The sequence below is a fragment of the Panthera leo genome, chromosome D1 (assembly GCF_018350215.1).
Source record: "Panthera leo isolate Ple1 chromosome D1, P.leo_Ple1_pat1.1, whole genome shotgun sequence".
Classification (NCBI taxonomy): domain Eukaryota; kingdom Metazoa; phylum Chordata; class Mammalia; order Carnivora; family Felidae; genus Panthera; species Panthera leo.
The window spans coordinates 107,568,305-107,696,740 of record NC_056688.1 but is presented as its reverse complement, the minus strand read 5'-3'; the positions used below and the strand labels follow the sequence as shown (position 1 = coordinate 107,696,740).

Genomic DNA, 128,436 nt, shown 5'->3' with positions numbered 1-128,436 from the left:
AGCAGAGTGCCCTTGGGGTTTTTAGGAAGGGGATAGTTTACAAGTTGGAGGGCGGTGATCAGTAATAAGACGCGTGCTATTGAAGACTGACCTTGAACACGGATGAAGAAGGTTGGGTTGAGGAGACCCCCATGTGCAGGCCCTGGCAAGAGCTAAGGCGTGGAAGGGAGGGATGTGTACGTCATGGCCATTGAGGGGTGCCAAGAATATAAGGCAAATAGTGGAGTCGAAAGCAGGGGAATCAGGGGCACCTGGGTGGCTCAGGTGGTTAAGCGTCCGACTCTTGATTTCAGCTGAGCTCACGATCTCACGGTTCGTGAGTTCGAGCCTGCATCTGACTGTCAGTGCAGAGCCTTCTTGGGATTGTCTCTTCCCTCTCTGCCCCTACCCCATTGCCCTCTCTCTCAAAATACATAAGTAAGCTTTAAATAACATAACATAACATAACATAACATAACATAACATAACATAACATAACATAACATAAAGCGGGAGAAGCAGGTTGAAGCCAGGTCTCGGAGTTCTGACTTAAATCATTCAACCAACATTTACTGGAGGCTGTGTACGGGGTATCGGCAAATGAAGCCACAAAAGAATTTTGAGCAGATGTAGGAATCAGCAGAGCTCTATATCAGAAGCTGGGAGTGGGGTGTAGAAGGATTTTGGGGGGCAGAGTTAGGCAGTGGAGAAATCGGTCGGGAGATAGAAAAAGATAGTTGGGAGAGACTTGGGTGGTCGAAAGAGATCTTGAGGCCCTGGACCCAGCTTGTCTTGGGGAGTGGCGAGGGAGGGTGGCGGTACTTGGGAGCTGTCGCTGGAATCTTTAGGACTCTGCCTCTTGCGGGGCAGGGAGGAGTCAGAGGTGATGAGGTTTCAGGTTTGCTGCGGTGGAAGGAGGTAGAGGGGTGAGAGGAAAGGGGAAGCCGAGCGGGGAGCCGCGTTGGGCCACAGATCACGCACGTGTTGAGCTGCATTGCCCCTCAGTGTTCTTAGACGGAGGCATCCAGGCTGCTGGAAATGTGGAGACCAGAGCTTTGAGCCGGAGGCAGGGCTGTGGAGGGAGACCCTGGCACCACGGGCGTGTGTGGAGAGAGAGAGTCTTTGAAGCTCTGGAATCAGAGGAGGTGGCCAAGGAGAAGGTGACGAGACTTCAGAGGAGCCCACAGTTGGGAGGCGGAGGGAGAGGAGTGGCCGCGGACACCGCCAAGGAGCAATTGGAACAAAAAGAGGAGGAATCACACAGTCAAGGGGGCAGAGCCCGGGGCCTCACAGCTGGTGAGCGTTTGCTAGGTGTCTGGATGCCTTAGGTCATTTTCACTCCTCGTGGCCGCCGCCTGCGATATAAGGGAATCTGAATCCTGCTGCCCCCCACCTTTGTCCATTCTGCCTCCAAAGGCTCAGGCAGCGGGTGAGCTGTGTCCGTGAATTGCTTGCCTTTGGTTTATTGGGGTGTTTAGCGACCGTGTTTCATCAGAAACCAGCACCCCCCCCCCCCCCCCAAATTCTTCAGGTCACAGCTCCTCCCGTAAGCCAGGATGTGATGAGGGCATTACTGTATTTGTCAGCCAGCTGTCCCCGCACTGAGAAATCGATCGGTAGCATGTCAGTCTCCCGGAGCCCTGGGGGAGGAAGTCACCCTGGGAAGTGGAGCGTTATCCCACTTAAAATACACAGCTCACCAACAATGAAAGAGCATCCCGGATGGAGATCTTTCGGAGATATATGTTGCACGCCCCTCTGCCTCACTAAGCATAATATTTGGAGAGCGATTTCACCTTTTCCGGATGACTCAGGGTGTCGTGATTCCCCTCAGGTGTGGGATCGCACTGTCACACAGTGGTTCGTTCCTTCGTTGAGGTTTGTCCCTGCCTGAAATGATGCCTGGCTGCTGTACTTTGGATTTCTTATATTAGCTCTTGCTGATTTTTCCACCTCCGCCCTTGCGAGGAGTTGTCAAGGAGCAGCCCACAACCGTCTCTCTTTCCCTCTCTCTCTCTGTCTCTTTCTCTCTCTCTCCTCTCTGTCTCTCCGTTTGCGAACTTGGAAAAATCAGCATTCCCAAGCGTGTTAGGCTCGTGTGTCACCACCAGTAAGTGGATTCTGGGTAAGGTCCGAGAGGCCCCCCTATGCGAAAATAGCAGTCTTTCAGGCATCACTGTTAAGGACGTTCGTTTCGGCCGCTCAGAACTTTTTCTTTTCGTTTGTTCCAGTCTTCATCACTGTCCTTGATTATGAACCTGCTGGGATCTCGAGTTCGTGTTAGGCAATACCACGCATGCCCTCTGGTGGGGCGGGTAAGCCCCCTGTGTGTGAAAGGTGACTACTTGAGGTCACGTGATGTGGGATCACCTCTGATACTGAGGGTCCTGACAGTTTCTGCTGTAGAGACGGCTCCAGGCTCGAGAGAGTAGTGCAGGGAGTGACTGGCGTAAGAGCCCAGAGAGAAGACACATACTCACAAGGAAAGCCTCCGATGGCAGAGTGGCTAAGAGCGAGGGCTGCCCCCGGGGGTTGAGTCTGGCTTTGCTACTTGCTGTGTGTGTCAGCTTGGACCATTTACTTAATCACATTGGTCTTCAATGTCCTACTCTGTAAAATGGAGGCTATAACGTTGCCGTAAGGACTAAATGAGTCATACGGAAATCCTTTACAACGCGCCAGGCACTATTCTAAATGATCGATAAGTGTTACCGTGATCATTAACCCTGGTGGTCAGAGAAGGCTGCAAGGAGGAGGAGGCACTTGGCGAGATCTTGAAGGCGGACTGAGTGAGATTCGTGGAAGTGGAAAGGATAGGGCAAGGGCTTTCTCTCCAGGTGAACAGCCTGAATGAGGAGTCTAGGGGATGTGAGTCGTGGGGCAGGGTGGGTCGGGGCGGATGAGGAGACCAGGATTGCTGTGCTTGGAGGGAGATAAGATCAGAAACTGTAGATTAAAGTCGGCATCTAAAAAGTCTTGACTTCCAGCCAAGGATGTGGCCCATTGGAAGTATTTGTTTTTTAATTTTCTTTAACCTTTATTTATTTTTGAAAGACAGAGAGACAGAGCATGAGTGGGGGAGGAACAGAGAAAGAGGGAAACACAGAATCCGAAACAGGCTCCAGGCTCCGAGCTGTCAGCACAGAGCCCGACGCAGGGCTCGAACCCACGAACTGTAAGATCATGACCTGAGCTGGAGTCGGACGCTCAACCAGCTGAGCCACCCAGGCGCCCCCTGCCCCCCATTGGCAGTATGAAAGCCAGACAGATGTGGGTTCAGATTTTGGGTCTGTTCCTCACCAGCAGTGTGCCTACTGGGCAAGTTTCTTCCACCTTCTAAGCCTCAGTTTCCCCAATCTCTACAAGAGTAGAAACAGTGTGCCCTGCTGAGGTGGCGACGGCGAGGAAGTGAAACAATGCGTGGAAAGAGCCAGGAACACTTGAAGTACTCGGTATGTGAGAAGTGTTTTTGATTATTCATTCAACAAACATAGGCATGCCTTTTTCTGAGCCAGGAACTGTGCACACAGCTGGAGGTAGAGATGAATGAGACGTTGTCCTTGCTCTTGGACGTTACACAGTCCAGTCAGGAAGCAGACATGGAAACGCGATCGCAATGGATATACAATAAGTGAAACGATAACACAATGTGCATATTGAAAGCTGGCACAAAGGCGGGGTGGCCAGGGGCGCCTGGGGGGCTCAGTCGGTTAAGCGTCTGACTCTCGGTTTCGGCTCAGGTCGTGATCTCACAGTTCGTGTGTTGGAGCCCCGCATCCTGCTCCCCGCCCCCCACCCCCCCCCAGAGCAGAGCCTGCTTGGAATTCTCTTTCTCCTCTCTGCCCCTCCCCCCACCTCCCACTCCCCCTCTGTGTGTGCACTCTCTCTCTCTCTCTCTCTCAACGTAAATCAACTTAAAAAATTTTTTAAAAGGGGCGCCTGGGTGGCTCAGTCGGTTAAGCATCCAACTTCAGCTCAGGTCATGATCTTGCGGTTTGTGGGTTCAAGCCCCACCTCGGGCTCTCTGCTGTCAGCATGGAGCTGGCTTTAGATTCTCTGCCCCTCTCTCTGCCCCTCCTCCGCTCACACGCTCTTCCTCTCTCTCTGTCTCAAAAATAAACATTTAAAAAAATTAAGAAGAGGGTGGCAAAAAAAAAAAAAAAAAGAAGAGGCGTGGCTAGCCTTGACTGGGAGGTCAGTTAGGACCACGAACAGAGGTGTAACTGACCTGGTCTTAGAACAAGAGTTGGCTTTCTCAGGCAGCTGAGGGTGACAGGAGTGGGGATAGAGCACGGCGTTTCAAGCCGAGGGAACGGTATGTGCAGAAATGTGGCACATTAGGGAAATGGACAGCCGTGGGTGGGGCTGGAGCCCGGATTGCTGCAGGAAAGGAGGTGGGAGGGAGGCATGGCCCAACTTTGCATGTACTTTCCTGAGAAGACTGGACTGTTTCCTGGAGGCATTAGGAAGCCTTGGAGGTTTTTTTATTTTTTATGTTTTTTAATGTTTATTTATTTTTGAGAGGGGGTGGAGAGAGAGAGAGAGAGAGAGAGAGAGAGAACACCAACGGGAGAGGGGCAGAGAGAGGGGGAGACACAGAATCGGAAGCAGGCTCCAGGCTCTGAGCTGACAACACAGCCCGACGCGGGGCTCGCACTCACAAGCGGTGAGATCATGACCTGAGCCGAAGTCAGACACTTCGCCGACTGAGTCACCCAGGCGCCCCAGCCTTGGAGGGTTTTAAGCAGGGTTGTGACTTGGTTGGACCACTGTGGTTTGCGGACTATGAATTGTAGGGGAAAAGACTGGCTGTAGGGGGAGGTCATTTAAGAGGCTTGTTAATGTTCCGAGGGGAGGCTTTGAGGGGGGGGTCTGGACTTGGGGGTGTAGGGGGGATGGAGGGATGAAAAACACTTCCAAGGTTTTAGAAGGTGGAAGTGACAGGACCGGGCGATTGTTATGACAAAAGGGCAAGGCTGATTTCTGGGTGCCTACCTTGATCAGGGAGACCAACCAGGGGGAGGCTCCGTTGCAGGAAACCAGGGGTGAAGGGTGAGGGCGTGGGCTATGATGACCTAGGAGCGCAGTGATCAAAGTCAAAGGTGATTTTGTGCTGCGGGGCGTGCTTCCCTTTCTGCCCACAGGAGTAGGTACTACACCAAGCTCCTGAGATCGCTATGGGGCTAATGTGTGAGATGAATGTTGAGGGTCATGGACACTTGGGCACTTAGCTAACTAACGGCGTCTTGAGCCTGGCAGAGTGGGGGGGCACATGCTGGGTGCTCAAGGAGCGTTGGCTGAAGGCAGTGCCTTTGCCAGATGCAGGGGAATGGGCACTTTGTGGCTGGGGTGGAGACAGGCATGGCTTTGGCGCTTGGAGGTCGGGGAGCTGTCTGAGTAACCTCTGAGCAGACAGATGGGGACGCCGATCTGGCATCCAGGGAAGAGGCCCAATCTGCAAACACAGGTTTGGGAGTCCTTAAGCCACGGAAGCGAGCTCTGGCCAAGGAGGGCAGGGGGCAGGGAGGAGCATGGAGGGCGCAGGACTGAGCCCGGAGGGGTCCGTGATGGCAGGCAAGGGACACAGGTGAATCAGCAGATAGCAAAGAGCAGCAGAGCAGGAGAGGTCAATGGGTCTCTGGGAAGCCAGGAGAGGGAAGACGTGGGCAGCCAGCAGGCCAAGCTTGGTCGCCGCACCTTCTGGAGGCTGGCATGACAACCCACGTTTGCGGCAGGTGGGAATACTTTTTGAAATACTAGCCATGTTGGAGTATCTCGAAATCACCGGGCCTTGTGTGTACGGGTGCTGGGGAGACGCCGGCACTGACTGACCAGGGCCTTAACCCATGCGTTCCAAGGGGATCCAGGGGTTCTCCCGGCGGCCCCTCTCTGGCCCAGCATCACCCCCTGCCATAAATGCGATGTGTTGCAGTTTATTTGAGAAAATCGAGGTATACACAGCCATTGGGGGATGCCGCTGGCAGGTAAAAAAGAAGGTCTGTGTCCGTGACCCACGTAGATACGTAAAGGCGTATGTGTGTGTGTGGGTTTAGCAAATGGAGAGAGGTGGGTCGACAGACAGAAAAAGAGAGAGCTGTGCTCATCACCGGGCATGAGTCTTTAGCCAGCGGAGGAGTGTGGGGTGCAGTGGTGGTTCATGCATCTAATATTAGGTATTAGATCACCGTGTGGGTATTGATTCTGCGTTCAGCCTGTGTGTGTATATTATGGAAGGGGTAGAATGTCTGACAATCGACAGTGTGTGTGTGTTTCTGGAGTATGGCGAACCCCCTAAGAACGAATGAGCAAATAACACAAAATGATGTCGGAGGGAGGAGACCGTGTGCGCACGCGGGCGTGGGTGTGCACCGAACAGCTGTTGGTGTGTTTGCGTGCGTACCTTGGGGCCTACATGCATGTGTGCATGTGTGTGTGTTTCCCCGCTGGGTCTGTATTTTTTCCATTAAAAAATGTTTATTTTATTATTATTATTTTTTAGTGTTTATTTATTATTGAGAAACAGAGCATGAGCAGGGGAGGGACAGAGAGAGGGGGAGATGCAGAATCCGAAGCAGGCTCCAGGCTCCGAGCTGTCAGCACAGAGCCCGATGCGGGGCTCGAACTCAGGAACCGCGAGATCATGACGGGAGCCGAAGTCGGACGCTTAACCGACTGAGCCACCCAGGCGCCACCCCGCCCCCCGCAAAAATGTTTATTTTTAAAAGAGAGAGACAGACTGTGAGCGGGGGAGGGGCAGAGAGAGAGAGGGAGACACAGAATCCCAAGCAGGCTCCAGGCTCTGAGCTGTCAGCACAGAGGCCGACGCGGGGCTCGAACTCACGAACTGCGAGATCGTGACCTGAGCCGAAGTCGGAGGCTCAACCGACTGAGCCCCCCAGGCGCCCCTGGGTCTGTATGTTCGTAGGTTGTGCAGATTCTCTTCCCGCCTGCGGCTTCAGTAGGTGGGCCCTGAGAAATGTCTGGAGCCGGGGCTGGGGGGGGGGGGCACAGCCCCCTACAGAGCAGGCCAGAGCCCCGCCTACTCGAGGAGTTGCAGCCTAATTGAAGGAACTGCCTCTCCCCTCTCCCCCTTCTACCCTCTCTTGACCCATTTGGTGCACTTCAGGGCCAGGCCCAGGCGGACCCCTAATAGGGCGAGGGCTGGCTACCCAAAGGCTGTGACGTAACTTAGGGATGGGCCCGCTGCAATGGGACCCCGTCCCACCCCTGAAGTGGCCCATCCAGCCCCGGGGGGCACTTCACTTCACCCAGCTGTTTTTCCTAGAATCACAGAAGCCAAGCCACAGGGGCCGCAGAAACGATGTGGTCCGTGTCTGTCATGTTTATGGAAGAGGGACCGGTAGTAGCTCAGGGAGGTTAAGTGACTGGAGTCACACAGCCCTTGGCGGCCGAACTGTGTTTTGTGACTGCGTGTGGATGACTGTTCTCCCCCGGGGTGGGTGGCGGGGTGGTGGTTGGGTCTGGGTGTGCAAAGGCCTCGAGGGTGAGTTGCGTGAGAGATTATATGCGTCTCTGGATCGCTAAGTACCTATGTGTGTCAGTGTGTCACTGAGTGTGAGCGTGTCCCCATCTGTCTCTGAGCCACAGTGGAAGGCAGGGGAGGAGCTGTGCCTGGGAGAGTCAAGACTGCCTGACTGCTGCGCCTGGTTCTGCCTCTGATTCTCCATGTGACCTTGAGCGCTCATTTCCCTGCCCCGGGTCTCAGTTTCCTGAAATGCACCATGAGACGTGGGTCCTCCTGGACCGTGTGACCCTGTGTGTGAGGCACTGACTCAGGGAACAGCTCTGTCTCTATGTTGTCCCTAGCAGAGCCTTCCGGCGTGGGTGACTTGTGTCAGGGCCTCGGGGAGGGACGGCGGGGCACCGGGACCTTGAACTCATCCCTCTCCTTGAGACCCCGTCCTCGGCACCCTCACTAACTAGCCTTCCCTTTTTCTCTCTCTCTGCCTCACCCTTTCCTGACCCTTGCTGGCTTACAGAGGAGCACCCCATGGAAGGTGAGTGATGCTTTCTGGTCACTGGGGTGGCGGATCGATCCCTGTGCGGGCTTGTGCCAGGGTGTGTCGGCCACCTGCGGGCTCCCTCTCCTGCCCATGGTTGGGGCCCCTTGGGGAAGGATGTCTGGGTGTCCTCTCAGCTCCCTCAGCCCCGCCCCTTGCCTGTTCCCTCTTTATTGGTTTGCTGGGGAGAACTGCCGGGCAGAGGGCAGGCCCTTCCACTCCCAGTCTTCTGGGCCAGGCTGTGACTGGCGATTCTTCTTAGGGAGGAGACTGGAGTGAGGGTGAGGGGAAGGGACTGGAGGAGTGAGAAGTGAGTGAGGGGGCACCCTTTTGCCCAGCCCCGCTGAGGAGGCTTAAGAGGGCCATGCAGCCGGGGGGCCGGGCGGGGGGGCGGTGCTCTCGTACAGTCTGCTCTGGGCTCTGAAGAATGCAGGCAGGGGCGGGGGCCCGGGTCCCCGGGGCAGCAGGTGTAGGTGGGTGGCAGCTTCTCTGCCCTGACTGACACTGGGGCAGGCCCCTGGCCCCTGCCCCACGGGGCCGGTAGGTAGGGGCGGTCTGCTTCTTCCTTCAGCCCAGGCCGAGGGCAAGGGCAAGGGCAAGGGCAAGGGCCGGAGTGTGCCTCTCTTCGGAGTCCCTCTGTCCATTCTTTCCTGTCTTTTGTTTTGCCTTCTCTCTCTCTCTCTCTCTTTCTCTCTCTCTCTGGTTTCTATATTTACTTTTCTTTTTCACTAGGGCTCTGTCCCTGGACCTCTTTCTTTGGCTCTGCCGGTCCCCAGGCTCTCTCTGGGCTCCTGTCATTCTCTGAACCTTCCCCTCTTGCTGTGGTTTTCCCTGGCCCTTTCCCCGCCTCGGGGGTGGACTAGATCAGCGAGAGGGGAAGATCACGTGGGATGGGGGGCAGGGGCGCGGGGGCGCCCACATGGCCACCGTCGAGAGGGCAGGTGGCAAGGTGTCCCATGAGTGTTTCCTGGAGAAGCAAGAAGCAAGTGGCAGGTGGGAGGGATGCAGCAGCTCTAGGCTGAGAGCTCCCTGGGCCTGGGCTCTGGTGTGGGAGGAGCAGGGGGAGCACCCAGGATGCAGGAGTCCTGGGCAAGAAAGAAGGGAAGTGCTTTGGGCTTGAGTGTGGGCTGGAACCCATTTTTCCTTGTGGGGTCCGAGGTTCGGCTTGTCTCTTACTGATAGATGCCTCTTCTCCTTGGAAGTCTTCAGTTTCCCTGGTCCCGGTGGGCAGGCACCCATCTGTGTGTGTGTGTGTGTGTGTGTGTGCGTGTGTGTGTGTGAGAGAGAGAGAGAGAGAGAGAAAGAACGAGAGAGAGAGTGCATGTGTGAGAGACAGTGTGTGTGTATTTGCATGCACATGTGAGTGAGAGTGTATCTGTGTGCATTGTGTGTGAGTGTGGATGTGTGTGAACATGTGTGTATACATGTGTGAGAGTGTATGCGTGTCATATGTATGAGAGAATGTATGTGTATGTGTGTGCAGGTGTGTGTGTGAGAGTGTGTATGTGTGTCACGTGTGTGAGAGTGTATGTGTGTTCAGGTGCGTGAGAGTGTGTATGTATACAGGTGCGTGTATGAGAGTGTGTGTGTGTGCACATGTGTGTGTGAGAGTGTGTGTATGTGTGCGGGTGCATGTGTGAATGTGTATATGTGTCACATGTGTGAGTATGTGTGTGCAGGTGTGTGAGAAAGTGTGTATATGTGTCACATGCGTGAGAGTGTATTTGTGTGCAGGTGCGTGTGTATGTGTGCCACATGTGTGAAAGTGTATGCATGTGTGCACGTGTGTGTCACGTGTGTATGTGTGTAGGCGCATGTGAGTGTATCTGTGCACATGCATGTGTGCAGGTGCATGTGAGAATGTACATGTGTGCACGTGTGTGAGGGAGTGTATGTGTACAGGTGCATGAATGAGAATGTGTGCACGCATGTGTGTGAGAGTGTGTGTATATGTCACATGTGTGTATGTGTGTGCAGGTGCATGTGTGTGTCACGTGTGAGTGTGTGTGGGTTTGTGTGTGAGTGTGTATGTGCCATGTGTGAGTGTATGCGTGCGTGTGTGCATGTGTGTGTTACGTGTGTGTGTGCAGGTGCGTGTGAGAGTGTATCTGTGCACATGTGTGTGAGAGAATGTGTACATGTATGTACGTGTGTGTGCATGTGCACGTGTGAGAGTGTGTGTGCAGGTGCGTGTGTGCATGTGTCATGTGTGTGTGTGCATGTGTGTGCCATGTGTGAGAGTGCATGCATGCGTGTGTGCACATGTGTGGCACGTGTGTACGTGTGTGCAGGTGTGTGTGAGAGAGTGTATCTGTGCACATGTGTGTACATGTGTGCACGTGTGAGTGTATGTGTGCACGTGTGAGAGCGTGTCACATGTGTGAGAGTGTGTACGTGTGCATGTGTCATGTGTGAGTGTGTGTATGTGTGTAGGTGTGTGTGTATGTGCCATGTGTGAGAGTGTATGCATGCATGTGTGCACGTGTGTGTTGCATGTGTATGTGTGTGCAGGTGGTGTGAGAGTGTATCTGTGCACATGTGTGTGCAGGTGCGTGTGAGAATGTGTGTACATGTGTGCACATGTGAGTATGTGTGTGCACGTGTGAGAGTGTGTCACATGGGTGAGTGTGTATGTGTGCAGGTGCGTGTGTGTGTATGTGTGTCATGTGTGTGAGAGTGTAGTATATGTGTGTGCATGTGCGTGTGCGAGAGTGTGCGTCACGTGTGTGTGTGCAGGTGCGTGTGAGAGTGTATCTGTATGTGCTTGTATGAGTATGTGCAGGTGCATGTGTGAGAATGTATGTACATGTGTGCATATGTGTGAGGGAGTGTATATGTGTGCAGGTGCATGTATGAGAGTGTGTATGTGTGCGCATGTGTGAGAGTGTATGTGTGCACGTGCGTGTGTGAGAGTGTGTGCATGTGCATGTGTGTGCAGGTGCGTATGTGTGAGAGTATGTGTGCCACGTGTATGTGTGTGTGTACAGGTGCATGTGTGAGAGTGTATCTGTGCACGTGCATGTGTGAGTGTGTGTGCAGGTGCATGGGCGAGAATGTGTGTACAGATGTGCATTGTGGGAGGGAGTGTGTATGTGTGCAGGTGCATGTATGAGAGAGTGCATGTGTGTGCGTGTGCGAGTGTGTGTGCACATGCGTGTGAGAGAGAGAGTGTGTGTGCGTGCACGTGTTCATAGGACTCTCCTGCTCTGTTGTGCCCGCATGCCCCCGTGCACGTCTGTGCATACGTGCTTGGGCACATGTGCCCGAGTGTGTGTGGAGGTGTGCGCGCCTGTGTCATCGTGGCCCACGTCTCTGTGTGCCTCTGTAGGAGAGTCTGCATCTGCGTCCGCATCTCTGTGTCAGTGTTTACCTCTGTGCGTGAGAGAGAGAGAGTCTGTGTATCTGGGTGGACGCAGCCTTCTGAGGGCTGGAGATAAGATTTAGTGCTGATGTGACTTTTACTTGCTCTTGATGTCATGTCTCCTCTGGAACAAAGGGAGAGACGGAGGGAGGAAGGGGAGGCGGGGGGCGAGCCTGAAGGGAGAGGCTTGTGGGGAGGAAGAAGGGGGCAGAGAGATGGGAGGAAGGAGGAGGTAAGTAGAGGCAGGAAGAGGAAGCGGAAGCGGAAGGAGGGGCAGAAGGGAGAGAACTGGGGAGGGGAAAACAACCAGGCCCTGGAAGAAAGCAGGAGGGCTGCCGGGGAGAGGTGACGGAGCCAGGAGGGGACAGAAAAGGGAATGGTTCTCTTCCAAGCATGCAGGACCAACAGGGACAAGAAGGGAAGCTGGGTTTTGGGGACAGGTGGGGAACGAGACCCTTTGGACACCGCTGAGCCGTATCTTGGGGGCAGCATGGTGGCCTGCTGGTTTGGAGGTGCGCAGCACGTGCCCACACGCGCGCGTGCACGCGTGTGTGTACACCTGGAGGTGTGGTGCATCTGTGTGTCTCTCTGTGACGTGTCTGCTTGTGTGTCTCTCGATCTTGTCCCCTGTAACCCTCTTCCTGCTGGTCCTCTTGGGCTTCTGGTAGGAGAGTAAGGAGGAGACTGAGTGGGGAGGTGTGGTTTCGGGGGGCGGGCTGGGACCTCCTCTGTGGCACAGTGCTCTGGATGTTGCAGTTCAGATCTTGGGGTCCCCCGTGGCTTCACCCTCTTTTCCCGACCCCCAGCGCTGTGCCTCAGGCCTAGCTTTCTCCTAGGAACCCAGTCACAGGGCTGGGGCTGCTCCCCAGCCCCTGACAGCAGCTCCTTTTGGGGGAGCCTGGCTGCCCCTCCTCCTTTCTCCCCAGCCTCCTGTAGCGGGGAGAGAGGACGCAGAAGCAGCCAGATAAAGTGCCCCAGGAAAGGACCCTTGGTAATGCCATCCGTCACTGCCAGCCTCTTCTCCAGGGGTGGGAGGAGGGGCTGACGCCACAGGTGGATGTGGGGAGGGGCTTACCCAGGCGGGCTGGGCAGGAGGAAGGAGCAGGGATTTCAGGCCTGGGGGACCGAGGCGGGGGGTCCAAGGGAGTGGCAGTAGGCGTCAGGGAGAGCACCTTCAGGCCGGGCTGGGCTGAGCCGTGGGGAGCCCGGGCAGGGAACCGGCCTCCCCTTCACCAACATGGCTGGTGCTGTCACGCCTGAGGGAGCTGAGCAGCTGGTTGCCGTGGTGACAGAGGGAGAGTGCTGCATGCTAATGAGGCTGCCTAGGAGCTGGGCAGTGGAAGGGTCTGCCAGGGGAGAGATGTGGCTCCCTCCCCACCCCCTCCCTGCCCCCTATGAGCAGTAGCACAAGCCCGCGGGGGACAGAGGGCCAGTCATAGGGCACCCAGCTCCCGCGCCTCGATTTCCAAGGATGGGAGCCTGCAGGCAAGGTTATTTCTGCCAGGAAGAGCTGGCTGAAGGTTTAAGGCTCTGGGTGTCGCTCCTGGATTTATGGGTAGATGCGGGTAGATGCGGGTAGATCTTGGGGAAAGTTTGTGGCGGGGGAGGGGGGCATTCAGAGCAAGGAATGCGACTGAGTCCAAATGCTTGGTCCTTCCCTTCCGCAGCTGCGGCCCCTCCCCCAACTGGCCTAGCCGCAGAGGTGGGGAGGGACCCCGGCCTTTCCCCCAAGAGAGGAGAAGGGGGCACTGTGAGCCTCTGCCCACGTCTTCTGCAGGGGCCAGGCCTTTGACCACGGGCCACCCCCTTCCCAACCTCCTGGCTGCCTTTCCTCTTGGAGCAGAGACATCCTGGGCTCAGCTTCATCTCAGAGGAACCTGGAGTTCTCTACCTCGATCATACCACCCTGGCCTGGCCTTTTGTCCCTAGGGCCACCATTGCACAGCACTGGGATGCTTTTCAAGGGCTGTTCTCCCCCACCCTTCTGGCTAGATACCTGGGATGCAGGGTGGGGGGAGTCCTCAGCTTTGCTGTGGGACCTGGTGCTTCCAGCCTCGCTGGCATAGGGCTTTCCGTGGCCGGTGTTCTCTGGGGCCTAGGGTGCTGGTCCAATGGGCCAGAGTCTTTCCCCCTAAGGTTTAGGAAGGCCCGGATCAGGGCTAGACCAGGCTTTTTCAAAGGGCCGAGGTAACCCTGGAAAAAAACCCCAGCCCGTCTTGCCCTCGTCGGTCTTGAATATAAGGCTTCTGTTTTCCATTTTCAAAATTCAGCTTTTGGCTCATCTCAGAGGGGGCCGGGCCGGAGAAAGGGGGTCCGTAGAGTCAACTTGACCTCTCAGAGAGCTGGACCTCCTGCCCGTGGGCCTCGGCTGGCCTCTTTGGTCCTTGCTGTCCCAGAGCGCTGGCCCTAGTCTCCTGGTCCTCCTTATGGAAGGATCTGAGCTCCCCATCTTTACTTCAACGTCTCCCTTTCTCCTATCTGCTTCTGCTCCAACTCTGTCCTCCCCAGCCGAGCCCCGCTTTCCTCACTTTCCTCGTAGAATCCAGGAACACAGCAATCCATATGGAGATTTTTGGGGGGGGGGCAGCTGGGAGTTCTGGACCTGGACAGATGCCTTTCCAAAGCCCCTGTGGGGGGAGATTCCTCCGAGGCCCAGGCTCCACACAGCCCAGCCCACCTTCTCTGCCAGGCTCACAGGGGTAAGGGCATGGGGTGGGGGTGGGGTTGGAGGTCCTCCCTGCCCACTTAATCCCACGCTAACAGGACACTCTCTCTCTCTCCAGGTGGCTTTGATTTTTGTGTCGTGTTTTCTTTTCTCCTCCATCCGAATCGTTTTTTCTCGTTGACTGTTTTTTTTTCTCTCCGCCTCCCGGAAGAAAAAAAAAAAAGAAAAAAAGAAAAAGGAAAAAGCAACCCTCCCAGCCTCATGCTTCTCCTCCTTTTCCTTTTTTTTTTTCCGGCAAGAAGAAAAAAAAGAAACCAAATCTCCTCTCCCCCCCACCTTGCAGTGACTCCCTGCCTGGACCCCCCCCCCACCCCCTCCGGTTCTGCCTGTACCCCATCACCCTCTCTGGTGCCCCCTTCTCTCTTTCTCTCTCTCTCTCTCTCTGTCTCTCTCTCCCCGCCCCTCGTGCCCTCCACCCTCTGTTTCCGGCATCGGGCCCCTCTCCTCAGCTTCCGGGCTGAGGGCTTTCCCCCGATGTCTGTCACAAGTTAAAAAGGGTTTTTAAATTGTGGCAGCAAAAGCTTTTTTCTCCCCTCTCTCTGGCTGATTTTGATGACTTGTGTTTTCTTTGTTTCTTTCCCCTCTTCTTTCTTTTTTCTTCTTCTTCTTCTTCTTCTTTTTTTTTTTTTTTCCTTTCTTTCTTTCTCTCCTTCCCCTTTCCAAGGTCCGGCTCACCTGACGTTAAACAGCGAAGGTATGGTTTGAAGTTCTGGTTTGGATTGGATTGGATTGGATTGCCCCCAACCTGCGCCTGGATTTTCTGTTCCTCCCCCTGTTCTCCTTCCCCGGCCTCCACCTGTCCTGCCTCCTTCCTGCCTTTCCTACCTGCTTCCTCTGTCACGTCTTTATGTTATGTTCCCCCGGGTGCTGGGGTGGGGGCGGGGGGGGGGCCGGCCCCACCCCCCGTCTGTGCTCTCCCCTCCCCCCCACCTTCCCTGATGCGCTCCATCCACCCTCATCGCGCCTTGGTTTCTGACATCAAGAGATGTTTCAACTCCTGCCGTTGTCTCAAGTCGCCTCACCTTTTTGCGTTTTCCTGGTGGCGTATCTTCTTTTTTCCTTCTCATGGTGGTGTTTTATTTCCTTCCACTCATTCTGGTCATTCTTTCTTTTCTGCGGACCCAAATAAAAGAGAAAAAGCATGGGCCGGAGAAAGCCAATCGTAGGCAGCCTCCCTGGCCTCGCCCTGCTGCTGCGGGGATGTCCCCTCTCTCCACGGTGGCAGTGAGGAGGGAAGAGGCAGGGGAAATGGAGGGGCAGGGTGTCCCCTCTCCCACAGCTGTCCCACCGTCCACCCTCACCCACATCTCTTGACTCTGTTTGACAGATGAGGACATTCAGGCCCAGAGAGATGAGGTGACTTATTAGTGATTATGTGGCCTTTAGGTGGTGGTGCCATTGGGGCTGCTTCTTTATTTTTAGCCTCCCTTCAACCAAGTCCCTCCCATCTTTAAAAAGCATCTTTAAAAAGCAACAAGCTTTGTTAAGCAAACCTGACAGCCCAGGGGTCCTGACTGCCGTCCTCCCAGTGCTGACCCCTCCCGGGTGTCCTCGTCATTGATTCTTGAGCTCAGGAATTCTAGACCCTTTTGCACCGCTCCCCATGACGAGGGCAGAGCTCTGTGAGGCCTCATCTTCCATATGGGGTCTGTAGCCTGCAGGTGGGAGAGGCCTGCAGGATGAAGACTGGGCCATAGGGAGAGACTCAGATCTGGAATTGGGGTTGGATTTAAGTCTGGGAAGGTAGGAGCCTGAGATTCTTACAGGGATGTGAAGTTATGGCAACAACTGTGGAGAACGGAGACATCCCAAGGGGGTGGTCAGGACCTGGTCGGTTCCCTCACATCCTTCTTGCCTCTCAAGGCCTGGCTCTGGGGGTGCTGGCTGTGGCTCACCTTTGTCATAGAGAAAGACCTGGAAGATCCAGAACCCCGCCCCCGCCCCTGAAGGGCCCACGGCTCAGGTGTTATTCTAGCTTTTAGTTCTGGGGATTTGGGATTGAGGTGGAATGGGGGCTCAGACACGGACTTTTCAACTCCGTTCTTGAGTGCCCCTCCAGAAGGCATTCTGTGGGGTCTGGCAATAGGCGTGGACACCTGGGAGCCAGACGCTGAGTGCACTAGTCACTGGCAGGGGTGGGTGGAGAGCGCGAGCCAGCCTGGAACCCAGATGCGGTGACGTGCCCGCAGGGGCCTTTGGAGAGGAGGCCCAGGGGTTGATGAGCCCATGGGGGGAAGTGGGAAGCCATCCCTGAGAAAGGCCTTCCCCATGCATGTGATGAGTCCAGCCAGGCAGAACCCCTTTCGGTGTGCATAGCCCTGCTGTAGACACGATTTCAAGGGACAAAGAGCAAACAAATGGTGGCCCTGCCCCTGGGAAGCCCCATGACCTGGTCGGCAAAGAAGGGGACAGAGGTGACATTAAGAGCACTCACGAGTAAGAGAGCCAGGTGTAGACCAAAAGCCAGGTTAGCCTTGAGGATGGGCAGAGGACACAAGAGGTCTTCTTCGGCGTGTGAATCCAGAAGGTTCTGGTGGAGGGGAGACTGTGTCAGGCTTTTGCAGGAGTTGAAGAGCCGCAGCTCAGTCTCTGCAGAGGAAGTGCGATGAGCAAAGATGTGGAGTGGGGAGGAGAGGCAGGGAGAGGCAGGGAGAGGCTGGAGGTGGAGGCCGGGGCCTGCACAGTCCTGAGGGCTGGCCTGTTTGCACGTTCTTGGGACGAAGGAGCTCCTGAACCGGAACCGACAATGGACACTCTTCCCTCCCCGTGGTCTTTCTACCCCTGGGCAAAGAGCAGACCTTGGTGGCTGTGGGTCTCAGGGGTCTGTGGGGTTGATTCGGTTTGTCATCTGGCTCCTTCCCTAGAGGCCCCGAAGCAAGTGAGTCCCCAGAGCAGCACCCCTGCCCCACCGGTACCTCCAAGCAGGACCTCAGCCCCGGAGAGGGCCCTCCATCACCTCGAGGCTGGGGTGGGACTGGCTGGGTAGCCCCCCCCATGCCTGACTCCCCAATTCTGCTTCTCCAGTAGGGTCCTTACTGTTCTCCGAGGGGGGGGCCGGGAGAGGAGGAGCCGGCGATGTGCACCAGCCAACGAAAGGTCAGTGACCCTCCGGTCCCCAGAGAGCCTCGCCCCTTGCAGAACTGCACTTCCTGGCGTTGGGGTGGGGGGTGGGGGCAGCTGAGTCAACACCAGCATGTCCCTTTGTACCGCATCTGAGGTCCACGAAGACTGCTGGGCCTGTCTCTCTGGTGTAAAGGACCACAAACCTTCACTTTTTCCCCAAATCCCAGCCGTCCTAATGACCTTTTTCGAGGACAAAGAGATGTCTTTTTGTGGCAGTTGTTCAGGCCCGTCCCTAGAAAGTACCTGTTTGTCTGGTAGAACGACGGGGAGGCAGGGTACACCCTCCGTTGAACCCTCAAGTTCTGGAAGCCTGCTAGGGGCCCGCCCAGGGGGATTCTGGTTAGGAGATGTGGCATTCGTCTTATGCACGGGTCACCTAAGTGAACCTTCACAACCTTCTGCGGAAGGGCTCATTGCCCTTGGTTTACAGATGCAGAAACGGACGCTCGCCAACCCCCTGAGACCAGCACGGGGCCTTTTAGCCTGTGTCAGGGCTATGGGTTTTAAGCTCCTTTTTCTCCCCGAGCCTGCCTCTCTTGGAGTCTCTTTCCTAGGTAGTTTATGGGCAGTTAGCCACCGTCAAGGGGCTCCCGCGGGTGCCAAGCCCTGGGGCTATCGAATCCCGCCCGCGTTCTGTGGTACGTGCCGTTCTGTCGGCCTGGATTTCTGCCATCCCTCCTTTCTTCCCCAACTATCTGGTATCTCTTTCAGCCGACTCTTGACAAAGCAGCCAGGCCATCCACACTGGAAGTCTCCCCTGAACTCCCCAAGCAAACCCAGACACCGCTCGGTGTCCCCTTGGTCCACACGTCCGTTTTATCGCTCGCCACCCTGCCTCCTAACTGTCACTTCACCTGTTTGCCTCTCCCAGCCGACTGAGCTCCCTGGGGACAGCGATTGGGTGTTTTCATTTGGACACCCTCCCCGGTGCTTCCACACAGCTCCCGGCACATGTGTAGGCATGTGCTTGGCAAATTTATTTTCGATGGGTGAATGGTCTCTGTTGTCAAGGGGCTCACTGACATTCCAACGAATGGCTACAAGAAAGTGTGGTACATGCAAGGTGTAGGAAAAGTGCAGACTTTGTCCAGGGGAGTTAATTTATTCATTGGTCTCGAGAGTAAGAGGTAGCGCGCGCGCGCACAAACACACACACACACACACACACACACACACACACACACACGCAGAAAGTTACCAGTGCAAGAGTCATTTGTTAGTCGAATAGTTTATAGTTTATGAAGCTTCATTCCATCTGTTCTCTTTCTAGATGCCACAGCAGCCCGCGAGGTAGGTCGGTGGTTAGCTCCTTTGTCCAGAGGAGAGAGCTGCGGCTTAGAGATCCGCCTTTTGGTCAAGGTCACCAAGCTGGTGGAAGAGGCAGCATTAGTGCCCAGGCCTTTTTTCTCACATCACACTTCCTCTCAAGGGAGCAGTACAAGATGTTACTAGGCAGTAAGTGCCAAATGAGCAGAACAGACAGCTGTAGTGCTGGAGAGTAGGGAGGGGCAGAAGGGGGCTGGAGACCTTCCCAGAGGAGGGCTCCGAGCCGGGCCTGGAAATGAGGCAGCTGCTCTGGTCCTCATGGCTCTTAGAAGTCCAGGACCACAACAACTGGTTTCTGGCCACATTCAGCTTGGCTGGGGGCACTTGGGCTCCGTAGTCCCTGACCATGGGAGGTGAACAAGTGTCAGCCCTGATCCCCCCCTTCCTGTGCAAGAGGGGGCGGTGGAGGGTAGGGGGCGCTGCGATTGTTTCTCTAGTGCTGCCGGGAGTTGTAGTTCCCTGGGTGGTGTGCGTGGGATGGTGGGGGAGAGCGCCCCCTGGTGCTTTGGGTCTGGCTCCTCTGAGCGCCCTGGGGCAGGGCAGTCCCCCAATCCTTACCGCGAGTGTCCCCCACCCCCCCCTCCAGCGATCCCTTGAAGTCCTGCTGCCCTCCTCCCCCTTCAGGGTCTGTCTCTGTCCTTCCCACCATCTTTGGGCTGTCCTGTTCACCTTCGCTCTTGTCTATCCCTCTCCTCAAATTCTTTCCCTCTGTCTCTGGCTGCTCCAAGCCTCTTTCTGTCTCTGGGCCCGTCCGGGTCTCTGACGGCAACGGGAATGGGAGAACGCGTAGACTGCGGCTCCGCGACTGGCTTCGCCTCCTCTCCTAGGAGATCCGAGGCAGAGCCCAGAGGAATCAAAGGATGGCCTCGTTTCTTCATTTCGCCTTGGCAGCTGTGGTCCAGCCCCTGGCCCTCCTCTCTGGTCTCTTTTGTTCTGTCCCAATCACTTCTTCACGTGATTGTTCTATCCTTTCTTTCCGTTTGACTCTCCTTCGAATGATCGTTTGTTCCTTTGCCGCAAAGGTGAGGGAATGGGAGAGGAGGCCTGGCTTCTGGGAGGGACTAGGACGTGTGGCAAAGCCAAGGTCAAACATGTTCCTTTCTCTGGTCCTCCGGCCCCCTGGCTCTGCCGGTGCCTGGGCAGCAGGCCTGGTTGCTATGGAAACGGCCAGGCCTTGAGAAAGCCTTGGCTTCCATTCCCTAGAGGTCCCTGTCCCCCTTTCCTTGCTGGCCCTCTTCCTTCCTGTCCCCTCCAGGCTTGCTCCTTGTCTTTAACCAGACTTCTCCTCTCCACCACCTCTTGGTCCCTCGGTGCTCCGAGCCGGCTCCCATTTCCCTTCTGTCCCCAACGGCCATCCTTCCCCCTCTCCGTGGCCTCCCTCTGCATCGCCCTTCTTCCTCACTGGCCCTTGCTGTCTCTGCTTGATTCCCTTTTGCTTCCTGGCCCTTCTTGCTGGAGCCCGAAGGTAGGCAGAGCGGGGTTCTGCCCGTGCCCCCACCAGCCTCGCTGCCCCGTGGCCTCAGGAAACCGGGCCTTGCCAGCTGCAGCGAGCGCGGTGCCAGGCTCTGGGGCAGCAGCTGGTGCCTTGGCATCCGGAGGCAGTGAGGACAGCCTCCGGGCAGGCTGCCCGGAGGGAGAGAAGCGGGGCTGTTGTGTGCTGGGGAAGGGCATCCGCAGAGAGTGCACCCGGGGAGCCGCGGCTTCCACACGTGGCGCTTGCCACCGTGGCCTGGCTCACGGGAGTGCAGGTGTCTTCTGAGGGCTGTGCGTGCGCCCCGGCCTTGCACCCTGCTCCTTCCTGGGCCTGGGGGCCTGTACTGAGAGCCCCCGCGCTCCATAGAGACTTTGTGCGGGCAGTCCTCACGCGCACCCACGCTGTGCGGTGAGCGGGACGAGCCATCACCGTGCTGCTGTCTGTTGGGGACAAGTGAGTCGCTGTTGTGGTCCAGGTCCTCTGCTCTGCCCTCGGCCCGTGTCCCCTTCTCGTCCCGCTTTGTGTGCTCTAGCTGGTGAAGTTGTCGGGCTACGACCCCAGCTTTCCTCCACAGGCTGTTGCTGTCCTGTCACTCGTCACCCGCTTACCGAACGCTACAAATCCCTAAGGCCCTTTCGGTCACGTTGCTTCTGCTTGGCAAGTGCCCGCGGAGGGAGCCCCGTGCGGGGTGCTGATGGGCACACGCATACACACACATGCACGCACACGTGCACAAACCCTAGCCACCTGCTGGCGCTCAGGGCTCCCACCCCTGCCCTCTGGGACCTCAGAGGCTCCCGCCTCGGGCCTGTCTGCACCGCCCTCTCAGGCTGGACTAGAACACGGGGCTGGGGAAGATAACCGGCACGATGGCCGTCGGAACCAGCCACACCCGGTGGCCCACTGCTGCCCGGTGCACATCGCTGTCACGTGCATCCCCTTCCCGTGTGTCTTCCCGATGCCTTACCCCACCCCACCGCTTCCCTGTCCTCCTTTTCTGCTCCCTGTTGCCCAACTGGCCTGCCGGTCCCATCCCCCACGTGAGGCCTGCAACTGTCCCGGGGGCACTGAGAATGACCTTCACCAGACAGGAGGCAGGAGTGGGAGGTGGGCTGCACTCAGGAGACCCTCGGTGCCCCCCCAAACAGGGGAGGCGCTCCACGGGGAAGTCGGGAGGCGCCCCTCTTTTCTCTTCCACATCCCTTTGTTAAAACCACGGAGGGGACGGAGAGTGGGCCAGGGAGGAGACAGCGAGAACGTCTGCTTTGCCTGCCCCGTGGCAGCTGAATTGTCAGCTGTCAGCGTGAGAGCCATTTAGCAGCCTCCCGCTTTGGAAATGGACACGGGGAAGTTGCTTTCTGACAGGAAAGACGGCCGGGTGCAGAGAGGAGGGTGGGCAGGCTGCGAAGGGGTGGGGGGAAGAGGGCCTGACGCCCGCGCCAGGGCTGCCGGAGGGGCAGGGGGAGGTCTGGCGCGCCCCACCCCACTCAGCCTCTCCCGTTTCCCCACGCCACGGTGTCCAGGCAAGGAGGAGTTTGTGGCGACCTTCAAAGGAAACGAGTTCTTCTGCTACGACCTGTCCCACAACCCCATCCAGAGCAGCACGGACGAGATCACGCTGGCCTTCCGCACCCTGCAGCGCAACGGGCTGATGTTGCACACGGGCAAGTCGGCCGACTATGTCAACCTGTCCCTCAAGTCCGGGGCCGTCTGGCTGGTCATCAACCTGGGCTCAGGAGCCTTCGAGGCCCTTGTGGAACCTGTCAACGGCAAGTTCAACGACAACGCCTGGCACGACGTCCGGGTCACCCGAAACCTGCGCCAGGTAGGGGGAGCAAGAAGAAGGCCGGGGGCCGGCTGTGTCTGGGGCCCAACGGGGGTGGGGACAGAGGGCAGCCTGGCACGGGGTTGTCAGGGGCCCGGCAGCCAGGTGTGGTTCTGGAGAAGTTCAAGGCTCGGGCTGTGAGGGCCTGGGAGTGCGGGGGCAGCGGGCAGGATGCAGGCACCAGGAAGCCAAGTTCAGGGGACGCCGTGGGGCAGGAGCCTGAAGGAAGGGGAAGGGTCTGGCTCACACCAGTGGGGTGACTAGGGTTTCAAGGGTTGGGGGCTGAGAAGTCAGGTGACCTGGCAAGAGGGCCTTTCGGATTGGCCGAGTAGCTGTGGGTATCCTGACTCTAGGGCAGCAAGGCGCAGATGAAAGCCTGGGGTAGTGTAGGGACAGGGTGTGGCTTGCCCTCAGGCGGGACCTTTCCAGGGCAGAGGCAGGGGTGTGGTGGCGAGGCAGAGGTGCAGCAGGCGTGAGGGAGCACACGCTCAGCCCCACCTCACTCTGGGCAGCACGCCCCTTTCTCCTCTCCCTCCCTGGCTGCCCCAGCAATCCGTGGTTATCTTGCCGTGGCTCCCAGGCCCCTTGCAGGAGCCCGGACGGGACTCTCGGGTCAGCCTCTTGCAGGAGGGACGAGACTCTTCTCTGCGGTGTCTCCTCAGCCCCCGCTCCTAGACTGGCCGCTTGGCGAGGGCCTCAGTCTGTCCTCTGAGTAGTGGCCTCTCCACCATTTCTAAGGCCCAGGGAGGCTAGAGCAGGTGAGGCCATGTCTCTGGCCTTGGCAGTGACCGCCCCCCCCCCCGCCCCCGCCCTGGCCCAGCTTGTTTCCAGCCCTGACAAGCTCCTGCCTCGAGCAGAGTCCAAGCCAGACCCTTGTTGAGGGGTCCCTGTGTATCCAGGTGGTACCTGTCTCTACCTCCTGGCTCCTTTCTCTGTTCGCTCAGGCAGGGCCCAGGGGGCCAGCCTCCCGCCGGTCCGTTTCTCTTGGGTTCACCACTTTGTCTCACAGCCTGTGGCAGGGAAGTGTCTTCCAGCTGCATTGCCAGCAGGCTGAGTGCCACCAGCAACGTGGAACGTCTCTGTCCCCGGAGGCACGGCTGCTGCCGGGTTAGGCCTTCTCCTTCCCTCTACTGCCTCGTTCTGGCTCTCCACTCTCTCTCCTTGTCTTGGTCCTCGCTGTCGTCGTCGCCCTCCTCCTCCTCCTCCTCCTCCTCCTCCTCCTCCTCCTCCTCCCCTTCCCCTTCCCCCCATCGAAAGGCTCCTTGATGGGAGTCGGGATTCTGGCTGCTGTCACACTTCCTACCTGTTCTCCACCCCCAGTGGGTGATGATCTAATGGGGAATCCTCCTCATTTAGTGCCTTCCCCCCTGCCGGGAGGACTCTGGGACTAACCCTGCCTGCTGCCACCTGTCGTGGGCTCCTCTCCACGTGCCTATTCTCCGTGCCCCCCCCTGCCCGGGGGCGGGGGGACCCTCCTCGCTGCAGTCTCTCTCTCTTCTTGTCACATTGTTCTCCGATCCCGTCAGAGGGCTGTCCTGTGTTGTCACTGTTATCTGAGCAAACCCGAGTGCATCGTGCCCACCTGTCATACTTGCGGGAGAGGGCGGGGGGGGGGGGTTGCTTCTGTGCCCCTTGCTGGTTTTCCCTCCGCTGGACGGGTGCTGTCACTACTGACAAACCAGCGGGGAAAAGAGGGGGAGAAAAGACAGTCTCTTCTCTCCCAGCTCTGCTCTCGAGGAGTCAGGATGAGTCTGTTAAAAGTTAGCAGAGCAAAGCTCGTGCGCGCGCCCGCTGAGCAGCAGGGTCCTGAAAAATTCTAGGACCTTGCGGAACACCAAGAGGAGGGGAAGGTCTGCGGCTCCGGGGGCGGCAGGAAAGCCACCCAGAGGGGATGAAGCCTGGCCTCAGCAGCACCGAGCGTGGACAGCGACCCGTGGTGTCCTCCTTGTGGGGCTCCCAGAGTTGAGGGCTCAAGCTGGGAACTGCTGGGAACCACTTCCTTCTGGCCTCTTGTACGATGAGTCAGAGCAGAGCCCGGTCATGGTGACCTGAACACAGGCCTTCAGGGCCAAAGAGGGTGTCCGCTTGAAGGCTTTGATTGAGAGCACTCTTGAGGAAGGGTTTCTGGAGGGATTTGTTGGACTCTAGTCCACACCCAGAAACGCGAGGTGCCATTCTGTTTCGGCCCTTGTGACCATCACCGGGAAGGTCAGCCTCGGGGCTGTGGTCTGGGTTCATCATCCTCACTCAAGGTCTAGCCTGCGGCCGAGTACTTCCTCACCAGGCCCTTGGAGCCCCTGCCCGTTTTTCAGGGCTTCTAAGAATAATTTACTGGGTCCTGTTGTCTCTAGAGCAGTGGTTCCTAACCAAGGACGGCGTGCCCCCTCGGGCCCCCTTAGGAGACCCTGCGTTCTAGCCCTTGATAGGGTTAGAAGGATCGTATTCCTTCCGTGTGCTCCATATTGCATTCATTTCTTCTCTCTCTCTTTTTAAAAAAAAAATTTTTTTTAATGTGTATTCATTTTTGAGAGACAGAGCATGAGGGGGGAGGGGCAGAGAGAGAGGGAGGCACAGAATGTGAAACAGGCTCCAGGCTCCAAGCTGTCAGCACAGAGCCTGACGTGGGGCTGGAACTCACGAACTGAGAGATCATGACCTGAGCTGAAGTCAGTCGCTTAACCGACTGAGCCACGCAGGCGCCCCCATGTTTATTTATTTTTGAGACAGAGCATGAGCGGGGGAGGGGCAGAGAGAGAAGGAAATACAGAATATGAAGCCGGCTCCGGGCTCTGAGCCGTCAGCACAGAGCCCGACGCGGGGCTCGAACTCGCAAACTGCCAGATCATGACCTGAGCCACCCGGGCGCCACCCCCCCCCCCCATATTCCCATTCTTATCAGTGAGCAAGTCGAGACTCAGCAGGTTACAGAACTTGCCCAACGTTATCCAGTTAGGAAGAGGTAGAATTGGAAAGTCTGTCTGACTTTGCAGCCGCGCCCATCTCTCTGCCTCCCAAGGAGAGCCCGGCCGCTGTAATTGGTGTGAAATACAAAGGCGGCTCTACTATGTGATTTGTCTTGTGGATCTGCCCTTCTTGGATGTTCCCAACTCTTGAGACCGTCTGAGTGTTCTGCTCGTCTCTCTGAAAAATGGGCCCCCTCAAGCCCTGAGCAGAGCGAGCGCCTCTTCTCTGTCCCGAGCTTCTCCTGCCCAAGCTCCACGAAGATGGCCTTCATCCGGATTTTTGCGATTTGAGTGTATAATCCTGGTCTTGGCTTTCTTGAGGGGCTGGAGCGACGGGCAGAGTTGAGAGTGGAGAAGGGGGGTAGATTACCACTGGATATTATTATGACTGACCTCTCCCCTCTGTGACTTAATGACTTGATGCTTCCTTCCTTCCTCACGCACTGTCGTTCTTACGCTCCTGGACTCCAGGAGCCCTCTGATTCTGTGAGTGGGGAAAAGCCTTTATCGTTCATTTGCTAGTCTGAAGCCTCCGTATTCCAGGTCCTGGCATTTGGGAAGGCACCGGCTTGTGCTATGTCACAGGCCACCAGGAATGGTTTCCAGCACAAACTCCACTCTAGTTAATTTGGCCACGATCGCCTTGGTCTGGGCTCTGCACCCGGCCCCGTCTCGGCCAACTCCAACCTTGCTGCTTTTCAGAGGAAGCCAGGATGGTCTTGACATATTAGTGGAAGTCCCGGGCTTTGAACGCACGTCTCTTCCCTCTCAGTCCCGTTTCTTAATTTGCTGTTCTGCTTGTTAAATATTAAAGTTGTCCCAGAAAGTTGAAAACTGTTCTTTTTTCCCCCCTTATTTGAGTCTCCACAACCAGTCTTCATTCAAAACGAGTAGTAGTAGTTAGAATTGTACCCCCAGCCCCTCCCCCCACACCCCTACTTTTTCCCCCTGCGTGGTCGGACTAGTCAGTGACACCAGAAAATTCTTGTCTTTTTGGATGCGATTGGTTTAGCTGCCCTGGAACCAATCGGTCCTTGTCCTGACTAGCTGGCTTCTTCACTTCACGACAGTCCTACTACCCGGCTGTGCTAACTCTCGTATTATGGGTTAGCCTCTTGCACCCGTCACTGCACCTGACCTGAGACTCTTGCCTCCCTGTTAGGGAAACTGCTTCTGTATTGCTAGTAATTGGTATTGGTCATTCAGCCCTTCTTCTGGCTGCTAAATATTGAATTCTTTTTTTTTTTTTTCATGATATGAGGCCCTTATTACTTGTCTTTCTGAGTTAGTCCTGTGCCCACTGGTTATAATAATGCTGTAACTAATGGATCTGTCCATAGAAGACTTCTCGAAATCATACTCTCAGGGGTGCAGTTTAGTATTTAATGGACATCACACAATGGTGTCCCATCATCTCCAATACTCTCGGTGCAGCTGTCCCAAGTCCCACTGACATTGCCTCCACAAAGACCAGGGTTGATTTTGAAGGTGACTGTTGCCCTTGCCTTTGGCCTTGAGAAGAGCCACATGGGGGTGGGGACTCTAGAGGCTGGGATAGAAGAGGCCAGCTTATAGCTTAGGGAGGAGTAAGGGGTTTTAGAGGTAAGTGGGCCTCTGTGTCCCTTTTTCTGGTGTGGTGTGTGGGGGTTATGGATTTTCAGTGCTGGCTGTGGGGAGGAGAGGCTCAGGGGTCTATGGGGTGTGCATGGGAGGAGGCTGGGCTGCTGGGAAAACGTTAACCAATTCCAGGGACTTACAGGCGTGGTGGTGGGGGGTACTTGATTCTAGGAGAGGTGATTGCCCAGAGGAGCATCAGAGAATGGGGGTGGGGTGTTTGAAGAACCTGGGGAACTTTGGGGGAAATATGGGCTCTGAAAAATCAAATTAGGCAGGAAGGACGGGTCAGCTATGAGTGGGAGAGCGGGAGGAGAGGGAGGCGGGTTTGGGATTAGGTATGCCGTGAAAGTGAGCCCAGTGCCAGCCCATGGAGGGCAAGGTTTCCTTTTCCCTCTTCTGGTGGTGACCCTTATCTCTCTTCTTTTCTCACGGAAGAGAACCAATAAAAGAGGAGCTGCCCCCTCCCCTCCATGACTCCCTGAATCAGTTTGCCTGTCCTACATTCCCACAGAAAGCACACACCTGTATCCCTTCCCTTGCTCCTTGGGAACCTCTTCCCTTTGCCTCCAAATGAAATGACCTCTCATTCTAGCCAGTCCTGTGATGATTCTCTAGGGCATTGGCCACTCTTCTCCCAGCCTGACAGCTGGCCCATCACCAACCAGTTAACCCATTAACTCAACACGCTCACTGGTCAGCCAGTTGGCCAGTTCTCTGGAAAGCCATCTGGTTGACCAGTTAGCCAACAACCCATTGTCCATTACCCGAGTCAATAGCCCATCCCTTTCTCACACCCCTTGTCCCCCCCCCCCGCCCCCAACCTTCCCTTCAATTCCCTAACATTTCAGCTGAAAGGACTTACTAATACTGCATAATTGGGTCTGCTTCTTAACCCCCTGCCTTCCCTCTCTCACCCTCTGTTGGAAAACCCCGTTGCCGACTCTGTGTGTGTTACTAACACGCTTATAACCCAGGGGACCAAGGGATGGGCAGGGACAGGTGGGGTGAGGTATGAGTGAAAAACCAAACTAACCTTTCTGTCTCATTGCGGAATGTCGGCCATCTTTAAGTCTTTGCTTTCCTGGTCTAGTTCTTTTGTTGTTTTCTTCTCTACTAACCAAGGTCTTGAACTGTTCCCCTTCTCTGCAGCCGGCTCTTCCGGGAAGGGTTGGGGGGCAGAGGAATCCAGAGGAGGGGCTGGAGGGGGGGGCGATTGGGAGAAGAAGGGCTTCGATTTTTTTGTGTGTTTTATTTCTCCCTCCCATTATGATTTAATTTTCTTTAAGCAAAAATACTTCCGCTCAGCCTAAGGTGGGAGGGTCTGAACAACCAACCAAATATATATGGCTATATATTTTTCCTCCTTCCTTGAGTTTCACAGTTGGTCATTTTATTTTTCTTTTCTTTCCGTTCTGTTCTTTCGTTGTTGTCTTTGTTGTTGTTTTTTTTTTTTTTTGGCCCCTCCCACCCCCTCCCCCATATCTCCGGTGAAGCACGCAGGAATTGGACACGCTATGGTAAACAAACTGCATTATCTGGTAGATATCACTCTAATTGTCTTACCGTTTGGTTTGCCGTGGGTTTTTTTAGCTGTTCGATTCTCCCTCTTTTGTTTCCTTTCCCCGTTTGGTTTTGGTTATTTTGCTCTTCTGATTGTTTTTGGCGTCCTGGACAGTCTTCAGATTTTGCTTCTCTCTCTTTTAGTTTTCCTTTTTCCCCTTTTCTTTCTTTTTTGGTCCCCACTCAAATCCAAAAGGCAAATGGAAATCGAGGAATTTGGCCTGTCCCAACCCTATAACCCCGACTCCTGAATTCAGATTCCTGGCCAGAGAGACCTGGGGGCAGGCCCCATGTTCATCGGCTCTGGTTAGACCAGCCCCGATGCCAGGCTGCTTATTTCTATTGCTTTATTTTGTTCCTTTTCCCATCCCCCCCCAACCCCGCTCCCTCGTTTTTTTCTCTTTGATTTAGTTTCTTTCTTGGTCTCCTGAAAATCCATGGAAAACACCATCCCATGACATGCTACGCTCTCTGCTCACTGTCAGCTCCCGGACAGGCCCCTCGAGTTGGGAGAGGGGGCTGGGAGTGAGACCTCCGGGGGCAGCCAGCTGGGCAAGTCCCCCAGAGGGGGGATGGCCTTGTGAGATGCAGAGCGAGCGGCCTGGGACCAGTCCAGAGCTCCTTCAGATCGGCAGTTTGTACCAGATTGGGGGCTGTCCCATGCTGGCTGCCAGGGAAGAGGTGACATCCCCTCCCTCACTCCTCAGCCTTGAGGGTTCGTGGTTCCGTCTGCCCCCCCAACATCTGCATGGCATGAATGGTCTTTCCCCCCATGAGGGATAGCGTCCAGTCCCCCCCACCACTCTGCCGCTCTGACTAACACTGTGTTTCACACTGTCTTCCTTCCCCTCCATCTCCCCTGATCTGTGCCCCGTGCCTGTCCTGCATGGCCTCTGACAGGGTGGTTACCTTCCCTGTTGAGGGGATGAGAGGAGGAGGTGCAGCAGGGGTGAATCAGGCTAGTTGTTGCCAAGCTCCGCTGTTTGGGTTGGGCTCAGTCCCGGTGAGTGTTGATGTGGGTGTCTGTGTAAACGCAGCTGGTGTGTGTTGGTGTGTGGGTGCGGCTGTGTGTAAATGTTGGTGTGACATTTAGGGGGTGTTAGTGGGAGACCGTGCTGTGTGTGTGTGTGGGGGCTTCTGCGGGTGATTCCACACGTGTAAGCGCGGGAGTGAGCAGGGGGGCCGCGGGACCGTGTGTACGTTTGAGTCGGGGAAGGGCTCCGCGTGGAGGCGGGCCGCGGGGGCCAGCCCCGAAGTCTGGGGGCCGTGATGGCAGGAGCAGGGAAGGAGCTGGGGCTGGCTCTTTGCTCCTTGCCTGGCTTCGGAGCGTGCGCCTGGAGGCTGTGCCGTGTGCCATCCCCAGGGATTCCCTCGTGCCTGCCCGTCCTGGCTTTGCAGCAGCCGGCGGTTACTCATCGCCTATTAATAATGCAGAGTGATTGAGCGCCAGGCTGGGGACCTTGCAGATGGATGTGTCTGCTCCCGCGGGGCCTGCGCTGCTTGGGGCAGCTGCCTGGCCTTCCGAGCCTCCCAGATCCGTATGGCTGGCTGGCGATGAGGGAAGCTCGATAGCTGGGGCTCCGGGGCTGAGTGGCTCCCCCCACCTCCCCAGGAGGCTCCACCTGTGAGGCTATGTCTGGCCCGTCCTGATGCTTCCACGCACCCATGTTTCCCTGCACCCACAGACCCACGGTAGCCCTGTCCTCTGCCCTGTCCCCGAGGTAGTGCCCACCGCCACAGCCAGCCCCGCCCTTCCCCGCTCCAAGACCTCATCTGGCCACTCCCAGCCACCCTGACGTTCCCATGGAACCACGTGGTGGTCCCAGCACCACCCCATATCCCAGGCTCTGCTCTCCAGCTGCTGCTTCTAGAAGTTAGCTGCTGGCCACCTCTCAGGCCAGGCCACTGAGTGCCTGTCAGGAGCCGGGCATTTGGAACCCTTTCTTTACAGAGCTTCCCTGGACAGCCAACCTGTGACCTTGGGGACAGAAAGGAGGCAAGATAAACCCACGTGGCACACTCCCAAACACCCGGGGAATACCGTCTAGGGGTTAGGGTGCCATAGACCTTCCTTCTGGTCTCAATTCAGTTACAGATTGACCACATGGACCTGAGCCAAAGGTCAGTTTCCTCAGCTACCGAACGGGTGATGGTACACGCGCATTGTCCATTTCATGGGGTCAGTGTGGAGATCAAGTAGGGTAATGGGAGTGAAAGCGTCTGTGCTCTGTACAGGGAACCATAATTTTATTAATCTTCATAACATGTTAACTGATTATCTCAGTGTTTCCAGGGTGAGGATGTTTTGTAAAGAAGTGATCCCCTTCCTATAGCGAACCCTGGAGAATACAGCATCTCTGGCCCCACTGGAGACGCTATTATCGTCCCTTCTTAGGAATCAGTCCCCAAGATAATTGCAAGAAACCCCAGAATGCCTCAGGAGTTGGCCTGGGGAGGAGGAGGAAAGACGGAGTAACACGGTGAAGCAGCCTTGTCTGATTTCAGCCTTGGCAAGGGAGGTTCCCGTAAATTCGAAGTTTTTAAAGTCCACGGGGTGAGCGTCACTGCTTGACGATCAGAGCAGGTTGCCTCTCGGCGCCCTGAGTAGCCTCATAAGCCCTCAAACACCTGCCCCAGGGATCAGCATTTTCAGGCCAAGACCGGAATTAGAGCCTGGGGCACCAAAAAGACGGGGTTCACCCTTTTCTTATTATTCCCGGGTATTCCTCAACCAGGTTCCTGTTGGTTTTGTGTTTATCTTACTAATGCATTTGTATATGGTCTCTTTTCTTGTTATTTGAGCGTTTCTCCTTGGGTAGAGGGTGAATACAGACCAAAAAGGCCAATCAGTTGAGAGGTTTGGGTTAGATGTGGTCAGGATGATGGAAGTTTTCTTGTTTCTTGGTTTTTTTTTTTTGTTTTTTTTTTTTTAAATTTTGGAGAGAGAGAGGGAGAGAGGCAGACAGACAGAAGAGAGAGAGAATTCTAAGCAGGCTCTACGCTCAGTGTGGAGCCTGACACGGGGCTTGATCTCACCACTCCGGGATCATGACCTGAGCTGAAACCAAGAGTTGGACGCTCAACATACTGAGCTACCCAGTTGCCCCCGAAGGTTTCTTGTAAAAAGAAAAATAGCTCTTTGTGCATACACTGGGGTCTGTGATTCTTCTAAACAGCTCTCACAGTCTGAATATAATTTAAACTTGACAGATGCCCAGATTGAGACATCAGAGATTGTTCTCAGTTAACAGAGGGGGAAACTGAGGCCTAGAGAAAACCCAGGACTACATGACAGTTATGGAAGGGTCCGGTGCCTTCCCTTCGGTTACCTCATTTAATCTGCATGGTCAGCCTGGAAGAAGTGTGGACGATGGAGGTCACTGAGCCCCTTTTACAGATGAGAGGCAGAGATTGTTCTGGAAAATGGTAAAGGTTGCACAGGAACTCAAGGTTTCTGGCCTGGAGTCTTTCTCCTCTAGTCCCAGGCTTCATCAAATCCAAACGTCAGGGTTCGCTGTCAGGCCATGACTGCTGGCTAAGTCGTTTTCCTGTTTCCAACCCGATTCTCTCTTTAGCTTCTCCCTACCACAAACAGATGGCTGAACTTAAACACATAGCAGGGATGCATGACCTCCCTCAGCCGTCCTTCCCCTGTCTTCCTGCCCTACTCCCGCCCCACCCAATCCTAAGGGAAGCCCAGGCCTTCTTCCTAAACTAGTTGTTCTTAACCATCTTTGGCTCATAGATCCTTTTGAGAATTTGATGATGGCAATGGACTAAGGAGGCAATTTTGCGTACATTGTCAATGGCTTTCAAAATCCCAGAAACCCATCTAGCCCATCCACAAGTCAGAAACACCCATGCTCACAATATTATTCTCCCTTGAAGGGGAGGTCAGTGACCCTGAGATCCTAGCAGGCAGCTGGGAAGGGATCTGGATGATGCCAGAGGATCTTTCCCTCTTCCTCAGCCTTTCTTCCTGGGTCATGATAGGCACGGAGCGTACCTGTGGGGCTATAGAGCCCGGTTTCACATCCTACCAGCCTCCCTAAGAGGAGCCCAGCCGAGCAGAGCAGAAGAGAGGTGGGCCCAGCAGGGAGGGTTGAGACCCCGCCCAGGTCGTAGGCTGCCCCTGGAAGCCACCTCCAGCCACCCTCCGTGCTCCTGGGGTGTGGAGGGAGGCTGGGCTTCCACGTCTTCGGTGCTCCACCCCTTCTTCCCTAGCTGGGCCTGGTTCTTCCAGGGCAGAGCTGTGGCTCATTCCCGTTGGCCTACTCAGTCCCCAGTCAGGGCCCTGCCTGTCTGCGTTGATGGGTTGGTGTGGGTTGAGTGCCGAGTGTCTGCAGTGTCTCGGGTGCTAGCCGTGGTCCTGATGACGGAAAGATGGCTGCTTGGAAATGAGCCGGTCGGGACGTCCTCCCACTGCCTCCAGCAGGATGTGGCGTGTGAGCAGGTGTGTCTGGGTCAGTGACCAGTAGTGAATGGGTGGTGGGAATGAGCGTCTGAGTCACTCTCCGGTGAGGAAGATCTGAGCCTCATGTCTCTTCCCTTTTTTCCTCCACCCATAGATGTCTTTGTCCTCACGGCGACTCCTCTCCCCTCCTCCATTGGAAGGAAGCTTCTCCTTCCTGCGCCCACAGCTCTTTCACCTCCATCTCCGCTCTTCCCCATCTCCGCTGGCCCCGCATGCCTTCTCACCTGCGGCTGCCTTTCTCTCACCTCTCTTGCTGGGCCTGGCCCCCCACCCGTGGCCCTCTAACCTGCATGTGCCCTAGCTGCAGAGGCTGTTCTGTCGCACGGCCCCCCTGCCCTCCTCCCCCGCCGGCCCCACCCCTTCCAGAAGCTGCGCGGGGAGGGGGGGCTTGGGGGGCAGGGGCAACACGAACCCCTGGGGTGGAGGGGGACGGGGGAATTACTCCCCTGTTTCCTGCTTTTACTAACGAACCTGCCATTTTTGTGTCTGGACTTTGATTTGTCTGAGGGAACAGTCGGGTTTTACTAATCTCCGTCATCTCCCTCCTTGCCTTCCCCAGAGACTGTCCTCCACCCCCCCTACTCTTGGCTTCCTTTCCACCCAGTGCCCGTCTCCCCCTTTCTCCCTCAACTTCCTCCACCCCCAGGCTGACCGCCCTTCCTCCGTGCACCTCCGTATGTTACCCTGTCTCCTGCTACCCTCTCCCCCAGCCCCTGGGCCGGGGCTGCTCTAAAAAAATAGTTGTAAATCTGGGGGACAGACAGGAGGGTGGTTTTTTCCCCAAAAGAGGCGCCCTGTGGCAGTGATTTGCATAAAGCTGTAGTGGGCAAGGTCAGATTCATGCCTAGTCTGAAGGGGAGTTGAGGAGAGCGCCCCCCAAAGGTCGAGTCCTTCTGACTCTAGAATGGCAAAGGCAGATGAGCTCACTGCATGGATTGGGCCAAAGAGAGCCCATAGGGTGGGGGAGATGGCAGCTGGTGCCCTGGCTGCTGGGCCTGGAGAGGGAGGACACAGCTTAGTGGCTGAGGGGGCTGGAAGGGCTCTCCCCCTGCACAGAAGCAGGGGCACGTGACCAGAGCAGTCTTGGAGGATGGAGGTCTGTTCACTCGAGGCTCCTGAGGCTTTGGGCTTATAGATGGGACACAGGCAGTGAGAGCCCACTGTTTCCCTGGGTCACAAGGTGACTTGATGTTCACCTTTAATGGCCATGATGTGCCCCTGGATTGTGCTGGGACTAGTGTGGTTACAGGGACATGTCACGCCGGGGGCCTGCCCTTCAGGCGCTGACCTTCCAACTGGGGTGACCAGACACAGGCTCAGGACCTCATTAGTGGCCCATTTCCTGGTCTCAGTGTAGCATCACGAGTGGAGTGGAGGTGCAGGGCAGAATAGAACTGAATTTGCCCCAAGGAGACCCTTCACCTCCCACCCCTCCCTGTCTTATCCTGTCCCTTCATCCCAGCCCCCTTCTGCCCTTTCCCCAGCTCCCTTCTGCCCATTCTAATCTTGTCTGCATGTTTTTGTGACTAATACTTTGACCCTTCCCTTTCCCACCCAGATCCCTGCTTCCCAGCCTCGGGCGGGTGGAGGGAAGAAGAAATAAACCATTATGACCAGCCCTCCCCTCAAGACAAGACTCAAAATCTTTCAAACTGCCCCCTTCCACAAAGACACCCCCTTGCCTTCTGTCCTTGAACCTGGTACCCGCCCTCCCCCTCGGCACAAGGTTTGATGGTTCCCAGGAGGGGGCCCCTTCAGCCCTCGCTTTGCTCAGCTGTACCCCCACTCATTGTGAGGCCCCAGCCCAGCACGAGGGGGACTCGGGGGCCCTGTGGGGGAAGCTCCCCTTGCCTCATTCTGCCCAGGTTCTTTAGGAATTCCTAACACCCTCCTTCAACCCCACGTGACAATGGAACCCCGGAGACCAGTCTCGGGAAGATGGCTGGTGGCATGTGCGTATAGACTGGTGTGGGTGGGGACATCCCAGGATGTGACTGGAAGGCCCAAACCTCCAGATTTTGCCTGACAAGGGGGTGCTAAAGCATGTTTGGGGCCTGGGAAGTGGGGGTGAGCTGTGGTCTGTTGGAAGCACAGTGTCGGGGTTCACCGTGAGCCAGCTTCCTGACGGCTCCTGCAGGAGCCTGTCTGCTTTTCCCAGGCGACTGCCCTAAGCCACAGCCTTCCTAGAGCGAGGGCTCGTGGTCCCGAAGCCCTTGGCTCTTCCCCTACAACCTTGTTGGGTCTCTAGAGCCCCTGTGGGCTGCTCCTATGGCTAAACTTTTTGGGGACCAAGTGGGCATTTGGGGAGTGGGTAGACAGAGTTTCCTGCATTTGTCCCTGCTCCCCAAGGTCACTTCTGCCTTCATCAGGCCCCTGCTGAGCCCCTTTCACCTCTTTGGAATGCTGAATTACTCCCCCATCCTTACCCATGTTGCTTTCTTACCTGACTTCAGCCCAGGGTTAAGGTATCATGAGGTTAGCCCCGTTACCCTCTGTTCCCTAACTTGGCTCTGAGTAACAGTGGTGATGTTCGTAGGGAAGACAATGAAGAAAAAGTTCAGGCCGGTGACTTGGCGAAGGGTTACCCTCTCCCTGGGAGACGAGAGAGCCACAGAGGGACCTGGGAAGTAAAGAGACAGACTCAGAAAGAGGGCATGGACCAGTGGGAGCCCTTGATGTCGTGGTGGTGGGAATCAGCCCCGAGGGGCGAAGGGCATTATGCATCCCTCAGGAAGTTCCAACCATCCCCAGTAGTATCTGAGCCCCCCTTCCCATGCCCTTGCTGTCTCCCATTTCCCTGCTGGGCTAAGACTGAAAAGACTCTTCAGTGCTCTGAAGGGCTGCAGGCGAGGCAAAGCCACCAAGATCCAAGGTGAATTGGTGTTTCAACCTCCTTTATGAAAGACGCTCTGAAATCACATGAGGATCCAGAGAGCACCTCAAGAGGAGGGAAGGGAGGGTGCACTGCATCCCCCCAGAATGGGGCCTTGTCCTGAGGTCCCTGCTCCTTTCTGGAGCCATTTCCAGGAACTGCTTCTTGGTGTACTTCATGGTGAGCCCTCTGAGTACCCTCCAGGCGTCTGCCTGCTGAGCTGGGGGCCGTGGGGCAGGCCTTAGCCCACCCTGAAACCATCAAATCTTGTGCTGCCTCCTTTCCCGCCTTCCCTCTTTTCCCCCCACTGTTCCTCCTCCAAGACAAGCAGACATAAAAATGGGGGTCCCCCTCCCCCGCAGCCCCCTGGCCCCTCCCTTGCCCAGCCCGTGGCTTTTCCCAGGGGGTTGATGCCGGTTGTCTCCTTGTCTCTCCCCCTCCCTCCCTGGGCTGGGCAGGTGACCATCTCAGTGGACGGGATCCTGACCACCACAGGCTACACGCAGGAGGATTACACCATGCTGGGCTCTGATGACTTCTTCTACATTGGGGGCAGTCCCAACACGGCTGACCTACCGGGCTCACCCGTCAGCAACAACTTTATGGGCTGCCTGAAGGACGTGAGTAGGTCTAGGAAGGGTCTGGGGTCAGCCAGGAAACCCTTTGGTCCCTGTCTTCAGCATGATTTAGTCTGACCTGGCCAACCGCCTGGTTCCCCTGTTCCTTCCAAGGTGGTGGGAGACCTCTCCTATTCAAAACCTAAGCCCCACTGACTCCATCAAGAAGCTTCTCTCTCATTTCCTTGAGCCTCTGAAGTCCCCTAGCCTCTCAGAGGACCCTGGAGGGCAGCTGCGGTACAGAGGAAAGACTGTTGGGCGTGAACACTAAAGCCCTGTGTTTGGTCCTGGGTCTTCCCCTCACTAGCTCTGTGACCTTGGCCAAGTCCGTTGGCCAGTCTAATTCTTAGTTTCCTCATCTATAACATGAGTAGTCAGTGCCTACTTCTTAAGGTGGGTGTGAGGAGCAGATGAGAGTGTGAATAAAAATACCTTGGCAATCGGAAAATGTCGACTAGATGGTAACAGAGATTGTCGTGCCATTATTGTGAACCGCAGTCCCGCGGACAATGAGGGCTGTCCCGCGAGTGCCGGGCTGGAAGACGGAACCCGGAAAATAAGTGGGGCGAGGGAGGTGCTGGTTCACAGCCTCTGTGCACGAAGTTCTAGAACAGAGGTCCAAGCTGGGCAGGAGTGGCCAGGCCCTGAGCCGCTTTTGCTTCTTCACCCCTGACCCCACCCCTCCCTGCAGGTGGTCTATAAGAATAATGACTTCAAGCTGGAACTGTCTCGCCTGGCAAAGGAAGGGGACCCCAAGATGAAGCTGCAGGGGGACCTGTCATTCCGCTGTGAGGATGTGGCTGCCCTGGACCCCGTGACCTTTGAGAGTCCTGAGGCTTTTGTGGCGCTGCCCCGCTGGAGTGCCAGACGCACCAGCTCCATTTCCCTAGACTTCCGTACCACTGAGCCCAACGGGCTGCTGCTCTTCAGCCAGGGCCGGCGGGCCGGGGCCGGGGCCGGCAGCCACAGCTCTGCCCAGCGGGCCGACTACTTTGCCATGGAGCTGTTGGATGGCTACCTCTACCTGCTGCTGGACATGGGCTCTGGGGGCATCAAGCTGCGGGCATCTAGCCGCAAGGTCAACGATGGCGAGTGGTGCCACGTGGACTTCCAAAGGGACGGGCGCAAAGGTCAGGAGGCCTCTGGTCCCTTCCGCTCTCCTCCCAGCCACTCCTCTCCCCCCCCCCACTCCCCCCGCCCTGACATTCTTTCCAGGTCCCTTCCACTGCTGTCCTACCCCTTCCTCTGGCCCTGTCAGCCCCTTCGCTGTCCCTCCTTGTCATGGCGCACTGACAGAAGGAGCATAGTGTTTGGAGTCAGCAGACCTGGAGTCGCACCTCTGCTCTCCCGCTTACTGTGTGTGTGACCTTAGGTCCTTTATTCAACCCCTTGAAGCCCTAGTTTCATTATTTATAAAACCCTAGTTTCATTATCTACATCCATTACACTGGAGGTCCTTAAGAGAAGAAAATAAGAAAATACGTGTAAAAGCATTAGCACCGTGCCTAACACAGAGTAGACATCCCATTCTCCTCCCCCCCCACAAAAAACCAAAACTTCCCAACCACGCCTCCCTTCTTTCTAGCTAGGTCCATGCAACTCTCTTTCATTAACTACTCAACAAATTCTTACCGAGTACCTACGGAGCGCCAGGCGCTGTCCAAGGTGCTGGGACGGGGATGGCGGTGACTCAACGGTCTTTGCTGTCATGGAGCTCAGGCTCTGGTTGGGGGCGACACAGACGCTCAACAACCTGACACTCCCACCTGGTGAGGCTTCTAGCACAGTAAAGCGGCAGGGCAGAGAGTGCTCGGGCCAGGCAGGTGCTGTTTCTCAAACCTTGTGTTGCTTCCAGCCACCCCTTGACTCTTCCTTTTCGGTCTTCTTTTCCCGTTCTCTTGTTTCCTGCCCAGTGCTCTCTTTTCCTCTTTTCCATCTTGTTGACCATGAGAGAACGAATTGATGTAAAGGGGAGCTGACACATTATCCAGCGTAAGCACTTACCAGCGTCAGCTAAATCGTTGTGCTCCCCAGTTGTCCCTGCACCAGACCTTTGAGACTGGGTGGAAGGATGGTCTCCCCCCCCCCTCCCCACCAGGAGCACTGTGGCCCCTGGAAGCATCAGCCTTTCGTGGCTGGCTGTTTCTTCCTTTCTCTTCTCCAGGGAAATGTCGCCTTTCCTGGGCTTTATAGTACATGAGTTCATCCCCCGGTTTTGTCTCATGATGGTACCCGGGGGTCTTCACAGGGCACTTGCTGCCTCCCAGGGTCTCCACACAGGTGATTAGTAACTCTCTAGATCGGAAGTCTGTCCAGGCCTTGCAGAGAACCCCTCTCTCTCTCTTCTCCTTAGCTTCCCACAGATCTCCAGAGCCCACATACCAGGTCTGGCTGGTCCCTGGGTCGCTGTTTGACCAGCTCTGGCCATCTCTGATGTCCCACATTCATTTATGCACCTAAGCCCAGACTTGGGGCAGTCATCGCAACAAAGCTCTCCTTGACCTTTTCCCTGTTTGTTTTTTAATTGTGTTAAATTACACATGACATTTACCATTTTAACCATTTTTAAAGTGCACAGTTCAGTGGCATTAAGGACATCCACACTGCTGTGCAATCATCACCACCGTCCACCTCCAGAATATTTTCATCTTCCCAAACTGAAACGCTATCCCCATGAAACACTAACTCCCTAGTCCCCCTCCCCCCAGTCCCTGGCAGCCACCATCCCACTTTCTGTTTCTATGAATTGACTACTTTAGGGGCCTCCTAAATGGAGGGACCTCCTGTAAACGGAATCACACAATAATTGTCTTTTTGTGTCTGGCTCATTCCACTTAGCATGGTTTCAGGTTCATCCATGTTGTAGCACTGTGTCACTATTTCCTTCCTTTTTGTGGCCGAACACTATTCCATCGTATGTGTCTACCACATTTTGTTTGTCCATTTATCTGCCGATGGACACTTGGGTTGTCCCATTTCCATGTTTTGGAGCAAGGATCTTGGAGCAAGGCTTGTCCTCACTTTAATTTCCTCTTGCTGACTCTCCATTATACACTCTTTTCCCACCTCTTCCTTTCCCTGTCTCTTCCTTCTCCCACATTTGGTTCGTTTACTGAGAGTCTCGCTGGGCAACGTCCGTGTCCAGGAGACCCCGGAGCTGGTGGGTAGAGCAGGCATCTGGGGAATCTACTATGAATAGAGATGCGGGTGATTGGAGGGCCATATTGGGGGGGTGGGTGCTGGTGGGAGGGTGGGTTGTAGCAGCCAGACCCTGGAGCATCTGACACCTTGTCGGGGAAGAACAAGCCAGGGCCATGTTAAATGGGGCCCAGGGGAGTGGCTTCTCTGGTTCAGGAAAGGTTTTGAGCAGAAGAGACCATGCTTTAGATAGAGTCCTGTCTGTAGAGGAGGTACTAATTCTGTTTCCTTAGTGACACCCCTGTGCCTAATGTAGACCAAATCCTCCTTACCTCTCTTTAACCTTATGGAGATAGCTAGACCTTTTCTTTTTTCTTTCCTTTTCTTTTCTTTTCTTTTTTCTTTTCTTTTCTTTTCTTCTCTACTTATTTCTTGAAGAGTTCTTCTTGAGAAAAGAGAGAGGAAGGAAAAAGCATCGGAAAAAAATTATAAACAGAATACTTTCTAATGTATAGGGTTCTGCTTCCTAAGATCTCAGTAGAGGTTTTGAAGCTCCTACTTGATCCCAAATCTTTTTCCTAAGATAGCCAGCCTTTCCTTCCAAAGAAGTCTTAGTATGTAGGAGCTCTGTGCCTGGCATCCCCTCTCCTGGGTGTCGTTCTGTGTCCGGCTCCAGGATGGATCTGCTTACCCATCTTGCCCACCAGGCAGAGGGTTGGACAGTGCAGGCTCTGTGGTCCCACTGCCTGGCTGGCACTTTGGCTCCGTTCCTCACCCTCTGTGGTGCTTTGGGCAGGCCTCCCAATCTCCCTAAGCCTCACCTGCCATTTCAGGTCGGGGTCATAAAGGGCCAATTTCATAGGGTTACCTTGCGACTCGGTGACATGAATGAAGTGCTAAGTGCCTGACATACAGTCACTAAAGTAGGGGGAAAACGCTTTGGATTCAAACCTCTCAGCCTCCTTAGTGTTCGCTGCCTCTGGTTTCCGGTCTAAGGGATGGGCCGGGGTAATGACCCTCGAATGATCTAGCCCCTTTGGGCATGTCCACCTCCTGTATATCCTCTGAGGACTCACTCAGGTACAGAAGGAGGAGTCTGGACAGAGGCCCACTGCACCCTGCAGCTGGGCTGGGGCTGGCTCACCTGAGTTCCTGAACTCAGAATCTTTGTTGAGTAGCATCCACAGCAGCAAGGAAGGCTGAGCTTCTGGCCCAGGGCTGCTGCAGGGTGCGGGGTGGGGGGTCGGGATCCCTTGCTGGCCCGCGGCGACTCTCGATCCTGCTTTCCTCACTGAGGCCCGCTCTCCCTCGATCCCTAGGCTCCATCTCGGTGAACAGCCGCAGCACGCCCTTCTTGGCCACTGGGGAGAGTGAGATTCTGGACCTGGAGAGCGAGCTGTACCTGGGCGGTCTCCCTGAGGGGGGGCGGGTGGACCTGCCCCTGCCCCCGGAGGTGTGGACGGCGGCGCTCCGGGCTGGCTACGTGGGCTGTGTGCGGGACCTCTTCATAGACGGGCGCAGCCGAGATCTTCGGGGCCTGGCCGAAGCTCAGGGGGCGGTGGGCATCGCCCCCTTCTGCTCCCGGGAGACACTGAAGCAGTGTGCGTCTGCCCCCTGCCGCAACGGGGGCATCTGTCGAGAGGGCTGGAACCGCTTCGTCTGTGACTGCATTGGGACCGGCTTTCTGGGGCGGGTCTGTGAGAGAGGTGAGGTTGCTTTCCTTCCAGGGGTCCCCGCTGCCCCTCCTTGTGCCCCTTCCTCCTCGGGGTGCCCCTCATAGGCCAGCCCTGGGTCTGTCCTTGTAACGATCCTCTTGGTTTTCCCTCTCCCTCCACTGGCCTTCGGCCGTACCCTGATTTCCCTCTTCCGTTACCTCTGGGGCAGAGGCCACGGTCCTGAGCTACGATGGCTCCATGTACATGAAGATCATGCTGCCGAACGCCATGCACACGGAGGCAGAGGATGTGTCCCTGCGCTTCATGTCCCAGCGGGCCTACGGGCTAATGATGGCCACCACCTCCAGGGAGTCAGCCGACACCCTGCGCCTCGAGCTGGACGGGGGCCAGATGAAGCTCACTGTCAACCTCGGTAACCACCCCGCCCTGTGTTCTGGCCCCTTCCCTGTCCCTGCCTCTGAGCACACCCCCTCTGTCTGGAGAAGTTGGTGGTGGCACCTCCAAGAGTGGGAAGTGGGGAGGGGCCGGCCTCAGCCAGAGCCCCTGAAAGCTTCATCCCCAGCAAGGGTGCACAGCGTAGGGGATGCTCCGTGCTTGGCAACACTGTGTATGGGGGGCACCCCGAGTCTGGCCGTGCCCTCTGCCCAAGTGTGTCTGGGCGCGACCACCGCCCTCCTGGGGGCGCTCATTTGGGTTTGGTGGCGTCTGTCCTGCACACACGCGTCACAGCGTCGCTCATTCTGGGCTGTCGGCTCACCCACTTACTCATTCGCTGGTTCATTCATTTGGGAAGGACTTGCGGGTGCCTAGCGGTGCTGAGGCTGAGCCCAGGGCAGCAGCAGATCTGGAGCTGAGGAGGACACAGCTTCTCTCACGGGCTCTGCGTTTGAAGAGCCGTGTCTGTCTGTGTGCATAGGTGTGCGCAGGTGACACTGGACGCCTGGGGACAGATCTTCCCTTGTCTGCTTTCATGTTTGCGTCCCGGGGCTGCCCTTTGAAGCCACAGGGTCACCTGATGGGCTGTGCCAGGCCTGTTTTATAGACTGTAGAATTCATATACTGTCTCCTCCAATGTCATAAAGCCAGCAGTGGCTGGGGTCGGAGCCCAGACTCAACGCCAGGTCATTTGCCCTAAAGTACAGCGTCTCCCCACTGCCTCTCACAGAGCTGGGGTGGGCGGAGGGCGTCAGGGGCCCTCGCCGTCTCTGCCCCTGCCCAGATGAGCCCAGATCAGCTCCGCTTCGCAGGCAGTCCCCAGGGTGTCCGCGCGGGGGCGGGGGGCACCAGCAGGCCAGTTGGGGCAAAAAAACAAAAACAAAAACACAGCAGGTGCACTCACTCAGCTCCTATTTACGGGAAGTAAGTGCCACTGTATTCTGAACCTGGGTTACAATAGCAACGAAGACCAGGACCCCGCCGTCGTGGGGCTTCGGTCAGGGGAACACTGGAAGTTGGAGGTCCTCAGCCATCCAGGCTGGACTCACAACTGTCCATTTCACCCTAGCCTCTCTAAACGCAAAGGCGTATAGCACCCAAGGGCCTGCCACGTAAGCAGATGCGGGCCATGAAGGTTCCTTGTTATGTCCTCAACTGGAGAGAACACAGAGGATTTGAGCTTTGAAATATCTGGATTTCACCCTAACTTTCATCTCTAGGCCATCTGTGGGACAGATGGTGGGTGGCCTTTTGGGGACCCATTGCCTTGTTCATTTTTACCACATCTTTCCTCTTCCCCTTTGGACCACTTGGCCTTGGTACCCATAGGACAAGGATTTGCCGAGCAAGTTGGGGGCAGGAGGTAGGGAGGTGTGCAGGCAGTAAGGGCCTCAGACTTGGGGAACTTAAGAAGCTCAGCTTCTGACCACCGTCACAGCCCCCAGAGCGGGTGGTGGGTGTCAGTGCTGCAGGGGGGACGTGGGAAGGGAAACACGCTTTGGCCAACATTCCATGGTCCATACCATGTCCCCTAGCACCTCTGAAAAGGTCACAGGAGGAAGGTGCCAGTCCAGGACCCCATGAGCGGCCCTGGGGTTCTCAGACTGGTCTGGTCTGTGTACCCAGACCCAGCACGGGCCACTCCTTCGGCTAGGAGGTGTGTCCTCTGTGCAGTAAGCTCATGGCTCTGTGTGCTCAGAAGTGATCCGGCAGGGAAAGTCTCTGGCCCTCTATCTGCAGGGCAGGCCGATGCCTCTTTCTTACTTGAACTGTCTTAGGTGCATGGGGAAGAAGCTTGGGTTCCTTGATATTAGACAGGAGGCGGTGTTCTTGGCCAGGAACATGTTCTCTGGCGGACCCTCAGGACCTTCGCCCTTAGGCTCTACCCTCTCCTTCCCACTGGCATACTTTTCTGTCTGTGCCTCATAAGTACTTAGAAATCAGAGAACCAGGTGGCCCTCAGGATGCCACTGGCTCTCACCTTTCACTGCCTCTCATCCCTGGCCGTGCTGGGTCCCACGTGCAGAGATGCTATCTCTACTATGCCCCGTGACAAGCCGTGACCAAGTGCTTGGTGCAGGCGCCTCTGTCCGCAATGCTCAGCGATGCGTGTGCAGGGAGGAGTGTGGCCGCTGTGTGATCTGCACCCAGCCATTCAGTCTCAGGCTCTGATGGGAAGAGCACTGGGCCTGGGGCCAGGAGATCTGGGTTTCGGGCCCAGTCTCTTTGACCGCTGGGTAAGTCATTTCTCTCTTCTGAGTCTGTTTCTTTCTGTAGAATGAGGCTAAGGATCCTCGCTCTGCTTACCTTCTGTGGCGGTTTTCAGGCTCCCATGGAACAATGGGAGTGAAGACATCGTAAAGATGCGAGCCACACGTGTAGAGACTCACCCAGCCCTTCTCGAAAGAAAATCTAATGGGAGTAGAGACCTAAGCTTAGAACCAGGCCTGGGGGCTTGCTTCCACACTGCATGACCCGGTCCGGCCCCTGCTTCCCCATCCTGCTGGCTACCAGGGCCTGTGGGGCCTCGCAGGCAGGGAACCACACCAAGGCTCTGATCCCAGGGTTGGACTCGCTCCCGGGGAGCAGAGAGAAGCCTCACAAAGCTTGGTCTCTCGCGGCAAAGTCTCATCCTGTAGGGAGGGAGGGAAGGCAGACATACGCAGGCATCTGTGCAACCTGTCAGAGGCTCAGCGAAATGCCTTGGACGTGGGGCTGGGTCCTAAAGAGGAAACCAAGGCTGCCGGTGACCACTTGGTGGGACAGCTGGGAGGAGGCACTCAGTGCCAGCTTCGGGAGGCAGGGTGTTTGCCGGGCCAGAAAAGGCTGACAAGGAGCTGCTGCCTCCTTCCAGGCCGAGGATGCTAGAGAAACTGGATTGTGTCTCCTGTCCTGTCCCTAGGCCTCCACCACGCCTGCAGACCCCAAGCAAGTACCCTAAGGTCTGCTGGCCCTGAGCAGGGTGGTTTGATTTCTGTTCCCAGGGAATGTTAGAGTCCCCGGGATTCTTCACCCTGTTCCAGTGTGACCTGTGTTCCCGGTCCTTTTGCCCTTGGTATGGCCTCTTGGGCCATTGCCCCACCTAGCCTGTCCCTTGTCGCCCTCGCCTCCCTGGAGTTGCCCTCCACCAGCTGTGCTCCTGCAGCCCCAGCTGTCAGTGAGGCTAACGTGAAGGCTGTATTGTAACTGAAGAATCTCCAAGCTGGAGGAACCCTTAAAAGTTATCTCCTCCAGCCAGCTCCACCCCCGCCCCATATGTGAATTACCTGTTAGTTCCTCCATCACTGCTCAGATGCCATTCATGTCAGGAGCTCCCCACCTCTTCTGGCCATTCTAATCACTGGGTCATTCTTCCTTAGCGTCAACTTCTGAAATTCCCTCTTGTGGACCTAGTTCTGCCCTCTCAAGGCCATACAGAGTAAGCCTAACTCTTGTTCGTGTAAGCCGGGCTGAATAGACATTACGTTCCAAGGTCCGTCAATCCCTGAGGCCACGGAAGGGTGTTTTGTTCCCACCCGGGGCTCTCAGTAGTTCACAGGCACCTTCCATAGGCTGGGAAGCCGGGGAGATTGCTCTGAACAAGAACTGCATTCTGTCACTCTGTGATGTCACTTCTGAGATGAGCCTCTGGCCCATGGGCTCCTGAGGCTCCTTGCATGGGAGACTTGGACCCACCGTCTCCAAACTGTGGAGCCTGGGTGGGGCAGGGGATCAGGTGGGGGTATGGGATGGGAAGCCTGGCTTCTTCACCCTGGGTTCCTTCACATGCAGGTGACCTCTTCCCACCTGTTTGTTTCCCTACACACTCACACCCCCATCCTGGTCTCTATGTTCAGCCAGGACTTTGGTGAGTCTGCGCAGACCTGTCACTTCTGTTCATTTCCTGCACGGGTCACTAGCTAATGCCGCCTGAGCTGGGCTCTGGGCGGGTGTGTGCACGAAGGTGGGTGCTTCTCATCGCTCCCACTTTCTGCTTGCCTCCGGGGTGGTGCCGGCCCCCTCCTGGGGTGCCCATCCTCACGGGGTGTCGGCTCTCCTCCAACCCCACTGCAGTGGGGCTTCTGAGGGTGGAGTCACTGCAGGGGGTGGGGACTTGGAGCTGACACCTCTTCTCTGGACAGATGGACCCCCCATTCCTGGCGCCCACCCCTGCTAGGGAAGGGAAGAACTGAGCTTTTCCCAATAGGGGATCGGCCTGTCCTTCCAGCCCCTTTTTTTCTTTTTTGGACCCTTCATTGGTGAAGACTCTGCTGGCCCAAAGAGAGCCCCCGTGACCTGACTCCAGGCCTGGCACCCTCCCACCCTCCCCCCTGACATTCCCCTCCCCATCCCCCATCTAGCTTCTGCTTCCCTCTGCTCCCCCTTCCTTCCTCTTTTCTCTCTGCACCCTCTTGACCTCCTTCCTCTCACTGTCCCTTCTGACTTCCCCCTTGAACCTGCTCTGTCGCCTTCCCCTGCTGCTGCTTCCCTCCTTTGGTGCCAGGCTGTGGCTCAGGGTCCCGGCTGCTCCCCCCACTCTTCTGCTGCGGTTGACGACGCGTGTGGAGCTCAGCCGTACTGCCCGAGGGGCCCATGCCCCCAGAGCCACAGGGGAGCCTGTTTACCTCCACTGCAGGAACCTTCAGGGGCCCAAGGGATGCCAGATGCCCCCAGCCACCTTTGTGTCCCGGGCCTAGGGGTGCAGGCAGAGCCTGTTCTGGGAGGAGCCATAGGATGCCAGGATATTCCCAGAAAGACAAGGGGCCGGCCCACTGAACGCCTCTTTCTTGCTCTGGGCTCACAAGGCGAAAAGATGAAACTCAGAGAAAAGAGATTTGCCCACAGCCACACAATGAAATTGGGACCCAGCTCCTCTGCCTCCAGGTGCAGGACGTTCTGCAGCCCCAGCTCATCTGGGTCTGGTGGCATGGTGCAGGTGTCCCAAGGGCCCTAGGCCCCAATTTCATAGGACCCTAGTGCTCCGTTCCCCTTGCGAGGCTGGCCAACTGACATGTTGTGGGTCGTGTGTCCCATCAGAGGGATGGCCCAAGGTCCGGGGCCCTGGGCTACAGTTCTGTATAGACAGTGTGCTTTCTGACCATGTGGGGCCGCCTGACCCTGGGGTCATAGGACAGCCATGCGGAGGCTGGGGCAGACTTTGCCTGTGGTGCCTGCTCGCCTCTGACTTGCTGGGTGTCCTCTGAAATCATACTTTGGGGGCCTCACGAGCCCCATCTGTGAGGCCTTGGCCCCTCCCTGAGAAAACAGATGGATTCTGGTTCCTCTTCAGGGTGAAAGATTGCCCTGTTCCCCAGTGGCAGCCTGGCATCCTCCATCAGGAAGGGTAGAAGGAAGGTTCCTGTAGGGGGTGGTGCTGGCCCCCTGGGACTTTGGGAGATGTGTGGCCACGGGTAGGGAGCCCTGGGGCAGACCCCTCCATTTGGCTCAGAGCCCAGGGGGGCATGGGGAGTGATGTGTCACAACTTGGGCTCTGAGCAGGGAGTCGTCCCAGAGCAGGGGATGCGGGGAATCTGGCCCTCCCCACCCATCTCCCTCCGAGAGATGTGGAGATGTGGGGTTGGTCAAGCCCTCAGCCCCACAAAGATCCCCTGTACGACTGGGATTCCCAAGGTGCCATCTCCCTCAGACGTGAGAGGCCCCGGGCCCCTCTAAGACGGGAGGCGGCAAGCCCTCTTCCCATCACCTGATTGCCCTGCCTCCCAGTTCTGGGGAGGGTTGGAGCCCTCTTGGGGGCAGGAGGGACAGGGGTCCGACCGAGGAAGGGGAGAGGGCACCTGGGCACGCGTGGTCCCCGGAAAGTGGTCCTGGGGGGGAACCCCCGCCCGCAGACACCCCTCCCTGTGAAGGATGTAAAAAAAAAGAAAACAAAAAACTTGTTCTGCCTTTTTGTCTCCCCTCCCCCTCTGCCCGCCCCACGGCCCCCCCAGACTGCCTGCGCGTCGGCTGCGCACCCAGTAAGTGGCTTCCCTCTTCTTCTGCCGAGCCCCCAGGGGCCTGGGATGCTGGACACTGGGATCTGGGGAGGGAGAGTGGGGGGGAGGAGAGCCTTCCTCACTGGTTTGTGTGGGGGTGGTGGGAGGGGAGCAGGCATGAGGGCGGGTGGGGGTGGTGTGGCTGTGGAGGGCAGAACGGGCCAAGCCAAGGTGAACCAAGAGGCGTTGGTGGAGGGCCCTGGGTCAGCATGCTCACTGAGAAAAGGAAGGCCAGGGAGCCTTGTCATCTCAAGTCCCTGGGAGGGTGGGGCAAAGACTTGGGTGCACCTATGGCAGGAGGACCCCCCTCCCTGTGGCCGGAAGAAGCCGGAGAAGAGCCGGGATATTCCACTGCATCGCCAGAGGCGGCCACAAGGGGGCGGGCGAGGCACGCAGGAAAGAAGAGGAGGGTGGGGAGCAGGGTCAGGGGTTCGAGGTTCAACGTTCAGCCCTCCACAGCTCCTGTGTTGGGGGGGGGGGGCGCTGAGTTCCCGTCACGCCGGGGCGCATTCAGAAGGGACAGTGAATCTCTCAGCTGGGGGTGAGGAGGAGAGCAGGTGTGGGCATCTCCGAGCATCCCAGGGTGCTGGGCTCAGTGCGGTCTCCGAGAGAGTGTTTCTGCATGGCGTGCCCTGGTGTCGTGCGAGAGAGCACAGGAACCCGGCAGACACCGGCAGAGGGGGCCGTGTGCGCCCAGCGTGTCCGACCTCTGTGTGTTCGGTACCTGTGGGCGCGTGCGTGTTGAGCCCCGGCCCCGCTGGCGGGAGCCCTGGGAGTGCCGCAAAGTCGAGCATCCTTCTAAAGAAGAAGAGGTTTTGGTTTAGACCTGGAATCAGAGAATCCCTGCCTCGCATAAAGGGTCATAATTCCTAAGACGCGTTCCCCTCTCTGGCCAGGTCGGTTGTGCTGTGTGTGTGGTCGCATGTCCGGGTGCGTGGAGGTAACCAGAGGCGTACAGAAAGGTCACACCGGGTCCCTCTGTAGGCGGCGGGGGGTGGAGAGCTGTGTGTCTGCGTGAGGGTTTCACCGCCAGCAGCGAAGCCACGGGCGCGCCCTCACACGTGCGGCACGGGGGTGGTCTGGGAGTTTGAAAAGGACAGGCCTCTGCCTCGATGCTGAGAATTTCACTGCTGGCTACACACGCTGGCGCTGACGCTCCTGAGAAGACTCGGGAAGAAAACGCTGGTTGTAGGTACGGGCGGCTGTGTGCAGGGCCTCAGGGCACGACTCCAGAGGCACCGTTGGCATCCAATTCTGTTCCAGGGACGGCCTTGGGAGTTGCGCAAAGAGGCAGTGGGTGTTGTCTGGATTTCTGACTGGGTGTGGAAAGACTGGGTGAGCGTGTGTCCCCGCGTGCGGGGGGCGGGGGTGCGTGTGGCACAGCTGGCCACGTGCCTTAGGCCGTAGGTGTGCAGCTGTGCGTGTGGGGGGGGAGACCGTGCGCCTGGGCTGGGACCGGGAGCCACGGGCGAGCGAGCCGGAACGCCGCGCTCACTCCCCCCTTGGTGCCGCAGGTAAAGGCCCCGAGACGCTCTTTGCGGGACACAAGCTCAATGACAACGAGTGGCACACGGTGAGGGTGGTGCGGCGTGGCAAGAGCCTGCAGCTGTCTGTGGACAACGTCACCGTGGAGGGTGAGCGCGCTGAGCCCAGCGGGGTGGATACGCCTCTGGGGACCTGTGGACGGCCCTGTTCTTCTCGGTGACAACCGCCTGGCTTCCCTTCCTCGGGCAGCATTCTGGCAAAGCCCCCGCTGCTGTTTCTCCCCAAGGGGTGGCATGTCACGGGGGGCCCGGACGCCGTTGTCCCCGGTGCCCGTCAGCCCTGGGCCGGCGAGGCGTGCGGCCGCCGGCACCCCCACCGTGGGTGTCTGCCGATGTCTCTCCGGTGTGGCCCTCGTGTGGAGGGGAGGCTCCTGGCACCCTGGGGCCCAACCCCAGAACCCGCCCCCCCCCCCCCCCCCCAGCCTGCCTCCCTCATCTCTGTCTCCGGTCCCGAGCAGGACAGATGGCGGGAGCCCACACGCGGCTAGAGTTCCACAACATTGAGACGGGCATCATGACGGAGCGGCGTTTCATCTCCGTGGTGCCCTCCAACTTCATCGGGCACCTGAGCGGGCTGGTGTTCAACGGCCAGCCCTACATGGACCAGTGCAAGGACGGCGACATCACCTACTGCGAGCTCAACGCCCGCTTCGGCCTGCGGGCCATCGTGGCCGATCCTGTCACCTTCAAGAGTCGCAGCAGCTACCTGGCGCTCGCCACGCTCCAAGCCTACGCTTCCATGCACCTCTTCTTCCAGTTCAAGACCACGGCCCCCGACGGGCTCCTCCTGTTCAACTCGGGCAACGGCAATGACTTCATTGTCATCGAGCTGGTCAAGGGGTGAGCTGCCGCGCCCTGCGCCGCCGGCGAGGGAGGGGTCCCCTTCCCCTGCTGACGGAGATACGGCCCCCGCCACTGGCTGAGATATCCAGTCCCCTCAGACCACAGCTCGAGGTTCAGGTCCCCAGCCCCCCGCCAAGATGGAAGAGTGGCACCCCCTTTTCCAACCCGGTGACTCCCCGGTTCCTTCCTTGCCAGTGTCCTTGCCGTTCACTGTCCTGGCTCAGGCGGGTCCTTTCTGCAGGCGGGAGGCAGGGCCCTGTCCCTATGGCCTCTCTTGCCTGAGGGGACCCCACCCTAGAGCAGCTGTGCCCTGCCCCCAGGAGCCCCTGCTGTCCCCACAAACCTCTCCCCCAACCAGCTCCTCGTCTGAGCCTGTCACGGGAGCCGGCTCCTCTGTGGCCCTCTGTCCCCACGTTGTCCCCATGATGGGACTTCACACCAGAGTCCTCTTGTACTGGGCTGGGTCCCTCCACCGTGGGCTCTCCCTCTCTATCCCCTCCTCCTGCGGCACGCAGGACCCCTGCAAGCCATAGCTCCTCCTTACCCTGCCCTCCCAGTATTGCCTCCGCCTTGACCCAGTGTCTCCTCCCTACCGCGGGGCAGGTACATCCACTACGTGTTTGACCTGGGGAATGGCCCGTCCTTGATGAAGGGGAACTCAGACAAGCCAGTCAATGACAACCAGTGGCACAACGTGGTGGTGTCCAGGGACCCAGGCAACGTGCACACGCTCAAGATCGACTCCCGCACGGTCACGCAGCACTCCAATGGTGCCCGAAACCTCGATCTCAAAGGTGGGGCCTGGGGCCTGTGGAGAAGGCCTGGCCCTGACCCAGATGCCCCCTTGGCCCCAGCAAGACCCTCCCTCCCCCACACCGGCTGGCGTGCTCTGTCACTCACGTGATTCTCCCTCTCCTCTCCTGGCCACGGTTTCCAACTCCTTCCTCTTCTTTTCTGTGTCCAGCCTGACGTTTTCCTGTCAAAGTTCTGTTCAGCTCTCCCGTGAGGCTGCCCTCAACACTGAAAGCCCGGCCATGGGATGTGCCTCACGGGGAGCTTGGTGGCCTCACTCTAGAGCTAGGGGTGGGCAGTCCAGGGCTTCTGAAGACCTCTTGGTTGCCCAAGATTGAGAGGCCTGCCTTGGTTGAGGGCTGGAAAGAGAATGGGGAGCATAGTGTCCTGGCAGATAGCTCCCCCCGAGTGGGTGGGAGGGGACGGTTGATAAGGGGAGGGGGGGTTAGCCGCTGCGGGGTCCCTGCATGTGGCCTGTCCTATACACTGGGCATCTACTAGGCTCTGTCTGGGCACTCTTCTGGACCCAGGCTTCCCTGGGAGGCTCGGTGTCACATCAGGGTCACACATTCCCCAGGGGCCCTTAGGTAGCTATTGAAGTGGTCATTGGCTGCCCCCGGAAGGGGTGCTGGAGAGAACAGGGAAGAAGGAGGAACCTAGAGTCAAGGTGTTGGGACAAGAGCAAAGATGAGGCCTGCAGCTTCTCCAGAACTCTCTGGGGCAACACGAGCGACCTTCTTCATCTGCCCCAAGCAGCCCTCAGCCCCATGGAGACCCCTGCGTGGTCCGTGTGACTCACATCGTCTGGGGTCTGGGAGGGTCCTCAGAGACCAGTGAAGTCACCCCCCGCCTTGAGAAGGAGGAAATGGGAGAAAACGGGAGGCTAGGAGGCTTGCCTGAGGTCCCCAAGTGAGCTGGAGGCAGAGTGGGATCTTCTGCCGGGTCAGGTGCCGGCCAGATCTTTTGGCTTAGTGCTGCCAATTCTCCCAGCTTCCAGAAGGGGGCAGCATGTCACAGATTATCCGAAGCGCTGGCGGACCCAAGGGTGGTCTGGGTTAGTCTTGTGTTGCATCGAGCCAGTGGCCAAGACCCCGTCTCGCTGAAAAGCTTGCGCCCTGGGCCGGCCAAGTCTTCCGGGGAGTTGGGCGCGATACGGCCAGGGCAGTGATGCGTGGGATCGGATGCCCCCGAGGAGAAGTTCCTGGAGTCACCCAGTCACGGCCCAGCCCTAACTGTTGGGGAAAGGGAGCTGGGTTAGAGCACTCAGGAGAGAGAGGCCTGAGGGAGCTCAGGGAATAGGGGGAGGGGAGAGGGTGGGGGCGGCGCAGACAGGCCCTCACGTCTCTGAAAGGCCCTGATTACAGGCCGGAACTGGAAATCAGCTGTGTGGGAGAGAGCATGGAGCCCGGTCTCCCAGCTGCTCCCCATCCCCCAAGCACCCCACCCTGGGCATCTGGGCTTCTCGGGGAGGGGAGCAGACAGATGGCAGAGTGGAGAAGGAAGAAGGAAGGGGGGGGGGTCGTGGGATCTCTATACGGAAGCCCGAGTCTGGGACGACCTGACGAGCAGATGCTGGTATCCTGGAAGGGGGATGGGGACCGGGATTCAGGCTTTGACCCCTCTCCCTTTACAGGGGAGTTGTACATTGGCGGTCTGAGCAAGAACATGTTCAGCAACCTGCCCAAGCTGGTGGCCTCCCGGGATGGCTTTCAGGGCTGCCTGGCCTCGGTGGACCTCAACGGACGCCTCCCAGACCTCATCGCCGACGCCCTGCACCGCATCGGGCAGGTGGAGAGGGGCTGTGACGGTGAGTGGCGGGTGCAGGAGTTGGGGGTGACTCTGCGGGCCGCAGGAGGGCCGGCCGCAGGGCTTCGCTGGGGCAGCACAGTGGCCTTGCTTCTCGGGCCTCGCGGGAGCCTGTCCCCACAGCCCTGGGGCAGGGGTGCTGGGGGTGAAGGGTCACTCACTTTTCCCGTTGCCTCTCACCCTGGCCTCTTATCGCAGTTCAAAGCCAAGCCCAGCCGACCCTGAGCACCCCTCCCCACCCGTGGCCACCCCCCGCGCCCTTGTCGGTTTTTGGCCCTTTGGTCCTGGCAGGACTGAGAGTGGGGCCTCTCACCGGACTCTGAAGCTTCCGCGCCTCCTGGGGAGGGAGGGGGCTTGGCTGAGTGGGGGGTGTTGCTTCCTCCCGCCTCTTCCAGGCCCCAGCACCACCTGCACCGAAGAGTCCTGTGCCAACCAGGGTGTCTGCTTGCAGCAGTGGGATGGCTTCACCTGTGACTGCACCATGACTTCCTACGGAGGCCCTGTCTGCAATGACCGTGAGTTCCCGGGGGGATCTGGCCCCTTCCCAGCCATAGGGACTGCGGGGAGGGTCTCTGAGAGCCGTGCTGCTTGCTTCCTTCTTATCCCCTCTTGTCCCTAGAGCACGGGGGGGGGGGGGGGGCGGGGGAGTGGGGGGAGGGGAGCTGCTGGCTGCTGTCGACCCTCAACCCTCGACCCCTTGGAGTCTTTCCTTTGGGGCCTGGGCGGGATTGCTGCTGCCTGAGCCCCTGGGGCAATCTGCTGATAAGACGGCCTCCTCCCTTTGCTCGGAGCTGGCTGGACGCTGCCCCCTTCACCTGTACCCAAAGATGTCAGCCTCTGTTGCTCTCCCTGTGAGGTTTTGGTGATGGTCTTAACAGGTTTGATGTACCTGCTATAGCTCAGGACAGGGGGCAGGCGTCGACCTGCACCCCCTTTCCTCCGGTGCCCTCGGGAGAGTGCAGCGGAAGTCTCGAATTTCCTGCCCAGAGTCGGCCCGCTCCCAAGGGGGCAGGCTCAGGAGATTCCCAGGAGGCCAGGCCGCTGGACAGCTGGCTTCCCTAGACAGCAGTCATGCTGTTCCCGACTCCCCCCGCCCCCCGCCAAGAATCTCAGCTGTAGGTGGTCCCCTTGGAGCCACAAGGACACTCCTTAGCGTCCTTGCCTCGTTCTTCTCCCTGTCTGGGCATCTGTCTGCCAACTTGCATATTGTCTGAGGCCCCTCCCTAGAGAGGGCACTGTCAGCGGCAGTTTCTGGTACCGGGGCTTGGTGGCCAGCAGCGGGTTAGGGCTTGGCAGAGGGAGGGCAGCTGGGGCAGGAAGTGGAGAGAGGGAGACTCCTATCTGAGGGGGGCTGCGGAGTTTCTCTCGGACGACTGGCCTGCGGGCAGCAGCGAGGAAGAGGGCAGCCTTCTCAGGCATCACCTGAATGGTCTTCCTTCGGGGTAGCCCTGTGGAGAGACCAGGGGTGTGGCCAGTCAGCTGCCTGGGAAAAGACACACACACACACACACACATACACACACACTCACACACACACACACACACACACACACACACACACACCACTCAGGACTGGGCTTTTTCATTTTACAAACATGGGGACCGAGGCCTGGAGGGGTCAGTGGATTTCTGGGGGTAGTTAATAGTAGATGTGGGCTGAGAACTGGGGTCGGTGCCTTTGCTTCCCTGCCACGTCTTGGAGCCGTAGTCATCCGGGCACGAGTCCTGAGTCTCTTACGGGATCCACCTACAAGTTCCAGGGACTGGGCTCTCGGGCAGATCTTGGTTCTTCCTCCTCTGTGGGAAGCATGTCCTGCCCTCTTCCTCAGCACTGTTGGGGGGCTCTGAGGCCTGGCCCAGGCTTGAGGATCTCCGCTTCCTGTTCCCATCCTGTCTTCAGGGTTTTCCTCGTCTGACCTGCTCCTCTCTGTTCCTCCCAAAGCCCCCAGACGATGTCCCCCAGGGCTCAGGGACACTGGAGCCCTGGCTCCCCGGGGAAGAAAGACAGGGCGGGGCCTCTTTCTATCCAGCTCACTCACTGTGCACAGATCTGGAGACGGTGGTAACTTCGATGCTTAACAGTAATAATCCCCACTGGTTGTTTAGCGTTTGGCAGTTCACAAAGCTCTTTTAATTTATTCCTCAGTGAAGGCAGTGGGCTGGAGACCGGCCGTCCTGTTTAACTGATGGGGAAACCGAGGCCACTTGCATGCCCTAAATTCTCGGGTGCTGGGGGGATAGAGTGCGGCTGGAACCTGGGAGCTCCTGACTCCATGACCTCCTGCTGTTCATTTAGTCCCGGGTGGTGGTGCTGAAAGTGGGCATTTCTTTTTTTTTTTTTTTTTAATTTTTTTAATGTTTATTTATTTTTAAGAGAGAGAGACAGACAGACAGAGACAAAGTCAGAGTGTGAATGGGGGGTGGGGGAAGGCAGAGAGAGAGGGAGACACAGAACCGGAAGCAGGCTCCAGGCTCCGAGCTGTCAGCACAGAGCCCGACGCGGGGCTCGAACTCACGAACCGCGAGATCATGACCTGAGCCGGAGTCGGATGCTCAACCGACTGAGCCCCCCAGGCACCCCTAATAGTGGGCATTTCTTGCCTGGGATGCAAAGGATCAAGGTCAAGAAATACTGCTGCCCACTGTCACTACTACACTGGCACATACCGGAGCCTTCTGGAAGCGGGCATAGAGATTGTTGGGAATTTAGGGAGTTATGTCATCTTTTAGCGAGGGTGGGAAGAGAGGCTGGAACCGCTTCTTCAGGTTCCAGGAAGGCGGGAGGCAGGGAGACTCGGGGCTGGGGAGCAGGGCATATCTTGGGAAGAATCACCATCCCCGAGCACTGGTCTGTGTCTGGTGGCAGGCCTGAGCAGAGCCGTGGAGGTCAAGACAAGGTGGGTGCAACCTGGCAGCTGCTGGGATTCTGCCTGCTGCTTCCCCCGATACCGGCCCTGGGGGACCTTCTGAGATCTCTGCCCCGGAAGGGCAGGGCAGGAACCTGGGGCTGGGGGCTGTGCCATTACTTCCCAAACCATAATTCCCTCTTCTCTTGGGATCGTGCCTCCAATTCTCCACGTTCGGCTCTGTGTCTTGTTCGTGCTGTCCCTCTATGGCTGGTCTTCTTGGGGCCCAGCCGCTGCACAAGGTCAAGCAGGAACCTGGCCGAGAGGCCTGTTCAGTTCACCCTGCTTGAGTGTGAAGGCCCTGGGAACAGCACGGGCATGAAGGGGCCCAGAGCCGGAAGAGAGGGAGGAGGGTGGGAATGGCCAGGGTGTCCTCAGAGCGTTGGGGTTGTCTGGTGGGGGAGAGACTGGGGCGGGGAGACGTCTGACCTTCATTCAGGACAACCTTTCCCAGCTTGTGGCCTCAGTTTCTCCGTCTGTAACATGGGGTGTGCAGGACCTCTGTGTCCCTTTAAAGTTCAGTAGTCTGCTCTGGGAAGGCAGGAGAGATCAGAGGAGAGAACCCATCTCTGCCATGAGAGAGAGAAAAGTGGGGGAGAGAATGGAGAACAGAATACGAAATGAGGGACGAAGGGAAGCTAGAAGGAGGGACACGGCTTGACATGGGGCTGAGACTCCAGGGCTGGGGTTTGGGACCCAGGCGCTCCCATCAGGCCTGCTCAGGGTTCTGTCTTCCAGAACCCCCCTCTCCCAGGATATCAGCTCTTCCCCATGCCTGCCCTCCCCTTCTCATCTCTCCACTTGCTCTGTTCATCTCCGCGGGCTCTATTGATGTCTTGCACACCTCTCCCTCTCCTCTTTTACCCTCCGTCTCCCCCCCTGGCTCCCCAACGTCACCCCCTCCAACTCTCTCCACTTCCCACTCACTGATATTGATTGGCCTCTAGGCGGTTTCCCTTCCTCTCCTCTCACCGCCACCGGCTCCTCCCTCCTTCCCTCTGGGACCATAAATTTTCTGCCTGCTCAGAGCTGTGTCAGTCTCTATTCCAGAGCCTGGGGCACAAGGATGGGATGGAGAGGGCAGGCGGACAAGGCTTCAGGGGGCCCCAGCCCCGCTTTGCAGGCTGCAGTGTCTCTTTCCTCACGGAGCCATGTTCCACCTCGAAGCCTTCCTTCTCTTCTGGGGACCCCTTTCTTCACTTCTGAAGGGCCAGGGGCCAAATGGGGCCACGTGCTCCCACAAGGTTGGGGAGGTGACCTGGGCAACAGGGGAGCTGTCCTGGGTGCTGACTGCATTCAGGCGTTCCCGTCCGGCTCACGGTGCTGGAAGATGAAATTCAGAATCAATTAGCAGGAGCCAGCCCTCTCCTGCCTGTGCGCCCCCATTCCCTGTCCCCTTTCTCACATCGCCTCCCCTTTCCTTTTGCCCTTTCTTCACCACCCCTCCTCACTCTACTACCCTGTTTCTTTGGCTCCTTCCAGGTCCATCTCCACCTCCCTCCCTCTTCCTCTTTCTTGACCCTCTGCCCCCCACCCCCACCCCTTCCCTGGTTCGAGGAGACCATCGTCTCACTGAACCCAGATTGATGTGGGTGCAGAGGTCACATCCAGATGAAGGGACGGGAGTCTCTCTGCACTTACCTCTTGGGCTATGACAAGTGCTTCCCAGAGGTCCCCAAAACTCTGCGGTGGGGAGTGGGGGGAGGCAGATCCCAGTGGAGGGGCACCTAGAAGAAGTGGCTTCCTCGGCCGAACCTAAGTGACCCAGGAAGGGTTTTTGTCCTAAATGGGACACTCAGTGGACAGGTGTCCTGAAAACTCCGTGGAGGGAGAGGTTGAGGCCGGGGGAGGGGAAGATCGGAGGCGTCCAGCGAGGGTGTGCTGGGTAGGGGAGCACCCTTTGGGGAAGGTACTGAGAAGACTGTACGTGTGTGACGTGTCTTCCCCTTGAGTACCTGTGAGGCTCTGGGTCATTGTTTTTGGAGGGTGAGCTGGGAGGAGGTGTCTGTGTGTGTGTTGGCTGTTCATCGCTTGCGGCCGAACACGTATGTGTGCGCGCATGTGTGCCTCTGTGCATGTGCACACCTCCTGCCCCTCCCCCGCGCCGAGTGTGAGTCCGTGCGCCAGTGTCTATGAGCACATGTATGCATGTATGTGTCTGAGCCTGTGTGTGTGCCTGCGCGCTCACTGGTGCCTGTATGGGCACGTGGGTGTCTCCATACCCGTCCACATCCCAGCGTGCACGTGTGTTCCGAGGGGTGCGTGCAGAGGTGGCCGTGGCCACATCTCTGCGCGCTGGACCAGAGAGGGCACCACTGGGGTTCGTCCAGGTGCGGGGGAAGGGAAGGCGGAGGAAGAGAGCTGCCTCTCTTGCTAGCCTCAGTCCTGTTCAATTATTCAGCAGGGCCCCTTCTCTGGAGCGGGCGGGAGGGGAGCGCGCGCGCGCCCGGGCGCGGGGGAGGGGCGGGGCGGGGCGCGCGCAGAGGAGAGGCGAGCGCCAGGCGGGCTAGCCAGGTGCCGTGCGGCGGAGCTGCCCAGCGCCGCCCGCAGATCGGGAGCCGCTCGGGTCCCTCTGCCCTGCCCCCTCCTCCTCCCGCGCTCCCTCTCCCCTCCCTCTCCGCTCCTCTCCTCTCCTCCCTCCCTCTCCCTTCCAGCCCTCAGCCTCTGCAGCAACACTCCGCTGCCTCCATCTCTCCACCGGAATCTCGCAGGCTCGCGCCTTTCCTCTGCTCAGTCCCGCTCCCCTCCTCTCCTCTCCCCTCCTCTCCCTTCATTCCCCCCCTCACCCGGATTTGTTTCCCTCCTCCCTTTTCCCGCCCCCCCCCCCCCCGGCCGCTCCCTCCTTTCCCCCCCCCCCCCCCGGCCTCCGTCGGGCGGCAGCGGCAGCAGCGGCGCGGCCGGCCCTAGTCTCCGTCGTTCTCCCGCTTCTCCCCTCCGGCCTCCCCCCTCCCCCGGCTCGGTTTTTCCGCAGGATTTCCCCCGCTCTCCCATCCCTGCTTGGCCCCCGCGCCTCCCCTACCTCTCCACCCGGCACCATGCCCCCTCCCCCGGGCGCTCCCCCGGGTTTCTGACGGCCCTCTGCGCCGCTCCGACCCCGCCGGGATGCGGGCAGACCCTTAGCTCCTCGAGATGGACCCAGGCGTCCTGGACCTTGGCGTTGCCGCTCCGCGGACCTCGGATTCCCCGGCGGGATCCAGTTGATTTCGTTGGCTCCGGACCGAGGCTTGGGCTCTGGTTTTCCTTCTCTTCACCCCTACCCCCCCTCCCGGGGCTCGGAGCCGGAGGGGGGCTTCGCGGGGCTGCGCAGCCCCGCGTCCCCGCCCCCGGCCATGGGGCTGTGAGGCGGCCGCCCCCGGGCCGAAATGCCCCCCGGGGGGAGCGGGCCGGGGGGGTGCCCGCGCCGCCCCCCCGCCCTGGCCGGGCCCCCGACGCCGCCGCCGCCACCTCTGCTGCCGCTCCTGCTGCTGCCGCTACTGCTGGGGGCGGCCGAGGGGGCCCGGGTCTCCTCCAGCCTCAGCACCACCCACCACGTCCACCACTTCCACAGCAAGCACGGCACCGTGCCCATCGCCATCAACCGCATGCCCTTCCTCACCCGCGGCGGGCACGGTAAGTGGCGCTCTGCCGTGGCCGGCCCCCCCCACCCCCACCCCCGTCCCCCCTCCCCGGGCCTCCCGTGCGCGCGGCCCCGGCCCCGGCCCCGCGGGCCGCACCCCAGCTTGTGCGCGCCGAGGCCCGGCCCCTCCGCTTTGCGGGCCCGCGTTCCCTCACCTACCATCTCGGGCTCCCAGCTCCTCGGCCCCACCCTGGCCTCTCCATCACCCCCTGCGTCGGCCTCAGCTTGGCCGTCATCGCTCCTTTCTTGCCTCACCTTCACCTCCTTCTCCCCATCTCGGTCTGTCAACCCCTTCCTGTTTCCGCTCCCATCACCTCCCCATCTCTGTGCCTTCATCCTCGGTCCAGCTCTCCCCCTACCCTGCCCTCTCCTCCACCTCTGCCCCTCACCGTTTCTCCAGCCGGCTCACCTCCACCTCTGCCCCTCCCTACCTTCCCACTGCTCGTCCGGCATCTCTGGGCCTAGTTTCTCATCTTTGTCCCCCCAGCTATGCTCCCCTCCGCCCCATCTGTCATCTCTGCCTCTGACGTGTCCCGTCTCTTCCTCTCCCACCTCTCCCATGTCCGCCTCTATTTCACCTCTGTCCCCCCCCCCCCCCGCACCCACCCCGTTTCCCCTCTGACTGGCCTTCCATCACCCCCCAAACAGTCAGCTCCCTCCCCTGCCCCAGCCCTCTCCGGGCCTCATCTCTCCTTTGCAACCCCTCTGCACCTCTGCCCTACCTGCACCTCTGACCCCCAGCGTCTCTCACCTCTGCAACCTTACTGCTTGGAACTCACACTCCCCCCCCCTCCCCGCCCCAGGCTCCCTATGATCTCCCAGCCCAATCTCCCCACCTCCCCTCATCCCAGTCACCCCATCAACCTGGGCCAGTCCTCCGTCACCTTCCACTTCCTGTCACCTCTTATCTCAGCCCCTCGTGACCCTTCCATCTCAAAACCGGCTTCATCTTCCCTCTCAGACCTCATCAACTTCCATTTCCAACCTCCATCACTTCTTGTTTCGGCCCTGTATCACCTCCCGCCTCGGCCCCCCATCACTTCATAGCTTCAACCCTCAGGTTCTCTGTGTGCCATTCCTTCCTAACTCCGTACCTGCCGCCTTCCACCTCTGTCCTCCCTGGTCCCCGTGACCCCTCGCTTCTCGTCCCCGCACCCCACAACTTCCAGCCTCTGCACTCTCTCCATCACTGACACGTCCTGACACTTCACCCCTCTTTCCCGTGCCGGACCCCATCGCTTCCCATCTCAGGTCCCTCCTTCCCAGTCCAGATCAGACCTGTCACCTCCCATCCCGGAGACCCTATCACTTCCCATTTTAGTCCACACATCACGTCCCTTCCCTGCATACTGGCATCCCTTTCCATAGGGGACCCGTATCCCCTCCATCTGTGTACCTCTCTCCCTCCCACTTCTGCACCTCCCCCCCTCCCATCTCTGCGCCTCCTTCGCCTCCTGTTCCTGTCCCCCCATCACCTCCCACCTTGACTCCCATGGTGTTCTGACATCTCCAAGCTCCCATCACCTTTTATCTGGACTCCTATCGTCTCTCATCACTGTGCTGTCACCAGCTCTCACTCTGTACCCTTGTCACCTCCCATTTCTGTGCGTCCATCACTTTCCATCTCTGCCCATCCAGCACCTCTCTTTCTTTTTCACTCCACTCTTGTTCCTCCCTCATCTGCCATGCCTGTGTCTTCCTCGCTTCTCCTCCGCGCCCCTCCCGGTCCACCATTTCTGCGCTCTTTGCCTCCCTCGTGCTACTCCTCCTCCATCTATCTTTGCTTCCCAACCTTTGCCCCTGTGTCCCTCCCAATCTTCTCACCCCCTTTTCTACTCTATCTTTTCCTCTTTTTCCGTGCTCTATTCCGTCTTTGTCCCCTTCCCAAGAGTGGCCCCTTCCCACCCTCCTCTCTACTGCCTCCCTCTCTCTCCCCCAGTGTACCTCCTCTCATGTCTTCATAAGACTGGGGTCCTCTCCATCCAGCGCTCTGCTCCCAGGTCTCTCTCTTCCTCCACTTCCCCAGCCCACACCTTCTCTGGCTCTTAACCCCCTTTTTTCTCCCCACAAGCTCTTGGGCCCTCTGTGCCCTCGTCCCTCCTCTTCATTGTCCCCTCTGGCTCCCCAGAGGCCCAGTGATTCCTCCCAAAGGGGCCCGGATAGGACGTGAGCCTTCTGGGCACTGAGGCGATGTGCAAAGTGGGCAGCGTGCGTGCAGTGAGGAGCAGAGGGCCAGAGGTGAGAGAGGAGTAGGCCCAGGAGAGGCCAGCAGATTGGAAGGAGGGACCTTCCTAGGAGCTGAGTGGCAGAGGAGGGCTCAGTAAAGGAGCTGGGGTCAGGATGCAAGGAGCTGGGAGACCGGGAGAGAAAATGGAGGAGAGAGCATGGAGGTGGGGGGGGGGGTGGCGCTGCTAAGGAATGTTGGTTTTGGGGTTGCCTCAGAGATGTCCACTCCCTTGCTGTGTGGAGGAGAAAAACAGCCCCAAGAGGGCTAATGGCTGCCCAGTGCCACAGGGCAACCGAGGAGCAGCCGCAGGACACAACTGGAAGGTGGTGGGAACCGGAAGGGAGGGACCCATGGAGGGTTAGGCAGGTGAGAGGGAGGAAGAGGGTCAGAGGACAGATAGAAGAGTTGGGAGGAGGCCCTCTGGCTGGCCCCACCTCTGTTTACCTTAGTCAAGAGAGGAGGGGAAGAGACAGGTTTCTCTTGGGACCCCCTGCTTGGCTAGAGGAAGAGGCTAACTTGGGAGAGCTTTCTAGACCAAGGGGCATCCTCCCTCTCTGCCCCAACATCTCCCCCGCATCCCCCGGTGTGAGGGAGCCTCTCCTTCTGCACTTGCTTCTCTGTGTCCTTTCTCTGGGCTTCTCCCCATATTTCTCCTTGCCTTCCTTCCCCCCTCTCCCCCCTTCCCTCCTCCTTTCCTCCTTTCCCTCCACTTACCTCCACCCCTCAACCCCTCCTGTTGCATAATATCCATATCCACCTGCCAGATACCCATTGACACCCCTGCACCTGATGTCATCTGGGCTTGGGTGGGTGGGTGTGGGGGGGGGGGGCACCTGGATCCGAAAAATGCCCCGAGGGGGTGACACTCTCCTGGTCCTTGACCCTGATTCTGGTTTCAGAGCCTTTCAGCCCCCGACCTTTGTTTCTACTACTCCCTGAAGCCAGGGATGGAGAGCTCTGGATTCATCACTCCAGCTTATAAAGGGGGCTGGCATTTATTTTGATTCTGCACATGGGTGGGTGAACTTGGGGTCTGTGACTGGATGGTGTGTGGCCCAGAAGTGGGCCAGAGCGCTGAACCCAGGGACTGTGGAGACCCCCCCGCCCCCCGCCACCGCCAGGGTAGTGAAGGTCCATTTACAAAGAGCCAGGATGGGCTATGGGCACCTAGGACCGTGGCTTTTCTGGATTGTGCAGGACGTTTTATCCTCTCATGATTTCGAGATCTACCAGAAGGTTTCTGTCATGGCTTCTAATGCAGCTGGGAGACTGGCAGACGGACGGGCTGCACATGTAGTTTGAACCACAGGGGCATCACTGCATGGGTGGTTATTCACATGGAATGAGTTTATTGTTTGGGTCTGGGTTAGCTAACCATTATTAATGATTGTGTGTGTGTGTGTGTGTCTTTCTAGAATGCAGGTGTGTGGGAACTATATGGAAGGTTCTTGATCGTTTAGTGTCTTACTGGGTCAGTGAATTTCTGCGTCCAGGAGGCCCAGACTATGCGGGGTGTGGACAGAAGGTGCCAGCCCTGGGCTGTTGGCAGTGGGCACCTGGGCCTGTGGCATCTTGCTTCTGGCCAGAGGCTCTCTTGTCTTGGGCTTTGGGGTTGTGTTCCCCCCCTCCCCCGGCCCTGTTGTGCACTATGGCGCTCACTAGCTACGTGGGGAGGTCAAAGACAGTGGGTCTGGGCCTCCTAGTGTTAATATTCTGGGCCTTGGCTTAGGCCCCTCTCTTCTCCGGAGCCCTTTCTGGAACCTTTCAGAGGTTCTAGATGTGGTGTGGTGTCCTGGGCTCCTTGTCTCCATGCCTTCCCCTCCAGGGGAGTCTGGTGGCCGGGGGCATACAGAACAGCTTGCAGAGGGGCGGGGGGGGGGGGGGGGGGAGGCGAGAGTTATCTCCAGGGCTCGGGGTCCAGCTGGGGAGCAACCAGAAGGGACCTGGCAGAGCCCCATCCCCCTGCCTGCCTTCCTCCCCTACCGGGATGGAAGGAGGCGCCCTGCTGGGGGGAGAAATGTCTCCCCAGGGTAATTACTGCTGCCCCAGTCCAATAAGCCATTCAACCTCATCGGTCTAAGACAGTGTCTCTCCACCCGATTCCCCCACAGTGTAATAAACGCCCTTAGGCTTTAACAGGCCCACCCCGCGTAATAACCAGCTGCAGCGTCAGAACAGCTGGGTAATAAAGCCCCCGGGGAAGCCGGGCTGAGCGTGGCCTGGGCTGGGGACTGGAGGGCTGTGGGCAGGTGCCCTTTGGCCTTGGGCGCGGGGACGCTGGCCGTCCAGTCCTGCCCTCGCTGCCCGCCCAGGCCTGCCTTTGTGCACTTTTACCACAATGTTTGCTGGCCGCCTCGTGTCTCCTATCGGAGTCTGCCTCTCCACGCTGGGTCTTTGTGTGCGGCTGGGTGTGTCGTCGCCTGGGTGTGGGTGTGGGTGTGGGGTCTGCGGGTGCGTCACTGGGGACGTGTCTGCCGTGGGGCCCGGGGCTGGGGTTGCCGGCCGGGCCCCCGATCCCGGAGGCCTCACTGCCCCGTGGGGCACGGGGCCTGTCCGCTCCTCAGGCCCTGTCTGGGTTCAGGCCGGGTTCTGTACACGGTGATGTACTGTCTGGGGTCCTGGGGTGGGGAAGTGAGGAGAGAAGGCCTCCCTTCCCTTAGACCTGGGAGGTTTGGGAACAGGCTCCACAGAAATGGGGTTTGGCAGGTGTGAGGGACCAAGAAAACCAATGAGCCCCACTCCCCACATCTACCTGGGGGCCCCCCGGAGCCCATAGGGTGGAGAGGCAGCGGCCTCTGGTCCGGGAGGCCGGGTCAGGGGGCCGTGTGGAAGAAGGTCAGCAATCTCTGTTCCCCTGGCCCTCCCCACCCCCCAAATTTGGACTAGCAGCTTGTGAGTGGAGGGGGAAGGGAGGACCCTGGGTATGGTGGTTGCCATGGAAACAGTCGGTTTTCCAGAGTGCTGCAGTGTTGGGAATGGAGAGACTGTTGCCGGCTGAGAGGCCTGCCCTGCACCCGGCCTTCAGGCCTGGCCCCTTCCGGGCAGGTGACCCGCCTGGGGTGGGGGTGCGGCTCACTGTGTACCCTGCCCCCAGCCAGCCCTCCACCCTGATCCTGGGGCTCCCTCCTGACACCGGGGCCTCCAGCCCCCACCCCGTACCGCCCCCCCCCCCCCCCCAAGTATAAAGGATTCGTGGGTCTGGAGGGGCCAGAGCCAAGCTGCCTCTGTCTGCTGAGGGTGCTCCAGTCACTCTCTGTGGCCAGATGTCAGTTTTTAGACGTCGAGGTGGTTCTTTCCTGCCTGCCCTGCCCTGGGGGCCGGGGTCATCTCTCCTCTCAGGCCAGATCTGGGGAGAGGGAAGGCGCTGATGACCAGCGCTCTGGAGAACAGTTCCTTCTCCCCCAACCCCTGCTGCCTCTCTGGGACCCAGGCAGGAGTCTCCCCTTCTCCCCTCAGCTCTTCCCTGGGCCTGCAGATGGTGTAGACAGTGCCTCCGTCCAAGGCACTCAGGGTCCCTCTCCTTCAGGGGCCTAGGGGCTTCCTGGGGTAGATCCCCCTCATCCGTGATTGCCCAAACTGCAGTGGGGCGCCTAGACCCTAAGGTGAGAGACCCCAAGGTGCTTGAGGGGCCTGGCCTTGAGGGGGGTGACCAGCTGGGCTGCCGTCTTGACAGAGTTTGTTCCTCGGAAGTGTCTAGGCCCCAGGCCCTCCTCAAGTCTCCCTCGGGCCTGCCCTCCCTGGCTCCTAGCTCCCTGACCCCACACCCCAACTTCTCCTACCCACAAGGCCCCACTTTCCTCCCAGCCTACTTCAGGCATGTGCCCTCAGGCCCCACCACCTTTCTCTCTGGATAAGTCTTCCCCTAAACCCCTCTCCCCTCCCCCCCCCCAGAAGTGCTTTGAGAGGAGTCGTTAGTGGCTAATTATTTAATTAAGCATTTTATGAATCTCATCTGCTCTATTTAGGTTCTAAAGAATGCAAGATAGTTCCCTTCCTTGTCTGAAGGCCCCCAGAGTAGGAGACCTCTAGGCTTCCCAGACAAGGCTCCCTTCCAGGAACCTGGGTGTCCAGCCCCCCACCCCCAACCCAGCCAACGGTCTGCCCCTACCTACCCCTTCCACCCCCCAGGGAGCCCAGTCAGCCGCAGGAGGGAACATGGCAACTAATGGGGTTTATTTTGGGGCTGAGATCGTTAGGGACCTCACACCCGCCCCCGGCAGCCGGATGGAGGAGACTGAGAGGGGAGAGAGGGTGGGGTGGGGGAGGGCAGGGAGAGGGAGCCTTCATCTCTGGCTCCTGTTCTCCCACTTTCTCTCACCTACACCCCTCTCTGTCCCTCTCTGTCCATCTGTCTCTCTGCCTCCTTCCTCCTCTGGCTGTCAGTCTCTAGTCCGCTGTACCCGTCTCCCCATCCCCCAAGGTCTGTCTCTTCTTTGATGGGTAAGGCTCCAGGCACCCCCTCTTTGGGCCCCAGGCAGCCCCCCTCCTAATTGGGAGTGAAAGCAAGGAGTCCTGGACAAACTGGGACCAGGATTTCCAGGGGCTTGGGAGGAGGTGGGGGCAGGCAGTGGAAGGGTGCCAGCCTGTAGGCGATGAGTCAGAGCTGAACACAGCCCCTGCTCCACTCGCCATCGCCTGGGGCTCCTTCTGCCTCAGTGCTTGCTCAGCTTGGCCCCACAGAAGCACACACCTCCGACCTGTCACCTCTGCCAGCCCTGGGAGAAGCTGAGCCGGTCGGGCCCAGGCCCCCCCCCCCCCCCCCCCGAGGTCGGTCCTGCCTGCCCTCGGTGCGCTTCTCAGTCCCCTTGCAGCCTCTCTCTGGGCTCCCTCTCTGTGCCACTCTCTCTGTCGCCTCTCTGTTTTGCTGTAATTACAGCTAGAATCCTTGATGAGGCAGCTACGTCTGTCCGTGCGCGTGCACAGGCCCTCCGCCGGGCACCCGCCCGCCAACTGTCCCCTGGGATGGCAGGGCCTGGTGTCCCCGTGCTCTGGTTGCAGCCCCGAGGACCTGCTCGCTTCGCTCTCCTGAAGTCATCTCTCCTTCTCCCTTCTCTCTGCAGCCGGGACCACATACATCTTTGGGAAGGGGGGAGCGCTCATCACCTACACGTGGCCCCCCAATGACCGGCCCAGCACGAGGATGGACCGCCTGGCCGTGGGCTTCAGCACGCACCAGCGGAGTGCTGTGCTGGTGCGGGTGGACAGTGCCTCCGGCCTCGGAGACTATCTGCAGCTGCACATCGTAAGGATCCTGGCCCCTGACCCCCCCCCCACCCCCTGCAATCCGCTCAGTCCCCTCACCGCCATGGGATCAGCACCTCAAATCCCCCCCTCCCACCCCCGATTCCTGGAGGTTCCTCTGCGCGGTTCTGCCCCTGAGACCTATCCCCTTCCTGTTCTGCACTCCCGGAGCCGCCCTGGCCGGTCTGACGCTCTCCTGAGACCTATCCCCTTCCTGTTCTGCACTCCCGGAGCCGCCCTGGCCGGTCTGACGCTCTCCGGCTCCCCACTCCCTGGCTCTGGGTCCTCTGACCTTCCTGAGCAGAGGGGCCTCCTTGAGCCTTCCGGGCCATTCTCCTGCAGCCCACATTGTGACTCCCCCCGGGGCCGCTGCCTGCTCCCCGCTGGGCCACCCGGGGCAGCCCACTGTGTCCCACGCCTGTTCTTGCCACGCTTCTTCAGGCCGCCCCGCCCCCAGAGCAGCCGCAAGGCACGTTGCCTGAGATCCTGCTGCTGTCTATGCTCCCCTGTAACCTCCGTTCCCGTGACCTTTGCCCTCCCGGCAGCCCCTTGACCCTGCCTCCCCTATAGCCTCTGGCCTCTTGGCCGCACCCCACATCCTTATCCTGGCCTCCTGTCCCACGTGGCTCTGGCTGTTTCGCCGGGCTCCCCTCCTCCACATCTGCTTCTTCCCAGTGCCTCCCTCTGGGCCTCCCACCAAACCCGCCCCCCATCTGCCCACCCTCCCCCCGCAACATCATACCCTACCCGCTCCACCTGCCATACCCATTATACCCTCCACCCGCCCTACCTCCCTATCTGCCCCATCTGCCATACTCCCTCCTCCATCCACCTGCCACACCACCCCCCTGCCCCGTCCTACCTGCCGCACCCACGGCTCCTCTCTCAGTTTCCATCCTAACTCTAGTCTTCGGGTACCCCCTTTTCTTCTGTGACCCTTTCCCCTTCTGGTCCAGCCCCACACCCTTCCCTATGGCCTCTGGCCTTGCCCTATTTCATTTCTGCCCTTAGCCTCTTCCCTGTCCCCTCCCCACGGACTTAACCCCTGGGCCTCTGACCTCAGTCTCCATTTCCACCTCCAAGTCCCCTTACAGCTGCGTCCTTTCGCCGCCCGCCTCCCACATGCTGACCCTGGCCGGGACTCCCGAGCTGGGGGGGTTGAGTAGGGTGGCCAGGCCCTGTGTGCTGGAAAGGTCTGGGTGTGGGGGGTGGGGATCTGGGCTTCAAGGGGACCAAGGAAGCATGTCTGGGCTCTTGGCCTCTCCCCCTGATGGGACCATGGCTACCGGCCCCTCCTTGCGCAACAGCTCTTCCCGGGTGCCGTGGTTGCAGACCCCTCCCCCACCGCCAGGGAGCCAAGGAGGGAGGTGTGAGATGTCCCATGGGCTGGGGTGGAAGCGGCAGCCGCTGGGTGATGGACGGAGGAGGCCAGGCAGGGAAGTGTGTAGGAGAGGGGTGTGGAGTGGCGAGTAGCCTGGGAAGAAGGCCTGGAAGGTTCGTGCTCGTGTGACAGTGTCTCTGGAGATTGTGACTGCGGACAGCACGTTGACTGTGTGTGACATGTGGGGCTGGGTGCGGACAGCACGTTGTGTGTGACATGTGGGGCTGGCTGCGTATCGATGGCGTCAGCAGTGACAGCGGGACCTTGGGGGACTGGGGTGGGGCACAGGCTGGTGGCCTCTGATCGCTTTGCCTTTCCCAGAGGACTGGTATTTGCTGTTGCTTCAGTCTCCCGACCCTGTGGCAGGTGTGGCCGTGTCTCCGTGTCCTTCTCTCTGTGAGTAGGGCTCCTGTTCTCTCTCCACACACTCACGAGAGGCCATGCGTGGCTTCGGAGCCGAGGGCCCGGATTGGAGTCTCAGCTGTGCCACTTCCTTGCTCTGTCCTTGTGCGGTCACCCCATGGCTCTCAGCCTCAGTTTCCCCATCCGTGTAGTAGCTGGGTGCTGAGAGGACAAAGGGAGGCCGTGAGGTTTAAATGAGATGGCGCGTGTCAAGCCCTCGGGACACGGCCTGGCCCATAGGAAGCGCACAGTGTCAGTCCACACCCCGACCATCTGCGATTCCACGGGGCGAGTCAATCTGCGTGCATCGCGTGTCTGCCTCTTTTGACCACTTCTGTGTGTCTTTGTGCCTGTGCGGCAGGGGGACGGGGCTCCCCGGCGCTGAAGACACAGGGTAGGGGGTCGGGGTGCAGGGAGAAGGGGTCTCCTCTTCTCTCCCAGCAGGCGAGGCCTGTGGCGGGATCATGGAGGAACGAGGCCCGGCGCCTGGTGCTGCAGAGGGCCGGAGGGGGGCGCCAGGCCGTGACGGGGAGGCTGGCGAGGGTGGGGGCCCTGGAGGAAGTGTGGGAGCCACGGGAGAGGCCGGCTCTGGGGGAGGAGCTGGGCCCAGACGGGGCCGAAGCCCCTCGGGGGCAGCCTCCCAGCCCCTCCTCCCCTGGTGACACACCAGCTCCCGCCACCGCGTCATTAGCAGCTCTCAGAGAGTGGGGAGGCGGCAGCAAAATAAGAGAAAAGCAATTTGACGTTTCTAATAAAGCGTCGCTCCACTTTGCCAAATTAATTTTGACTCCCATAATTATTTGCTGTAGGAGCGGCCGCGTTCTCCCCACCGCCGCCTAATGAGGTAATTGGGGAATTAGGAATTAATGACTTTAACAGAAGTGACAACTGACTTCACGTCGGGAGCAGCTCTGGGAGCTGCCTCTCCCCCGGAGCGCGTGGCTCTGAGCTCGGCTGCCTCCTAGGGAACCCAGGTGTCCTGCCTTCCAGTCGCCCTGGCCGGCCCTCTGCCTGGGGTCCTTGACCGCCATCACTGCCTGGCTGAGCCTCACGGGAGAAACTCTCAGCGGCGTTACTAACAATAGTACTGAGGGGCACCGGCTGTTTCCCCCACGTGCGTGGGGCGCCCGTGACCGTCCCGTCTCCCGGCGATGTTGTCAGCCTGTGGGTAGTGGGGGCGGGGGGCTTGCGAGTACTCTTTGTTAGGCAAGCCCAGCCTCAGTTTCCCTGCTTTACTACATCTGAGGAGAGATGCTGCGTGTGTGTGTGTGTGTGTGTGTGTGTGTGTGTACGCACAGGTGGCTTTCCCAAGTTCTAGGATGGGGAGAACTGGACCCACAAGTGGGGAAGGGATTGGGCGTGGATCTCCAAGTGAGCCACGGCTGCACCCCCTGTGCCCTGCACAGGTCTCTGCAAAACCCCAATCCCCTCCCCATCCCCAGGGCCACCAAGCTGCTTGGCTCTGTTGGCTGCAGGAGTTGACAGCTGATTGGGTCCTAATGCCCAGGCTGGACTGGGCTAGTCTTTCAGGAAGACCCCAGGAGTGTGTGTCCTCTCTGATGATGGGTCATGGGTCCCATGACCGTGTGTGATCCAGGGGGCCTAAGTGAGCCTGTGTGGGTGTCTGTCCTATGCAGGAGGGTGTGGGGGACTCAGGAGGCTGAGCTCAGGAGTGCTGCTGGGAAGTTCAGGGGAATGGAATAGAGGCTCAGGTTTAGGGCCTCCCGGGCCTCCCCCTGGCTCCTTTAGATATCTTTGTCTCTCAGGTAGGTTGGCCTCAGTAGCCTCTCAGATCATTCCTCACCCCCCCCCCTCCCCCGCAGTTTGAGTCCGTGTCTCCTTAGACTAGTGGGCAAGGAAGAGAGAGCACTGGCTTTGGAGTCAGGCCAACTGGGGTTCAAACCCGGGGTTCCTTTCTTGTGATGTGGATTTGGGGACGTTACTTCACCTCCCTGAGCTCGGTCTCCTCCTCAGTGAATTGGGGGTACCATAAGCTTCCTGAGAGGGTCACTGTGGGGATGGAGAGGACACACGTGCACAGTACCCACAGAGGGCCTGGCACATTTTAAGGATTCAGTGAAGTGCTCCCTCCCACTCTGGAGCCATCAACGGAACTCTTCTGGGGCTGGATCCTGGGTGGCCTCTGCAGGGTTCCCCAGGCACTGCCCTGCTCAGGGCTTGGGTCCTAGGTCCTGGGGGTTGCTGAGACCCTTTCCTCCCCTTCTCCAGGCTGCAGTCCCTGTCTTTCCTCACCTGTCCTTCCTCAGCCACCAGCCCCGTCCTCTACCCCTACCTGCTCACCTTTCCTTAGTGAGTCTGCTGTGGCTTGTCTCCCTGATCTTTTCCCATACCCATCACCCCCCAATACACACAGTCCAGACCCCCACCTCCGCTCCTGTGACTTCACACTCAGGCCTGACAACCATGGGGGACGATGAGCTACCAGGAGAGGCATGTTGATGCCCCAATGCAGGGGTCCCAGGGGCCCCGCTCAGTGCTGAGCATGCAGAGGAGGGGAAGCTTGAGGCTGGGGGTGGCGGGGAGTGGGGAGGCCAGACTTTCCTCGGGCACGGGGCTGGCTTCTGTGGACTTCTCTGTTGGTCGTCCTCTACAGAGGTTTCCACCCTCTGAGCTCCCACTGGTCCCCAACTTAGTCCCGGTCACCTTGTCTGGGGCCTGGGCTCAGTGGCCCTCACACAGAATGGGTGCCCTGTAAACATTTGTGAATATTCTGTATGAACCAAAAGGCAAGAAGCCGATATGGTTTGGGGAAGTGCTCTCGGTCCAAGCTCTGTACCCCATGGCAGCCCCCACCTCTCTGGATCTCAGGCCCACTCCCTTGGCTGCATGCTGGGGTAGGCAAGCTCACCGGCCTCCTCGGGCAGGTGACACTGTCCAGCAAAGGCATGACTGAGAGATGTGCATTGTAAAGCTGTGAAGTGCCACGGAGCTGGGCCGGTGGTGGTCACAGGTGTTCTAGAAAGAGTGAACCGTTACTCCTTCCCAGTTCCTCACCTCTACCTCCTTGTCCCCAGGACCAGGGCACCGTGGGGGTGATCTTTAACGTGGGCACGGATGACATTACCATCGACGAGCCCAACGCCATCGTGAGCGACGGCAAATACCACGTGGTGCGCTTCACTCGAAGCGGCGGCAACGCCACCCTGCAGGTGGACAGCTGGCCGGTCAATGAGCGGTACCCGGCAGGTAGGCGGCCCCGGCGGGCGGAGGAGGCGCTGTGGGTGGGGCGGGGCGGGCAGGGCGGCCTCTGATAGGATCGCTGCCTGCACTGGGGCGGGGCTAAGCGGAGATGTTTCCGGCTGGGGGCGGGGCCGAGGGAACCGCGTGGCTAGTTGGGTCGCGGGCGGGGGCGTGGCTAAAGAGAAAGGTTGGGATTTGCAAGGGCGAGCTAGTCCTCGGTGGTGGGAGTTTGTGGGCTAGGAGGGCAAGGGCAGAGCTGAGCTGGCAAGGCTGCGAGGCCAGGGCCCAGGTGGAGCTGGGGGAGAAAAGAAGAGGAAGAAGGGGAGAAGTAGGGAGAGTCTGACTCGATGGAGGAAAGAATAGGTTTAGAATTGAGGGACAGGCAGAAATGGGGAGGCAGATGCAGAAACCAAAAAGAGAAGATCCATAAGTAACCCAGAATATATCTTGGCGAGGAGGCAGGCTTGTTCCCAAGGACAGAGCCAAGGAACGAACCAAGGTCTCTACAGACAGCAGATCACAGATCCATATCAGGAGACCTAGATAAAGGAAGAGAAGTGACCACAGAGATGCAGAGAAAAGGAACCCGTGTCTCAGGGAATAGGGGACATGGTGAAAGGGAGAGAAGGCCAAATGACAAGAGTGCCAGCACATTCCACGAACCTTCACTGGCAACCTACTAGGCATCAGGTCCTGTGCCAGAGACACCGGGGAGCAGGACACGGCCTCTGCTTGCAGGGAGCTCGCAGTCTAGGAGGGGTGAGCCCAGCAACCAGACCCAGTTTCAACAGTGTGACAGCTGTGGTGGCCCAGGACAAACCAAGGTCTGAGGAGCACGGGGAGAGAAGGGGATGAGGACATGGGAGGAATGAGGAGGCAGAGAAAGAGCCTCAGAGTGAGGGGGCAGCCAGGGGAGGGGTGATGGAGAGATATGGAAATAGTCACCGAGACAAGAGCAAAGACGGAGGCAGCTCCCCAAGTGAGGCAGAGAGATATATGGAGACGTGGTGGCACAGACCCAACCAGTGGGAGAAGAGGTGGACAGAGCCTCGGGAGGGAGAGGAAGAGAGCCCAGTGCGGGAGATTGAGAGGGTGGGGGAAACAGAACCACTGCAGGGGAACACTGCAGAAACGTAGACATGCGGAGGTATAATATGGCTGAGTGACCCTGCATAGTCACACACACGGGGGCGACCGAGGAGAAGCGAGAGCACGTGCAGCCTCGGTCCCTCTCCGAGGCAGAAGTGACAGCCGAGGCGGGGGCTGCCCCACCCCGACTGAGGAGGGCGTGGGCTGAAGGACAGGGAAAAGTGCAGGTGTGCACACCCTCACGGGCCCACTTACGCCGTCGTAAAGACGCCGGTGGAGATTCCCAGCTCCCAATCACGCAGGCTTGTCCCCAACATTCTGGAAAAAAAAGAGAACCACGTGGCCCCAGAAATACAGAGGGTGATGGACACACAGGCCAACCACGGACACACGGCTGACTGCAAATACTCAGATGGTCAGACAGACGTAAGGGAAACGAGAGTCCTGCAGAGGGGTGCCAGCCTACCCCAAGGTTCTGGGCGCCTGTGGGGCCATGCAGGTGCACAGACACTCCCATGTGACGGCTGGCACGTGCACAGGCCAGGCCATGTAGGTATGACTGCCCTGGGATCATCAGTCTCCTCTCTCTGTCTCTGTCTCTGTCTCTGTCTCTGTCTCTCTCTCTGTCTCTCTGTCTCTCTCTCTCTCTCACACACACACACACACACACACACACACACACACGAGGGCAACCTTTGTAGCAGCGAGGACATTGGCCTCGGCTGGACAGAGCCGGGCTGGGAGAACATGAAGGTTTTACCACATCGAGCCATGACTTGGGTCCAGAACTCTTCCCTCGATGCCTAGCAGGCCAGAGGCCAGGTTGGAGGACTCGTGTCTGCCCTTCCTCTGCTCAGGGACCCCTGGCTGGGGGTGGGGAAGACAGCCCGTCCCCTGACTGCAGCGTGAGGGAGGATGGTCTGCAAAAGCCGAAGGTGTCATCCCCAGCGATGCGAAGCAGGCTGGGTTAGTGGCGTGCATGGGCCCAGAGCCTGGGCCTTCCAGACTTTCCGGAAGCCCAGAGACTCAGCTCTTGGACTCTGAGTCAGCAGGGCCAGACTTTTAATCCTGGATCTCCTGATGACAAGCTCTGTGGCCTTGGGTGGGTCGTCCAGCCTCTCTGAATCTGTTTCCACCTCTGAGAGGTAGGGATCATACACGCTTCATAGCAATACTGAGAGAATTCTGTCCGATGACCCAAGGAAGGCGCCAGAATGGCATGGTATAGAGGAGGCGCTCAACAAACAGAACTTTGGTTAGAATTGTTACGTGCTTCAGTGAGAAGGATGTACATTCTTCCCTTCCTCTCAGGACACACACACACGGACAAATACACGGACACACACACACACAGACACACGCACAAGTATCCCAGTGCAGGTACGTCCCTAAATGCTTCCTGCTCTCCTGCCTCCCTGCCCCTGCATGCATGGTCCGCCCCTGCTTTCCCTGCCCGACTCCCTTCTTTCCCTGCCCGACTCCCTTCTTTCCCTGCCCGACTCCCTTCTGGCCGCTTCACCTCTCCTCCAGCGTCTTCTTCAGTCCCTCTCACTCCTGTCTTCAGGGTGGGATGCCCTGTGCCACCTCTAACGGAGCAAAGAACACCGCCGGTCACTTGCCAGTCTCCCGTGCTTGGCTGGGGTCCTCTGTGGGCAAGGGCCAGGCCCTCATCTTTGCATCTCTGATACCCAGCCCCAGGAACAGAGCAGATGCTCAAGATGTGTTTGTTGAGTGACTAAACGAGTGAACAGTCCATTGTTTACTTAAAACACCAGCGACCTAAATCTGTAGGGAAGGCAAGGTCTCATTTGCCCCAGAAGGACCCAGGGAGGCACCTGCCACGCACGCATGAACACGTGGTGTGCTTGTTCACGAGAGAGGTCCACCGCAGGCCCGGCCCCGGTCCCACCGGGCAGCGAGTGTAGCTGTGCAGTGTGAGATGATCAGGAAAGCACCCCCGTAACACGTTATTGAACCCTGTGTGTGGTTTCAGTGGGAAGAGTGGCCAGATTCCCAAAGGAAATCATTTCTACTTCCACTGCTGCAGACCGGAATAATCCACAGCCTGTGGATGCAGGGAGGAACACACAACTCCTAGGCACACCGACAGACCCCTTTCCACAGGCTCACTCTCCCTCCCTCTCCCTCTCCCTCTCCTGCCCCCCCCCACACACATATACACCCCTTCCCTCCCCATCTCCAAGAACTAGACAATGGTGAGTGGAAAGAGGACACAGGTGGGCACAGCAGGGTTGAGGAGGGGCGGGGTTGGGAATTGGGGAAAGGAGCTAGAAGGAGAAAGGCTAGTGAGTGAGAGGGGTCAGGGGCTGGGCTGGGTCCCCAGGGCAGAAATGAAAGGGAACCTGAGCAGAGACGAGTCTGAGGGTCTTGGAATGCGACTGAGATGGGGAAAGAGAGCCCGAGATGGCAGGGCTGGGTGCACCTGTAGGGAGGGGCCCAGGGCAGGCGGAGAGGGCTGCCAGGGGCTGCGAGATGGCTGTGGAGAAGGGCAGGGGGGGCGGGTGGGGCTGCTGGGTGGCGTGTCACCTGTGGTGGGTGGCGGCAGGCAGACAGGAGGGTGGGCAGGCTGACAAGGCTGCAGAGCCCGTAGGAGGCGGAGATTAAGGCGGAAGCTGGTGGGGTAGGGGGGTGGGGTGGGGCTGGCAAGAGAAGGTGCAGCGAGGAGCTGAGCACCGAAGGTACAGGGAGCCGGGATGCCTGGAGAAGCGGTTTTAAACCTCACTGTTAAGTGCGAGTGCCGGGCCGCCCCCTAAATGCCGCATAAACCCCACTTAACCCATCCCTCCCCCTTCTAAACCACCCTCTAAACTCAGTAACCAGCTGGGCCACTGAGGCCCCCCCCACCCCCTAACTTAAACCCGCTAAATGCCCCTCCCTGCCCCCCCACCCCACTTCGGGATGGGGAAGGAAGGTGGGTACCACAGCCCGAGCACAGAATAAACCTGTTTAACCTCTGACCTTTGACCTTCCAGCTGCCTTTTCTTTCTTTCGGTCCCCTTTCCTTTTCTTCCATGTCCCTGTCTTTTTCTTTGGGTCACTCGTTGCCCCCAGGGTGGGGCCGGCTCCGGATGGGAGCCTAGGGAGGGGACACGGGAGGACGGGGGACCCAGCGTTTCTTCTCCCGCCTTGGGTGGACCTTCCCCCCCTTTCCGTTGGATGTCGCTGCTTACTCTGAGTCTCCTGAGAAACGCGTAATTACTTTTCTAACTCCTTTGGACTTCGCCGCCTGAGAAACCTACTGTCTTTCTAAACTTTTCCAAGGAAACTTTGATAACGAGCGCCTGGCGATTGCTAGACAGAGAATCCCCTACCGGCTTGGTCGAGTAGTAGATGAGTGGCTGCTCGACAAAGGTAATTAACCAGAATTAATTAATTAATTAATTAATTAACTTTAAAAACACTATCTTAAAGGTGCAGAGCTCTCTCTTTCCCCACCGTGCCTTCCCCATCGCCCGCCCCTTAGCGAGGGACTAATTTGCCCACCGGGATGCCCCCTTCCCCTCTGGAGTCAGTAGTCTGTGTCTTTAGAGGGGTGGTTTTGGACAAGGGTGGGGTTTTTCTCAGAAGAGGGCTTCTTCCAAACCTGGCATGGGCTGGGATAATCCATGGGATTCCTGGACCATCCCGGTAGAGCAGGCTGGAACACAGATCAGATGGGGAGGGAGGTTTCCCAAAGGGCCAGCAGCCAGGGCAGCCTGCACTGCACTTAGGAGCAGGAAGGCTCTGGGAAGCAGGAAGTGCTGATCCTAGGATCCAAAGGGAGGGTAGGAAGGCTTCACCAGGGTCCTCGAAGGATGGAAAAGAAAGAGTGAAGGCCTGCCATCCTACTGGAAAGACCCACCCAAGAGAATGGCTCCGGGGCACTGTCTCTGGAATGGGCCCACGTTGGTCCAGAAGGCCTCTTAGAAGGAGCAGAGGCGAGGGCAGGGGGCCTACTAGGAGGTAGGGGCAGGGGCAGGTGTCCCACAAGGGTTTCTGTGTGTGCCGAGCTGATGAGGAAGACAGAACAGGCTAGCTGAGAGGCCACATGTAGCGAGGCACTGCTGGGTGTGAGGGAGAAGGCCACTTGTCGCCAAGGGAAGTTGGGGCCAAGGGCAAAGCCATCCCATTCCCTTCGGAGAGGGGGCGAGCTCTGTACCTCTAAGGCTAAACTCTAGGGGGGCAGTAGAAGTGTTAAACCCCCACCTAACCAGCTGATAACTGTGCTTTTAAATGTCCACTGGGGCCTGCCCCAGCTAAAACCCCCAGATGTCACCTCCAGCCCCCCACACAGCCAGTGGGGACTAAACATGCTGATAACCAGATGTGATAAATCCGTAACAGGACAAAAAGTTAAAGGGACTGTAACAGACATCGCTAAAACCTACAGCCCCCAGCCGCACTGGGTTGCTGTCTCCAGCGGGGCGAACTTTAACCCTTTGAGGAGTTCACGGCGGGCGGGGCCACAGGGGCCAAGTTCGCTAACCTATGTAGCTTCCTCTCAATCACCCACTTCCCTCTCCCAGAATCAGAGAGGCCAGGGGAGCAGCCTGGGCTGAGGCCGGGACAACTTGTGACCCCCCAGGAGGCAGAGCTGGATGGGCCCTGGTGGGTGGGGGGTGGGGTGGGTAGGGAGCAGGGCTTGCAGATCAGGTGAGGGTGAACCCCAGCCGTCCTTTCCTAGCTGCGTGGTCACCCCTTCTCTGGAGACCTCAGTTTCCTCTCCTGGAAAGTGAAAGATGGGGCAAAACGCTCTGGTATTTCCCAGAGTGTGGAAGGGGGAGCGCACCTGTTGCCTCAAGACTTCCAGAAGGACAGGGAGAGCGAGCCCGCTCAGCCTACCTCCCGAGGGGTGCTGGGGAGAATGAGATGAAGTAAGGAAGCGGGAAGGTATTTGAGAACAAGATCTGGGCATTGTTGGAGGGATGCGTTTACCGTCAGCATCTGGCATGTGGTGGGTGTGCAGATAGATATTTCTCGAATGAATCAATTTCCAGTTCCAAACCAGGTCCGGTGAAGCCTAAGTCCCGTGAGATGCTTCCCAAGAAAGAGATTTGTGGCAAAATGAGCCTGGGAAGTGCTGGCTCCCGTTTCCGCCTCTTGGAGCTGCAGATGGACATTGGTCTCACAAAGGTTCTGGGAAGTCGTGTGAGAGAGAAAGAAACCTGCTGTTTCATGGTGAAGTGGTCACTTCCCAAACTGGTTTGACCACTATACACATTTCCTCTCCGTTTTCCTCCTAATTCTTATGGCGGGGAATAATCTTGGGAGGAGATAGTCCTTAAAGGGCTTCCCCGGGTCTGGTATTCTAGCTGCTACTGACTAGTTCTCAGCTTTGGTTGCCTCCGGCTCCCCCCCACCCCGCCCCCTTTGTAAGATGGTGACTCTGTCCAGGGCTGAGTAAGGTGCCAGGCGGCCAGAGGGCACCGGAGGAGGAGGAGAGGCTGAGCAGAGGGCCAGGCAGACGCATCCCGCGCCCGGTCACTGGCTAGAGGCCAGACAGATGGCCGCGCGGCCCGGGGAACCCGTGTTTCCAAAGAGGGGTGTTTCACAAGTCGGACTGTCCTCAGCCCAGGTTTCGGGGGCAGGGCTTTCAGGCACCTAACTCTAAACCAGATCTTTAACGAGGCACTAACCAGAGGCTAACAAGGGCTAAGCCAGGTCTTAAACCCCCCCCCCGGCGCCAGCAGCTGAAGGTCCCGGGGGCAGGGGGCAATGTAGTGGTTCCTCTGCCCCCCGCTTCCCCCAAATAAGCAACACCAAAACCAAAGTTAAATCTAAACTTAAACATAATAAATGTCTTTTCTAAAAACCAAACCAAAGCAACAAACTCAGAGGGTTAAACCGACCCCCAGATCCACTAAAACCAAAAAGAACCGCCAAACCCCACCCAGGTGGGAATTCTGAGGTGTAACTGCTGAGCGAGGAGCGAGATTGGAGCTGGAGCGGTTTTTTGGGCTGTCAGCGAGCGAAGCAAGGTCCCTTTAACGTTTTCCACCTCTGTGCCTGCACATCCTGGCGGGGAGGAAGGCCTCTGCTCTCCAGGGCCTGGTCCCCGGGCAGTGGCTGGGCCTTGGAGGGGGGAGGAGAGAGGGGAGCCTGGCCAGAGGTCAGAGGGCTTGGTGGTGGCTGGCAGGGCAGAGTGAGGTCGCCCTCACGCACGCCGGCCCTCCTCCCACGCACCGTCCTGACCTCTGGCACCTCGGTGTCGCCTCCCACTCTGCTTTGACACGCGCTGACCACTCAGCCTGGCATTCTCCTTCTCTGTCTCTGCCTCTTTGTCTGCTCTGTCTGCTGCTTCCGAGGGCTCCATGGCTCGGGGCTGGACACTGGGTGTGGGACGTTTGGGGGAGCAGAGGGAGAAGATGGGGATCAAACTGAGGGAAGGGAAAGAAGGGGGGGGGGGCGATGCCCCTGGAGCAGGAGAGGAGAGGGGGATGGGAATATCAGAGGCATGAGCATGGTGGGGACAGGGGGGAGCTGGGCTCCCTTTCCCAGCCCATGTGTGCCTTGGGGACCCTCCCCCTCTGGGGTCCCCACCTGGCTGGGCTAGGGGCTGTGGCTGACAAGGACTTTCCCTTTGGTGTCTGCCCCTTCCTCGTTTCTCCTACCCCCCCACCCCCACCCCCTTGCTGATTTCCCTCTCCACTCCTCTTTCCTTCCCTTGGCTTCCCTCTGTTCTCCCATCCTGTTCTGATCTCTCCCCACTGCCTGTCCCTCCTCTGCCACCCCTACCAATCCCCCCGCCCGCCAGGCCGCCAGCTGACCATCTTCAACAGCCAGGCTGCCATCAAGATCGGGGGCCGGGACCAGGGCCGTCCCTTCCAGGGCCAGGTGTCCGGCCTCTACTACAATGGGCTCAAGGTGCTGGCGCTGGCCGCCGAGAGCGACCCCAATGTGCGGACCGAGGGCCACCTGCGCCTGGTGGGGGAGGGGCCGTCCGTGCTGCTCAGCGCGGAGACCACGGCCACCACCCTGCTGGCCGACATGGCCACCACCATCATGGAGACCACCACCACCATGGCCACCACTACCACGCGCCGGGGCCGCTCCCCCACACTGAGGGACAGCACCACCCAGGTGAGGGCCTTTGGGCTGACGGACAAGGAGTGAGACTTTGGCTGGGGGAGAGGGCCGATGCCCACGTAGCCACCGGGGCGCCCCGGAGAGGGCCTGGGGGGTCTGGCGGGATCCCGGAGGCTGCCACCTCATCCTTGTCACAGTGATGGTTCAGGTGAGGTGGGAAAGGTCTCCTTCCGCGAAGCGGCCTTTGCCCTGGTGACCAGGGATGCTGTATATGGGAGGGTGGGCACTGTTTCTAGGGACCACTCCCAGGGCCAAGGGGGAGTTTGGCACTCCAGCTAGACCAGGCAAGACCGCCCTACCCAAGAGGGAGGAAGTCTGGACTGGGGTGAGGGTGGAATGAGCCCATCTGCCTGCCCCATAACAAAGGCCATGCCCAGTGCTGTGTGGGCAGCGAGAGAGAGATGGATGGAGCCAGGACGGCATCGCTCTGGGCAGGGCACGTAGGTGACGGCCCTGGAGGGGCTAGAAGCCCAGCTGGTGGCGGCCCCGCCCCTGGAGGCTGGTGGAGGCCCAGAGCGGCGTCTCCCTGATTGCTGGTGCCCTTGCAGGGGGACCGCAAGCCCGTCCTCCGCCTGCGACCTTGAGCAGGCCTCAGTGCCCTCTATGGCTGTGGGTGTGAGGGGGTGTGGGTACAGACGGTTCCCTGGTGCTTTACCCCCCACACTGCCTGCCTCGCCTGCTCAGGTGCTCTCTCTAGATCAGGTCAAGCCCAAGTGACTTGAGTCTATCTTCTCTTATACCTGGAGGGGGTGGTACCTGGGGGTGAGGCTGTGCTGGGGCAGGACAGGCCCGGCTTTGCTGGTGCCAAAAGCCAACGGAGCACGTGTGACTCACAGAGGCAACTTGGGGGCCTGGCTGAGTTTTCTAGCTCTTGCCATCAATGACTGTCGGCCCAGGGAGGGATCACACCTGGCATGGTAGACCGTATTTAATCACCCTGTCCCCGCGGCCCGAGCCACCTCTGTCCCCCATTGCCCGTGGCTGTCGGGCCTCTGTGCCTGGAGAGAGCGCTGTCCTCCCCGGGGCGAGGGAGAGGTCGGGGGGGGGGCGGCCCCCCGAGTCCCCCGCCAGCCTGCCTTCAGCGTCTGTAAATGAGGGCCGGACTCGATGAGCACTAAATCCCCTCCTCCCTCCCAGTCCGTGTGTAGGGGGGCCTGGCACTGGCTGACGGCCTCATCCGGGCACGAGCGAGAAGTCTGCACCCCCTTCCCCTCTGCCTTTGCTGCCAAGAGAAGCTGGGGGACCCGAATGCCAGACCTCGCCCCAGGGAGCGGGGAGCCCCGGGAGAAAGGCCTGGCCCCACCCAAGATTGGGCAGTGACAGTGCCCGGTGCCCATGGGCAAGAGAGGCCCACCAGTCTCAGTGGGAAGGGGATGGGCAGGCCATCCAGGTGGAAGAGAGGTGGGGGGGCCCTAGGGGCCACAGCTGTGCTGGAGAAGCCCCCGCAGGACGGACTGGTGCTGAGGGGCCAGGGTGCAGAAGGAAAATCAGCGATCTGAAGATGAGGGGTGGGGGGAGGGGCAGGGTGGAGAAGAGGCACCCCTCCCCACCCCAGACTCCTCCCACCCTTGGCCTTCAGCAGCCTTCTCCCCACATCCCGCAGTCTCCTGGGCTCCCTTCCCGCCTGGACTCTGGGTTTCCCCGCTTGGGTCTCCTCCCCAGCGCACCCTGAGCGCACTCCCCTCCCCGCCCCTTACATTTCGCTCATCTTGGGGATTCTCTTTCTCTGCAATCAGGAGGAGAGAAAATGCTGACAAAGTCGTCTCCAGTTGTCATGGCAACCACAGCCCTAATTACTGTGTGCAGCCTGGTTCCGGGCTCTGGGAAGGGGACTGGGAGAGAGATGGGGGTGGGGGGGGGTAGTGAGGGTGGAGCCAAGAACCACCCCCCCCCCAACCCCCCACCCTAGGCCCTGCTCCCCGTCTCTGCCTGTGCTGGCCTCCGGCGGCCCCCACGCCTTACCTCCCCCCTGCCCCGGGCCCCCTTGCCCCAGCCCTGCACCCCCAGGTCCAACGTCCAGCCTCCCTGGCTTCCTAGAAATAAAAGACACATGTGCTGGCTCACCGACCCCCAGGAGCCGGGCAGCTGCTGCAGGGCGGGTGCTGTCCAGCCTCGCTCTGCACATCTGGGGGAAGGGAGGCCCTCGGCCATCCAGCCACGGGCCAGGGTGTGTGTCTTAGCGCCCAGGACCCGTCTCCTGTGTGGTCTCACTCAAGAGGTGGCTTTGGGACCTGTTGACCCACCCGCGAACCTTCTTCTCCCCCCCGCCCCACCCTTCCTCTCGCCCCCAGAACACAGATGACCTCTTGGTGGCCTCTGCTGAGTGTCCGAGTGACGACGAGGACCTGGAGGAGTGTGAGCCCAGTACTGGTGAGTGCCTTTCCCCCCTCCCCTGCCCCGGGCCCGGGTGACGCTGATGGGAGGGGGGCGACTGTCCCTGCCACCTGGCCCAAGCCCACAGGGCCTGCTGCCAGGCTGTCACTTGCCCTGATAGCTTCCTCTGCCTTCCTGCCATTCCCCTCCAGGTCCCTCCAATTGTCCCTCTGGCAAGGCCGTTTCTGGCCTTTTGGTACCCCAGCCCTCCGAGTTAGTGAGGTCCTTAGCTTGGGATCCTGGGGTTGAGGGCCAAGGAATGCTGGGAGGGAAAGAGGGGGACTTTTCCCCGAGAAAGATGAATAACTACAGCTCCCAGGAGTCTTTATGGGGTGCGAGCTGGGGGTGGGGTAGGAGGGGGAGCGCAGGCCTAGGAACTACAACTCCCATCAGCTCTTGAGTCCAGAACTACAACTCCCATCAGCTCTTGGGTCCAGAACTGCAACTCCCATCGGTCCCTGAGGCCTGATTTTCCCTGGGTCAGTAGTAGAGGAGACCTCTGCTGGATCCAGAACCCTCCTCATTCCCAGTCTCAGGGAGGTGGCCAGACACTCTGCCAGGCCGAGCTGGGGCAGTTATACCACACGGCAGCTCTGTGCCAGGCAGTGAGTGGGCTGGGGCGGGGCGGGCTAGGAGATGTGCCCCTAGCCAGACACGTGACCCCTGAGGAGCTTGGGACCTGAGGTCTGGTCTAGATTTCTAGAGGGGCAGTTGCTCTAACAGGAGAGCAGGTGCTGGGAGGAAAGGCTTCCCGGGGGTGGCATTCCAGGCCTCTGCTGGATCCTTCCAGCTGGAGAGCTGGGCTCGGCCCCAGCGAGAGACCAGGTTGGCAAAGCAAGGGTGGGCCTCGAGTGCCAACTGAGAAGTGCGGGGTATGGAGTGGCATAGTGGGTGCGAGGGCTGCTCAGCTGAGCAGATTGGGGGTGGCTGAGAGGAGCCAGGGGGAGGGAGGGCCTGAGGAGCTGAGGTCCTGGTGCTTACGCCTGGCAGCGGGAACGGAGGAAGGACTGAATGTGGCCAGATTTCCCAGGAAGGGATCGTGGGATCCGGTGGTGGCCTGGATGAGCTTGTGGGAACCTCATCCCTCGCTTGGGTTTCCAGAAACTTCTGGTTACCTTGCAGTGGGTAGCACCTGGGCTCTGGAGGTTGGGGCAGATGCCTGCGGGGTTGGCGACCGTGATGGGGTCAGGGGAGGGGGGCAGTCTCACTGGGGCATAGCTTGTGAATCCAGCCTGGCGGGGGGGCGGTCTGCCAGTCCCAGAGGAGACGCTCAAGCTGAGGGTAGGCTGCAACCATGGAAGGAGTGTGGGGAGAGCAAGAAACACCACGGAGCCTTGGGGCAGAGGCTCAGGTTCCAGAGACCAATGGCAGGGGGAGAGCCGGGGCACAGGCCCCCAGGCCCCACAGGCCAGAGCTGAAGAGCGTTGTTTGGTGGTCCGGGGCCCTGAGGCACGTGGGGGAGCTGCAGGCTGTTGGGCTGCAAAGGCCTCCCCATCCACAGCCGAGAGCTGGTGCTTTCTGGAACAGACGCCGTCCACTGCGGGGAGGCCCCTCTGCTGGTGGGGGGGGGGGCCATCTGGCTGCATCCCACTAGGCGATCTCAGCTCAGGGACGCACCTTCATGCTCTGCCGTTGCTTTGGGAGGTTCTGGGCATCTGGCAGCTTCCACGCAGCACTCTCCCCCTCAACCCTGCTTTACCTCCTCTACCCAGTCAGTTACTGGGGTTTCCCATATACGGAAGCAGCTCCCCTAGCCCGGACCTGCCGAAAGGGGCCGTGATGATCAGCTCCACGAGAGCCCTGGGATAGGACTCCGGGGACACAGGGCTGTGTGGGTCTTGAGAAAAGGGCACTTGGCCCCATCACATGTGTTTGCACGCATGTGCTCACTCTGGGGGGTGGGGGGGAGGGACTGTGGGATGAGAGGAGGGGTCTGCTCTCCCTGGACCCCGTGGAGAGGAGTGTGGGGCCACACGGCCACCGCGCAGGGACAGGCAGTGCATACTGGGCCACACCGGGGCCACACACTCCCCGAGGTTCGAACTTTCCAGCCGCCACCTGGAGTCTTGTCAGGGGCCTGGATGTGACGGAGGCTGAGTCGCTGAGTGCGTGCACCGGTTGGCCGAGCTCCCTTAGGCTGTGTTGGGACGAGGGAGTAAAGGGGAGCTGAGGTAGGCAGGTCGGCCGCCCTCCCTGGATCAGAGGGCCAAGCCCCTGAGGGGAGGGTGGAGGGTAGAGGAGGACTAGAAGCCGGGGGGGGGGGGGGGGGGGGGGGGGGGGGGGGGGGGGGGGGGGGGGGGGGGGGGGGGGGGGGGGGGGTGGGTGGTTAGGGAGAGGCTGGTGGACAGCCTGGCACCGGGCTTTGAAAATAAGGGCAGAGCGTACACGTAAGCCTCCAGAGGAGACCGACAGAAGCCAGAGGTTCTCCCCCAGGTGTGCGTGGCACGTGTGTGTATTTCCATACGCACACCCGTCCCATATGCTTCAGGTTGGAGTTTTATCCTGATGGGAGGCCAGGCAAAGACCAAGATGACTCCAGAGCCCTTCAGGCTGATCTAGACCATGCCACCCGCCCCATCTACCGAGAAAGGGGACTCCAGCCAGAGGCCCTCTTGTGCCCCGGGTGCAGGGAGGCTGTTCTCTAGCACAGGGCCGGGCCTCCTTGGGCTCCGAGGTCAGTGTTAGAGGAGGAGGCAGCCTGGCTAGAGACAGTGGCTACCCAGGGACCGACCCCAGGGACCCCAGGCCGTTGGCATCCCTCCCACCTGCCAGATCCTCCTCCCTGGGTCCAGATGTCAAGCCTGGGATCATCCCCACTCGCTTTCCACCCTTCCTCTCCGCTTGGGCCCCTTCCCAGACCCCAGGCCCCACTCCTCCTTCCCGTAGCTCGGTGAGATCATCGTCCAACATGGTTATTTCACGTGAGGTTGGCAAGCCAGTCAAAGAAGGGTATGGATTGATGGGCACCGTGTTTTCATTCTTTTGAGAGGGAGTGCCTTCAGCGGGGGCGTGCTCTGCATCGTGGGGAATGTGGCCCACCACCCCTCGCTGTCTTCGCCAGCCTGACCCGCACGTTAGGGTATGGTGCCCTGTGGGGATTTGAGTTTGCTCCCCTTGAGGCACCGAGGAAGGGCGCACACGGACTCAGATCCACAGCGGCACACGTTTACATGCGTGCACACGTGTCTGACCAGGGGCGCATGCACGTACATCCGTGCACATACACTTAGGGATCTACCGGCAAGCTCACGCACACCCACTTGCACAGGTGTGAATACGTTCAAACCTGGACGGTCACAGGCCGTTCGCGCCTCAGACCAAAGGAGGCGCACACACGCTTAGATCTAAAGAGACACACGTGTCGTCCGTAACACGCAGACACACGGCTACCGAGACCCACAGAAGCACAAACCCATACAGCCGCGTGTCACGGCTCCACCCAAGTCCACACTCATGTTCGGGCCTCCCGTGTCCTGCCAGTAAGTTCGCACAAACCCATACAGGTGCCTGGTCTTACAGAGACGCATGCGTATTCAGAGCGTGTTCAGCAAGTTCGCTTTCCCATCCGTGCGCTTGGGGCTCCCAAAACACCCACCTAGGCTTGGGCTCCCAGGTGCCACGCCACAGAGCCACGCCCGTGTGCACGCAGAAGGCACCTATGTGCTGAGACCCGCACGTGGGCACGTTCTCAGAGGTAGGCTGTGTGCACCCAGACCCAGGGGTCCACACACGTTCACACGGTTGTTTACGCCCGCACCTGCAGCCCTCCCATTGCCCCGTGAGAGGGGACCCTCAGAGCTCCACCTTAGCTCAGAGGCTCATACCCACGTGTTCAGAGGCACGCGCACACACGCGCACACACTCGGAGACACGTACATTCAGATTCACCCATGCTTGGAGACATACACATGGTCGGACCCTTCAGGGCATACACACTCGTACGGAGTCCTGCAGTGGTGTTTACACGCGCATGCACACACACACACACACACACACACACACACACGTCTACACTGGCCCGCACGGGCACCCACGGATACCGATGCCCTTACTCGTATGCTCAGATGTCCACATGAGCTGCTCACAGATGGGCTCGTATCCTCGGGCCGCACATACGTGTTCAGACCCAATAAAACGCATGCCTCTGTGTTCACACGCAGGTGAGCACATGCCGCTGTTCAGACCCCCGAGGACACACACATGCGCGAGCACTCAGATTCATGTAAGCCCCCCACGTGACTCAGACCCACAGACCCAGCTCGTGCGCTTACCCCGTGTAGGCACGACCCTTCGGAGGCTTTGCGCCCATGCATACGTACGGGAGACCCTCAGAGGCCGGATCCCACAGACGCGGGCACGCCCGCTCAGACCCACACATCTAGCTCAGAATTCACAGAAGCACAAATGAGCTCACATTCCAGAGTTTCTTAAGATAACACCAGTTGCCATGATAGATCACCTCCACAGCACCTGTGGTTTAATACCCAGAAATTTATTTCTCCTCTACAAGCCCTCGCCCAGGGCCTGGCCTTCCGTCTGGAAGCCACACGGTCCCCGCCAGGTGAGGTCCCGAGTTGCGGAAGGTGACCCACGGTGGGGTCACGCGCGGGTGGGTTCTACGGGCCAGGGTGGAGAGGGGCGCTCGTTGCTTGCGCCGATTCTGCCCGCGGCCATCCGGAGCTCAGTCTCCTGGCCCCGGCTCAGCTTCCAGGAAGGCTGGGAGGTACGGCCTTGCCGTGCCCCCGGGGAGGAAGCAGAAACAGATGCGGTGAGCAGACCAGCTAGCGATTTCTGTGTCCAGTGTGGCCCTCTGGGTCACCAACAGTCCATTTCACTCTTTCTCACACCCGCAGAGCACGCCTCCCCCCCCCCCCAAGGGAGACACCCTGAAGCCTCACCCCCTCAGGGCTGTCACCGCAAAGGGGAGGGTGTCTGGGAGATGGCGGCCCGCTTGGCTGGGTCCAGACTTGCTCCTGGGTGTCCACATGTGGTCTGGATCCCCGTGAACTAAAAGGGTAATCGATCTCACGGACCACACAGCTCAGCCCCGCCCCGAATCCAGTGGGCCAGAGTCAGCCATCACAGTAAAACCTGTCATGCAAAAAAAGAGAAGAGTGGAAACCCCCCCAAGACCCCTAGTTCTAAGCCTTGAGGAAATCCAGCCCCCCCTGCAGTGGGTGAGACTCCACCCCTGCGGTGGGGAACTTTCTTCCTTAACCCCCGTCCTCTACTGTCTTCGAGAAACTCCCTCTCCTTGGTTTGTGGCCCTGGTGCTGCCTCTGTGAAGGGCCTCCCAGTTCTTATCCTCCGTGGCCTCCTCGGAAGTGGGTGTTGGGAAAACGTCCTCCTTGGGGACTCGGCCCACTTCCTGCCCCTGCATATTTGGGGGCCCAGAGGTGGTTTCTCAGGCTCCAGCAGTCAAAGCGGCTGCCCTCAGAGTTCTTTCCCAGACACACTTGCGAAGCCCGTTTATTTCCGTGTTGCTCTGATCATGGGATCAGAGCCTGTCTCTTCATTTAGCGATGACGCTTCTGAAGGCCTTCGAAACAGCAGGTGGGGAGGCCACACCCTCCATCTGATCTGTGAGGCGAGGCCGAGGCCTCCTCGTGCAGGTAGACGTCTCACGGGGTCATTGTCCCTCACAGCCATCTTTGGTCTCTCTCGCGATTTGTAGTTTGGAAGCATCGGCTCTCTGGACGCTTGGCAAGCCCCGCGTTTCCGGGCTGTCTCTGTTGCCTTCGTCTCTGCTTGCAAGGCCCCCACTCACTCTTGCTAACTCAGTCTTCTTATGATGCATTACCGAAAGCCGAAAGGAAAAGGCGGCATCGTCACCCCAACTTTCCTGGCACGTTCCCTTGGGGCCTCAGCCTCCGCCGGCGCACGCTCTGCCCCGTAGGGCATCACAAGCAGAGGCTGGAACCCAATGTCCCGCATCGTACGCTGCTTCATCTTTCCAGCCCTTTCCCTGGCTTGTTACCTGAAGCCCACGGGTTTTGGGGGCACACAGGTCTGGTTCGGCATCCGTACTTGTGAAGGCAACATGTGTTTCTGTAACAGATAACCCCCAGATCTCAGTGGTTTCTTCCAGGGAAGCATCTCACTCAAGTGAAAGCCCACCAGGGGGCTTCCCCATCAGCAGGTGGCTCCGCCCCAAGGGGCGCTTTGGGAATCCAGCCTCCTTCCATCCCTGTAGCTCCTCCGTACTCAGCAGGCAGTTTGCGAGGTCCCTGGAAGGAGGGGAAAGGGCACGCACCCGCACCCGGGAGACTCATGGGCGGCTACTGGCAGCGGCCCCTGCTCAGTCATACGGCCACACCTACTTGTAAGGGGTGCTGGGAAATGTAGTCTTGCAGCCCAGGAGAAGGAGCCCATGAGTTTGGGGAAAGAGGCATTCACAGAGGCCTGCCTCCCACGCTGGGACCCACGGGGGCAGGCTCACGGGCTCGCAGTGGGGCATTCACGCATGCGCACAGGAGTTCAGACCCAGGCTCAGAAGCGGGTGGACCCAGGCACAGCCAGGGGCTCGCTTACACGCACACGTCTGTGCACATTCCCTGACGCTCACGTGCTCAGATCCGTTGAGGTTCGTGTGCACACGATGCCCAGGTGCACAGGAACAGACTCTGAGGGGTGCGTTCCTGCACACACACACACACACACACACACACACACACACACGATACGGCATCCGCTCTGACCTTGAATCCGCCTTGACGCTTGCCATTGGCTGCGCTGGTGTTTCCGAGTGGGGCGGGGCGCCATCTTCCAGGTCACTGCACGCAGTTGGGCACAGGTTGTTTTCTACTGGAACAGGTGAGTAAGGGCTGAAATCTAGCCAGCGCTCTCTGCTCACCAAGCTGCGTGTCCTGGTCCCTGGAGCAGGGCTGTGGCCTCCAGGAAGCCAGAGTACCTTTTTCTAATTGTGTAAAGAGAAGCTATTCGCCAAGTCGTGTGCGTGCAGGTCTGTGGCCACACTGAGGGGCTGCCTTTTTGCGGACCCACACGAAACGCCCTGTGGGCTAGTGGCTTTCTTGCCGTCACAGCCTGGGCAGGCACCCCGCGCTGGCGGACGGGGCCTCAGCCAGCCGATTGCTCAGTCTGTGACACCCAACCTCAGTGCTAGGTGCTCTTTTGGGAGTAGGCACGTCCTGCTGGGGTGGGAATGGGGTTCTTGGGTACATTTCCGGTCAGGAGTCGCTGTGCCCTGAAGGCAGAAAGGGCTCAGCTTGCTGGTCTCCTTGGCCAGAATGGAATTCTCTCTAGTAAGTGGGACTGACAGGTCCTGGCATTCAACTTAGGAGTTGGGTGGGGGGTGGGGGGCTTCTGTGATCCGTGCTCCTGTGAGTGTTTTTCCCAAGTGCTGTAGCAGCCTGAGGTGGGGGAGGGGCAGGAAGCTGCCTAGGGTCCTTCTCAGACTCCCGGGAGCACCCCATCCCAATGTACAGCCTTGTACAGCTGGACCCGGGGTCCCAGGCACCCCAAGTCTTCCTCAAACGCCCAGTGGGAAGGGGAGCCCCTGGTTGGACTTTCACAGTGAGGAGTCTTTGAGGGGTCCTCCCTTCCTCCAGAGCCTGCTAACTCCTCGCCAGGACAAGCTTGCTGGACCCTGGACCAGTGAACGACCCCAGGGAAACCCAGTGCCCTATGTTACATGCGGCTTGCCTGCCACAGAGCCAGTTCGGCTTTGATCAAATGTGGGGGAAGGAAGACAGCGCGGGGTCTTGACAGCGTGTTATCTTGTGGGGACAGCAGGAGCTGTGGGGTGAGGAGACGGAGGCTGGGGTGCAGGGCCATGAGAAGGGGGCACCGAGGAACAGTTGTGGTGGTGTGGAGGATGTGGGTGAGGGCGGGACACCCTCAGGAGACGCTGTCAAAGCCTTGGACAGAGAAGGGCCCAAGGAAAGCTCCCAGAGAAGCTGGGGACACAGGGACGGGGCTGAGACCCAGATATGGAGGCCAGGACACAGCTGGGGTTGAAGGGCAGGGGCGAGAGTCAAGGTGACCAGGCCTGGGAGGGCTCTGGAGCCTGGGAGACGCTGCACAGGGGGAACTGTACAGGCCGAACTCAGCAGTGCTGCTCTGTGTGGGTCAGGGGAGGAAGGGTGTTCAAAACCCAGTTGTTCTGGCCCGTGAGGGGCTCCCACCCCATCCCCAGATACCTAGCCTGGCCGGGCCCAGAGGAAGTGCCTGGTGAGTATTCCTCCCCTTCCCTTGGTCAAAACACGATGAGCCCCCGCACCAGACCCAGTGCTGGGTGCTAGGCCTTGAACCTTCCCTAGCAGTGAGCCCAAACCAGAGGCCTTCTTGGGAGAGGAGGTATTTGGCCGGACTCGAAGCACGAGTGAAATATTAGCAGGGGCGAGGTGTTCTGAACGGAAGGCAAAGGTCAGGAAGAGGGCCGGTGGTGTGGCCCAGCAGGGAGAGGAACTGTGCCGTGACGGGACACAGGCTGCCAGCCTCCCCCTAAGAGCTGGTTGCTGAATGTGCCCTTTACCCAGGGACCAGGGTGCTGGGCCATCCATGGTGGGTCCAGGGCTCAGGAGGGGATGGGGAGATCAATTATTCATCCATAGGCAGGAGGTCCACAAGAGCCAGACCTTGGCCTCACCCTGGGCCTGGAGCCCAACGCCCTAATTTTATAGATGAGGAAGCTGAGGCCCAGAGCGTGACAGAATTTTGTCCGTGGTCACACAGTAATTAATGACAGAACAGGTCTGTGGCCTCCCAGGTTAACAAGCCAAGAGTCAAATAGATTACTGCAGGCATGGGGAGGATGAATCAGGCCTTTCCAGGCTCCTTGTGAGAACTTGACCCTTCCCTGGTCTCTGAGAGCCACAGAAAGGACTGGAGAGTCCATTTGTTCACCTTGCCTGATGCAGACACCGAGTGACCTTGGGAAGTCCTCCCCACCCCGGGCCTCAGCATCCTCTTCCATAAAAAGCTAACTTTGGACGGTCCCAGCTCCACAGAACATGCTTGTCTGCTTTGGGCTCAGTTTTTCAGTGTGGCTGAGCCCCTGGAGGGCCAGGTGCCCTGGGGCTTCACAATGTGGGGTGCAGGTGAGCCCTGGCCCCGGGGGAGATGGGAGCCTGGTGGGAGGAGCAGCCTGGGGAGCTAGGCAAGGCTACGAGTTCAATGGCAAGATCTTGGCTGTGGCAGGCTAGGGTGGCCAAGGACAGCTCTGCCAGATTTTGTCGGAGCTTGGGATCGGAAGGATCAACAGACACAGAGGCTTAGGGAGCAGGAGCAGGAGAGCAGGCTTAGGGGCAGGGAGCAGGAGAAGAGACGCCAAGATGTGGCAGTGACACATGGCCGGGCGTGGCTGCAGTGGGGCAGGCAGGGCCTGGGAGTGGAGCCCCCGGGGTGCTTCCTCTGGAGGGGATAGGGGGCTTAGGGCCCGATCTGTGAAAACCACGCCCTGCAGAGACCAGGGAGAAGCACTCAGATGGGGGCAGGGCTTGGGTGTAGGACGAGCTAGAGAGGAAATCTCCAGCCCCAACCCGGCCCAGAGGTGTCCCTCTAAGAGGAGAGAGCCCTCCCAGACCTAGACCTAGACCTAGAGCCTCCTAGACCTAGACTCCAGCTGGATCTACCCCACACCAGTGGGATGCAGTATTTGCCAGAGGGGCAGTGGGCTGATGAGGGTTGTCAAGTTGTTGACCCCTGGGTCTGATGGGAATTGCAGTCTGTGCCCCACCCCTCCCCCGGCTCCAAGGGCTAATGGGAGTTGTAGTTCTCACCCTTTGGGGCTGATGGGAATTGCAGTTTATGCCCAGGGTACCACAGTTAATAGACCTAAGGGAGAAAGGGAGGAGACCTAATCACCACCCCCCAACCTTCCCGACTAGTCCCCCCCCCCCCACCCCGGGCCCTATATTAGCAAGTGCTTCCTTCCCAGATGGCTGTGTATGTATTTTCTTTTCTTTTTTTGCTTTCTTCTTCTTTCCGTTGTTTTATTATTGTTTTAAGAATAATAAGAGGGCCAGAGGCAGTCAAGCCCTGGTCAGGTCCTGGCGGCCCATGGGGGTTCTGGGGAGGGGGAGGGGGGAAGCCAGTGGGGGTCAGAGGTGGAGGGTGAAGAAAGAGGAAGTTGGGGAATTAGGGTTAGCGCAGGAGTCGTGTGTTCCTGTCCACCTCCCTCCCTCCCTCCATCCCTCCGTCCCTCCGTCCCCCCCTCCCCCCCCCCCCCCCCCCCCCCCCCCCCCCCCCCGCCGCCTTCCCACCTCCCTGCCTCCACAGGGCTTCTCACACCCTCTCCCAGAGTCCTATGGGACAAGACCCTCCTCCAGCCTGTCCCCTCCTTGCCCCACTCTTTCTCGTGGCCTTTGTCACCTCCCACCTCAGTTTTCTCTTCTTCCCATGGCCAGCCTGCAATTAACCTTCAAAGCTGCTTCCCGTGACCATCCCCCGCCTCAAGTCCTCTCACCCATGTATCCATTCCTCCATAGCTGCCAGTACCTCCCTTTCCCCCACGCCCTCCTTCCCACTGCTCCCTCCTTCCTCCCATGCTGTCACCAAGTGGTGGTAACGGTTTCCCCAAGCGAGCCTGCACCGTGCAGATCTTAGGTTTGTGTTTAACGAGGGGGAGAGGGCACAAGTGAGGGAGGCGAGAGAGCGTACAGGAGGAAGCAAGATGTCCAGAGGGAGAGAAGAGCGAGGGAGGGAGATACCAAACAGATAGACAGAAAACGTTGTACGGAAAAGTTGTTTTTTCTTATTTTTTCCGGGAGAACCCGCTTACACAGCTCTGTTTGTAATTTTTTTCTTCATGCTAAAATCACACGGCCTATTTGTTGATGTAAGTTGCCTGAATTCCGTGGTATGCTATCTTCTTTTTTAAAAAACAAAAGAAAAAAAAAAAAAAACAAAAGCAAAAAAAGAGAAAAATCTAGAAAAAAAAAAAAACCCTAAAAGATATTGTTGTTAGGTTTGTTTAAATGCTGCTCTTGTTATCTGTTTTTAAGCCTTAAACCAGTAGAGTTTTTTTTTTTTTTCCGTTTCTTTTCGATTTCCTTTCCTTTCTGTTCCTTTTGGTTTCTTAAGACAAACAAAAGACCAAAACCCAGTGAGCCGCAGAGCCCGTGCGTGGGGTGCCCAGGGCATCCGAGCCGCTGCCCGCTTAAAGCGCAGCGCGCCGGCAGGCTGGCGGGCGGGCCCAGCCCGCTCTAGTCTCCGCCAAAGCCAATTGGAACCGATTTGGGTGTGTGAGGCTGTTGTTTCTCTCTCTGTGCCAGCCGCCTGCGCCCTGGGCCCTCGCTGACACCCTCTCTTCTCTCTTCTCTCTCTTGTTCTAGGAGGAGAGTTAATATTGCCCATTATCACGGAGGACTCCTTAGACCCCCCTCCCGTGGCCACCCGATCCCCCTTCGTGCCCCCACCCCCCACCTTCTATCCCTTCCTCACGGGCGTGGGCGCCACCCAAGACACCTTGCCCCCACCCGCGGCCCGCCGCCCGCCCGCCGGGGGCCCGTGCCAGGCCGAGCAGGACGACAGCGACTGCGAAGAGCCCATCGAGGCCTCGGGCTTTGCGTCCGGGGAGGTCTTTGACTCCAGCCTCCCCCCCACGGACGACGAGGACTTTTACACCACCTTTCCCCTGGTCACGGACCGCACCACCCTCCTCTCACCCCGCAAACCCGCTCCCCGGCCCCACCTCAGGACAGATGGGGCCACGGGCGCCCCCGGGGTGCTGCTGGCCCCCTCCGCCCCGGCCCCCAACCTGCCCGCGGGCAAAATGAACCACCGAGACCCGCTGCAGCCCCTGCTGGAGAACCCGCCCCTGGGGCCTGGGGCCCCCACGTCCTTCGAGCCGCGGAGGCCCCCGCCCCTGCGCCCGGGCGTGACCTCCGCCCCCGGCTTCCCCCATCTGCCCACAGCCAACCCCACGGGGCCCGGGGAGCGGGGCCCGCCCGGCGCGGTGGAGGTGATCCGGGAGTCCAGCAGCACCACGGGCATGGTGGTGGGCATCGTGGCGGCCGCGGCGCTCTGTATCCTCATCCTCCTCTACGCCATGTACAAGTACCGCAACCGCGACGAGGGCTCCTACCAGGTGGACCAGAGCCGGAACTACATCAGTAACTCGGCCCAGAGCAATGGGGCAGTGGTCAAAGAGAAGGCCCCGGCCGCTCCCAAGACGCCCAGCAAGGCCAAGAAGAACAAAGACAAGGAGTACTACGTGTGAGCCCCGGCACCGCGCCCCACTGCCAGCTGCCCCTCCCGGGACCGCCCCGGGAGGCGGGTGCGGCCCTCTCCCCGCCGGGGGCTCTGGGGACCCGCTCCCTGGCTGCCTCAGACTTCTCTCACGAAGAGGAAACGCAAAAAAAAAAAAAAAAAAAAAAAAAAAAAAAAAAAGAAAGAAAAGAAAAAGAGGGAAGAAAGAAAGAAAAAAAGAAAGAAGGAAAAAAGAAAAACAGAAAAGGAAACCCCGTGCTCGTCCCCTTCCTCCTGCCGTCGGGTGCGGCGGCACCGTCAGTCCCGGGGGCTGTCTGTCCCTCTCAGCCCTGCGCCTGCCGGGCAGGGCACGTGCTCACAGCCCTGGGTTGATTTATTTTTTTAAGGGGGGGGTAGTTTTATTTTGGTGGGGTTGGGCGGGAAGGAAGGCTGGGGGTTTTGTAAAGTGTCCACTCCTCGTCCTGTTTAATTTCCCGCAATTTTTCTTCTGCCCTCTGTCCCTCCTGCCTTCCTTCTCCTCCCAAGCCCTCCGGCCCCCATCCCAGGCTTGCTGTGTCTCTCTGTCCCCACCCTCCCTCTCTCCACTTCTTTTCTCGTGTGTCTGGTTTCTCCCTTCCTTTCCTACCGTTGGGTTTCCAGAGTCGGTGGGAGAAGGGCGGGCGGGTGGGCCGAGCGGCCCAGCGTGGGGGGGCGGGGCGGGGCGGGGCAGTGGGAGTTGCCCCGAGCGCCCCGACTCCGCCCACCAGGAGGAGGCGCTTGCCTGGTGCCGCCCAGGGAAGGGGCTCGGGCCGCCGAAGGCCTGTTCTGTTGTGTGCCGCCGGGCGACGTGCATTGATGGGGAAGCTGCTGGAGGAGCAGGGGTGGGGGGCGGGTGGGAGGGGAAAGGCAAATGCAGATATATATTAAAGACAAATAATCTAGATACCGCGAGCAGCAGCCTGTGGCACCCGTGGGGCGCGGGCACCAGGGAAGAGAGAGAGCGAGGCATCGCCCGCTGACTGCTGGGGTCACTTCTCTGCCCACGGGCTCCCTGCTCCCCCAGTTTTTTTTCTCTCTTTGTTAACAAATGTGTCTGAGTCTTGGAAAACACCCCAACCCCGGAAATGTGTGGGAAAAGAAAACAAAAACTTTCCAAATCCAACGGTCCTGTGCAGTTTTTTTCCGGGTGGGTACCGTTGGGACATCGGTCCTGGCTCTGGCCTGGGGTCTGGGCCCGAATTGCGGCCCATGAGAGCTGGTAAGTAGCCTCCAAAGATTTGGGCCGAGCATGGCTTTGGGCTCCTGGGGGGCGGCTTGTCTTTGTCTCACCCCCATGTCCCTCCTGGCCCCAGGATCGGCCCAGGTAAGCAGCTGGTCTGTGGTCTTGGCTGAGCCCACCCACCTGAGCTCTGGAGGTGATCAAATCACCAAGAGGCAAGAGCATCGTGTTGCCCCCTAGTGGCCACAACGGGCCCACGCCTCTGGGGGCTGCTGGGGTCTTGCTACAGCCCTTGGGGAAGGTGGTGGTGTTCCTGGGTGGCCAGGGCTCCAGGGGCTGAGTGCACATTTGCCCCCAGTTCCGCTCAACTCCAGGGTCTCTGCTTTTTCTGCATCTCTAGGGATTTGGAACCTAATCTCTGCCGCCCCGCCTACCCATCCCCTCCCGGGCCCCGGTCTACACTGCCCCAGTCTACGCTGCTCGTGGGCTGACTGTGGGCAGCTCCTGCAGCTGTAGGTAGAAGTAGAGCTTCATCCTAGGGCGTTTGCTCCTTCATGGAGACACTGAGCAAGCCCACGGTCCCAAACACGCGGAGAGATGGGTCTGGATTTGAAACTCTTAGGTGAGGGTTAGGTGCCAGCGTCCTCAGGAGAGAGGAGGGTGGATGGTCTTCCTCTCCCAGGTGGCAGTTTGGGATCGCCATGCCGCTGGGCACGTGAGCCCTGACTCAGCCGTGCTTCTGTCACTCAGGTCTCCTCCACTTTCTGCTTGGTGGATCTTGCTCCCCTCTCTTGGTTCTGCTCTCTTGTGCCCTTGGCTCACCATCGCCCTGGGCCACTTGAAGCTGCTCCCATCCACAGGTGGCTCTGTTGCTGGCCAGCCCATTCTTGTGACATTTTCCAGTTCGCAAGTCTGGTCCATGTTTAGGCCTGGACATCTGCCAGGTCTTTGGGCTTGATGTCCACAGGAACCTCACCTCCTCGTCCTTCCTTCCATCCTGGGATGAAGCTTTTTTGTTTCAGGATCCTCCTTACCCTGGGGTGTGCCCCCAGGGGCCTTTGAGAGCCCTGCCCCAGAGTCCTGTCACTGGTGGGAGAGCGGGTTCTCCAGGAGCTGCTGTGGATTTCCATAGACCAGGCCTCTCCTTGCCCTCCTGAACCAGCCATCTGGGGGGAGGCATGGGCCCTGCTTCTGCCCAGCTGCTTACAGCCTAGGAGCCTGAGGTCAGCTGTAACCCCCTGTGGAAGCCTGGGGGGAGGCCCTGACTTGGGGTGGTCTGGCCAGGACATCCTGTCCCTGTGCTGGCCGTGGCCTTGCGCTCACGTCTTCCGCTACTGTTCTGTTTGCCCGAGGGATGGAAATTTATCTCAGGTTCCTCCGCCCCATCGTCACTGGCCAAAGAAAACCAATAGAGGCAGGCAGGAGTTCCTCGGTGTCAAGAAGGGAACGTTCTTCTTCCAGAAGTTTCTAGAAATTCTATTTGTCTATTCCAGAAATTCTAAATTCCTATTCCAGAATTTCTAGAAATTCATTCTTATTCTAGAAATTTCTAGAATGGCCCTGAACAGCCTGTCAGAGTAGGGGGCCAGAAAGAGGGACAGTGGAGGAGTTGGAAGGATGGGTCCCAGTCCTGCTCATTGCCATGGGGGTGTAGGACTGGGTGTTTTCTTCTCTTTGTAAGGAGACTAAGAGCTCCTTGTCACTCAAGGGGTTGGTTGTGAGTCAATCTACCATTGACTCAGTTTACCTGTCTGTAAGATATGGTCACTTCAGTCTCAGCTCCTTCGTCTGGGCATCTGATGTTGAACCTATCACCTGGGCCTGAGCTGAGGTCCTTTGGAGTCTGGCTGGCCTGGCATTGACCCTCAGGAGTGTCCAAACAGCATCTGGGGGTGACCGAAATTCCAGGAACCTCGCTCATTGACAGTTGGTTCTATCAGGGAAGTGCCAGGAGATTCCACCTGGGGAGGAGCAAGGACCGAGCTGGGGAAGAAGCTCAAGGTGGAGTCTAGCTGATCCCTTTGACCTTGAAGACCTGCCCTACCACCCAAACCCCCGGTGGAGGGAACACAAGGTCAGCCAGTCCTGGCACTCTTCTGGAAGGACATCCCTTTCCTGGAGGTGGATATGGAGCCGAAGGAGCCTGCGTTGCCCTCCCCACACACCCTCTGGGAGAGCTGCAGTCCTGGCTGGAGACAGGAGGATGGCCAAAGTGGGTCTGAAGCCACTTTCCTGTCCCCACTGCTTGAGGCCTCTACTTCCATGGGGCAAATGAGACTGTGAGACTGTTGACCACTTCCTTCCCATGCCCGGTTTCCTGGGCTCTTCCCTTGCGGGTGTCCCTGCAGCCTCGGGGGGCAGGTGCTCCCTGTGGTGAGCAGTAAATTGGGGGCTCCCAAGTGAAGACCGCTTGAGTGGAGCACCCATCTAGAAGGCAGGCCTGGGACCGCTGTGAAGGGAGACCCCTCTCCCTTTGCAGGGCACCCACTCTGCCACGGGGATGACGCTCACCCCCTGCTGCCCAGAGGGGCCGGGTCCTGGACCCTCCCAGCTTCCAGATCCTGTTGAGTGAGGGGAGACATGTTGGAAGCAGGTCAGCCCCGGGTCCTAGAAGACCGTGACCGCCTGGAAGGGCCAGGAGCAAGGCTGCTCTGAACGTGGGCAGAGGGACAGCTCTGACCACTTGGTGAACTGGAGGACACCCTAGCGGGGAGGAGGAGCCATCTCTCACCAGTCCTGGGTTCTCTCTTCTGGAAGCTTCTGGACACCAGCGGGTCCCCAGAATCCTGAGCAACGGTAAGGAAGTAGCTGGAGCTCAGCCGGGCAGCAGGCAGACAGGACGGAAAGTTCAGGGCAAGCTGGGACAACCTTGCCTTTGGGCATCTTAACAAACGTGATCCCCACCCCTGTCCCCTTTGTCCTTGTGTGTGTGTGTGTGTGGGGGGGGTTCTTCACTGAGGGGTGGCCACAGGCAGAAGGCTAAAAGACACGATCCCCCCCTAAAGAGGCCCGAGGCTATGCTGACAAGACCAGGCCAGGGAGTGCTCCTGTCTCCCAGCGGTCTCGAGGCCTGAGGGCAGGCTGGGGGTGTCGTAGCCAGGGTTGGGCTCTGGAGACCGGGGCCTGACTCTTGATTCCGTCCCTCCTAGCTGCCCGTCATGGGCAATCAGTTTCTCCAAGCCTTACTTTCCCATCTGTAAAATGGGGCATCTTCCTCGAAGGGCTCGGGAAGAGATGAGATGATGCCACGAGATGCCCAGGACGGTGCCTAGCCCACAACACAGGCAGGAAAGGGCAGATAGGCTGGCCTGGGAAAGGGCCAGCCCCCAGAGGAGCTCCCCAGAACTCTCCTCTGCCCCACCCCCACCTGTGGCTCTTCACTGGAGTCAGGGAGGGGCAGTCATTTGATCCTTTATTCACTCTTTTGTCGCCTTCCCCCCAACGCCCCTCCTGCCAGGCTTTGTGTGGGGGCCGGGTCAGATCAGGGGGCAAGGGGGCCACTCCAACCCTCTGGGAACTCATAGCTGGCAGGGTGGGAGACAGGTGCGTGGCTGTGGGTAAGGGTTTCGCTATGGCCTCAGGCTGCACCCCTGGAAGGAGGCGGTTGCCCTCAGTCTGGGAGGCTGAAGAGGAGTTTGGTAGGTAGAGAAGGGGCGAGGCAGGATTGGTCCCGTGGCTGGAGTGTGCAGAGGGGTGACCGGGGGCCAGAGCTGCCCTTTGGGTACAACTGAGGAGCTGAGACTTGTGCGGAGATCTCGGGGTAGTGCGATGAGTTTGGGACGTTTTGACCTTGGATGACGGTGGCCTCCAAGCTCGGTGGGGGGGAGGGCTGTGGGGGCAGGGGGGAACAGTGGACAGCTGGGGGCCGTGAGCAGCGAGGAGGGGAGCACGGGGTAGACAGGGTCCTGCCGGTCCTTGATCGTTTTCGAAGTCACAAGGGAGGGTCCGGTGGGGTGCTTGGGGCCGCCCCTGGACCCTCTGGAGATGGTGGCCTTTGTCATCCTGCCTTCTCCAAAGGAGAGAGGGTGCTTCTCCCAATGTCCCATCGCAGAATGCCCGGGAGCTTAAAAGTGTGTGGATTTCAGGACAGTGCGCCCTGGGGGGCTGTGTGTCGCTTTCATCACTGCCCTGTTCAGACGTGAAAGACAAGAGGGGTGTGGCTCGTGCATGCAGAGTGACCTCTGACCCCTGAACTGGGTCCCTCCTGAGGTCTCAGGAGGTACCACTGCCCTGCTCTTGGGGGCCCAGGAATGGGCACGTGCTGGGAAGCGGGGGGGGGGGGCAGTGACAGCCTGCCAGCCATCTAGGGGCTTTCGTGGTAGAATTTGGGGCCTGTGAGCACCCCTCCTCCCCCAGCAACGCCCATCACACCCTCGGCCCGTCCTTAACAAACGACTACACTCTCCCTTCCCCTCGATGCCTCTGAAGGTGGCCCCGAGGGTGGCCCAGCCTCCGGCCCAGAGCAGGAGACAAAGTCCACACTGTCAGCCAGGAGCCCCGGCCCTTGGTCTCCCCTCTCCCAAAGATGTGCTGTTTGACTCTGGGCCAATCCCGTCCCTTTCTGTGCCTCTGCTTCTCTCTCTGCCCAGTGACGGGGTGGGGGCGGGGGGCAGGGGGGAAGCGGAGAGGGCGGGCCCCGGGCCGAGCTCACTCACTGGTTCTGCACATCTTGAACCGTGTCGGGCAGCGGCAGGCTCTGTGTCTCCGGCAGCAACAATGCAGCCAAGCCGCTCAGCACCGGCACCGCCCCGTAGACCAGCAGCGGCAGTGAGCGGCCGTGTGCACCCAGCAGCCGCACCAGAGGCCCCAGGATAGCTCCGGCGCGGGCTGCCATCTGGCCCAGGCCCACCGCTGTCATCCTGCAGCCCCGGAAACACCCGTGAGGGCCTCCCAGCCCGGCCCAGCCCCACTCTGTCCAGGGAGGCACAGTGGTTGGGGCGGGGGGCAGAATGCACCTGCTCAGCCCTGAGACCACATGGGAGGGGGATGGCGGCGGGAACATCCGGGGCTGGGGAAGGCCACCCCCACCCTGCCCTCGCAGCCCAGGGTGACCCCTTCTTCGGGCCCGGGCACAGCCTCACCTGAGCACGGTGGGGAAGAGCTCACCAGTGTAGATGCTGACGCAGGTGAAGGCGGCCCCCAGGCCCCCGAGCCCCAGCACGGCCAGGGATGAACGCAGGGCCCCCAACTCTGTGGACAGGGAAGGGGGTAGCGAGCTTGGTGGCGGGGCTCCGAGGTCAGATGGGGGCCAGACTTCTCCCTGACCTCCCAAATGTCTATGACTCCCCTCCATCTGGGTGTCCCCACAACGCACACACGCACCACATCCTAGGTGACACCGTGGTTCCGTTCGCTGCCCCCCAAACTGCTGCCCAACCCGATAACCCTGAGCCAGACCCTGGGAGTCCTCCTTGGCCCCCTGCTCCCTCCCCTCCCCCTGCATGATGCCACCCCCTCCACTCCATCCCTGTTCCTGCTGCCTGGGGCGGGCCGTCACCATCTGTCCCAGATGCCCCAGCAGCCTCCTTCCCCACTGGGCCCCTGCTCTAGACCAGCACACTCTGAGGAGGGGGCAGGGACCCCTGTCCCTGGCTCAGCACCCCGAGGTAGGGAAGCCTCTGGCCGCTCACCGTGGGGCACCAGCATGTTGGACAAGACGCAGAGCCCCGCCAGCACCAGGGACGCCACCTGAGTGGACCTGCGGCCCAGGCGGTTCAGCAGCACCAGGGTGCCGATCTTGGCCGGGATGTCCACGACCCCAATGAGGACCTGGAGCAGGAAGATGTCGCTGCCGAGGGCCTGCAGGTCTAGGGCCAGGCCGTAGAAGGTGAAGCCGAAGGCGAACCTGCAGGCGGGGCGGGGCGGGTGGGGTCAGGCTGGGGTGGGGGCTGCTCCTTTGCTGGTCGGTCCTCAGACCCGCCTCCAGCCTCCCCCTGCAGGCTCTGCGTAGTGGAGGGCTGGTCTCTGTGCGCCACCTGGCCCCAGGCCTCCCCCTCCCCCGGTGCCACCCCTCGGTAGGTTTGGCCAATGGGAGCCGCTGGTGAGGGGCTGGAGGTGCAGGGGGTGGGGTGGGGGAGAGGCCAGGGTTTGCCTCCCTCCCTCCCTCTGGGTGTCCTGTGTCCTGTCCTGTGTCCTTGCTGGGTGAGACTGGCTCCCCGGGCTCTGATAATACTGGGGTGGGTGTGCCTTCTCCCCTCGCTTATTCTCGAACGGCCTCCTCGGCCTGCTGGGCAGCTCAGCTCTCCCAGCGCCTTTGCTGTGAATCTTCCTCCTTAGGGGTCTCTGCCATCCCCTCTCCCCGGCCTGACCCCACCTGGCCTTGGCTGCTTCCTTTGGGAGCCTGACTGCTAGCAGGGGAGTGGGGGGGGGGCGGTGGGGAATGGAATGCTTCAGGCCTGGTCCTGGAGGCGGGAGCAAGAGGAGAGTCCGTAGAGGTCCCCTGCCTGGATGCCAGTCAGGGCCTGACCCCAGGTTCCCGGCTGCCCAAGGCAGGCCCGAGGCAGAGGCTGGGGCCCCGGGGGGTGAAGGGGCCTCTACCAGCACAGAGTGGAGACACAGGTCCGGAGGCCCAGTCCGGGTGTGCAAAGCAGGGCAGCCGGGCTGGCAGGAGCCTGGCTCGCACTCAGCTCCTCCCGCATGGCTGACAGCAAGGCCTGCAGGGACGGGGTGGGGCGGGGCGGGAGGGGAGTCACTGTCAGCATTGGGAGCACCGGGCAGGTCCTCCTCCTTGAGACCCTCACCCTCCCAGGGGCCTGTGCAGGGGCAGGGAGAGAGTCTGAGGGCTGAGCCCTGGGGGAGCGCCCCGCCCTGCCCCGCCCCGCCTCACCTCTGCAGTCAGTGTGTCCTCCACTGCCCTCTTCCCGTTGATGGCAGCCACCTTCTGTAGCTCCCGCAGGCCCTGCTCCAGCTTGCCCTTGATGAGGAGCCATCGGGCAGACTCCGCCAGCCACCTGCAGGGGGTCAAGGGCGGAGGGTGGGTGGGTGCGGCCTGTGGCCCCAGGCTACGTGAGCCTTACTGCCCTTCTGTCTCCCTCTGCCCAGGGGGGTGGCCTCACTGGTGCCCATAGGCCCCAGGCTCAGGGACGCCACACCACCTGACGCCCTCCTTCCCCCGCAGGCCACCTTTTCTGCCTTTTTCCTTCTCTTCCTCAGACTGGGGTTGGGAGTCCATATCCTCCCCTTCCGGCCTCCCTCCCGACCCTGTGGCCCTTCCCTGGCGCCCCCGGGAAGCAGGCCTGGGTGAGCCTGTGTGCAGTGAGGACCGTAGTCTTGCAAGCCCGCCACAAGCCGCAAGCCCACTGGGGTCCCCCACCTCTCCCCAGGGAGGCCAGGCACCTGCCCGATGTCACATCCGTGGCCTTCCTGTTCACCCCCGAGGCTGCGCCTTCCTGCCCGAGCTGGCTCCTCCCCAGCTTCCCACCCAACCGGGGGCTCAGGCCTGGGGCAGGGTCTTTGGTCCTGGCATCGCCAGCCCCCTCCACCTGCACCCAGGCAGCCACCAATTCCTGTCACCACCAGCCGCTTGCACCCGACCCGCCCCCTGCCCTTGTCTCGCCTGTGGCCCGGTCGCCCACGTCAGGACAACACTTGCTGTCTCCTGGATGCCAGCTGGCCCCACGCATCCCGGCTCCACACCCCGATGCCAGGGCCCAGCTCCTGACCCTAACCTTGCCCCCACACCCCTCGACGTCGGCCCAGATCCCTTGCGCTGGCCCAGCCCACCGAGGCCCCTGCCACGCCCACCATTCCACCCTGGCTCCTGGCTCCAGGCCTCTGCTCAGGCAGGCCCCCCAGCCAGGCACGCTTTCCCCTGGGAGCAGCAGCCAGGCGTGGGGTCACCTGCTCCACATGCATGGGGCCCGAAGGTCCTCCCGGGTTAGAACAGGGGAGAGAAGGGGGGCTCGAGGCATACTTTTGAGGTAGAGTTGACAAGATCCAGTGACCTGCTGGACTTAGGGTGGGGCGGGGAGGTCAGTGAGGGACAGGGAGGTGACGTGGTGTCTCTAACCCTGGGACCCGGCGGATGGGGGCTGCTATCCCCCCCCACCCTTGCTGGGGAAGCCTTGGGAAAGAGCAGGTGTGAGAAGATGTTCACGTTTGTGAAGCCGAGACATCAGTCATGGCGATGTCACACGGAGGGTTGGAAACGGGAGGCTGGAGTCTGGGGAGGGGCAGGTCTGGAGAGAGGATTCGGGGTTTGCAGCATGTGGCACAGGGGACACAGGTTAGGTCCCCCGGGAGAGGGCACCCCTCCTCCGATTCAGGGGCCAAGAACAGTGGGAGCAGAGCCGGGGCACCAGGGCCGTCGTGGGTGAAGCCTGGTGGTCGGGCGGGTTCGAGGAGACGGGGAGGGGGGTGGGGCCGGCACAGGCAGACAACCTGTCATGGAGAGAAATGGGTTTTGAAGAGAAGCAGAGAAGCTGGTGGGAGTTCGCGGGCCATGGGCTCCCGCCCTCAGATGGTCCCCCTCTTATTCGTCAAGCCATCACGTGTGGGGTGTCTTGCCAGCTCCCCGCGGGGCAGTGCTCCTGTTTCGCTGTCGTCAGCCCCGCATCAGCCAGTGCCCTGCCCCTGGTGGGCACCCGGTAGCTGTTTGCTGAAGTCATGACGTGGTGGGTGACGCACGATTGTGGGCACGTGCACGGCACCTGGGTGGGCACGTCTGTCAGGAAAAGTGAGGTTCTACCCCGTGAGCCAGCGTCAGCCTCAGAGAGCCAGGAAGGGGGCCCCGGAATCTGCATCGTTGACCCTTGCCCTCTACCCTCCAGCCTCCGCTCCGTTGGTCCCGGGGGTCAAACGGCCATCCCGGAAAGCCACCCGTCAGCTGGAATGGCTTCCTCTCAGAGCCAGTGCAGGAAGCGTGACTGTCTCCTGCTCTGCAGAGTGACTGCAAATTAGCTGCTCAGGGCTCCATTCTAAGAGCGTTTCTGCTCCAATCAGTGGGGCTTGGAGAGATCTGTGAAGTCAGCCCTCCTCCCGGTGCCAGTGCCCCGTCCTCCCCTGGGCTTCTGCTGGACTTCTTTCTGCAGGGGCCACGATGGCCAACCAAAAACCCAGAGTTGCTGGGTCTGTGTGTGAATGAGCCGGGCTCAGCCCTGTCCCAAAGGACATCCATTCATCCACTTACCCCTCCAGCCACCTGTTCAGCTCAGCTCAGCTCAGCTCATTTCTTGCCCACCACCTATTATCTATTGCCTATTATTACCTGTTATCTATTATCTATCTACCTAGATTATCCATCCATCCATCCATGTATCCATCCATTATATCTATCGTATCTATCATCTATCTATCTATCTATCTATCATCTATCTATATTATCCATCCATCCATTCATCCATCCATCCATCCATCCATCCATTATATCTATCATATCTATCTATCTATCTATCTATCTATCCATATCATCTATCCATCCATCCATCCATCCATCCATCCATCTATCATATCTATCATCTATCTATCTATCTATCTATCTATATCATCTATCCATCCATCCATCCATCCATCCATCCATTATATCTATCATATCTATCTATCTATCTATCTATCTATCTATCATCTATCTATATTATCCATCCATCCATCCATCCATCCATCGATCTATCTATCCATCCATCCATTCATCCATCCATCCATCCATCCATCCATTATATCTATCATATCTATCTATCTATCTATCTACCTATCTATCTATCCATATCATCTATCCATCCATCCATCCATCCATCCATCTATCATATCTATCATCTATCTATCTATCTATCTATCTATCTATCTATCTATATCATCTATCCATCCATCCATCCATCGATCCATCCATCCATCCATTATATCTATCATATCTATCATCTATCTATCTATCTATCTATCTATCTATATCATCTATCCATCCATCCACCCATCCATCCATCCATCCATCCATGGATCCATCCATCCATCCATCCATCCATTATATCTATCATATCTATCTATCTATCTATCTATCTATCTATCATCTATCTATATCATCTATCCATCCATCCATCCATCGATCCATCCATCCATCCATCCATCCATCCATCCATCCATTATATCTATCATATCTATCTATCTATCTATCTATCTATCTATCTATTTATCATCTATCTATATCATCTATCCATCCATCCACCCATCCATCCATCCATCCATCCATCCATCCATCTATCCAGATATCCATCCAACAGATATTTCCCATACACCTACTATGTCCCAGGAGTTTGGCAAGAGCCATGCCTGATTTATTTCAGGGCAGCACAGACACTTCCTAACTTCTCTAATATGTCAGCCCTGTGTGGGGGGCTGGGGGTCCCCTCTGACCACTGGGTCTTGGTCCCTGCTTTTTAGTAAAATGTCAGTACATAAGGCTGACTGGGGCCGTGTCCTAGGAGCAGTGTGTGTGTGTGTATGTGTGTGTGTGTGTGTGTTGTATTTGTGTCTCACCCCTCAGCCTGGCCTAGTGCCTCGGCTCAGAAAATGTGCCCAGAGGCACACATGCCAAGGCAAGCAAGGAGTCAAGAGGGAAAAGGCCTAGAGATGATGGGAAGGAAGAGGGGAGGGGGGAGGATGAGTGCAGGGGGAGGAGGCACCGGGAGGAACAAGGAAGGGAGAAGCGTCTCCGGCCCTGGAGCCCCAGTCCGGGGTGGGTGAGCACCGTGGACCTGTGGCCGCCAGCTGTGCTGGGCCCGTGGCTCCCCTCTGGCTGGGCTCCCTTGGCCTCCTGCACCCCTGGTCCCTGCCCCCAGGGTGGAGGGTAGGCAGGGACTTCTCTGAGGACAGGGGACGGCACCCACCAGGAATACACAAAGCAGAGGAAGAAGGGGGCGGAGACCACCAGCTGCAGCAGGGCCCAATCACGCACACCGTAGGCCACTGTGGCCATCAGGACCTGGCCGAAGCTGAAGCCCAGGGAGTTCAAAGTCATCACCAAGGCTCGGGCACGCGTGGACGTCCACTCCATCACTGCAAGGAGACCTCAAGGGTCAGCCTGGGAGCCCACACGAGCCTCCCTCGCCTGGCCCGGGTCAGGTGACCTACGGAGAGTGCAAGTGTTCATCATGACGCCCGCCACGGCCAAGGCCACCAGGAAGCGAAACAGACAGTACACCGGGAAGGTGGGGGCGAAGGCGGCCGCCGTGCCCGACACGGCCATCTGAAGGTAGTTCCAGGTCAGCACCAGCCTGCGCCCAAACCTGCGGGCACACAAACGGGCAGGCGGTGGCCGGGTCCACGGGGCGCCACGGCACCGGCCACGGGGGTCTGAGCAGAGGTCACGGTGACTCTTGGGTCCAGACCCGAGTTATCCCCCCCTCACGAAAGGCTTGTAGGCCCAGGTGGCAGCCCCGGGCAGAGAATGAGCTCCCCGTCAGCAGGAGCGCTCAACAACAGCTTTTAACGGTTTTAGGCAGATTTTAGCGGTAAGCGTTTTGTAGGAGTGACGACCCTCTACAACCCCAGAAACAAAGGCCTCGAGAGGGTACAGGGCTTCCTCAGTGGCAGAGCCAGAAGGCGTCAGGGGAGAGACACATGGAGATGGGAGCACAGAGGCGTGAGGGAAAAGGGGGCTTCTAGAACTGGGGGGGGGGGGGTACTCACCTGTCGGAGACTTGGCCAAACACCGCAGCTCCCATGAGGATCCCCGACAGGTAGATGGACTGGGCCATGGGCTTCAGGGCGTGGGAGTCGCACACAAGGTCCCACTGGCGGGAGAGGAGTGGGGAGCTGAGCCCAGACAAGCAGGGGTGGAGGCGTAGGATGGGAAGGCCTGAGGGAACCAGGCGTGGGTGGATGGCCCGGTGACCTCTAGGGTGGTGGGGCAGGGCTAAGCCTCCCCACATCACCCTCTGGTCCAGGGTCAAGTTCTCTCTGGCCTCATCTCTCCCCTGCCTCCCCCGGTTTGCAACGCCAGCCGGAGTTGGCGTCACCTCCCGATTCCCCCGGGGCCGCTCCCTTCTGCAGAGAGAGGCCCCTTCCCCTGGCCGGGGTGGGGGGCTCCTCCCACTCGCCCGCGTTTGCCTGATGCCTCCCCCCCCGGGGTCTGAGAACTGGGGTCACGGTGGAGGGAGCTGCCTGTGTCACAGCTAATCAGGGGCAGCGGGGCTGGCCTGGCGGTCACGGGCAGCACCCACTCTTCCAGGAGCCAGGGGCCAGTGTCTGTCTGTAGGCTGAGTCCTGCCGCCCACTCCCCTGTAGGGCAGGTGCTGGAGGAGGGCACCGGTGGCGAGTGAGGAGGCTTGCAGAGGGCAGGTCCCTCCCAGGACTGGGCCGTGCTGAGCCCAGTCAAGTGTGAGCTCTGCCCTTGGCCTCTAAAGTGCCAGGACTTGGGGAGGGTGTCAGGGGAGGCCCTTACCTTGGCCACGATGGTGGAGGTGAAGGTGCTGCGGTCGTAGACCCAGCCGTCCACGCACGGCTCCGTGGCGGCCTCGCTCCAGTTGGTGGCCGTGCCGTTGGGGTCCAGGAGCTGCCACTGGGGTTGGCGGAAGCGGCGACACCGGTGGGGCTCGTGGTTGGGGCCCGGGGGGATGGAGACGGTCAGGAGGTCCTTGGGGCCCAGGGCCCCGGGGACACCGGCCTGGGCGGTGCTGTTGTCCAGGAGGGGCACCCAGCAGCGGTGGCTGGGCACGGCGGCCGAGAAGTTCTCCATCATGCTCTGAGTGGTGAGCCACATGATAGGGACCACCAGAGCCACCATCTGGAGAACCTGGAACCTGCCCAGGCCACCCACTTGGTCCAGGAGCTCAGAAAACGCCATGGAGCCCGCCGAGGGGGCCCAGGGGAGGTGCCCGCTTCACAGAAGCTGGCCCAAGGCAAAGGGGCCAAGGCCGGCGACCTGCTTCCCCCACAGCAGCACCTGCTTCGTCAGCTGAGAAGCCTGGAGCATGGCCGTGGCCTCCGGCTTCGCTGCCCCTGGGCCAGGACTCTCCGGGCGCCCGCCCAGCAAATGTCACTCAGGGTGCCTCCGACTCGGACCAGGGGTTGCTAGGTGTGACCCCTGAGCCACCAGCATCCTTCCGGAGATGTAGCTGGCCCTGGACCTCCAGGAGGAGCTGAATAAAGGAAGTGGGGAAAGTGGAGACCGAAGTCACCCAGACTGGAATAAAACACTGACCAGGTGACCCTTACGGAATAGGCGTTAAGGCTTGGTCGAAGATTAACCCAACTGTGACGTAGGCTGCTGCCTGCCCTCCAAACCCCTGCCTGGGACAGGCAGGAGCTGGAGGGACATCCTGTGGGCTGCTGGGACCTGTGTGTGTGTGTGTGTGTGTGTGTGTGTCCCAAGTTATGGGCAGCCATCTGAACCCACACCTCCCATCCTGTGTGGCCCAGCACCCCCCGTCATCTGCTGCCATTGATGCCCCCAAGCTTCTTCTGCTGTCACCCTCTCCGAGCCCTTGCAAGGTCTCCCCAGTGTCACCAGACACGTGTGCATGATGTGTGGGAACAATGACAGCGACCTAACCGTTTCTTCTGTGCTTTGGGGCACGAGGCCACCCATTTTAGGGGTAACTCCCTCCCCATTGCCTTTTGTCTTGCCCACTCTCCCCCTGCCCAGTCACTGACCTCTGTGCCCCCCACCCCGAGCATGCCCTGTGCCAGCTCCGCGGGCTCCTAGCCTTGCTCCCGTCCTGGCTGGTGCTCCCAGCCTGGAATGCCACATCCTGAACGTACCACAAGGGCCTTCTCCTCCAGGGAGCTCTGCTTGCTTATTCTTGCCTCCCTCCTGGGAGTTAGTAGTGGAGCCCCATCTTCGCTCTGGCCTGCACCCTTTCATTATTGTCCAACTGGTCTCATTTCCAGCCAGTTGCCGGAGGCCAGGAGCCCTTCTTTGGAGCATCTTTGGGACCAGCACGGGTTTGGACAGCTAATGCAGCCTCCGTAAAGACTTGCTCCCGCTGGTTTTAAAGGCAGCTTCTCAGGGGCGCCCGGGTGGCTCAGCCGGTGAAGCGTCCCGACTTCGGCTCAGGTCATGATCTCACAGTTGGTGAGTTCGAGCCCCGCGTCGGGCTCTGTGCTGACAGCTCGGAGCCTGGAGCCTGCCTCGGATTCCGTGTCTCCTTCTCTCTCTGCCCCTCTCCCGCTCATACTCTGTCTCTCTCTCCCTCTCTCTCTCTCAAAAATACATAAACATTAAAAAAAAAGCAGCTTCTGTTTCTTTTGATTATAAAATTAATGTACATGCCTTTCAAAAGTTTCAGAACGTATTGACAGGTGCGAAGAAAGCAAAGATCCCTCCTAAACTCACCAACTGGTGATCACCACTGTTGATACTTGGTGCAAATCCTTCTAGAGTCTTGTATTTTGTGCCGCCTCCTCTGTTCAGATATCTCCTTCCTCCTCCACCCTCTCGCAAAAGATGCCCTTTCTCCTTATTTCACTGAAGAAACAGAAGTCAGGAGAAGCCAGCGGTCTCATCCTCCCACCTGCCTCGGTGCCCCCGCATCCTGCCTTTCCTCCTGCCAGCCCGATGGCCCACCCGCTCGCACTCATCCTGCCCCCCTCGCCGTGCGCCCTGCGGCCCACCTCTCCACCTGCCCAAAGCCTCTTTGGCAACTGCCTTCCCCTCCCGACCGGATAGTTCCCACCGATGTACAAATACGCCATTTTCCGGGACGCCTGCCTGGCTCAGTCAGAGGAGTATGTGACTCTTGATCTCGGGCTCGTGAGTTTGAGCCCCATGTTGGGGGTAGAGGTTACTTAAAAAAAGAAATTAAAAGTTCACCACCCCCCCCCCAATCTGCCACTCTCCCTCCCATCCTCAGAAAAGCCCCCTCCCTTTTAATGCCTGTCTTTGGCCCCCACCTCTTTTCCTGCTACTCTTTAGGTACAAGACCCCAAAAGCATTATTGCCATTTGCCTCCAATTCCTCCTTCTTTTTTGGATTGATTCCCATCAACTTTTTGTCCCTGTCACGCCCTGGTCCCCAGTGACCTTGCTGCGGCTGCATTCGGTGACATTTTCAGGGCTCCTCTTACTTGAGCCATCTCAGCCGCTGGCCCTTCTCCCTCTGGGCCACCACTCTCCACACACGCTTCTGTCTCCTTTGCTGGCCCCTTCTCTTCTCCCCACACTCTGTGTCCTTGTTCCTCTTCTTACAAATTTTTTTAACACTTATTTATTTTTGAGAGACAGAGACAGAGCGCGAGCGGGGGAGGGGCAGAGAGCGAGGGAGACGCAGAATCCGAAGCAGGCTCCAGGCTCCGAGGTGTCACCACAGAGCCCGACGCGGGGCTCGAACTCACAAACCGCCAGATCATGACCTGAGCCGAAGCCGGACGCTTAACCGACTGAGCCACTCAGGGGCCCCTTCAAGGGCTTCTTTAATCCCATCACCCAAGCTTGGGGGCCCGTTGGAACACCTTTCTAGGCCCCAGGTGGTGCCACTTCCTGCCCGGGCACCATGGCTACAGACTGCAGGGGGCCCTGGGAAAACTGCCAGAAGCCTCCATAGGGTAAGAATTCTTACCAGAGTCAGCTCTCCCGGATCCCTGCAGAGCCCTGTTGAAAAGGAACGTAAAATTTCACACTGTCCCTTCCCTTCCAGACTCTCGTGAATTCAGGTTCCCGTCGGTTGTGGAGCCTTCCCCTCCCAGGGACAGCTATGGCCTTCTTGTTGGACAAGAGACTTGTCCAGTCTCCTGTCCTGAGAACTTGGCCTGACTTCCCGTCTACAAGGGAGGGGCATGCGGGTTATCGGTTCCTGCACAGGCAGACAGCTCAACCATCGGGTCGGGAGCCCCAAAACATGGTGGGACAGAAGTGTGGGTTGCACCCCCTTGGCAGCTAGGGTCCCCCGCGTCTGGTGCCAGCTCTCGGGGCATGTGTCTAAGACCTCTTTCTTTTGGCCATCTTTGGGAGTGGCTCTGGATCTTGGGAGGGCGGTACCCTTTGCACACTGTCTGTGGAGCACCTCTCACATCCCTGGAGCAGGTCGATGGCGCCGGGAATACGTACCGTTTGTCGCCACTGCAACTTAACAAGGTATTTGAAAGGACTAAAAAGGAGCTCTATGGCCAGAGATTGGTCAGATTGGAGGCTGGTGTTCAGAGCCTGGGAGGAACTTTTGACAAGGCCTTCTCCCCACAGCTTAAATGGAACTACGTACCCAGAGAGAAAGAAAAGCGTTTCCAAAGACAAACAGCGCTAAATTTAGAGCATGGGAATCTTTTGATTTCCATCTCAGCCCAAGATCTTCTGCCCGATAAAAAAGGGAAGCAGACTGAAGATAATGTCGCTGGGTGGGTGGGTCGGCCCCTTGATGTCATTAGGGCTGAGAGGCACTTCGAGTCCAGGACCGGGGAGCTCACCTGGGGAGCGACCTTTCACAGCAAAAAGATGAGGTTTCAAATGGAGCCCTCGGTCTCCCATTTTGGGGGGCCCAAGAGAAAAATGGGTGGTTTAGATCACGGCGGTGGGCGAAGAGAGGGTCACAGAGCGGAGGGCGAGGCGACTGGGCAGAAGACAGAGGGGAGGTGGTGTCGCGGGAAGGCTTGTCGTGCCCCGAGCCAGCCTTGGTGAGTTTCAGGCGTTAGGAGCCTGCGGACGGTCCGCAAACGGGCACAGGCCAAAGCTGTTCGCCAACGTGGGTTTTTTTCTTGGACCCGGGGATGCGCCGTGGACATCTTTCTGGCCGGATCGTTCAGCAGGTTTTTTTTTTTTTTTTTTTTGCGATTCCTCCCAACCCCCGATGTCCTGTGGTGACAGCAGCTGCCTCTGGTCCCAGGCCAGGCAGGAGAAAGGGCAGGCAGGACTGCTAACCGTCAGTGACTCAGCAAATTCCCCAGGCGGCTAACAGGGCTCGGCCGAATCCAGGCGGGCGGCTGGAGGAGGAGGCGGCAGCCAGAACCCACTGGGTTTGCTCATGCCTCCGGGGTCCCCAGAGTTTCGTTTTCATGTGGCCTCTGAGCCTCCAGTCTCAAGCTTCTTCCCTTCCCTCGCCTCCACGGGCTGGATTCTTTAAGACAGGATGGCTATCCCGGGACAACACTCTGGGTCGGTGCCTTTGAGGATGTCTGCTAGCCTCCAGCTTGTCCCCTTTGCCCAAAGCCTTCGCTGATACCCTGGTGCTTCAGAGCCAAGGCCAAGCCACCTGGAGCCCTCCTCCCCCCATCTCCCCCCACCCCCGCCAGGCCCATCGTCAGAGCCCTCACTTGGCTGCCTCTTTCACGTGGCCTGGGCCCGGTCCCCACTGAACACGCCTCGTTCCAGAAATGCCCCTCACCCTCTCTTCCCTTGTTTGCTGTTTCTTCTGTCCAAGAAGTGGCAGAGCCACTGCCACCAACCCCACCAGCCCGAGCCCACCCCTCCCTCCAAGCTTCTCCCCTCCTGCCCCTGCACAGCTCCGTGATAGCCCTGCCCCTGCCGTGGTCTCGAGCTTTTCTGTCTGTCAGATAACGGGTTACATGCCTCCTAAGGGCCGGGTCTGAGTCATTGTGTCCAGGAAAGTGCCTAGAACGGGAACAGGCTCGAAGATCAGAGCCCTGGGCAGGGCAGGGCAGGGCAGGGGCCACGCGGTCTCCGTGGACTTGGCTTGATGAGCTTCTAGTTCGCCACCTGGGGAAAGAGCATCATGGACCCCCCCTCCCCCGCCCCCAACCTCACAGGGTCGTTTCCAGGACAAGAAGTCGTGGTTCTCAGAGGGTCCTCACCTTCTCCAGAGACCCCCCAGCGCACGGGGCGGTGCCTAGAGTTCCAGCTTCTCGAGAACGTCTGAGGATCTGGTCTCCGGCTTGTGTTAACTTGTTCCAAAATGCTATCCTGGGCAGTTCTGAAAGGCTGGAGCTTTCCTTGCTGGACAAACACAGTGGCCCCTCTCCTCCTCGTCGCCAGCAAGATGTGCCTCAAATGTGGCCACGGGCTCAACTCAGAACTCCCCCCAGCACAGCTGAGAGACGCCTCAGTGTTCCATGACGATGTCACTTGTGGGGATGACACCCGATGGTCGCTGAGTCTTCACTATGTGTCGCACACGATCCTACGTTCTCTCCCTGTGTTAACCCGTTTAATCCTTCGCACAACCCTTCCAATTAGGTATTCCAGTCTTACATCCATTTTTACAGATGTGGAAACTGAGGCTCAGAGAGGTGAGTCTAGGCCACCCAGGTACTCTGTGGCAGAATCGGGACTCCAACCCAGGTCCGTCCAGCCCCAGCAGCTATGCTTTTGACTTTATTTATTTATTTTGAGGCACGAGGGAGGGGAAGAGAGAGAGCGGGGGCAGAGAGCATCCCAAGCAGGCTCCACGCTATCAGCCAAAAGCCCGACTCGGGGCTCGAACTCACACACCATGAGATCGTGACCTGAGCTGAAACCAAGAGCCAGTGGCTCAAGTGGCTGAGCCACCCAGGCGCCCCCGCTATGTTTCCAACTCCTGAGGTTGGCCGAAGGCTGGAGGGTAGCAAAGGAGGATGCTGGGAAGCCACGGAAAACTTCATGGCAAGCGTCCCAGCCTCGGCGCCCCTGTCCCTCTCACCGGGGCCCCGCTCCTCTCCGATGAGCGGCCCTTCCCTCCTGTCCTCTTTTCCTTGAGCGTCAGGGCCCCCGTCTCCTAGCTCAGCACCTCCCTAGGGGAACCCCTCCTCAGTCCCTGTCAACCACCCTCCCCCTCCACTCCCCCCCTCACTGGGGACCAGGGAAAAGATCCCTTTTCTTCTCTGTGCTGCCAGCTCAGCCTCCCGTCCCACTGGACCAGATTTTAGCTCTACTTTAATCTTGCCAAAAAGCTCAGTAAGCGGTTTCCTCGGACAGAAACGGGGCCTTCCCCAAGCCGACTTCCAGAGCCACCCCCAGAACAGCCCGCGTTCCCCCCCCCACCCCCCCGCCACGGCTTCCCGCACCACGAGGGACCTGCCTTGTACCCAGCTGGCCCTCGTCCACAGAAGCCCTGCTTCCCGTCCCTTGCCTCCGAGGCCCAGGAGCCCCCCTGGCGCAGGAACCCCCTGGCCCATTGAACAAATGCGCTCTAAATAGGTCAAGGAGAGCGCTGGGCAGCCTTCCTTTCATGTGCCTGGCGGAGCGGGCAAGTCTGGCCTTCCTTCGCCAAAGGGACTTCGCTCTCCTTGCTGCGTCAAAAAGATATTTCGTGTTAAAATTCAACAGAGAGATGTTAACCAGCCGTCGGAATAAGGCTCGTCAGAGCGCGGGCTGCTCGGACGGGCTGAACTTTGCCTCGCTCTGTGGAGGGTCTCACCCGCCGCTGGCAGCCACCGGCTGGCACATTTTAACAAGGCCGGGTGCAAACGCCGCCCCCCCCCCCTCCTGCCCCCACCAGTGCCCGGAGCCCTGCCTCGGGGGGGCCCCCAGAGCTCAGGATTCCAGCATCTTTCCTGAAGAAGTCAGAAGCCGCCTTAGCTGCATTTTAGGAACACCGAATCCTCTAGCAGGGCCCTGACCCTGTTTGGTTTTGCGAGTGGCAGCCTAATGTTAGGCGGAATCATTTTAGGCGGATGCCAGGACCAGCTGGGGGGAGGGCGCGGGCAGGTGTCCCGCGGATTTTGGCAAAATCCCTCTCGTTTGGCCGGAAAGCACAGCGGCGGGATTTGGCCAGCAGCGTGCAAGCACACTGGGCGATCGGGAGTTTTCTTTTCTGCCTCTGGGGACGGGAAGCGCACGGCCTGCCATCAGAGCAGCCAGTGCCAGCCGTGCTTTCAACAAACCCACGAACCCTCCCCAAACGAGAGGCAGTTAGGCACACAGCCTCTGGAACAGGCCGCCTGGATTTCGATTCCTGTTCTGCCCGGGCTGTGTGGCCTTGGGAAAGGAGTTGAACCTCTCTGTGCCTCAGTCTCCTCCTCTGCAAAATGGGGGTGAGCGTGGTTCTGACCTCACAAAGCTCAGGACAAAGCGAGTTGGCGCGGATCACCTGTAACAGTCCCCAGCAGGCGTTATTAATATCCTTTTTTTTTTTTTTCCTGGCAGTGAGGACTCAGGGAGACACCTGGGCTCCCCTGGAAGCCGACCTGAGAAGGGTTCATGGGCAGCCGGGGTTGGCCCCGAGTCAGATCAAGCAGGGATAGATGCTGGTTGAAGGACGGGCCCCGACACACCGTGGAGTGACGCTGCTGTAAATCTGGGTCAAAATGTGATTCGTCTTTTCACATACGGCTGATATCTGCTTGGCCGCTTTAACGAGGAGCTCTTACTTTTCGAGAAGGAACGCCTGTGTGGATGTGAGGGCGGCTGGACCTTCGGGCTCACTCCGCGTCCAAGCTGTTTGAACAAAAGGCAGGAGGGGGCGGGGGAGGGAAGGTCGGGCCTGCGGGCTCCTGGTTACTTCGCGTCCCCGTCGGCGTCTCTGTCTGCCACGGGGCTTGCGACTCTTCCTCTGTGGCTATACTCGAGGGCTCTGTAGCCTGGAAACCTCAGGCCAGTCTCCAGCCTTTATCTGCACACGCTCGCACACACGTGTGCACCGTTGGCCTCAGCTGGTGAGGGTTGAGGAGACGGAGGCCGTGTTAGGCCCACAGCGATGAGAACACCCTGGCCTGGGTGGGACTGGACAGTCTGGCCTCCTCTGTCCCGTCTCCTCTGCTTCCTCCTGCCCCAGCGGGTCTGCTCCTTCCGTTACAGGCCCATTGTCCCACGTGGCCGTGTGTGTGTGTGTGTGTGTGTGTGTGTTCCTCATGGAGACAGTCACATCCCTGGCGGGGGGAGTCTGTTCTCAGCTCCTGTGGGTGCCCCGCCTCCAGTTGGTGCCAGGCCCCAGGTCCCAGCACAGCATCGTCAGGCACGTTGGGGTGAGACTGACAGGGCCCCAACTCACATGAGCTGGGCGGTGTAACCTCACAGCCCCCGGTCCTAAGGGTTAACTTGAAGCCGGTTCACACACTCCTTGCCTGCTGACTTAGGTCCTTGACCTGCAACGGAACAAATTGTCTTTCTTGGAGACTCGCAGACCACTGGCCCTGGGGAACAAGGAACCAGGACCTTCCCAGGCCACAGAGGCCACCAAGTCTGCTTGAAGCGGCTTTGGCTTTCTGATTAGCCTAGCTTTTAACAAAAAAAAAAAAAATTTTTTTTTTGAGGTCACACAAGGGACTGTACTGACCTCCCTTTGCACATCCGTAAACCTTGTCCCCCTTTGCAGGAAAAAAACAGAGAGCCCTCTTGGGGCGCCTGGGTGGCTCAGTCGGTTGAGCGTCCGACTTCGGCTCAGGTCGTGATCCCACGGTTTATGGATTCGTGGATTCGAGCCCTGGATCAGGCTCTGTACGGTCAGCACAGAGCCCGCTTCGGATCCTCTGTCCCCCTCTCTCTCTGCCCCTTCCTACCGCTCAAGTGCTCTGTCTCTCTCTCTGTCTCTCTCTTTCTCCCTCTGAAATAAATATTAAAACAACAACAACAACAAAAAAGAACAAAATACTCTTGCACAACGACCCCCAGGTACCAAGCAACCAAACCTCTTGCTCAACCTCTGGGCTCGGAGACGACTCCCCAGCTGGTATCGCCTGAGTCTGCGCGTAATCAAGAAATGCCACTGATCACCATACACCCTTGAGAATTCTCTGGGCCAGGCAGAAACCTCGGAGCTGGCCTTTGGACGAGAATCAGGTGGCCGGCCTCCGGAATAAAGCTTATCCTCCTTTCCAGTCGAAGCCCTTCTCTGGAGTATTGGCCTTTCGAGCCACGAGCAACGGCAGCCAAACTTGGGTTTTGGTAACAGGAGGAGGGGGCGCCCTGGCGGTGTGGCGCCTTGGGGCTGCAATACTACCTCTGTCCCCTGCCTCTGCTTCTCTCGTGGCTCTGGTCTCGCTGAACATCTCTTTCCTCCACACACAGTGGAGAGCAGGGCGGCCAATGCCCCCAAATGTCAATCTTTGCTGCTTCACTCCCAGAGAAGGGCCGATTGATTGATTTTCTTTCTTCATTTTGGCTAGAGACACCCTGGGAGGGGGTTCTGGGGGGCCCAGTGAGGGCACGTGCCGCCTCCTGGACCCAAAGAACACAGTGCCTCCCAGTGATGCCACGGGGGGCACGAGGGACACGGGCAGGGAACCCGATCTCATGTCTGTGCCCGGAGGGGGAGTGGAAGAGGGTATTTGTGGGTGGGTGGGGGGTCACCCGCTAACCTCGGGGGGGGGGGCAGGGCTCTAGACTTTCAGCAGGTGGAGGCAAAGGGAACATTGGAATGTTCTCTTTGGCCTCTTCGTGCTCTCCCTGCTCCCATTCATTCATTCACTCATTCATTCATCCAAGAAACAGTAATTTACAAAAATACCTTCAGTCAGGCCCTGGAGCAAACTTCTGGGGACTTCTGAGAATAGATCAAAAGCATTCCCGCCTGTGAGGTATAGGGAGGGGGGAGGCGGAGGCCCAATGTCAGCACGCCCACCAACCCCTAACCCTATGAGGACAGATTCTATGAGGATAATGAAGGAAATCGGGAAGGCACCGGAGTAACAGGGAGGGGTGGGAAGGGCCACTCAGCTAGCAGGGGGGACGGCCTCCCCGAGGAGGGACGAGTACTCACACCTCGGCTGCGAAGGGGCCAGGGGTTAAAGGCAGAGCAGAGCAGGAGGGGAACAACGTGCGTGAGGTCCCTGTGGTGGGCAAGGACCTGCCAAGTTCATGGTGCCGTGAGCCAAGTGAGCGAGAGGGAAGCTGGCGGGGGGTGAGGAGGGTCCTAGGGGTCTCGTGAGAACCCACAGAGGGTGGGGACCCCCCTGGAGGGTTTCCTGTAAGGCACTGGCACGAGCCCTGGGGAGCACACGGCGGATGGTGTGTGCGGAGGGGCGGGGCCACGAGTGGCAGCAGGGGCCAGTGAGGAGCTCCTGGGGTCCCCACGGGAGAGGTGACAATGGATGGCTTGGGTGGGGGCGAAGGTGAGGACAGACGAGGTACATTTTGGAGAGGGAGGCAGTGGGACTTGGCGACCAGTTGGTGACAGAGGGAGGCTTTAAGCATAGCTCCTAGCTTTCTGGCTTCACCACCGACTGGATATCGGGCCATCTAGGGTCTGGGGGAAGGTCACAACGTCACTGTGGGCCGTGTTGAGGTCCCGACACCAGGGAGGCGGCCCAGGCGGCTGGGGGAACGGTCCCGCTCACCACACAGACGACCCCAGTCCTAGAAGGCTGGCCGGGGGGGCCTGGGAAGGTCCGGGTGACCGCTCTGGCCACGGTGTCCTCATGTGGCTCCTGACACAGCTGGGAGGGGAGAGTGGCTTGGCTCCTCTGGACAACCTGGTGTGGCCCAGATGCTGTGTTCTAAACAAGAGAGCCAACGTTGAGTATTTTGGAGATGTCACATAAAAATTGTGACTTAAGAACACTTGGGAAGTTTGGCAATCCTGGGCTCAAAGCTTCCGGGCGACGCTCTCTGGGCCCCGAGTGGCCTCGTCGCCCCCCGCCCCTGCCTCCCCAGGGCTGAGCCCTATCCTGCGCCCGCCCACCGGACTCTCCCCTCCACCGCCTGGTCTCCCCAGATGACTCTGCCCTGGGGGAAAAGGTGTCACCCATGCGGGTAAATCCCCACCAGGTGGGCGAGCAGAAAACCTCGGTCTTCCTCCGCTCCTCCCGTCTTTCAAGTTCCATCCCGACCTTTCAGCAAATCCAAGGGGCTCCATCCAAACCCCGCCCTCCCTGCCACCACTTCTCCGCACAGGGTGCCGCCGGCACCCTGGGGACACAACAGCGGCCCGGACGGGGCTCCCCGCCCCCAGCCCCGCGGCCCTGTCCCCCCTTCCCCGCTCCCAGGCAGGGCCATCCTTCGGAATCTCCATCAGGTCCCGTCAGCCCAAACCTTGCTGGCCCCTTCTCGCCCGGCATCCGGGCGACACTTCCCACCACGGCCACCAGCCCCGGAAAGACCGGCCCCGTCACTTGTGTGACCGCAGAGCCACCCGGCACCTCGCACTCGTGGCACACCCCCCCCTCCCCCCGGGGGCTGCAACGGCCTCTGGCCACGCACGTGTGGCCTTCGGGCCTGGGCTGGGAGCTCCCTACAGATAACGCGCCTTCTAGGCTTTCTTTCGAGCTTAATAAACGTGCAAGGGAGTGAAATGCCGCCGCGCCACCTCCGTAATCAGGAGAAATGAACACACCCATCACGCCAGAGTCCGTGTGTCGCCACTAACTTCGAAATCCCTCCTTCCCTCCCCCACCCTTGGCTTGAGCACCCGCAGACCGGCTTTCTGGGCCCCCGGCTTAGCCTGCGTTTTCTAGCACTTTTTATACGTGTATTTTACACGAATTGTAATTTGTTGCATAGACACACTGAAATCTGTCTGCTCACCCGTTGATTGACGTTTGGCTGGTTTCCAGCTCCCGGAAGTTGCAAACAGAGCCGCGAGGACCGTTCGCGTGCAAGTCCCCGTACGGGCTCAGTCTCCCATCTCTTCTGGGAAATATTTACAAGCGGGAGCAGTTGGGTGGCACGCTGGCGTGCGTGTACTTTTTCCAGAAGCTGCCACCCTGTTTTCCAAAGTGGCCGGACCATTTTACATTCCCACAGTCGCCCCACAATCTCCTCAACACCTGGTCTTTTCAATCTTTGCCATTCTGGCGGGTATGTGGTGGCATTTGTGTGGTTCACGTTCGCCGATGTGACGCCTCTTTGCACGCGCTTGCTTGCCGTCCATGTATTCTCTCCGGTGAAGCATCTGTTCAAACCTTTTGCCTGTTGAAAAAAACTTTTTTTTAACGTGTATTTGTTATCGAGAGACAGAGAGAGACAGAGCGTGAGCAGGGGAGGGGCAGAGAGAGGAGGAGACACAGAATCCGGAGCAGGCTCCAGGCTCCGAGCTGTCAGCACAGAGCCCGACGCGGGGCTCGAACTCGAGAGATCGTGACTTGAGCCGAAGTCGGAAGCTTAACCGACTGAGCCACCCAGGCGCCCCTTGCCTGTTTTAAAATTGGATTATCCTTTATATTACTTAAAAAATGTTCTTCCCAACGTTTATTATTTATTTATTTATTTTAGAGAGAGAGAGAGAGAGAGCACTGGTGAGCAGGGAAGGGGCAAAGAGATACAGAATCCGGAGCAGGAGCAGGTTCCAGGCTCTGAACTGTCAGCCCAGAGCCTGACTCGGGGCTTGAACTCACAAGCCATGAGATCATGACCTGAGCCAAAGCTGGACGCTCAACTGAGTCACCCAGGCGCCCCTAGAAATGCAATAGATTTTTGTATCTTGACCTTGTATCCTGTAACCTTGCCAAGCTCATTTCTTAGTTCTAGTAACATTTTGTAGATTTCGTAGGATTTCCTATAATTTTGTCATCTGCAAATTAACAAGTCTTGTGTCTTCCTTTCTTATCTATTTCTTGTCTTTTATTTATCTTTTCCTTCCTTATTGCCCTGACTAGAACCAATATTGAGAAGTGGTGAGCTTCATTCCTGATCTTGACAGGAAAGCATTCAGTCTTTCACTATTAAGTACGATGTTACCTGTAGGTTTTTCACAGATGTCCTTTATCAGGTTGAGGAAATTCACTAGTTTTCCTAACTTGCTGAATGTTATCAGCAATAGATGTTGAATTCTGTTAAATGCACTTTCTGTGTCTATTGAGATGATCATATGATTTTTCTTCTATAGTTTGTCAATAATTTGGTTTGTTAATCTTGAGTTTTGAATGTTAAACCAACTTTGTATTCCTGGGATTAACTCCACTCTGTCATGATGTATTGCCCTTCTTAACATAATGTCGGATTTAATTTTCTAAATGTTAGGAATTTTTAATGTCTTGGGGGCATCTGGGTGGCTCAATCGGTTAAGCATCTGACTCTGGCTCAGGTCGTGATCTCGCAGTTTGTGAATTCAAGCCCCGCATTGGGCTCTGTGCCGACAGCTCGGAGCCTGGCGCCTGCTTCGGATTCTGTGTCTCCCTCTCTCTCTGCCCCTCCCCTGCTCACTCTCTTTCTCTCTCTCTCAAAAATAAATTAGCATTAAAAAAAAGAATCGTGTCTTAAAAGAAGAATTTTTATGTCTATGTTTATTAAAAATATTGGTTTATAGTTTTCTTGTTATATCTTCTTCTGATTTGGGGATTAGGGTAATGCCGGCCTCAAAGAATGAACCGGGAAGTGTTATCTTTTGTTTCAATCTTCTGAAAGATTTTGGGCATCACTGGTATTATTTTTTTGCTTACGTGTTTGGCAGGATTCACCAGGGAAGCCTTCTGCGCCTGGAGTTTCCTCTGGAAAGGTTTTAAACCACAACTTCAGTTTCTTTATTTTTTATTTTTTAATTTTTTTTATTTAAAAAAAATTTTTTTTTAATGTTTTTATTTATGAGACAGAGACAGACAGATCGCAAGTGGGGGAGGAGCAGAGAGGGAGGGAGACACAGAATCCAAAGCAGGCTCCAGGCTCTGAGCTGTCAGCACAGAGCCCGACGTGGGGCTGGAACTCAGACTGTGAGATCATGACCTGAGCTGAAGTCGGACGCTCATCGGACTGAGCCACCCTGGCGCCCCAACTTCAGTTTCTTTAACAGACTTAGGGCTAATGATGTTATCTATTTCTTCTTAAGCAAACTTTGCTCATTCGCATCCTTCAGGAAATTTGTTAATTTCAACTGCGTTGTCAAATGTGTGGGTAAAGTGTTGCTTGTAATATTCCCTTATCATTTTAATGTCTGTAGGGTTGGTGATGATGCTTTCTTCTTCACTCTTGATATGTAATGTGTATCTTTTCTTCCTCCCTTCCTCCCTCCCTCCCTTCCTCCCTCCTCCTTCCTTCCTCCCTTCCTTCCTTCCTTTTCTTTCTTTCCTTCTTTTTTTCCTTCTTTCCTCCTCCCCCCCCCCCCGATCAGTATGTCCAGAGATTTATACATTTTATTGACTTCCCAAAGAACCAGCCTCCGGTTTCACTAATTTTCTTTCTCATTTTCTGTCTCTCTGATTTCTGTTTATTTCCTTTGCTTTGCCTACTTAAGTTTTAGTCAGCTCTTCTTTTTCTAGCTTTTAAAGGTGGAAGCTGAGGTATTTGAGACTTTCTTCCTCTCTAATATAACCCCCTAATGATACAAATTTCCCTTGAATCACTTCTCTAGCTTCATCCTGCAAATTTTGATATGTCCTCTTTTAAAATTCTCATTCAAAATATTTTCTAATTTCCTTTGCAATTTCTTCTTAGCCCGGGGGGTATTTAGAAGTATGTTTGAAGGAGTTTTCCAGATATCTCTCTGTTACTGATTTCTAATTGATCTCCATGAGGATCCAAGAACATACGTCCCATGATTTGAGTGTTTAAAAATTTATTACATGTGAAGCAAGGCTAGGGACCCGTAGGAGCCTGTGGGCGGGGGAAGTGTGATCTTTATGATGAGGCACCAGAGGATTTTAAGCAGACGGGCAGTATGATTTGAGTGGTGTTTGATTAGCCTGGTGGGAGTCGGATGTGACAGAGGGCTGTGGGGATGCCTGGGGTGGGGAATCCACGGCTTGAGGTTTCCCTGGGTCGTCCGAGGAGCGGGCAGTTGTCTAGAGGGTCTGGGTCCCCAGGGAAGGGTGTGGGAGTAACGATGTGACAGGGCTGCTGATGTCAGGCCTGGACGGCTGGGGGTGGGGGTGAGGAGCCCCCGGGGTGCGGGCAAGAGCCCTGGCTGGACTGGGAGCCGGGCCAGGGATCGGCTGTGGGACTCCAAGCTGGTCACTCCACCTCTCTGAGCTTTAGTTTCCTCACCTCTAAACCAGGGGTCGGCCTCAGTGATCCCACAGTTTTAGCGGCACGGGCTGCTGCCCCCACAGGGAGGGTCTTTACGTGAATTAGGCGAAGGCGACCCACTGCGATAGACAGACAAGCAAGGGGTGCCCTTGTGGTGTAAGGGCTCAGATTAAAGCCTGGTATTATGTGCTGCCTTGACAGGTAGGGAATCCAGGAGGGTCTCGAGTGGCCGAACTCCAAGTCCCGTCCCTCCTGCTCCCGCGGATAGGGTCCCGTAGCAAAAAACACTTTTCAGCCAGCAACCAGGTGCCGTTGCTATTATTCCTGAGCAGGGGGCATCAGTGCCCTGTCAATGGGTGGGATTCCTCAGACAAGCCGATCACATCCTCCCCCGGGAACCAGGGGTCACTCTGCCTTCTTGGTGCTGCAAAGCCTTCCTCCCACAGGGGATGAAAACAACTCCTTTCTGCGCCAGCGGAGCCCAGGCTGGATTTCAGCCCCCACATGCCTCCTCAGCTGGTGCCTTGGGCGGTGCACAACCTGAACACCTGTACCCGGCAGGCCCGTTAGCAGGTGCTATTTGTCGGACTCTCAGCCGTGCTAAGATCTGTTAACCCTGTCCCCACCACCCCCTGCCCCGTGGAGGAAGGTTTCATGATTGTTTCCATTTTACAGATGAGGACTCTGCAGAGGATGGGGGAGAGATTGGAACCTAGGTCTGTCTAGACCCTTCCCTTTCTGCCCTGTGATCCACTCTGGTAGCCTGGAGGTGAGAAAACTGTGGCGCCCGGGTCAGTGAAGTGTCAGGAGTTCTGAGTGAAGGTGTGGAGACGGGAGCCTAGCGGGGAGGAGAAAGGACCCCTCTTGTTAGTGGTGTGGACTCGATCAGCCAGCCGGACTCGGCTCTGCAGGGTTGAGGTGGGGGGAGAACAGAAGTGAGGGGAGAAAGCAGCCTTCGGCTTCAGCGCCCAGCCGCCCAGCCCCGGCCCCGCCTAACTCTCAAGGTTCTTCCGATTTCTTCCACCCTCAGTTGGAGAGGAGGCGGTTCCCTCCGTGGGGATCTTTGGCCAAAGGGGCTCCACGCAGGCAGAATTTCTAGAACGAGGTACTTTCTGTAACGACCACCTCTCGCCGGTTGCCCGTGGCCGCTGCCGATTTCCTAGGATAATCAAAAGACAGAGTGGTGTGTGGTGACATGGCTGGGGAGCTTGGAGGGCAGGGCTGGGGGTCAAGTCTCACGAGCACGTAAGCTCTATGAGATCGCGGTTTTCTTTTCCGCCGTGTTCCCCATGCGGAAGACAGTGCCCGAAACACAGTAGGTCCCCCCAAAAGTGAAAGAGTAAGTTAAGTCCCGGCTTCCCTGCTTCTTGGCTGAGTGTCCTTAGGCGAGTTACATGGCCCCTCTGTATCTTCATTCGCTTGGCAGTGAAACTGAACATAACAGTAGCTTGTGGGGTTGTTGTTTGGATTAAATGAGATGCTATATTGAAACAGTAAGATGCTATATTAAAACCCCGAAGCACCAGCGGTTATTATTACTATTATTAGCATGACCTTGGTTCCGGCTCAGCCTGTGGGCTCCCCAGGACCACCCTCACCCAGGACACAGCAGCCACACTCCCGGTGGGCCTGTGCTGCGGGCCAGGCGCTGTTCTCCGCGCTTGAATATAATCGCTTCAACTTCAAGACCTCTCTTTGAGCTTGGCTGGGTTTTGTTTTGTTTCCTTAACGCCCATTTTACAAATGAGGAAGCAGAGCGTAGTGATTCTGGCCATGAAATAAACCAGAGGAACGTTTCCTCACTTCTGTTCCCTCCAAGGACGACGTGAGAATAGCATGATCTCTTCCCAGAGGGTCGGAGAGAAACGGCCTGTTCATCTGCCTGGGCCTAGAGTTCCTAGCGGAAGATTTCGGGAGCGCGGTCAGGGCCGGCTCCGTCCTGGTCCTCGTGAGCGAGTTCGGTAAGAGAGGTGAGTGAGCGCCTGGGGGGGTAGGGATTCAGTCCCAGGCAGCCTGGCTGCGGGTCAGGCTCGTAATCATTCCGTTTTCCTGCCGAAGGGACAGGGACGATCGCTTTCTACCTGTGAGACCCTGAATCAGCCCCTGCGTCTCTCCGAGCCTCCGGTAAACAGGGTTGGAAATCGTCTCTTCCTGGCAGCGTGGTGGTCGTAATGGTGACGCGGTTTCAGACGCAAGCCTTGAGGCGCCCGGGTCGCGTGCCCGAGGCACCGGGCACGCGGTCAGCACGCAGCACGCAGGTGCCCTCTCGCTGACGAGCCCACAGCCCGTCTCCTGCCCTCCTCGTCCAGCACGTCTCCCTGCCCCCTTGGGCTGTCCCCTCCCGGGGCTGAGGGGAGCCTGTCCCCACATCCGCAGCCCTGCCCGGCGACATCCTGGCAGCCCGGCCGGGGCGGGGGAAGGCAGGGGGGGTCACTCACTGGTTCTCCAGGTCCTGGATGGTGTCGGGAAGTGGAAATCCCTGGGTCTCCGGGAGGAAGAGCAGGAGAAGGAGGCCGGAGGTGATGGGGAGAGCGCTGTAGACCACGGGGACCAGCAGGGGCAGGCTGTGCTGAGTCATCCTGATCAGGGGGTCTATCACAGACCCCAGATGACTTACCGACTGCAGGAAGCCATCTGCTGTCATCCTGTGGGTGGAGAGGGGCCCAGACCCTTGTGGCCGCCGCCACTCTCGAGCAGGGGGCTTTGTGGGGTGGGGTGGGTGGTAGCATCTGGCTGGGCCAGGGGAGGGAAAGCTGGGATAAGGGAGCCGCACAACCACAAGGTCTCTCCCTGCACCACCTTCTCCGTGGAACCCACGTGGATTTTCCCATCCAGAGCGGGGTCTCTGCTTCCTGAGAACAACCAGGGTCTTTCATGGATGCTCAGGGCCCACCCCATTTCTCCTGGTCCTCGGTAAGCGGGGGGGCTTGCCTCAGGCCTCCTGCTAGGCCCCTGAGCTCTCAGCTCAGGCTTTCTACGTAACGTCAACAAAATCAACACACGAGGGTCCACGCCACGAGTGGAAGGCGGGGGAGAAGTGAGGGGCTGAGGGTGCGTGAGCACCATGATGAGGGAAAGAGCCCTGGGCTAGGGCTCTAGGGCGCTGGGTCCAATCTCACCCTTCCGCGAGCAGGTCCTTGAGCCTCAGTTTACCCAACCGCCCGATGAGGGGATAGTTTAACTCTACACCACTGGTTTTCCATCTGTGGCCCGTGGTGCCCTTGGGTTGTTGCAAGGTGACTCGGGGCTCTCTTGGGGCAGGGAGGGGACAGTGGGAAGCAAGTGGGGGGACGGAGGGCACTTCAGTAGGGCAGCTCTTGGTCTCGCTGAGGGTTCTTATAAGATTTCACCCGAACAGAAGGTTCTGGGGTTCAAAACAGTTTCTGATCACTGAGGGCCCCATGGCACCAGGGCCTTCCCAGTGGAGACTCTGGGGAAATGCTGTTCTGGGAGCCCCGGCTGAGGATGAGCCTTTGGGGGAAGGAAGGAAGCTGGGGCCAGGGGCCTCCTCACCCTCTGCTGTGTGTTCCCGGAAGCCCAGCCCCCTCTTTGCCCTCCCCGCTGGCCTCCCCAGGGACGTCCCCTTCTGGCACACCCGGGGCCGGCCCCCTCCCCGGCCTCCGGGGCACAGCCCGCGGCCCAGCCTACCGCAGTGCAGTCGGGTAGAGTTCAGACTTGTAGACAGAGACACAGGAAAAGACGACGCCAAAACATCCCTTTCCCAGCACGGCAAAGACCATGCGCAGGGTCTGCCAATCTGGGCAGAGGAAAAGGGTGACAGTGGGGTCTGCCCGAGGGGGTGCCCGGTCAGCCTGGAGAGGAGGGGCTGGGTTCTCCCGCAAGGCTTCCTTGACTGCACCCAGGTGCCCATGGGGGGTGTGGGCAGGATGGTGGGTGGGGCGGGGCCTGAGCCCAGCCAGGCCTGGGGTGGGCCAACCTGGGGTGGCTCGGGAGGGCTCTCAGCGCCCCCCGTGGGTACTCTGGCTTTCCCGGGAGCCCTAGCCGCGGGAAGCCGAGGGGCTGGGCCTCAGCTTTCCCGCCCACATTTGTAACGCAGAGTCGCATAACCCGTCCTGCACTGGCCTTTTGCAAGTTCTCTCCCTGAGCTGCCTCTTGCTGCTTGTTTGGGCTCCTGGCAGACGGTCCGCCCCAACTCAGCCCCTCTGCCTCCCTCCTGGCTTTGCCGCCACTGCCTGTCCCTGCCCCTCCACCAGCCTCCCTGCCTGGAGCCATAAGAGGAGACTTGAGAGGCTTTTTCAGGGCATTAGAGCCTCATTCAGCAAGAAAAGAGTAAGACAAGGGCCCTCCAACACTCTGCACACAAATGCCTCTGGCTTCTTTAACAAGGGAGAAGAAAAACCCCAGGGTGCACCAGACGTGGGGTTCCTGCCTCCCTTCCAGCAACCTAAAGCTTCTCACGGCCTCCCCCTCCTCCCACCTCAGCCCCAGCCTCTGGTCTGAAGTCTGGTCCGTCACTTGCTAGCTGAGTGACCTCCGGCTCCTGGCTTCATGTCTCCGAATCTCAGTTGCCTCGGGGGGAATGGGTGGGCGGCCGATGGGGGGGGTTGGATGGGGGCGCCAGGTTCTTGGGCCCGGGGAGGGGAAGGACCCAGGGGGTGAGCACAGTGGGCACGGCCAGGGAAGCCAGTGGCCCAAGCTGTAGGCCACTCAGCCCACTCGGGCCGCCCCTCCTCCAAGCTGCCTTGGCCTCACCTTGTGGGACCAGTTTGTTGACCAGTATGGAGAGGCCAGACATAGCCTGGAAGCTGGCCAAGGTTGTGCGGCGGCCCAAGAAACTGAGCAAGAAGGCGGTGATGGACCGGGCCAGTAGGTCCACGCCTCCAAAGAGAAGCTGGAGGAGGAAGATGTCATTCCCCAGGTTTTGCAGGTCAAGGACCAGCCCGTAGTAGGATGTCACTTGGGAGAAGCTGCAGGAAAAAGGCTGAAGTCGGGTCCTTGCCCCGCAGAGGAAAGGGCACCCATACGGTGTCACCTCACACCTGGGCCGTCCCCAGAGGGCTCAGCCAGCCCGGAGGGGAGCCGGGGCGGGTCACTACCAGAGCCCCAAAAGCCTGTCTGTCAGATGCAGGGCAAGTCTCTCTAGAGCCAGCCTGTCCCAGGAGGGAGAGAAAGGGCAGGCCTCCTCCATTTCACCTTAGGTCTTGGCCACAGTGGGCTGGGCCTCACTTCGCAGGCCAGCGGGAGAACGGAACCCTCCCCCCCCCCCCCCCCCCCCCCCCCCCCCGGGCTGACTGGGCTCTGGGGGGTTGAGCCTCAGTTCTGGCGCTAGCCCTCTCTGGCTTTGTTTCCCCAGCACGCCCTAGAATCACGACCTGGCCCTTTCTGGCCCTTTTCTGGACGCCGGTTTCTTTAGCTCTGAAAGGTGGGAGAAATAGTGGAAAGAGATGGGCTGGGTTGTCCCTCTTTCAGGGCGGAAGGTCGTATTTTCCCAGCCTCTGGGGGTGCTGTCCCTCAGGTGTGGAGAGCACCCCATGACACAAGCCAGAGGGGCCACCCCAGCTCCTGAGTCCTCCGTGGGTTTGCCGGGGCCTTTCTGCGACTGTCCCACAGTGACAGCATCCTTGCCCCATTCGCTTTCTTCCCCCCCTCCCGTCCCCTCCCCCACCCCTCCTCCCTTCCCATTCCCACCTCTACCTCTTCCCCACCCCTCTCCCTGCCCTCCCCTCCCACCCCCACCTCCCCTCTCCTCCCCTTCACTCCCCTCCCACCTCCTCCCCTCCTTTTCCCCCTCCCCTCCCCTTTTCTCCCATTCCTCTCCTC

At 58.7% G+C, this 128,436-nt stretch overlaps 3 protein-coding genes and 1 long non-coding RNA gene across 7 annotated transcripts in view; 1 reads left to right on the top strand and 3 right to left on the bottom strand.

The window, feature by feature from the left end:
* The first annotated feature begins 14,002 nt into the window (after positions 1–14,002).
* NRXN2 (neurexin 2) lies at positions 14,003–93,975 on the top strand. The gene is made up of 19 exons (XM_042905340.1): positions 14,003–14,060; positions 14,751–14,780; positions 17,114–17,182; positions 21,533–21,834; positions 35,779–35,940; positions 36,629–37,067; positions 40,395–40,781; positions 40,960–41,163; positions 48,673–48,792; positions 49,161–49,542; positions 50,149–50,339; positions 51,971–52,144; positions 52,539–52,658; positions 65,953–66,134; positions 70,952–71,123; positions 75,489–75,578; positions 78,961–79,286; positions 81,584–81,662; positions 92,960–93,975. The coding sequence occupies exons 4-19, from the start codon at positions 21,661–21,663 to the stop codon at positions 93,844–93,846; spliced, it is 4,089 nt and encodes a 1,362-aa protein (XP_042761274.1). The 5' UTR covers positions 14,003–14,060; positions 14,751–14,780; positions 17,114–17,182; positions 21,533–21,660; the 3' UTR covers positions 93,847–93,975.
* On the bottom strand, positions 31,088–38,005 carry LOC122199949. Its single transcript, XR_006193671.1, has 3 exons — positions 37,570–38,005; positions 34,892–35,068; positions 31,088–31,556 (listed from the first exon to the last, which is right to left on the bottom strand). It is a non-coding gene; the product is annotated as an uncharacterized LOC122199949 (long non-coding RNA).
* Positions 93,976–98,890: 4,915 nt separating the features above from the next.
* SLC22A12 (solute carrier family 22 member 12) lies at positions 98,891–107,806 on the bottom strand. Of its 3 annotated transcripts, none has more exons than XM_042906489.1 (10): positions 107,405–107,806; positions 106,651–106,754; positions 106,093–106,247; positions 105,849–106,017; positions 101,861–101,984; positions 101,572–101,687; positions 100,665–100,879; positions 100,116–100,224; positions 99,690–99,893; positions 98,891–99,162 (listed from the first exon to the last, which is right to left on the bottom strand). In XM_042906489.1, the coding sequence occupies exons 1-10, from the start codon at positions 107,804–107,806 to the stop codon at positions 99,099–99,101; spliced, it is 1,662 nt and encodes a 553-aa protein (XP_042762423.1). In that variant the 3' UTR covers positions 98,891–99,098. The 3 variants fall into 3 exon arrangements, with proteins under 3 accessions (XP_042762423.1, XP_042762424.1, XP_042762425.1); XM_042906490.1 differs by having other exon boundaries at positions 106,195–106,247; XM_042906491.1 differs by lacking the exons at positions 105,849–106,017; positions 106,093–106,247.
* A 15,576-nt stretch (positions 107,807–123,382) lies between these two features.
* The window catches only part of SLC22A11 (solute carrier family 22 member 11), a 15,170-nt gene continuing 10,116 nt past the window's right edge, over positions 123,383–128,436 (bottom strand). The window contains exons 7-10 of one of the 2 annotated variants that reach the window (XM_042905137.1): positions 127,369–127,583; positions 126,304–126,412; positions 125,094–125,300; positions 123,383–123,814 (exon numbers count right to left, since the gene is read on the bottom strand). In XM_042905137.1, the coding sequence (XP_042761071.1) occupies positions 123,751–123,814; positions 125,094–125,300; positions 126,304–126,412; positions 127,369–127,583 (595 nt within the window). In that variant the 3' untranslated portion in view covers positions 123,383–123,750. The remainder of the gene's footprint in view (positions 123,815–125,093; positions 125,301–126,303; positions 126,413–127,368; positions 127,584–128,436) is intronic. The other variant, XM_042905138.1, reaches the window with a different exon arrangement.

What these genes read in the sequence shown, in the direction of transcription:
- NRXN2 (XM_042905340.1), top strand. Translation starts at nt 21,661, where the DNA reads ATGTTGCACACGGGCAAGTCGGCCGACTATGTCAACCTGTCCCTCAAG. An exon ending in GGGGCGGGTCTGTGAGAGAG is followed by an intron (nt 40,782 to 40,959) that starts GTGAGGTTGCTT and finishes CCTCTGGGGCAG; the next exon opens with AGGCCACGGTCCTGAGCTAC. An exon ending in TGAGGGACAGCACCACCCAG is followed by an intron (nt 79,287 to 81,583) that starts GTGAGGGCCTTT and finishes TCTCGCCCCCAG; the next exon opens with AACACAGATGACCTCTTGGT.
- SLC22A12 (XM_042906489.1), bottom strand. Translation starts at nt 107,806, where the DNA reads ATGGCGTTTTCTGAGCTCCTGGACCAAGTGGGTGGCCTGGGCAGGTTC. An exon ending in TGTGTCTCCACTCTGTGCTG is followed by an intron (nt 100,880 to 101,571) that starts GTAGAGGCCCCT and finishes CCCCGCCTGCAG; the next exon opens with GTTCGCCTTCGGCTTCACCT. An exon ending in CAACATGCTGGTGCCCCACG is followed by an intron (nt 100,225 to 100,664) that starts GTGAGCGGCCAG and finishes CCCTGTCCACAG; the next exon opens with AGTTGGGGGCCCTGCGTTCA.